General features: G+C 37.6%; 3 protein-coding genes and 1 long non-coding RNA gene across 7 annotated transcripts; 2 read left to right on the top strand and 2 right to left on the bottom strand.

Annotated features, from left to right (window-relative positions):
* Positions 1-40,514: 40,514 nt before the first annotated feature.
* On the top strand, positions 40,515-64,836 carry LOC121313262 (low-density lipoprotein receptor-related protein 12-like). The gene is made up of 7 exons (XM_041245620.1): positions 40,515-41,587; positions 49,405-49,461; positions 51,796-51,931; positions 53,052-53,254; positions 60,696-61,797; positions 62,760-62,892; positions 63,073-64,836. Exons 1-7 carry the CDS (start codon positions 41,506-41,508, stop codon positions 63,937-63,939), a joined length of 2,580 nt encoding a protein of 859 aa, XP_041101554.1. The 5' UTR covers positions 40,515-41,505; the 3' UTR covers positions 63,940-64,836.
* Positions 64,837-69,386: 4,550 nt separating this feature from the next.
* On the top strand, positions 69,387-118,500 carry dpys (dihydropyrimidinase). The gene is made up of 10 exons (XM_041245618.1): positions 69,387-69,862; positions 72,127-72,285; positions 72,814-72,993; positions 88,148-88,337; positions 89,081-89,237; positions 97,110-97,251; positions 100,806-100,948; positions 108,227-108,434; positions 110,791-110,914; positions 112,498-118,500. The coding sequence occupies exons 1-10, from the start codon at positions 69,611-69,613 to the stop codon at positions 112,584-112,586; spliced, it is 1,644 nt and encodes a 547-aa protein (XP_041101552.1). The 5' UTR covers positions 69,387-69,610; the 3' UTR covers positions 112,587-118,500.
* LOC121313261 lies at positions 103,254-121,473 on the bottom strand. 3 transcript variants are annotated; one of them, XR_005949963.1, is made up of 5 exons: positions 121,293-121,473; positions 118,983-119,137; positions 112,467-112,557; positions 111,005-111,081; positions 103,254-103,292 (listed from the first exon to the last, which is right to left on the bottom strand). It is a non-coding gene; the product is annotated as an uncharacterized LOC121313261 (long non-coding RNA). The 3 variants fall into 3 exon arrangements; XR_005949962.1 differs by lacking the exon at positions 103,254-103,292 and adding an exon at positions 109,997-110,806; XR_005949961.1 differs by lacking the exon at positions 103,254-103,292 and adding an exon at positions 110,788-110,872.
* A 7,296-nt stretch (positions 121,474-128,769) lies between these two features.
* Positions 128,770-134,235, bottom strand: LOC121313259 (dendritic cell-specific transmembrane protein). Of its 2 annotated transcripts, XR_005949960.1 has the most exons (4): positions 133,177-134,235; positions 131,778-132,110; positions 130,566-130,673; positions 130,148-130,232 (listed from the first exon to the last, which is right to left on the bottom strand). XR_005949960.1 is itself a non-coding variant. In XM_041245617.1 (3 exons), the coding sequence occupies exons 1-3, from the start codon at positions 134,212-134,214 to the stop codon at positions 130,158-130,160; spliced, it is 1,446 nt and encodes a 481-aa protein (XP_041101551.1). In that variant the 5' UTR covers positions 134,215-134,235; the 3' UTR covers positions 128,770-130,157. The 2 variants fall into 2 exon arrangements, 1 of the variants encoding a protein (XP_041101551.1); XM_041245617.1 differs by lacking the exon at positions 130,566-130,673 and having other exon boundaries at positions 128,770-130,232.
* Positions 134,236-144,179: the final 9,944 nt, after the last annotated feature.

Raw genomic sequence — 144,179 nt, 5'->3', positions numbered from 1 at the left:
GTTAAAGCTTGTAGCTGTTTTAACAGCAGAAGCTGTGTGTGTAATGCACATCATGTGATTACAGGAGCATTCGGTTGATTAGACAGTACAGTGTTGAAAGATCGGATAATTGACTCTCCACTGTAATTATAAAGTAATCACACACAAAAAAAGAAATAAAGAAATAGAACATAAATGAAAAGCAGCCAATGTAAGAGTGTGTCTCTACTAAATAGATTTTATTTTTTGTTAAATTACTAAAAAATGTGAACAGCTGATGAGAATATGTGTGATACTTTCATGGTATGGACTACTGTCAACTTAGTACAAGTGGATTTGAAACATATTTAATTTTCTGGTTTGTAGTACAGTAACTCACTGGAAGCACTGTGGTCTGTTTTAAGAGTAACTTTTCCTGGCATTTCCCAGTTTCAAAATCTTAGAGCCTGACTTACCCATATCAGGTTCTTTGGACAGACCTCACTAACCGAACAAGACCTTTACAGGCTTAATCAAACTGAAACCCACCACACACCATCCAGCTCCACCCTGGGTAGCAGACCTGCTAACGCATGCTATTTGTGGTTATTCTAACTGACCCTGAAGGGAAATTTAGTAACAAGACTCTCCTGATCCCCCACCCTGCACCCTCATTTGAATCCCAACCTACCCTACTCCCAGAACAAACAAATGGGATGCATTGCACTGCCACCTGTTGGCACATTACAATATTTTTTAAAAGTCCAAATATAGTAATAAATCTTTTTTTGATTATTATTATTGTTTATTTCAAATAAAATAATGTTGATTAGTACATTACTGTAATTAGTACAGTACAGCGTGACTCATTAAGGTAAATGTTAATTTAATAATGAACAATGGATTCGAGGCAGTTCTTTTCTGCACATTTAATGACTAAATAGGGTAGTTATTGGGTGCTTAATGCTTTAGCTAGTCATTAACTTGTCATTAAGAGATACTCTAAGTCTATTACATTACACACCTATTTCCTTTTTTTTCAATACAGTTAATTGTTTAAAAAAAATGTATACCATGTTTGGAATGGACCTTTCTCAGAACAATGAACTTATTAAAAATGCTATTAAAACTATTATTATTATTATTATTATTATTATTATTATTATTATTATTATTATTTATTATTATTATTATAATAATAATAACAGTATATAGTAGTAATAATAATAATAATAATAATAATAATAATAATAATAATAATAATAATAGTTTTAATAGCATTTCATTTTGTTATAATATTCAATATAATCTTATTGTTGTAGAACAACATAATCTGCTAATACGTTGCAGCTAAATCAAAAGATCTGTCTGCCATTTGAATCAAACACTGCAATTACAAAACATCATGTTAGCTATGGGACATGGCAACCATTTCTCATTATCTTTCAAACGTGGTATTATACATGTAAATAGATAACTGCTCTGAAAGGAAAAATAAATAATGACTTGAACAGTGCTAATACTGTAGATGCTCAATATAGCAGACTCGACTGTCTGCCATGATTTATACTGGTGCCCAGTTTTACTGGCAAAATGTTAATATATGCACACGCTCTCCAAAGTGCCCCCTCATTCATTTTTTTTCAATATCTTAAAATATTCTGTTACTGTACAAGTCAAAAACTGTTTTTGTATACATGATGGATAATCAAGTATTATTGACATATATTTTGTTTAGTGTTTATTTGTAATAAAATAACATTTTAGAAAGTATTTTGCCTTGGTTAATACAGCCTGCAAACAACTTTGTCTTCTACAGTATGTAAAAAGTCCATGTTTGAGCTTTCCCATTTTAAATGGCTGAAATAAAAATAAAATAAATTAAATTAAAAAAAGGTGCTAAAGGGTTTAAACCCAGAAGATATTTAGGGAATTAAGCAACCCCTGCTTTATATATTGTGTGATGATAGCATCTGTGTAAATGTAGGCAAACTTAGTTATTTCGTGACAGCATTACAAAATTAGTTTTCTGTTCCATTCTCTGTCATTTCCCCACTTTGTTTGCAACTCACTGACAATCTTCAACAGTGTCCTTCATTTTACCATTTAGACAGTGTTCACTTTTATTTACCTAATTTATTTATTAAAAGCTTGACATTACGTTAAAAGCTTTTTTTTTGGGGGGGGGGGGGGGGGGTTTTAAATACCGGTAATGAACTTATTTGAAGGAGCTAAAGGAACGACTTACCCCTCGTCTTGAGTTGGGTAGTTTTTCTGCAACCTGTGTTAAGATTTACTAAAGCATTTTTAGTGCAGTAACCACTGTTGAATAGTATTGTGTGGTCCAGTGCTTAAAGAAACAGGCTGGAGGTCCCCGGTTCAAATCCCAGCTCACTTATTGACTCACCATTGATAACATACTGTTCTGGTTTTCTAAAATTGCTGTAAACACATGTAATTATATCTGTGTGTTGTAGATAAAGACATACTCTTTATTGATATTAGGTATACTTCAAAATGATAAAGTTAAAGGATAAACTTCTATTTGATATAACTTGCCTTTTTTTCTCAATTTCATATTCTTCACTAGAATGTAAAAGCACGAAGTTTTAGAGAAAGAAGTTTTATAAAAATCAAATGTAAACCTTTTATAGAATTCATAATAACTCTTCATTTTAGCCCCCAGTTGGCAAATATTCCTTTGACAACTGTATTTGCAAGCATAGCATTTCAGATTCTTTGAAATGTTGAAATGAAATGCAATTTTTATATAGCTAAGTAATGTATATGCATTCCCAGAATTACATTTGGAAATATTGATGGAAGCATAATAAAATCCTTTGGTCAGCTAACATTTGGAATAACATTTCGATTGAAACTTTTAATACTAGTTGCTGAATCCCTGAAATTTTAATTTGGCAAAGAAGTATCCACCAGTGTTTATTTCATGAATTAAACAAACCGTCTATAGACTGACACATGTATACAACACCTATTGATTTTGGTGTCAGCAGCAGTCTCACTTTATGAGTGCAGGTCTAAAGTGTTTGGGTGGAGCCATTTTCAATAATAATGTCATCACCTCTCATACTTTGGAGACCCTGAAGGATGCAATGACCAATGTGATGTAAATGCCACTTGTGTTAACACACAGCAAATCAATGCTTGTCACTAGACTGTGGATGGGATAAGTCTGGACAGGTTGAGTTGGATTAACAATGTAGCCAATAATTTAATGTTTGTTTCTGCATCACATCAATCTCACCCTGGTTAGAACTTCGCTACCAACAACAATAATATGTTTTCTTTAATAAAGAATAACAGTTTTAATCTTTATTAAAATTACATAAAATAAGGAATATTATGTTGATTTATCAAGATCTTTTTTACAAAAATGCATTCTGCACCTTTATTAATATGACATAACTAGTAAAATGTCACACTAGTCTTTAAGCTAAGATAGTTACTTATTTAGCAAAATGTAACAGATTTTACTCAGACAAAAAATGATAAAATTTTTACTACTGTGTTAAAAAAGGAGTAAATCTAAGACAACATTGTCTCCCAGAATGATTACTTTTTTAAATAATCAGTAAAATAATGATTAGAAATAAGAAGGTCATCATCCACGTCAGAAACAAGTAAAATATAATTACAGAAATAGTAATCAGAAACCTAAAACTATTACCACCCTCCCTTGAGATAGGTATGATAAGCATCAAAAAGCACTGGGCTCATGGTTGTACAGCAAAGTAATAAAAATAAGACATTATATATGATTTGACAAAAAAAAAGAGGTAGCATACCTTTCATAGACATATTATAATCAGTGTGTTTACTGCCCTGCCTTTTTCCAAGATTGTTTCAATTAAAAGTAAAATGAATCCTCAGATAGCCACAGTGCCTGCATGAGCAATGAAAGAAAAGTTCTCATATTTGCAGTACATGCTGGTAACAGATATGTTTAATGTCAAGGGAAATAGGATTTTAATAGCATTTTTAACTAAAGATCTTGAAACAAAATTAGACATACATTTTAATTGAATTTCTGGTTCAAATTACACCGAACCATTATAAATCATTAGCAATCAGTTTTACAAAACTGCTTTCACTTTTGCCCACATTACAAACACAGAAGTAAGGCTTTCTCAGTTCCTGATAAGTGTTAATAAATTACCCGGATTTCAAAATTAATGGCTGCCTGGCTGCTTCGGGGAGATATCATTGTGTTTCATGAATATTTTGATTTTGTGATTAGATCAAAATGCACTGAATTCCTAAACAGCTGTGCCCAAGCTTATGCTGATCATAAACTGTTCCCTTTTTTAAAATAAATTATATTCCTCACAAATCTGCTGATATGGAATAATTAGAATGAGGTTGTCTGCATTTTACCATAGTATTTGCATGACTTTAGATCTACACCTACTGATCTAGAGGCTGAGAGAAAATGTATGTTTTGTGTGACTTTCTAAATATACCTTGCCAGCAGAGATAATGGTTTATATTGTGATGTTAAAGAGGCTTGTATTTGCAAAAAAAAGAAAGAAAAAAAACATAACAAAGGAGTGTCAGTTGCCAGTTCTGGGAAACATTGATTAGACAGTTTCTGTCATTCTATTCAGCTCCTATATTTAATGCATCCCTGTTATTTTTACCCTTTTGTATCAGATGGGAATAAAATAGTTGACAAAATATTGCTAAATTGTATTTATTTACAGTATTTAGTTGAAGGAGACATGCGAGTTGGATGTACAGAGAGTAAGATTAGCCCATCATCACTTTATATAAAAATGCTGTATGTTCAAATAAAAAGACAACACGATAAATAAATAGACAACAGATATCAACACAAATTAGTAGGTCTGTGTATAGCGTTAAAGGAACAGGCTTTGTTTGTTAGTGTTACTGACTTTTAGTTAGGAATAAACTAAAACTGAGTGCTCACGTAAATTAACTAGAGATAATACCCCATACTGCCTAAGTGCTACCAGGAACAATTTAAAGTATTTATGAAACAGGCAGCTGCAAGGGGCCAGGGGACAGGGTCTATCTACATTGGCTAATGTACTAGTTGCTCATTAGTGAATGTAAAAAGCACCAAACAGATGGCTGTCAGTGTCGAAAAAACATACACTGTATATGATATATGGATTCCTCATGCTTTTTCTACAACATTTTAATTTTTTTTTTCTTATTTTTGTGTTTGTTTACAAATGTATTTATTTACAAAAACTGTTGAGGGACTTTAGCAAACATTAAGGGTTTCCGTCTGAGTCACTGATGCTTCTATAATTTTTCTATAGTTTTGGTTAGCTTGCTTTTTCTTACAGACTTTAAAATTACTGTGTAAATTAAAAACTGTAGTTCAGACTGCAATATATAACAACCATTTTTGTTTGTTTGTTTTAATATTAAGATAGTACTGTTTCTTACTGTTATAATATTGCGTTTTATTTTTCAATTTTGAAAAAAGTTTTTATATATTTTTAACATGAAAAAATGTTTACTGAAACTTTACTGTTAGTGTTGACCTTTTTCATGGGATGTTAATCTCAATGATTCATATCCTGGTTAATGAATACATAAAACTCTCCTACTTGCAGTTTCATGTATTATTAATAAAGGGTTCCCGACTGGGTGACTACATTAGAACAGGGGCCAACCAGAAACTTCCCCCTGGTTCTGGCAAATACAGGGCTGTGTTTCAAAACACTAACCTGCTGAAAGTCGTTACATCTGCCTGTTGTAAAAGCACATCTCTTACTATCTGTAACATAGTTATTTTCTGTACCGCTTTGTCTTACTTGCTGTAACCACTTTTGTATTTGCAACGCAGCCCATAAGAAAACACATGGCAGAATATACCCATACCTGATTGTAATCAAACAACTGAGTGGAATATTATCAAAGAATATCATCCTGTTCGTTTGGACCAGTAGGGACCTCCTACTTTACCAGCAAATCTGTATCAATGATTAAATCAGCTGATTACAATCTTCTCTGCTGAAAATTTGATTTAAATTACATATGTTCCCATTTTTTGCTGATAAACTGCTCTTAGAGTTTAGAATCATAAAATAGAAGTGTGTTCTAGGAGGGTTGTTTCGAGATTTTTTGTAATATTATGAAAAGTATGCACATTAACTTATCTACACCACTTTAAGAACATGAGAACATATTGTAAGAAAACTTAGCTGATTCATAGTAGCTAATTGAGCTCAGATCTTAGTTTTATTATTTTATTTTATTATTGATCTTAGTTTTTCCCCTCACAAATACCCTCTGTTTCCTGTGTTTTAATCAGTTATGAATCTATGTTCATGTAGAATCTTGGGTATAATAGCTTTCAAAACTTAAAGCACTTAGCAGTATTCTGAACAACATTTTTAATGACTGTTCGTAACCATTATATGAAATTGACTATTGAGTGGTTCATTTGAATGGTTTTGTCCAATTTTTATGACATCAACAGCACTGGGAAACTTTCCCTGGTGAATGTTCTTAGGCAGCAGGCGAACATTATTGTGTCCTCAGACAGCCCCATGACAAAGGTACACAGTGCAAGGGTCAGCACACATAAAAGTTGAAAAAATAGATTTATGTGCAGTTGGAAATGCACTCCTCATTGAGGAAGTGCTGAACAATAAACAGCTGTTGTTTGTGCCCAGACCAGTATCTGCAGCTGCCAGGCAAGCCATATGGCAAGACATTTAAGATAAAAAGAATGCCTTAGGAGGCTGTCCTTGGAATGTTCACGAGATTGTGAAAAGATGGCATGACATCAAGGGGTTTGTCTGCACATCGGCAACAGCCTTGGATACCTGTTCTGGCATTGTTAATCACTTATTAAACATTTATAACAGGCTGTGGTTAATTTAGAAAGGCGCTGGACTTCTGTTAATTTACTCCCACGTTCAACCTTATTCCGTGGTCACTGTAATCAAGTTGACACGAACAACAGACAGAAATGCAAATACCTTCTGTGTTACAAAGCAGTATAATACAAACAAATCATATAATATTATTCAATATTACTGGGGACAAAAATAACTCCAGATATTTTTATATTACAGTGTAATGTTTTTAAACCCTGGTCCATACACCCAGCTGTCCAGATTTTTTGTTTAAACCATTTCTGTCCTTTCTTTGTATTGGAGTCCGGTGATGAGCATAGACTAGAGAAATCAAACTGTTTAAAGCCTCAGAGGCTGTCTGTAAGTGCTGTCGTATGTGCACTAGTAAACAATTAAAGCAGCAAATATTGCATTCCTAGTTGAAACCTGACTGTTTGTAGTACTTGTGGATCAGACCATTTTTGTCCCTGGAATAGCTGAAATGCTAGCCTGCATAGTTCGGGGGGTATGGAGCGCAGCACTCCCAAGATATTATCAATTATTTTCGTACCTGCTCCGATGATTCTTCTCATCATTCAACTTCTCTATTTGGCCCCAGGATCTCTAATGTTAGTCTTTCCTGCTCCACCTGGCCTCCAGCCCAGCAACAGCGCTGTCCAAAGCGCAGCATCATTACTCAACTTGTCCGCATCTTTATGAGGCCCTCCGCTAAAACTTTCAAAGCTCCTTCGACAAGACATCGACATTCCTGTCATCAATGATTGCCTTGCCATAGCTCTATTTAAAACCACCATAAAGCTTTGTCAGCTGAATCTTTACTGCTCGCTTGCAATCATGTGTCCCTTCCTCGCTGCCAGAGCCAGCACAATTTACCATTCCATCAGAAGATCCTGCCCTGGATTTCCATCAGCTACGTTCACATTTTAAAAGACCTATCCATTGCCCATTACAAACTCCATTTCAGCCTATGGCGGCTCGTGATTTTCACTTGTCACAACATGCTGCAACAACACTGCTGTACTGCAACTTTTCCACCTGCGCCTCACAGACCATGGTTACCATGGTAAGTTGCCATGGTGACCAGGCAGCTTCATCAGGCACTGTGAGCTCTGTGCCTCAGTACTGCAATCTTCCAGCTTCCTGTTGCTGCGCTTTCACAGCCTGTGAGGGCAAGTTCTACTCTCCGAATTGTGACTTCTAAATACTGCATTAACTTATTCATATACTGACTAACTGTCCTAAAACATATATCGAAAATATTTATTCAAATCTAAAAATACGCAATTGTTGCTCTACATAGACAAAAGATGGCAGTGTAACACCAAGTTCTATATACAGTCTTTAAGCCGGTTTGCTATCACTGCGAAGCTCGCACACTCCAACTTTTCTATCCATTCCTGCAGTGCATTGTCACTCTGAGGGATTCTCAGGTGTTCCCCTCCTGCCTCAACCTTTTTCCTACCTATATCAACTGACATTCTTTAATTTCAACTCTTCCCCTCTTTGAGGACTTGGTCATGAAGCAACATGCCCAGCTGCTTTTTGAGATGCTCAGAATGTACCAGCACTTTAATTTCCAGTTTCCCTACATCAGGCATCTATTCCTGTGACTTCATCCTGTTCCCGGATTCATGTTTCCTCATCTGACTCTGCTCCTCCAAACCGACCAACTTCATCAAGACACCTTATTCAACTTTCAAAGTCCTCATTTCATCAACGTGAGCTGCCAGTCAGATATGGAACCATGTCCTATGATTATCAACGTTTCAGTCAATGTCCTCCTTCCCCCAATAGACAATACACATAGACTGCTCCTGACCAAATCAATAGGTTTTGCAGAAGTCTCAGAGCAATGCATTCTTCATCCTCTCAGGTTCTGCAGCGGCCTCAGATCTCTGCATTCTTCATCTCTGCCCAAAACAGCCCCATCTCTGGCTCCATCTTAAACTGCCTTAACACTCAAAGACCAATATCCACCTCAAACACCCCCCCATCATTCCGTATAGGCGCAGCCACAGGTAGTATGCCCGGAGTGTGGGCTTCCTGTCTGCCAGGGCCACCAGGGGTTATACACATAGTCACATCCTACTAAATTACTAATCATCCCTCTGTTTGTCCCATTTGTCCTTCTGGTCTTTTGTTTATGTTATGTGCTGGCATGTGCTGTCTTTTGTTCGTCTCACATTGTGGGAGATTTTGCGAGGAGCCGGGCCTCCTTTGGGGGGCAAGTGAGTCTCACTTCCCCGACCTCAGGGCTAGGCATCCACCTCCTTTACCTTCATGGTGAGTCAGAGCGGACCCCCGGCCACACTCTGTCCTTTCGCAGCTCCTGTGCTTATCTTATCTCACTCGAGACTCTGTTCTATACTCTGTCTTATTTTCGGGACGTGGTTACTCCATGCTGAAGTCCCATATTAACCTCTATGCCTTGTCTTTATTTCAGGTCCCAGGCAGTGTGACGTCTCGGCCATTTAGGGATCTAACGAGCGCCCCTTTACAAAAGTCTCATATGCTGGGTACTTCTCACTCTATCTCCTTTCGTGTCCTGGTCTACCGGGACCGACTTCCTCCCGAGGGGCAGCTCCCCGAGTCACAACCCTCGGATGTGTTTTCGGTCGCTGGGCCTTTTGGCCACTGGGATGTGTCGACATCGTCACCCTCAGTCAGTGACCATCTTTCTATCCTATTTCGGTTGCTGGGTCTTCTGCCCCTGGGATGTGTTGGCATCGTCACCCTCAGTCAGTGACCATCTTTCTATCCTGTTTCGGTTGCTGGGTACTCCGCCCCTGGGATGTGTTGGCATCGTCACCCTCAGTCAGTGACCATCTTTCTATCCTAGTTTCCATGTCCGGCTCCACTGATCTGCTACTAGAATCAATTACTTCAGTTAGCCTACTTTCCCCTATAATTCACAGTCCCTATGTGTAAAGTAGCTTGGGTACATATTAAAAATACTGCAATAATTCTTACAGTAAACTATATTGGGTTAGTTTGGCAGAACTTGAGTGTTATATACAGTATACGTTTGAATTATATGTAGACAACAAATTATTCAACCAACCCTAAACAATCTTATAAGTTTTAACTTTTTTTCTTTCAGGTATATTGCCAATACACAGAAACCTTAACCTAGTTGATACAGTACTTAAAATTGGAACAAATTTCAACAAGTCATACCCACAGAATATTTTAGTTATGAGGTTTAAGGGCAGTGTATTCTGTTAAGAGTTAAGCGAACTGGCTTTTAACTTTAATGGTAATGCAGCAGAGCTTGAAAGCAAGCTCATCTCAAGGATATGTGAATGAAGGTTTGTAATGCTTTCTATTAGTCAGTGGATTTTGATGCTGTGTGTGCATCTCTCAAGATGTTGCTCTAAAACCAGTATTCTGCTGTGGTTTCCTGTCAAAATCCTTCTTGTTTAAAAAAATGAATATGGGGTTCAGAATTGATCATTCTGCCCTCTTGCACCTGCAGCTGAAAACTCATGGAAAATTAGCATCAATCTGCCAGGTGATGAACTTGCTTAATGACATGAGAAATGGAAGAAAGCGTTCATGTGTTTAAACCTAAAAATACAGACCTTAGAAATTCACCTTCTTTAATATGTATCAGCAGACAGAAAAATAAATGGTGTGACCTTGAGGATGCAAACAGATCAAAGGTAGAATGTTTACTAATATACTTAAGACCTTGAGCTGGTATACATTATTGTACAAAGCCAATTAGTATTGCACAGCAATGCTGTATTTGAAGCTGGGTACTGCCTGAAAATGGTTAATACAATGAAATCTAAAATAACCAGGCCCCAAAGAGACTTAACATTTGTGATTGAATATTCGTTTGTATATTAAAAATAATAATAATAATAATAATAATAATATAATAATAATAATAATAAATAATAATAAATAATAATAATCTAGGGCTTATTAGCTGGTACGAGCAAATGACTGCTTTATTGGAGTGACTAATATAAATGTTACTGTATTTTCAATAAGACTTTAAATTTATAAATGCAGCTTTTAACAAACAGTACCGTAATACTGTAAAATAAGTAACCAGAATTCAACAGCGTGTCATGATCAATATCATTTCTGGGCACCCATTATATTATTGGGCACTTGTGTTTATTAACTGCTACCAGCTAGCTTACTAACAAGTTAACAAATGTTATGCACGCTTAGTAGTAACCAAGCTTATAAACTTTTCAAAGGTATAACATAGTACCTTATGTGAGTAACATCTATAAAAAGCGCCCAAGTTTAAACCTGTTTTTACAAGATGATATTTAATATCTACTTTAAATATATTACATGTGCAGCATAAAATATATTAAACCACTCCATTTTATTACTGTCATTTTAATGAACCATTGGAGCGAACTGTATCTTTACGCTTTGATTATTAATCTTAGAGAACTGTAACATGATACAATTATTTATAACCAATAGTATATTCTATAGCCTTTATCTTGTCATTTTGTTGATGAAAGACAGGCAAAAGTACACCTCCAGTCTGATATTAAAAATCTGAGGAATCACTTTTTTCTAAAGGCAAGGACTGAATAGTGACTGACGTGCTGGGTATGATAGTGAAATCTAGCAGGTGCATTAACTTACGTTCCTCTGATCTGTACACAACCGCACTTGTCTTTTTAGCGTGCTTCATAATAAGCTTCTTCAAAAGCACTGGAGATAACATCTGGAATATGTAGTGAGCCTTCCTTTCAGAATGCCTTTTTCCTACTATTTTAGTTTTCTTAAGAAAATGTCAGTTTAATCATATCTTAATGCTTTGATAATGGATTCTTTTACATAATTGCAGCACTCACTTCAGTGTTTTAAAAGCCTGAATGTAAATGTAATGAGAAAAATGCCTATACATTAGACTTGCAATAGGATCACTGCCAGAATGGGGTAGTGGGGAATTTGAAATTTGACAAACAGCTTTTTTGAATTAGATAAATGTTTAATTGTTCATAGAAAGTCGCTGAAAACCATCCACCATTTCCAAATGATGATCTTAATAAAATATAATGAAGCATGTGGATCAGATCTATTGCTGTGGCAGTCGATACAAAAAAATGTGATTTTGAGTATGCATATGAGGGTGAGTGGGTGTGTATGGAATATTTTTGCCTGCACATGGACATGGTTAAAATAAATGTAGAATAAAATGAAATCATGTGACTTTAAGGTTATTATTATTTGCTGCTAGCTTTTACAGCTAGAGTTTTTGGGGGTTTTTTTTGAGGGGGGGGGGGGGGGGGGGGGATTGCTGTTTAAATGTCCAGTAACATGAAATGTGTCAGTTTATTCATGCCAGGCATGACAGGGGACAAAGCAACCAGTGCAACACAATGAAGAATTAATTGTTCTGAAACCGTTTTTTCAATCAAATTTGTTATACAGTTTACGGTATATGCAGAGATAAAACAAATCACAAAACAAAAAAAGATAGTTGAAGTATAGAGCCTAGTGGTACACTACTATATTTTATCAGAAATAACAGAACTTAGCTTAACCCCCAACATCAATCTGATAGAACACATCTGGTAGTTGATGGACCTCAGTAGGTGATCTCCCTAACCTTGAACTGCTGCTGAACTACAGTCGCTGGGGGATGGCACAACTTCTCTCAAGAATGCATTGCAAATGTACCCATTGGATACCCACAACTACTTTTGCTTTTCATAAGGCAAAGAGTAGCCTTACCAATGCTTAGTCTCTGTTATATTGTATATTTAAAGATGCACGTATTCATTCAAGTTCCAGAGGAGAAGATTAAATGTTAACAAATCTATAACTGCAATTGAGATCTTACAAATGATTTATAATCAAAAGCACTGACAGCTTTATAGGTAGTTGTGGCAAAGTGATAATTAGTCAAGCAGGTGTATAGCAGGTACGGTGCTGGTGCAGTAATCCCAAGAGACAAACAGGCAACAAAGTATGGGTGAATTGGTTTGTCTTTAATGGTTTTATAATCCAAGGGTTTGATGACCAGTCAGTAAACAATAATGAGCTTGCAGTACACAACAATGTGTATTGCACAATAGTGAAATGGGCTGCAGTCCCACAAATAATAAGCACAGTACTAACACACACAATTATACACACACACACGATCACAGGGCCAAAGAGAGTGCTCTTGTGGTGAAGTACAATATACTGTAAATACGTGCTACAGTGGTGAAGTGTTGGTCCTGTGATGGGGTATACCTCGCCCCTGTGTGTATTCTGTTTATTTGGTATTATTTTGTATTAGTATTATTTAAACGTATTGTTTAGTGTTTAAATACACAATGTTTTGTGATTGTTGTTTTGCAGCATGAATAGGGTTAGAATTCCCCATCCATGCTAAACTCATGCAAAATGTGAGTGTTCCAGTTTGATTACTTTATTGATAATCTAGAGACAGTCACGTGTATAAAAACCTGCAGCTTTGGGTGAACGAGGTTGGTTTGGTTCAGAGGCGGAATGAGAAGAGTAAATACTATAGAAAACAATTGCTACTCGTGCTGGCTTGATACTAGCATGTTTTGTTTTTGGTCACTGTGTGTGTTTATTGTCTGTCTGTTTTGGCCATCGTGCCTTTTTTTAACTGTTTTGTTTTGTTAAACCTCTTTGTTTAATAAATCTGCACACTGGTGATTTATACCCAGTATTGTGTCTGTGTATTTTCTGGTCTGACATCACACCCACAAGTCATCCTTTCCACAGGTCCCTATACTGTTTTTGCAAGTATACAAACTCATTTTTGGGCAGTTCTAGAAGTGTACACTGCTGTATATATATACTAAAACAGATGGGCAACTATAGCACAGTTTCTCTTCAGATGTGAATAATAATTGTCTTGAGAAGAATGCTGGCAAATATATTTTATTATTATTATTATTATTATTATTATTATTATTATTATTATTATTATTATTATTATTATTATTATGATTATTATTATTATTTATATCAAAAATAAATAAAACCTATGTTTAGAAACAAGTTCAAATGAGAAAAAAAAGATTAATTTTCACAGAGGAATAAAATAACAACAGTACAAACTTAGTAATAACCTTGTTACAAAACAATTGTTTCTGCGACTATGCTTTACTCTTTAGTAATATTATTTAATACATGTACTATACAGTACTTAAAAGAAATGATATTGAAAAAATTACATTTGGTAATGCATGGAATTACATCCTCACAATTACAGGACTGTGTGCAGGTAGTAGATATTAGTAAATGCTACTACAGTGAAATTGTTCTGTCTGAGCTCTACCGGCGTGTGTAATCAATGAGTGATAACATTCAAAAAATGATTTAATTATAAATAAATAAAAACATAGTCATAGTCATTCAGGGGAAATGCAAAAACCTGTTGATCAATAAATAAGGAGGCCTATTGTATAATAAGTTAACTTTTAAGTACAACATTAAACTTGATTCTCAGTTATTTATATATATGTATATATATGTGTGTGTGTGTGTGTGTATATATATATATATATATATATATTAATGAACAAACCATGTGACAATGGTTACTGTGTTATAACCCAGACACTGACAAAGACACCTTTTGTCAAAAGAGTCTAATGGCAATGTGCTGTTAAGTGGCATATTTTCAAAGTGTTTGCTCTAGTCTTACATTTTTTGAAAGGACAAAATTCCATGTTAATGTGAAAAAACTTGAGAGACCTTTCCATATAAATTCACATTTAATAAAACAAATATTAAAAAGCTTAAAATAATGAATAATCCCTGATGATGATGATAATGATGATAATAATAAAATGACCTTACCTCAGAGCTGTCAAGTACAATCAAATAATAATTATATTTTATGGTAGAATTTACTCTTCCTGGAAATTGCATTTCCTTTCCCTATCGTTATGTTTTGCTTGCTGCTGTTGCCTGTTACCAGTACCATGCATTATAGTTATATTCATCATCCCCAAAACATTTCTGTGAATGCTAGCTTTCTTTAATCCTGTCTTGCTAGTAAAACAAATCAATGACGGGATTCAAAGGGGATAAAACAAGGCAGCAAAGTGCACACCAACCATTTACAGTTTAGCTTCAGACTAAATTACAACAAAGACTGCCACCCAGTATAAAACCAATCACTCTCCACTGTTACCCAATGGGAACCTCAAAGGCGAATGTTCTGTTAGTTGCTGTGAGGGTTAATTAAACACCATTGTACAGTATGAATTGTTTTACTCGAAAAGTATTGCACGTCTTATATGTTTAGGGTAAATATCATCAGCTCAAATGACACATTATTGCATTTATGCACTCAACTACACAGAACTGCTGTATTCACAGATGTATTTCGTTGACAGCCCTTCAATTGGAAGCATTCATGATTCACCTGTGTAAATCATTGTAAAAAATAAAATACAATAAAATTTTAAAAAAAACAGCTCACTAAGTGAAGCTATTGAAAGTTCCCCTGAATGTCTTGTGTCAGTTAATATATATGTAAACTAACACAGTAAAAGATAAAATGCAGAGAAAGGTGGACTAACAGAAAAACTGGCTAACTGCTGCTCAATATCCCCATCTAGTGGTTATTTGCAAAGTCTCAGTTGGATTTAAAAAGAATTTGAAAAGAGGGAGATTTGGGTATTAAAAGCAATAGCCCTCCTACAATTATATTCATATGATTGCTTCCTTCACTGATTCATCCAATTTTAATTAACTGGACAACATTACAATATTATTTAATCAGCCTAATCACATATGCTGTTTGATTCATTCTTTAATAAAACACAAGGTAGCCACAGCCCCTAAACACTTTTTAATTTATTTGAGTGCTCTAGTTTACATGTTCTTTTTAGTCTAATAAGTCTGTGTATTTTTCCAGCCTGAGCAAACAATGTGTAGGCAATGCTTCTCTAATGCAACAGGTGTCCATGCTCTTAATAATTGGCTCTGGTTACACTTTCAATAAATCATTCAACTGTTTAGTTATAAACTGGTGTAAGGGGGGGGGGGGGGGGGGGGGGGGGGGGTCAAGAAGAGCTACTTCCTTGTAGTGACCCCTGGCCAACATCTCTGGCGGTAAAAAGCTCTTCAAATCGAACTTACCATGCAATGCTTAAGCAAAGCAATGTTGAGCTTGGTTAGTACTTGGATGGGAGACCACCTGGGCATACTGAGTGCTGTAGACTGCATGTTAAGCTCATACGAATATATACAGGGGGGAGAGCTGTACTGGCTCTTTGGTGCGTGCATGATCCTGCAGGGGGAGCTCGGGAGCCATGAAGGGCCCGCCTGTCAATCATGGCAGTGACACGGGGAGGCTGGGAGAGGGCTCGCGCTTTCTCTTTGTCTGAGTGGTTGACAGGCGGGTCTTGAGCGGCGCTTGACCTATAATAATGATGAGGTCGGTTTATCCGGGAGAAGGACGACGGGACCGCTGGTCAGAGCTAAACAGTAACCCAAAGGACAGCCAGCGTCGGGAGCTGCCAAGCGTTTATACCGGCGCCAGGATATAACCCAGAATCACGGAGGAGAGTTCTTGCTTTTATTATTGTGGGTGGTTAGCGGGAAAAGTTTAGGCATCCCAACACAGTGTTGGATAGAGGAGTAGCGAGCAGGCACAGGCTGAAGACCGGAGCCGTACGGGTAGCGACGGTGGGGGAACGCTGTTGTGGCAGAATTGCGGTAGCATTTAAGGGCAGCTGCTTTTTACTTCTGATACTTGAATACTTTTAAGATATGGTACTTTTGTACTTTTACGCAAGTAGTTTTTTAGAAGGATACTTTGACTTTTACTGAATTACATTTTTTCCCCAAGTAACAGTACTTTTACTCAAGTAACACAATTTTAATACTTTTTCCACCCTTGCCTGTGTCTAACCCTATTGTCACTCAAGCACTCGCGAAGCAGAGGTGAGAGTAGCAAGGTTGTGACCTATTGCAGCCATATATATTTATTTCAGTTTCAGCAGTGCTATAACTAAATTGTTAGCCATCAGTAATAATGGGGTTTCTTGAGAGAATGCGATTCTATATGAAGGAGGAAAGGTAGAGTAATGGTTCTCGGAAAACAAATCATAGAATCAAGTGAAGCAGGCTGCATTGTTTAAAATGGGCCTGCTAACGACAGTGTGCAGTCGCAGACTGGCATGCTACTTGAATACAAATATTCACTACACCTACTCATTTGGACCAATCCGCGCACATACAAGATTATGTGTACCAATTTTAATCGGTACGTGTTCTAAAAAAATGACACAAGCTAAGTATTTCCTATCTTGGTGTCTGTTTTACATTAGTGGCTTGTCATGGCAACATATTCGCATGTAATCATTTCTTATTCACAATGTAATTGGCACAGTAGCCAATAACCTTTGTTGTATTATTTAAACAAGAAGGCAATTTAAATTATTTAGACTACTAAGACTACTGTGCCAATTACGTTGTGAATAAGAAATGATTACAAGCGAATACGTTGCCATGACAAGCCACTAATGTAAAATGACTAGATCTCAACGTAAGAAATACGTTGCTCGTGTCATTTTTTTAGAACGCGTACCAATTAAAATTGGTACACGTAGTCATGTCTGTGCTCTGATTGGTCTAAATGAGTAAGTGTAGCAAATATCTGAAATGTGTATTACAGAATGCTTTTTTGACCCAGATGGCCTTCCATATGTCCAGGCCTTAACACTCATGATCACGCTATGTAAACACAGCATTCAGCTGTTCCACACTTGAATAGAGATAGCATGCAGTATCATGATATCTTACATTCATTTTCCACTGTATAAACCTCAAATGCAAACAGCACACAGTCACTGTCTAATCTTTGCACTGGTTGAAACTCGGATGGTAACTGAATCTAGCTTCCTATAAACTCTTCAAACACAAAAAAACCCCCAAAACTATGAAGTGTTTTGTGTTCCCTTTGATGTATTCCTGTTTTCACTTTCTTTTTGATTCTATGGTGATTTCATGTTTTTGTGTGTGTGTATCTGTTCAACTCATATGCAGTATTGAGAACATTGCACAGGTTGTTAACAGTTTAGAAATATTTAGTTTTATGTGGCTCTAGTACTATATAAACTGGCATTAGTAAGCATAACAATGTTGGTACTACAATAAGCAGTTGCAGTGGTTGGTTGCTGCCACTAGGTTACCAGCAATGGTAGCCCTAGTGCGGGAGGAGATATACAAAAAGGCAAAAACAAACACTGTACAAAAAACTAGAATAAAAGGTGGCCAAGTTTGGGCCATGCACTACACCCGCTACACAGGGAGGTCCCACACCAGAACCTTCTTCCTCGCACAAACTAGTTTCAGTATATCCCTTTTATTAATGATAAAAGTTGGTAGCATCAAAGTAGAAGGTATTTGATAAAATAATGTGCGGCTGTGCTACTGTACATGGATAATGGAAAACACAAGAAGGGGCTGTTTTTCCTTATAAAAGACCACCAATGTAAAATGTCCCAGTATTGTTTACTGTGCTTTTCCCATATGTTTAACACAGTACTGTATACATTCTTCACTATTGTTTTAATTATGATTTTCTTCTTTTCAATGCTTGCCTTTGTTTTGCTTTTACAGTAAAATGCACAGTAAACGATTATTTGACAACAGAACGTTAATTCCAATCACATCACCTGAATTATTGAGTATTGATTGTGCTTTTAGTGTAAATGTTTTGTAAATGTATTCCCAACTTGCACGACCTGGCTCACAATTACTTTATTAATCATAATACAAAGAATACAAAGAACAAGCAGACAGTCCAGATAAGTTCAAGTAATTCAATTTTCAAATTGGCTTTATTGGTATGACAATAAAAAAGAATTGTGTTGCCAAAACACATACATGGCATATATATATATATATATATATATACATATATAATATACATACAGAATCCCTCCCTCTGTCCCTCTTTTTTCCCTCACTAATGTGATGTGTTCACTGTTTGTCCCTCAGACTATGACAGGTCGCCACGTATTGATCAGCCAGTATGGCTGTGTGTTTGTCTTCCCCCAGCAGGATTGACAGCTTCTGGGCATCATGCATTTTGGGGAATTCTAAGACTAAATCTCCGAATTTGGGGAAGAAAAATGTCCCTTATGTTTTTATATTTCTCACAGTGTGTTAGGAAGTGAGTCTCGACCTCTTCTGTATTACAGTGACCACAGACCCTGTTCTTTCTGGCCCGGCAGGTTTGCATGTGTCGGTCTTTTTCAATGGCCAGGTTGCACTTACTGAGCTGGTATTTGGTCAGGATCTGCCTCTGCTTTGTGTTTTTGACAGTTATCAGGTATTCTGCCAGGGTGTCATTTCTATTTAGGGTCCAATAGCACTCTAGTTTGTTTTGTGTTTTAGTGCTTGTATCCCAACGGTCCAGATAGGAGTAATTGCTACAATTGTTCATGAGCAGGATATTTTTAGAATGCAGGTATTTGAGTACATTCATGTATTTATTGGGCGGCCATTTTGATATTTAATTTAACAATATGTACCTACATTAAAATCAAAAAAGGAAACCAGCGTTTAAGAGGGAGGTTAAAAAACAAAGCCCGCTTGATCTATGTCACAAAGACGGCTGGAGTGGGGGATGTCAGACCAGAAACAGGAACCAGGAAATAAACAAAGAGAGAGGTGGAGTTGGGTGGAGCTGAGTGATTGGTACCGCTCAGCATTTAACAAGTGAACAGACAGTCAGAAAATAAAAGGTTGCAAGACAAACAAAAAAACAGGACACGGCTCATTCGCCAAAACAAAGAGATGAAACAAAAACGGACTAACACTAAACAAACACGGTGAGCTGATGTTTTTAACTATTCTTCTTCTTCTTCGTCGTCATCACCAATCCCGTTCTCCACTCACCGAACACACAACCCAGAGTGAGTGAAAACATGCTGCTTTTATGCAGCTGTCCTGAGACTCGATTGCTAATCAATCATTCAATTGGAGTCCCGGTACAACTGCATGTGAATTAATAAAGTGCAATTCCCCGTGCTCATATATTATTACTTTTTACTTGCACGTGAAGTGCTGTGCAATTCTCGAGCCTAAATACAAATTGGGTGCATTATATCCTTGGTAGCTCAACGTACTATGGCTAAATACCCTGTCTGTACTAAAACGACTATGCAAGAATTTTCATTTGTGATCTTTTTATACATTTTCTTTTTACATCTTCAATAGTGTTGTAAGAAAGTACAATAATAGCTAGTTGTTGAACTGGGAACGGGAACAAGAGATTGCAAATAATATCACAGACTAAAAATAATACTTTCAATAATGCAAAGTCACTAAAGTGAGGAAAACAATTATGCATACCGGTAACATGAAGTTTGCTTTTCATTTTAGAAGGCAGATTTATTGCTGTAGTTAATCATCATGCTGTCATAGAAGATTTGTAAAATATTCAAGAGCTTTACGTGCCTGACTGCCCAATCTGTATTGAAAAATAATGGGCATCTATCCAATTAAAAACTGCATTAAATATGAATTCAAATATTACAAGCACTTGTATATTTTTTATTAGGGGTTTTTGGTCCGTATAATCAGATATTTCTAACTGTTGAAGGGGTTACTACACTCCACATTTGTTTATATATTGGTAAGCCTGTTGTTAACAGTTAATACAGTGCCCCTTAAAATAATCGGTGACCCCTTTTCTCAGCTTAAAAAAATCTGTGTCTTTCTACAGGGTATAAAACCCAGGAAATCAGGAAGTTTTCAATATAATACTTTTTGTTGCAGATTTAATGTTGTGGGTTATACCTTTATTTATCAATGTCTAACAGGAGCGTTCTGTTACTGTGTGTGTATCTGCTGAGAAACAAGGGAGATACGGAGGGTTTGACGTTGAAATGTCGCTCAGGCATCCAGGTTTTATTACAAAGTTGCAGGCAGTTGCAGTGGTTGGTGATCGGCGCTAGGGTGCCAGCTATGATAGCCGTAGTGTGGAAGTAAATACACGCATGTGTAAACGCAGAAAAAAAAAAAAAACACAGTGGGGGTAAAACAGCTAAAAACCAAAGTTTGCCATCCAGTGGCTCAGCACTGCTAGCACTAAAAGGGAGGTCTCCCTAACACAAACTAAATAAACTGAGGTGGTAGTAAAATCCCCTAAATTAATCCTTACCCTAGTTGTAGCAGGTAAGGGGGGAGCAGAAAATAGAAAAACATGTATAAATGAATAACCATTAATTCACCACTGTGATGATCTCTTTAATTGAGGCTTGTGTCTTTAAGATGAAAAGCAATAGGAGAGGTAGAGAGTTTCTACGGAAGAAGCATGAAGCAGGATGATAATTTGTTAGTCTATTTTACAAAAGCATTACTGTATCTCGGTATATGTTTGTGAAGGTGTATGCATTGGAAGTTCCTGTAATAAACCAGGACTTTTATTTTACTAGTTGCAACAAGATGTTTTCTTATCTTCATTATTTTGATCAACTCGTTCAACTTAATGAAGATTACATCTCACAAATTCTTCACACTACATGAAAAGAAAATCAGTCAAACTACATACACTTGTGTTTTTCTACATTAATATAACAAGTGCTATAAAAAGTATTGTAAAGTATAATTTTCTTGTAAAATAAATATAACATTCACCAAGTATTTTGGCCTATGCAAGGCACCATCTTTATTTTTAATAATGAATGTACAGTATTTACACAACCATTGTACATAAAAGAAAGCAGCTCTGAACTAATGCATTATTGCAAGGAGAGAGGTTAAAGCATAATTGTGTATAAATAGGGTGAAGAAAACTGAAGTGCTAATGTGTATCAATTTAAGTATAAAATACTATTTTTATTTTAAATGATTTATCAAGAAATAGGTCAGCAAGGACACCTTTATGGGTTCTAATAAGTCGAGAACAGTGCAACAATGGAGTGTCGGATGTTATTGTTAAAGATTTTTTTAAATCAACCCCAGCTGTCTAACTTTATCTTCCTGGTACATGCCACCTCATTTCTGGTTTATTTTTTGTTTATATGTGATTTATATTTCATATTATAAATCCTGTATGAGAAATCAACCAATTACTGTCAAGGGGTTGTAAAAATTCCAGTACGTCTTATCTTGTGTGTAGAGCCTGTTGTGTGTAGAGTCTTTCTTATAATAGCAGAAATCTTTTTCCACCAATTGAGCAGCCAGAACGGCTCAGCTTTGCTTCATGTTCCTCTCATCCAAACTGCACGAGGTGACACATAGCAATAAGAGACATCCTACAGGCGCTTTATTAACTTATATAATCCCAAGGCTCTGTACAGTATTTCCACATAATTGAAGAGATGGCTATTGACAGCTGCCTCCATCATTTCTGCACTATAGACATTTCTTTATTGCATGACTTGCTCTTCCAGATGTATCTTAATCATGATCTCCCTCACAAGGTGCATCTTGGTGATTTAACTTGCGAGAAGCTCTATCTGTCATATCAGCTGGTAGAGTTTTCAAATGCCAGCACAGGCACCCAAGTTTTATTTATTTACAGTGCAGAAAATGCAGCTGCAGGTATTGTCTGCAATAGCATGTGCTATCCCCAAGCTACCAGCAATGGTATGACAGGGTATGATTGCCTATTCAGATTAACTGTGGTTATACCAGTGATGTTAGCAACAGACAGACTATTACACAATGCAGAGCACCACCAACATATAAAACAAACATGCAAAACAAGACACTGCACAAAACAAACCTGCCACCTTTGTTCAATGCAAACGTGGCCTCTGACAGCCACCTGCCCCCTTAAATAAACAATATTTTGGATGAGAGGGAACACTGCGGTTCAGCCGACCATGGTCAAAGACTCTTCCCCCCAGGGGGGAGCGTTTGAGAAGAGAGATAGAAACTTCGAGGTGGGAGCTTCCAACTGTTCAATTTAAGCAGTACATGTAAATACAGGTGCGTTTAAGTCACAAATAGGAAAGAGGTACTTCCGGTTATCTGGTTGGTAGTTGTTTGAAACTATGGCATCCATCCACATTTGGCTTTGTACAAACAACTCCAAGTTCTGTAAGATTCCTGTTCAGGATTCCTGTCTAGTAATTATTCCAATTACAGTACTGTTTTGCTACTTTATTTAGGAAACATATCTTTGTATACTCAAACTTACCAATAATACCATAAACCAGAAACGTGCTGTCGGGCTTTCAAGGGCGTCAAGGTATTCTCTGCTGACCAGATAGAATATTATTAAAAAAATTAGCAATTGCAATGTGGTTGCCTTTGTCTGTCTTACCAAAGCCCAGCTTTTGAGAAATGTATGTTGTTGTAAGGTTCATCAGTGCATCAACCAATACGAGATAAAGGGTTGCTGTGAACGGGAGAGAATTGTACATCTATCTCCCAACCTGGAAGGGCACGGAGTAAGGTTGGTGATAAGCCTTCACAGGGATGGGCAGACTCAATGGTAGGACAGAACTGGAAGTTGGACATCTTGATGAAAGGGCATAGCTGTAAGATTGCCGAACAGCTCTATTATGATCAGCTTGTCTGTGAGCGTCAATTACAGCATGGCGCCGTAGGAGTTTAGCAGTACAAAGGGGACGCCACTACGGGAGTACGGACACTGCCTAAGCTCTGTATGTTGTTGTTTTGTTTTAGCAGGCGAGTATTGATTGGGAGCTGAAGCAACTGAGCCAGCACTACCACCCGGAGCATCTGCACTGCAACAGCACCCCAACCTATTGCAGCACTCTGAGCACCTGCACTTGCACACCTTGGACTGTAATTGTTGTTTTATTATTTTGGGAACCTTTGTGTTTGGGACTGCAAGCCTACTGTTTGACATTTCTGAAATAAAATGGGACCATTATTGTAAATACACCTTACTTGTAGACATTCTATCCTTACTACACCACTCACACCCTGGCAGTTATCAGTGGTTGTTATTAATTATGAGTGAGCAGGTACATGATATAACCAACCAAAGCTCAGTTATGTGTGTTTTGAAATGTGACTGAGAGGCTGAAAGAATGCTGTGACAGGGTAGTGTCAGGGCCCAGGCTGGTTACCTGCAGGAATTAGACCCAGAGACAGAAAGTTGCAGTTTGAAAGCACTGTTGCACTCTTTATTAAACAAAAAACACACATACATACACATACACATATATGCACGCACACACAAAGGATTTCTGATTTTCTTTTATACATGTAGCCACTCCCCAATTAGCACCAATTACCTAAATGAAGAGTGGCCACACCTGTGATTGCTGACTAGATTTAATCCCATCCCTGCCAACCTTGCATTCCCACACACACACCATATACATTAAAGGCTTTCGCCCTCCCACAAACACTTTCTGAAATGTGTTGATGTGACAGAAAATAAACTTGTACCTGACATTGCAGATTTAGATCTTGACTGTTCCAACAAATGAGTTGTGCAATGCTATGAAGGTATACTGTTATGGCATCTGAGATTAATGGAATGCAAGCTTGTGTGAAACAAGTGACTCCCCATGCTCTTAATTTTGTGCTGTTGCAAAATGCTTCGAAAATTCGTGCAGGATATCTTTTTGCAATCTTGGCAGTTTTGCAGCTTTTTTCTCAAGATCTCCAAATCTGTCAAATATGGCTTTCATGGGAAATTAAAAGGGTTTATAATCTCTGGCAGTAGCTTGCTTAACACACTCTATGTGTCAGTCTTGCTTAATTCTTATCTTGATTCTTGCATTTATTTTCACTGACTTGCAGTCCCTCCTCAATGTAAGTTGTTCTGGATAACATTAAAATAAATAATTATTAGAGCAAGGGAAAAAAAAAACCCAAAGGTTTCTAGTATCTACTCTTGTGAACCCAAAGCTGGTGTGTTTTTTTATTTTTTGTTTTTAATGTCAGGCATTTATCATTATTCTTGACTTCTACCTGTTATATATACAGTATTCCTAGATGTTGTGGTATCAACGACAAACAGAAGGTTTGTACAAAGTACATGCAATCTTCTAAGAAATATGATCCGGAGGACTACAAAAATAAGGAACATCAAACATGAATAAGACATAAAGAACATCAAACTGCAAAGAACATTGAAAACAATTATAAAAACATTTAAGAAGTCAACAGATATTAAAATTACAATGGGGATTTGCAATAGTGGATAAGGATATTGCTGTTAACAAGCAGTTGCATGTGTCCATAGCTATAAGTTTAAATCAGGGGTCAGATTTTCAAGGCTAATAGTTGACATAGTAATGTAGTAAATACCACCAGGTTCAGACAACATGCTGTACAGATATTTGAAAATCATTATTGCAAAAAAAAAAACACTTCAGGGAATAATATTAGAAACAAATAAACAACCAAGATATATAACAATATTGATAGTATATTCTGTGTTCAAAAACAGATCCTCCTCAGAGCCTTAACGTAATGACAATATCATAAAGTAAAATTGATATGTGAAAAACATTCTGTATCTATAATAGAACTTTATTGATAGAACTTCTCTGGGGTACACTCTGGGAAATAGCTTACCTCTTCCAAAGCCTGTCAGTCATACAGTTTATGAATAGTGTCACCATATACTGTACTACTGATGCTTAATGAAGTATGGAAAACAACAGTGATGTTTAAAGCATTGTTAGGGTAAATTTAGGAAATGAAGGCCATGCTTAACCAATTTGAAGACTTGATCTTTTCATATTGGAAAACTGTATTTCTACGACAACATTTGACAAAGTTGCACACCCATGGTTAATGTTGCAGGAAGGCAAGTGACAAAAAATCCCCTTAAGGACACGGAACAGGCATTTTGGAGAAACAATGAAAGCTGGAAAGATGTCATAATCAATAAGACAATGTTTTTTTTTTGTTTTTTTTTTCTCTAAGTTGCCCTGTTGCAGAATATTATAGACACATAGACTTCATTTGGGACTAAAGCACTGATTAAAGGAGCTTGGCATGTGAAGAGCTTGAAAAGTACGCTAACAAAACAGAAAGTATTTTCAGCACAGAAATGCAAACAATCTTTTTTGGAAGAAGTGACTCACAGGGGATAACCAAATTGGGAATTTCCAGTTATTATGTTTGTACAAAAACCAAAGATACCAGCACACATCATGTTACTGTCATTTCATTTCTTTAAATATAATTAAAAGATAAATCAATTTACTGTATTTTAGCAAATTACTAGAGTAAATTGTAATATTTACATTTCTGTGAGAACTCATAGAACAGCAAGTATCAAATTCCTATCAGGCTTTCTATGGGATATGTTTTTTGAGATATCCCTCAGTAAAAGCATTGCTAAGTTTAATAAAGCCTAGCATGGTTCTTTTGAAAACTTTTTTAAGGAATACTGCAGTAAATACATAATTGATTGCAGTAAATACAGTACTAAAGGTTGCACTAAAAATTGTAGAACGTGCCCATTATACTGTACTATATACATTTTCTTAATTTGTATAGGGAATATCCAAATAACAATAGATACACACTTTTAAAGTGAATGAGACCAATGAGCTACATGGGCATTATTGTTAATAATTTTAAAATGGATATACAAAATGTTGAGCTCTTTGTTTTAATCCCATAGCAACCGGGTGTGACTGTGAGTTAACAGTAACCTCTTCTCCTGTAAGTAAAGAAAGAATGAAAGAAAAAATTCTGGGAATGACCACCAAATAGTACCGCTGTGTTAAAATGTGTACATCAGATTTCGCACAGACCTCATTCACTGGCAATAGGTCTTAATAAACCCAGTTCAATGTATTTCGAGTGGTGGTTGTGCTACAATAACCTTCCAGGGGCCTACGGTGTTGGGTGTGCAGTTATTCAAACACAGCCAACACCCTGTTGTGTCTTATTGCTTACACCACTGTTTAGAGCTTTAAAATATACCCCATAAACACTTTGGCTTGGTTTACATGCACAAATAAAAATTTGTCTCACCTTTTTAACAAGCTTCTTCTTCTTCTTCTTCTTCTTCTTCTTCTTCTTCTTCTTCTTCTTCTTCTTCTATTATTATTATTATTATTATTATTATTATTATTAACACCCCACCACCCCCACACAATTACGATCCCCTAACACATTTACACTGTTAGCCCATTAACTACAATTACTACTGCCCAGTTACACAATCCCCCCCTGTATATTACAGTCCTGTAGGACATATTCCCTGATTATGATAATACATGTACGTGTATTACAAATGTAATTGGATTCATTAATTAAACTGTGTATCTTGAGAAACAGGGCAAACTGCTGTGTCTTGAGAAGGGGGCCTCTGGTTTGCAGGCATACTGAAGTACTGTATGTGACCTACTGATTAGAGAACTGGCACCTGAACTGAATTAGGCTGGGGGGACAGTTGAATTATGTATAGATAATTCACACACGCAACAACAATCGTTTTGTGCAAGGAAGACATAAACTAACGATGTCCCAGTGGAAAAGGACATTAAAACACCAAAGCACTTGCAGTTTAAAAAGGCAAGATACACAAATGACCTCATGAAAGTAGCTAATCAGCAAAGTAAAAAATACTATAAAAATAAAAGCGGAATTGAACATTTTGCGCTCCACATCGAATGCTAAACAAGGTGCTGTCACTCTGCTATGCAAAGCTGCAACCCCGGGACTCTGCCTAAAAATGGAATGAAGATGGGACCTGAAACAGACCCAAGACAAATAAGCAAGCTGCCAGCAAGTCAACTACCACAAGCAATGAGACTGAGGCCCTGCTAGAAGACTGCTGTAAAACTTACAGTGACTGGGTCTGCTTTACACCTAAAACCATAGTATCCAAAAGAAACTGTGCCCTGTTACCTGCGTAGTTAAAATATTCAACGAAGAGGACAGATCGGACGGGCGCTGTTATGGATCCTATACCAAGGACTGAAGACTTTATTGCAGCTGTTTGTTGATTCTGTAATTCCATATTATAATTCCAGTTGCATTTTCCTTTCATGGAACTAAATTAATTAATTGTAACACATTCACATGGAATTTAACTGTTAAGTATTTAGTTTGCACACTTTGCTGTGAAATAACTTTTAGTGAAACTTGATGAAGTAACAATAAGTAATCTACCTCATATTGTTGTATGAAGAACTTCTTTAAAAGTAAACTTGCCATATACTTAATCTATATACCATTAATAAGCTTAATGTGATATAGTCTTAATTATCTCAGATGTACTCTGTGCTTGGATATGGGCGTGTGTGTGTGAGTGAGTGACTAGCTATGTCACAGCTCGCTTGCCTGCTTGTTTGCTGCTGATGTGTTAGGAGACAGGCAGTGTCATATTTCAACTGCCTGCTAATCAAGCATGAGTGCAGTGAGAGGTTTTTGAAATGTGCTTAGAGACTAAGAGATTTACTTTCAAACTTTTCTGTTTTCTGTTTATTTGTATTCTTAATAAAATACTACTGTTGATTAACCATTGCTTGTGTCTGAGCATAAATGTGTGTTCATAGTAAATCCTCGATCTTTATACATGTCAATTTAAATATTGTTGGTAAGAGAACTAATCAACCCAGATAAATATTAAATTATCAAATATTGAATTGTTCCCACAGTCCCGAACACTGAGTTAATCTATAGGAAAGGCGCAGTTAACAATACTGGCAGATACAATTGTTAATAAGAAAGCAATGGTGTATTTTGATGCTGCTGGTACAGTTATAGCCAAGATTCCAGAACAAGAAAAAAAAGTGTCAAAGGCCAAATCACCTCAGCATGTAGAGGTTTATTACAGCTGGGCTTTCATTCATGCCATTTTGTTGTCATCCAACCAAGAGCACATCTCCAATGACCCTGACCACCCAAAATAGTCATGCACAGTCATGCACAGTCCAAAACTGAACATTAGCACTGAATCCCCAGAATACAGCCATGCACAGTCCAAACTGGACTTTAGCATTGAATCCCCAGAATACAGCCATGCACAGTCCAAACCGAACATTAGCATTGCATCCACAATACAGCCAGGCACAGTCCAAACTGGACATTAGCATTGAATCCGCAGAATACAGCCATGCACAGTGCAAACTAAACATGAGCATTGAATCCACAATACAGCCATGCACAGTCCAAACTGGACATTAGCATTGAATCCCCAGAATACAGCCATGCACAGTTCAAACTGGACATTAGCATTGCATCCACAATACAGCCATGCACAGTCCAAACTGGACTTTAGCATTGAATCCACAATACAGTCATGCACGTCCAAACTGGACATTAGCACTGAATCCCAAGTTATCCATTTGGAATATGACTCTTTCCTGATGATGATGGTAAGTTTGACAATGAAGCCTTGAATATTGAACCAAGCAAGTCAGTCTTTGCAAAGCATTTCCAAAAACTAAATGAAAAAGTATGGTGTATGGGATTACAGGGGAAACCAATGAATTCCACAGATCCACAGCACTCAAATACCTAATAACAACACACATGTTAATAGCACCGCTGTGGACAGGTTTGGTCTTGCAAGATGGGTGTAAGCATGATACAAATTTACCAGCAGAAAACTGGATGAAATTCTCAAAAAATACATTATGCAGGACAAAACACAAATGTGCCCTGGGAAATTTATCATGAGGTTAGGTAGAAATCTCAAAGGACATCTGTGTGAATATCCTCAAAAGATGGCCCCAAGGCTGAAAGAAAACATGCAACAAAGAAACCACTGCCATCCACATATAAGGTACAAAACAGCTCTGATAAGCCACCAATCCATCAGGACAAATTAGACCAATCCATAGAACACACTTCAAAGAAAAAGAGAAGTCATTCCAGATGTCTGAAGAAGTATGGGGCAAAAAGAAAAATAATAAATCTTTGCACTTTCACGATCCACATGCAATACCTAAGCCTAAGAAAAAGTGTGAAACCAAGAAGCCTGAACCAAAGAAAGCCCAAAATATAGAAGATTACACTAAACAGTCAGTGCATTGGGAGGGCAAGTCTACATGTTCAATACCTGTCCAGATGACAACCTACTGATACTCCTGTATTTACTTCTCAGTGCACCAAACATCAAAGCATGGTGTGAGAACCACACCCATGACACATAGGTTTGTCAGGTTCTTCTGGACATTACCATCCTTTTTGATACCAGCCAGTGGCAACAGGGCATTGCAGCTTCAGACATATTGTAGGTCTGATCGAGTGGATGCAAACTGTGATTTATGGGGGAGTAAGGCAAAGAGGTTTGTGCAACACTTTTCTGTGATACAAGAAACAGTGGTCAGAACAACTTGCTCAAAGCAAACATGTGTTCAAAAGCATAAGACATTATCCAGCAAGGGAAGTTTTACTTGGGCAGGCTTTTTGTGTACTTCATATATCATTTTCCATTATTAAATATATATTATGATAAAACATAATGTTGTGGGTAAAATGATACTGGTTTTCCAGAGATTTGCATTTCAAGCGGCTTGCTAAAAGCAACTTTTAAATGTCAACTACTGTTAAGAAATCAGGGTATATGTCAGAAATCATAGGTCCTACAAATTTATATATCTGAGCATTAGAAGTAGCAACTGATATATATGTAATGACAAATGTTAAAAGAAATATCATTTTATATACACTGTAATAAAACCCCTAAGTAGTTTCATGGTGTCCATTTGTATGTGAGCAACATTGTAAACATTGTGCATGCTTCCTTTTTACAAAAGAGGGCAATTTCCACATTAAATTAGAACTACAACCACATTTTAAGATATTAGTCATATTCAAAGCTGATTGTATTGACTTTGTGGTAATAATGGCACCTGTTTTTCCTTATTTGTAGAGACAAGAATGGAACAGTACAGTGCCGCTGCAACAGTGTATTTGCGAGTGGGAGGAATCAGCACTTCTCAGGTTTGTTTCTGTTTTGGTGTACAATAAACAGCTAGTTTTGTTACCTGAATACTTTGAAGTCTAGATAATAATTTGTAATAGTAATATAGTTGCAATCATTTATTACTGTAATATTGACATAGAATACACTGTAACAAAGTGAGTATTGGATATGGACTGATGCGAATGCTGTACAATTATTTTGAATAGGAAGGTTTGGACATGTCTGCAGTGGAATACGTTTGTGTGAAGCTCGGAAATTAGAATCGCCACTTTAGTGCTTCACTTCTCAGCCAAGACGGAGGACTTAAACTGAATCAACTCCTGGAAGTTCTGGGGATAAAGTAAGTACATAGTAGCTTTATAACTTTATCACACAGAATCTCATTTGAATTTTAACATTACATTTGTAAAGAACTGTGTGTTTATTCAGCATAGAGCGTTTTTAACAAAGGATAATTAATTCACTCAGTACAATCTGATTGGCCGATTAACATGAAAAAAGTTACATTTATGTTAATTAGTTTCTAACTGATGTGTCCCAGACAAAAAAAAATAAATCAACACTTCAATGATTTTATTTTTTTTTCCATTTTATGTAAGACATGATATATTTGTTCATGTTGAGAAAAAAAAGATATAGTTTTATTTTAAAGGTACACCATACCTGCATACACTTTATGAAATCAAAAATATTTTTTGGCTACTTTTGGAATAAAGATTGGCATGCGTTGCATAGAAGAGGTGCAGTAAGAAGTTATTAACACTTAATTATAGTTTACATTACTTTATTACATTGCCAAATAACTTTGTGAATAATATTTTTTTTAATACTTTGAGATCCTAAACTGTCAATAGTTATGTAGCCTACTTCATCTGCCAAGCCAAGGGCGTAGAGAGAAATACATTTTTTATCAAGGCAAAATCCTTATCAGATGCTACCTCTTTTATTTTGGTTTATTTGTGATTATCTGTATAAACATGTTATTTAAGAATTTGCTACACATTTCTACTTTCGACATTCACAGGAATGTGGTTTATTTAGCAATTATGTTCATTGGTTTATATTTGATACAAACAGTCTGATTTTCAGAAGTCGCATTTTTTGAGAGAAAATAGAGGTCTCAATGCATTTGCACTGCAATGCATTTTCCGCCAATTATATGTCTTGATTTTCAACAGGGGCAGGTTAATTTCTTCTACTCGCAACGCCCTTTATGACTGATTTAATTGAAACAACAATTGGTTTTCAGGTTCATTAACAAGCCAATTAGACACATGTCAAAAGTCTGGACTTCCATTTAACTGGAAAGCAACAAGCAGCACACATGCAGTCGCAACAATTGTTAAAAAAGGAAAAAGGAAAGGAAAAATACATTCTTAACCACCCAAGATGAGCTTTTGCTTGATGATATTTTAGCACATAAAACTGTTATTTTTGGCAAAAGGTCCAGAGCCACTGCTAAATTCAAACTATGGAAGAATATGACCAAAAAAATATATGCAACCTTTTCCATAAAAGGTCAAATAAAGAAGTCTAAAAAATATTCTGGGACCTAAAGTTGCGATACACCCCCTAGTCTTTGTAAGTCGCCTTGTATAAAAGTGTCTGCTAAATGACTAGATCAGGACTAAAGTTCTATAAGAAAACTCCTTTGTATCTCCAGGTTTTTATGTAACGTGTATTTGGTGGGTTCTATTCAAAAGGACGGAACTTTACTATTATACAAATATATGTTATTATTGTACCTCCCAAATTAAAGTCCAAGCCGGTTTTCCAGGGTCTATTTTTTTTCAAGCCTTTTTGTTGGTATAACACTAAATTCCCTCCAACCTGGCTTTTGTTTCGGATACCAATTCTGGTCTCCATGCGGTTTTCGGAGTAGGAATAGGTTAAAGTAGGGTTTTTCGTTTTTTCAGAAACCTTTTTAACGCTTCAGAGACCGAGAAGAATTTACAATTTCTGACTTCGGATACAATATTTTACAACAATTTGTAGTTTTGCACAGACCCATTTAATTAATTGGTCTTCTGGACCGATTTTCACTTTCCGGACCACATTTAACTTCAAGGAGTTTTGTTACATCAGCGCCGGGATTATGTATTATTTTGGTATTTTCTGGGGAAAACCGGGCCTATACTCATGCATTCGGTTACTGATGCGTAAACCTTGGAATTATTTGGTATATCTTTATATGCCCTAATACCCTAGGGGGACATATTAATTATTATGCTTTTTATGCAATCAACCCGTGGGTTGTCGCACGGGGATTTTTAATTAAATTGTTAGGGGCTCGTGACGCAGTTATATAAATAAATAAAATCCTTAATTTATTTCAGTATCACAATGTATTCTCTGATGCAATATTAATATTCATATTCTTTACATGCAATTGGCTTTCCGAATGTTTATGTATGTTTGTGAAAAATCATAATACAAATGTTAAGCATTAATATGCATTTATTACATGTGTTTTCGAATGGTCATATGTTAATTATGTATTTAATAAGCCCCTGTTTGAATTTTCTGAACAAGGCACTGTTCTTCACGAAAAATGAGTAGTGGCACAAGTAATGCGAATGTATTTTCAAAAAAGCAAAAAGCCTAAAATTCTACTGCGCCACTGACTTATTCAACTTTTCAGGCTGAAAGTGTCATTCTTTATGGAAAGCAGGTGAACTGTATCAAACTTAACTTGATGTTGTATGTATCAGATTTGGTGCGATGCATTCAAATAGACGCTCTAAAATAAAGAGTTAAACTCCATTCATTTATAGGCGGCTGTGTGGTCCAGTGGTTAAAGAAACAGGCTTGTAATCAGCAGGTACCCCAGCTCAACCATTGATTCATTGTGTGACCCTGAGCAAGTCACTTAACCTCCTGGTGCTACATCTTTGGGGTGAAACATTGTTGTAAGTGACTCTGCAGCTGATGCATAGTTCACACACCCTAGTCTTGTATCTTGTAAAGCGCTTTGTGATGGTGGTCCACTACAAAAGGTTATTATTCCTACCCCTGGCTCTTTTTGTAAAGCCCACACATGGCAATTTTTTTTTCAATGATCTGAGAGTAGTCTAATGTCCCTAGTGGCTACTATAAAACAAAAAAATGATGCTGTACTGCTATTTGTTTAATGTAGCAGTAGTATGTAACTGTGAAATGTTTACTTAACTGGGATATCGAAAGCTGGCATCTGATCAATTTGGTTAAAGTCTTTACCCACTATAAACACACAAGTTTCAGTGCCAACGACGACCGTAACGTTATGCACTTTATAAAATGAGACTCAGTGGAACAACATTTAAAAGATTGTTATAAACCAGTGTCGTGCTGTAAACATACTTGCATGCAAATTTTGTATAATTTATTTTAAAAATAAAAATACTATCTCATTGTAAACTGGTCAAATTATTGCATGCTTTATTTGTTATTCATGGTGCTATTTGTGACAGAGAATGTTCAATGTTGACACAACTTTACCTCTCCAGAATTAAATGCTTTTGCCAAACACTGAATTTATGGATTGAATGACCTTTTTCTAGCCCATGGCATTGGGGCCGTCGCACAAAAATACAATACATGTAAAGTAGGGTAAGGTAGGGTAAGGTGCCCAGTTGAGGTAAAAAGCCCATGCCAAAAAATATCCCTATGCATGCATATAGAGTTTAATAACAAACTGTACTAGCACTGCATACACCATCTTGTGGAGTTCTGTGATTCATTGCTTGCAGCAACAAAGGCAAGAGTACGTTTTCAGTAAAGCTTCTTTCAGTTTCACCCCATAATTACTAATTCTCTGACATTCTTTTTTTCTCCTGTAATTGTTAATGAACAAAGGCTAAGCAGAGGATGCCACCTTTATTAAAAATTAAGTCATTTGTGATTAACATGAAGGCAGTGTTTCAGTGATAATATAAATACTTATTATAATATATATATATATAATATATAATATATATATAATATAACTTAATATAAATGCATTATGGGAAATGTTTGTTCTATAGTTCAAATGAGGCAAAACACCCATATAGCACAAAGGGCAAAATGCCTACTGTGGGCCTGCTGAAGTGTCACCTGATAGAGATTCTCATGCTCAGGATCCAGCTGCTGTTAATTCACCTGCAGCAGACCAATCAAGCCAGGACCCATCTGGTAAGAATCTCATTGCCATGTAATCTGCAAGCAGTTCTAAGCTTGATGAACCTGACTCAGCTAAGGAACTTATCAGGTCTCTTTCCCCAATCTCCAAACTATCTGCAGTACAGGCAACAAAAAGAAAATCAGAGTCTGCCTCCTTGTTGAATCTTCACCGTACAAAAAATTACTACAATAGAAAGAAAATGTCATGAAAGGAAAAAAGAAGCAATTGGCAAGTGCCCAAAAGAAAGAAAACAAACAAATCAAAGGTAAAACAGCTTCCCACGAAAAAAAAAATCAAAGGGCCAAAAATGTGAAAACAACCTCAGAGGCAAGGCAAAGAAAGTAACAAAAGCAAAGAAAACGAGTAGATTCTGAAGAGTAGGAGTGGCCTTGCCTAATATGTGGAGAACCCTTTAAGAACATAAGAAAGTTTACAAATGAGAGGAGGCCATTTGGCCCATCTTGCTCGTTTGGTTGTTAGTAGCTTATTGATCCCAGAATCTCATCAAGCAATTTCTTGAAGTATCCCAGGGTGTCAGCTTCAACAACATTACTGGGAAGTTGGTTCCAGATTCCCACAATTCTCTGTGTAAAAAAAGTGTCTCCTATTTTTTGTTCTGAATGCCCCTTTATCTAATCTCCAGTTGTGACCCCTGGTCCTTGTTTCTTTTTTCACATTGAAAAAGTCCCTTGGGTTGACATTGTCAATACCTTTTAGAATTTTGAATTCTTGAATCAGATCGCCGCATTGTCTTCTTTGTTCAAGAATGAATAGATTTAGTTCTTTAAGCCTGTCTGCATATGACATGCCTTTTAAACCCGGAATAATTCTGGTTGTTCTTCTTTGCACTCTTTCTAGAGCAACAGTGTCCTTTCTGTAGTGAGGTGACCAGAACTGAACACTGTATTCTAGATGAGGTCTTAGCAATGCATTAGAAAGTTTTAACATTACTATCCTTGATTTAAATTTAACACTTTTCACTATCTATCCGAGCATCTTGTTGGCTTTTTTTATAGCTTTCCCACATTGTCTAGATGAAGACATTTCTGAGTCAATATAAACTCCTAGGTCTTTTTCATAGATTTCTTCTTCAATTTCAATCTCTCCCATATGGTATTTATAATGCACATTTGTATTGCCTGCATGCAGTACCTTACACTTTTCTCTATTAAATGTCATTTGCCATGTGTCCACCCAGTTCTGAACGCTGTCTAGATCAGTTTGGATAACCTTTTCTGTTGTATCAGTGTTTGTCACTCCTCCTATTTTTGTGTTGTCTGCAAATTTAACATGTTTGCTTACTATACCAGAATCTAAGTAATTAATGTAGATTAAGAATAGCAGATGACCTAATTCTGATCCCTGTAGCACTCCACTGGTTACCTCGCTCCATTTTGAGGATTCTCCTCTAATCAGTACTTTCTGTTTTCTACATGTTAACCACTACCTAATCCATGTGCATGCATTTCCTTGAATCCTGACTGTGTTCAGTTTGAGAATTAATCTTTTATGCAGGACTTTGTTAAAAGCTTTGCGAACAGTAAGTCGCGGGAAGTTTGGCTACTGTGCCAACAGTGCCAGAAATGGATACATGAGTAATGCACCCCAGGCATGCCTTATTTTTGTTGCCCAGAGTGAGAGACAGATTTGTCATCAGCTGAGGATTAATTGAGCATAATTAGGCATGAGTTCTTTCTGTATTCTTTACTTATTGTTCTTGAAATTGTTCTTAGAAGTGTTGTAGCACTAAATTAAAAAAAAGTTTATTTCATATCAGTTTGTGCATATGTGTGTGTTATTGTGTGTACTTGTGTGAGAATACAAAATAATTTTTTAAGATTTGAAAAATAAATGGAATATTCAAACTTTCCCTTAAAAAAACCTACACATGGGCCATTTACCCCGTGAACGAGGCAAAACGCCCACTTAAGAAAAAAAAAAGTTTTTGTCATTTGCATCAAAAGATAAACACCTGACAACTAAAATGTTATGCATTAAGATAGACAACTATTCCCACTATTACTGTGGCCTCTTGCATTTCTGTTATACATAACTAACACATTGCTGCGGCAACTCCTCGTTAAGGGGGGGGTGTCTTGCCCCACCTGATCCTACTAAAAACTAACAACTGTTATTAATCGTTATATCAGGGGAGGGGGAAGGCATTGTTCAGGAAAAAAAAATTGATTTATCAAAAAATATCGCAGCTAAACATCACACAGGATTGTCAACAGAAAAACAATATTAATATAAGAAATTAAATCACTAAACATTCTTACCTACAGTTGGACTCTTCTTAAAGAAATATGTTATAGATTGGTTTCATCTACAGTAGTGAACCTTCCACTGAATAATAAATGGAACTACCTGCTGCTCCAGGGGCTGTACTAACGAGAACAAAAACGGGGTTGGATCCGAATTCACTGGAGTCGGATCATAAGAAGGTGTTATACTAAGGCGATCTGGATCAGCCTCCACTGATCCGTAATCTTGAGCCAATTCTGGAGCTACATGCCCCGTAACAAGGGAAACTGACCAATGAGAAGTGAACATGTCTGTGTGGCCCGAAGTTTCAATACTCTGGCTGTCAAATAATGTGTACAGCCTGAGATCACGAAAAATGGCAACTAAAAAAATAATAATAATATGAATAAAGTCTATTATGCCACTAGCTATATTTTTGTACTTTATTTTTTTAATGTATCTAGCTGGTTTTTACCAAGGCAGCAGCCTTGGCTGTCTCAATGTACACTACACCCCTGCAGCAATAAGGACAATCAAGAATGTAAAATAAGTAGGCCGCATTGTAAGAAACCAAAATGTTATGTTTAGTAATACTGATGTCATATTTTGCCTAAATGGGTAGAAAAGACACATGTGTAACATTAAATAAAGTGTGTGCTTTAATTGTTTAGATATACACTGGTGATGAGGCTCATAAGAAGGGCAGTGTTCTCCAGAATTATCCGAAATAAATGCAATAGTGCATGAATTACTGCATAGGGGTTCTTTAATTGGACTACTACGACTACTATTAAAAACGAAAAAGTTGTTTTTTCGTTCGTTTTTTTGTTGTTCGTTTTTCATTATGCAAAAACTGAAAAACAAAAAACAAACTGGTTCGTTGTTCATTTTTCAAAAAATCTAACTTTTGCCAGCTGGATAGCGAGCGTCTGGTTGAACCTCTCAATCATACCGTCGCTCTGTGGGTGAAGGAGGGGTGGGGGGGGTGGTGCAGGTCTTACATATCCCCAGCCTCTTGCAAAACTCCCCAGAGACCTATGACTCAAAGTTGCAGCTCTGATCACTATGCAGCTCTTGGCATCTCGAACTGGCAGAACATGCCCTCCATCAAGGCAGTGGCGATGGTGGTTGTACACTGGTCCGGCAGGGAGTAAGCCTTGGGCCACTTGGAAAAGTAGTCCATGGCAACCAAAACTTGTTTCTCACTGTGGACTTGGGAAAGGGCAACATGTTGATGGCCACCTGTTGCAGTGGTACACCCACTTGATAGTGCTGGTGGCGGGTGCGTGACTGTCTGGGCGGGCCCTTCCAAGCATGGCAGGCATCACACCTCTGGACGTATGTTTCTATGTACTTCTGGCAGTGGCCCCAATAGCTGAAGGCCCTCAGCCTCTGCAAGGTCTTGGTCACCCCAAAGTGCCCTGCTGCTGGCGTCCCATGCACGGCCTGCAACACCCGCTCCCTCAGAAGGGCAGGAACTACCACCTGATAGCAGCCCACCGTTGATGCTAGGTGGCGAAACAGGCAGTAGAGGGTCCCATCATGCAGGCTCAGCTTGTCCCACTGTCCTACAAGGCCCTGTACCTTCTTGGAAAGGGATGCCACCTCCTCCCATGTCAGCCTCCACCCCTCAATCAGTCTGGAGATGACGGTGCCCAGTTCTGGGTCAGTTGCCTGCAGCTGTTGTTGGCCGGTACTTCCTGCAGTGGCCCCTGGACCGTAGTGACGACGTTTGCTCACTCCGGGGTTGCCTTGATGGCCTTTCTCTCTTCAAGGCGAGTACAGTGTTGACACTGTTCAACCACACAGGGGAGGCGGGATAGTGTTTGTATTTCCGTGCTGCCTCCTAGCCCGGTGTGTGAACTCAAACTGGTACCCCTGCAGGGCCTCGATCCACTGGGAGGGCTGTCCCTCAGGCTCCTCGAACTGCAGTAACCTCTGCAGCGATGCATGGTCAGTCTGGATGGTGAAGTGCCATCCGTACAGGTATGGTCGGCAGTGGCGGACAGCCATGACAGCGGCCATTAGCTCCTGGCAGGTGATGCAGTAGTTGCGCTCTGTTCTGCTGAGGGCCTGGGTGTAGTATCCGACCACCTGTTCCCCTCTGGGGCCTCTCTGGGACAGGACAGCCCCAACTCCCACATCACTGGCGTCAGTGTCCAGGACAAATGGCAGGTCGGTGTTGGTGCACACCAGCAAGGACAATGCCGGCAGTAACAACGCTGGCGGTGGCACTGGACCCTCCAGTGCTTGCAGCGAACAGCTTGGCAGCAGTGCTGGGCATTTTGGCAGCGGTGCTTGCAGTAGCAACGTTGCTGGTGGCCTGGGACCCTCCGCCACTTGTAGTGCTGCTGGGTCCTCCGGTGCTGGTGATGGTGGCGTTACCAACGGTGCTGGCGATGGTGGCTGTACCAGTGCTGGTGGTGGCGCAAGGACCTCCAGTGCTGGCACTGGGCCCTCCGGCGGCGGCTCTGGGCAGTCACAGCTTCCTGAAACTCGTCTCTTGGACTCCCGCCCGAATTCCTGTCTCACTCTTGGTCGCTCTCTCAGCCAAGTAGCCATTTGTTCCCTCCCTCTCCGTCTCGCTTCCCTCAGCAAGGTCCCAGGGGGGATCTGCACCACGGTTGTTAAAGGCCTGTGTTGTGGCCAACAGTAGTAATAGGATGCTGGTTGGTCCTTTCTCTGTGTTGCTGTATTGCTGCTTGTCCACTTGCATCTTTTATTTTTTATCTGAAAAGTGTGTTCTACTAACTCGTGCTGTTCTTTTTATCGCTCACGTTTTATGCAAAAAATGTTTTCTTAAATGTCAAAGTTGTAGAAAGTTTTAGATTACTGTTAGTTTTCTGTTTGTTTCTTTGTTGCTATATTTCTGTATGAGCCAGTTATTCTGACCCAGAATTAAGACCCAGTAGCGAGGGACTGTTGTAATGTAGCTTTATTACAGAAGTAATTGAATACTATTTAGATGTGCATATGTCTACATATTCTTTGTTTTTCAAACAATTAACTTAGTATATTTAGCCGCACTCCGAGGCCATCAAAGAAAACTGTTTGCCAACCACACATCTAGGATATCTTAATACAGGGAAATAAGATAAGAGGATGAAGACTAATCTTCAAACAGGCAGCCCCACAACAATTGTATTACTTCACAAATCTATGAAACACTTTCAGCAGTAATGCTTGATACGATTGCCATGTAGCTACTTCCTGAATATCAAACATTTTTAGAATGTGGGCATGGGTTACATTACTCAGAGTACCAACAACGAACAAAACATGTTCTCCATTCCAGTTATTTAAGCAAGGTCTTTATATTTTATCTGTACTGCTTAAATATAAATATTTGTGAACCAAGGACTTACGCAGATAGAAAACTGCCCTGGAGTGAATACATTAATTACAGCATTTATTGATCTGGTCTATGTTATATTTAGACCATACCGACGCTGCTCTGACGTATACCTCTGGCGACCTTTCACCACCCAGTCTAAGAGAGCGAGAAAGACAGAGGGGGCTGCTGGGACCTGACAGTAACAACATACACAGCCATAGTTTAGTTTCAGCTGTTGGGGGCCTGAGCGAAATAAGCTTACATTTTAGTCTGATAACAAAACCTATGCGGCAGTAACAGAGGGATTGTTTGTGTAGCTGCGGTAGTTTAAATTTTATGAGGATGTTTCCTTGTTCCTCAGTCAAACCCGGTGCCGTTTGAATAGTCACCCAGACTGAGTAGGCGTAATATACACTGCGAAAGAAAAATAAAACGAAGAGATTATTTTTACTAAATACTCTGAGAAGGCAAGGGTTTGGTTTTAAGCGTCTAATTTAAAATGTTTTATTTATTTATTTATTTTTGTGTTTTTAACCACCACGTCTAAATGTAAATGCATTTAAACTGTTTTTCCAAGCGATAGAGGAGAGAGTGTGAGGAGGACTTCTTTTGTTTCACTGTGCTGGATATGGGAAAATGAACGACAGAACGGTGCCGGTAAAGCTTTCTAACGGGTTTCATTACTAGTCATGGTAACACAAAGTTAGATAGAATTTAGCGAATATAGAGATAGTCTTGTAAGATTAACATTGATATTGCAGAGTCTTTTGTGTAACGTAAAGCGAGCTGTAAAGTTGTATTTTTTCTATTGTTTGTTTATTCTTTTTATGTACCGGTAAAGTGTAGTTTACTGTACATAAAAGGCTTTAATGTTTGATGCGCGAGATTCCTAACAGAAGTGAAACTAGTGACTTGGCCGCGTTAGGGGTTCCTTAAATAATAGATAACCACTTGATCGACATTGATACAATAGAGTAAAGTAGCTCTGTATCCTAATCCATTGTTACAAGTTTTGTTTAGCCCAGATGCTTGTTTGACGCTTTGATATTAATTTCACTAATAAAACGAAGTTATAGAACTATAGTCCATTGTTTTCATTCGAAAGACATTTACACAAGTCTATTAAAAATAGTTGCGATCCACAAGTTTCTCTCCGACTGTTGCTATGGCCTGCAGTTTGGTCTCAAATACATTTGCTCTCTTGGTTGGGAAATATGTCCACTTCATCATCAGTTTCAGCCTTTTGGGTAAGTCTTTTTTTTTTTTTATTGTTTTGATGTCCAGTAAAGAAATATACTAACACAACATTGAACTAACATTATGTTTCTTCATTATTGTAAATACACTATTTACATTTGATTATTTTGTTTGTCATACACGATTCGAAGGCAGTTTGAAATGTTGGTATGTTGCCTGATGCTTTCACACGCAGGAAAACCTCTACCCTTTATTAAAATAATAATAATAATAATAATAATAATAATAATAATAATAATAATAATAAACATAGCCTAATGAGACAACAAAACAATTACTGTATTATATTAATTATGTAAAACATGAACACTTGAGGGCTCAAATACAGTAATGGAGTGTTACATTGCCATTAAAAATGTAATTCTTTTCAGTTGTACTGTAGTCTACCCTGGGTATTAAAATGACTAAAATAATGGAATTTTCACAATGATGAAGCCATTCTACAAAATAACATTCTGATTGCTACAGCCTACATACAGTATGTGAAATTATTTTACAGGATAGAATTGCATACTGTACACATTTACACACCTAAAGGGATACAATGTCCGTGCTTTGCATGTGCCCATTGATTATATGAATAGGTAAGTACAGTAATTGTATTGTGTTATGTCATCATACTTCAAAAGTAATACAACATTTATGATATTTTTATGTTGATCTATTATTACACTGAAAAAATACTTGCTGCCTCTGAGGTTTATAAACTAGTAAAGGATCATTTCAGTGTGTCTAACCTTGTGATGCTTACAGTGTTTATAATGGCCACTAAAATCTAATAACACAATTTGACTGCTACTGTAAGACTTTTAGCACAAACAGTTTCAGAACCACATGTAGAGCTGTGAACGTGTTTTTAACAATGGGAAGACCTTTTACAGCCCAGTTTTCTGTTTGTGGTAAGCTGTTAGTTGTAGACCCTACTGTTAACAGTGATCTTAATTGAATACTAACTTGTTTCATACTTTGAAAAGTAGGTGTGCTCTTTCTAGTTCTGCCATTTCTTTCCAAATGTTAAAGTAGATGGGCCATTCCATATAAAATCAAACAACAAAAACCTCACCCTCCTTTGATTTGGATAGAAATGTACACGCATGTTTGCCTTTGGGAGAATTGGTTACAGTGTAAATTTTAGGCCTGCATGACCTCCCATTCATGAGATACAGGTCATCAAAGCCTGACCTGATTTGGACAACCACCCTACATTTACATGGTCATAACTTCCTCCATAATTGACATAGAAAGCCGGTGTTGATGTTGTTGTAAAGCTCTCAGATACATTTTATTAAATGTGAAATAGAAGATAGTTGTGTGAATTTGTGACCCTTGATCTCACCCAGGTCAAATCGCGTAACCTTGGATTTTTGTCAGTTTTTAATAGATTGTAGCCTAGACCCTTATCTACATTTCCTGCAAGTTTCATTTTGTGCCTGCCATTGAGGCATAGCACAGTATTGAATGCAGTGTGTCAGGTGAATCTTCTAAGTATAGCGATTACACACCTAATACAATTAGATAAAAATATTTAATTGTAATCGAGTATACTCGTCTGTTAAATTGAAGCTGCAGTGAACTGGTGCAGCTGTAACAGATTCATGTAATTAACACATGTGACTAAAGTGTAGCACAGGTGAATTAAATACAGATCAATACTGAAACGTGCCATTTATAAAATGAAAAACAAGAAAAACCATCTTTAACTCAATTAAGACCTGGTAATCTTCCAAAAAACATGTATATATTATACTTATTTAAAATTCTTGACATGTTTGTAGCTAAAAATTCTTTCATATTTGTAGTCTATTTGATATTGAAGACAATTTGTTGCATAAATGGCAAGTACTTCCAATGACTTTCTAGTTGTTAGACATGAAAGCATGCTGTGACCCATTTGCAAAGCATCGTGGAGTGTGCCACACTAAAGGTCACACCTTAACAAAGAAGCAGATCAAGGACCACCAGAAGCTGAACTTTTTGTATTGCCAGAAGTTACATTACCCTTGTAGCTAGCTCATCGTCTTCTTGACCAAGACCAAACATCATCAACACAAAGTGACCCCAAGGAGTCTACTTCCAGAGAATCCAGCCCTCATGCTATTCAAGATAAACAACCTGAAAGCAGCACAATTTTCAAAGCTGAAAAGGAACATGAGATTTCACAAATAAACAAGGCCTTATAGGCAATACAAGAATCTCCACTGAAGAGAAGGAAATTGTCACAAAAGGTATATGCAGCTCAAAAGGTAAAGAAGGTTGGAGAAGCAGTGAAGAGAACACGAAGGTTTTCCCACAAACAGAAGTGGAAGACTGAAATAATCAAGGAGCAGGCTCAGGCATATCAAGAGATGGTGGCCCAGCTGAAGGAAAAATATAATTCAATTGTCAGCCAAAGTCAGCAAGTTTATATTTTGACAGCTGTCCCAATGTCTTGGTCTATACGGTCGACTGCTGCTGAGTTTGGTGCTACTAACCACATGTCCAGGACAGCCAAGACTCTAGAGGAAGAGAAGGGGTGCCTATCGGATCCATATATTCGGGGGAGAACGCTAACAGAGAAGATTACTCAAGTGGTAAAACTGTTGTACAAGAGGGAAAATGTTAGTTGACTCATGGCCGGAAAGAAAAAATTTGTTTCTGTTTACAGTAGAGTTGGGAAGGAGAGAGCACCAACAAAAACGGCTTCTTCTCTGCAATCTTTCAGAGGCTTATCGTTTCTTCAAATTACGGCATCCTGACATTGATTGGCTTCTCCAAATTTGCAGAGCTAAAACCAAACGAGTGTTATTGACAGGCAGTAGCGATACACAGGTTGTGTGTCTGCACAACACACCAGAATGTAAAGCTGATGTTCATCTGTTCTAAGCTTCCACAACCGAGTGCCAATACAGAAGTGCCTTTGAATCCCTGTCAGCATTACTTATCGTCTCTCATATTTTCCCCACCTAATGTTGATTGCCACTTAGGAAAGGGTAAAAATGGTCCATCACTTGAAGATTTCAAGTGTCAGCTACAAATGCTCTTTAAAGATGGCCTGGTGGATGCAGTATTGGAAGTGGACTGCAACTGATAGATCCACCCTTCAGACAATCAATTAACCTGTTGATCAGTTAATTTAGACTTTCACAAGCCATCTCCAAATGTCTGTTGACATGATTTCATTGCAAAGATGCAGACTGCATATTATCAAAAGCTGAGGGATGATTTTGCAGAAAACTTTTGTCTTTTGTCATGGAAGATGAAGCACAGTCACACCACTGGAACAATTCTCAGGCAACCATACATTCGTTAGCTATTGGCGAGACAAATAGGGGAATTCTCAGCACATCTCATATGTTGCAATATCAGAATGCATGACTCATGACACAATCGCTGTTTTTCTTTCACAAGCATCTTTTGATGTTCTTGGGAAAATGAATTTGGGTGGCGCCCAAGAAAAATATATTACTTCTCTGAAGGGTGTGCAGAGCAATGTAAGACCTGTATAAAAAAAATGTCCAGCATTTGCCAACACTTGGAAGATTTTGTCTTGGAAGCAGAGTGGAACTTCTTTGCAACATCTCATGGCAAAGGACTCTGGTGTAGGAACCATTAAACAAATGGCCACAAAAGCCAGTTTGCAGTGTCAATACCATGACGAGATCCAGACTCCACACCAATTGTACAGGTTTGCAGAAAACAACATTCCTGCTCTTGAAGTATAATACTTCACAATGACAAGCTGAGAAATTTTCTGGAGCGATGATTCCTCAAGGTAAGAACTGTGTCTGGCACATGGTATCTCCACTTCTTTCAACCAGTTTCCAATGCAAAAGTAATTTTATGAGACTTTCCCCTGTCAGCAACAAAGAAAAGAATGAATCGCAGTCCAAAGAGGGTGACCTACCATTTGACCAAGTGAAAGGGTGTGTTACTGTTCAGTATGACAGTCACTGGTGGCTTGAGCTGGTGGTATCTGCTGATCAGAAGAAATGGGAGGCTGAAATTAACTTCCTGCACCTGAATGACCAGCACGATCATTCTGTTTTCCATGCCATCCAGATCAATTTATTGTAGACATGGGAGATGTGCTGACATCAGGGGAGCCAACAACTGCAACAGGAAGGACATACACCCTGAGAGACAAGGAGGTGACCAAAGCATCAAAGGCCTTGACAGATTGGTTATGAAGGAAAAGAGCAACGTATGCATAGGCAGCTGTAAATTGTGTTGCATGCAAAAATATAAGGACAGAGACCTGAAAATGAAAGATCTACATTTGCACCATGTCTAATAATACATTTTATTTTCCAGGCTCAGTGATTCATTGGATTTGAACAGTGATAATTACAGCTCCTGGAAAAACATCACTTAAAATACCAAACATGCACTGACAGAAGTACCACTGGTGGGGACAAAATTAAACATGCACAATTCAGTATTGATTTATATTTAACTCACCTGCATTTGTTTGTTTTAGCCAATTGTGTAAATAGGGCACCTTGGTTAATTCATTAATATATTAATAGCTGTTAGAGCTGCAACAGTTCACTGCAGCTTTAGTTTAACAGGAGAGGAGAGTATACTCAATTGCAAATAAATATTTTTGTTTAATTGTATTAGGTGTGTAATCGCTTTACTTAAAAGATTCACCTGACACTCTGCATTCAGCTCTGGCAGGCACAAAATGAAGCTTTCATGGAACGTAGATAAGGGTCTAGGCTACATCTATCAAAAACTGACAAAAATCCAAGTTTACGCAATTTGACCTGGGTGAGGTCACAGATTCACACAACTGTTTCTTGTATTTCACGTCAATTTTGATATAATGCATATATAATGCTATTTGAGAGCTATAAAATGACACCAACATGAGCTTTCTATGTCAATTTTGAAGGATGTTATGGCCATGTAAAGGTAGGGTGGGTGTCCAAATCAGGTCAGGCTTTGATTACCTGTATCTCATGAATGGGAGGTCACTCTGGACTGTAACTCAGTGTAACCATTTTTTCCAAAGGCAAAATTTGCAAAAGTTTAACAAAATCAGAGGTCAAGTGAAAAATGGCTGTTTGATTTCATATGGAATAACCCAGATGTTAAGTACAGTACTTAATACAGTACCTGGCCTAAAGAATCACTAAGTTTTTTTTTTTTTTTTTTTTAAACGGTGCAACAACCATCTTTATGCCAAACTTCCGTTGATACCACTGTTAAACAATGGCATATTATCTGTATCAACCTTTGTAGTTTGTGTTCAGAGGCATAAGTATTCACATTCATTTGCATGGAATTTGTTAGTTCCCCTCTGATGTGCCACACATTCCTATTAAAACACCATGTAAACAGTAGATGTATTCAGACCTGCTTGGTTAAACTCTTTCAACACTGAAACTGTACACATGCAGTAAAGATAACTCCGGTTGGAGACTCTTTTAGTGGTACAGCAAGTATGTCAGTAAGATTATTCTGCAACAGCTATAAATTCAGAATTAGAGCTATCTGTATGGTAAAGAAGTGAATGATCATGACACAACAGTATGAAGTGAATAAAAAAGGGCAAATGTAAATCATAATTCATAAGCAATTCTGTAGCTATACTGGTATACAAAAAGTCTGATCTACTGTACAGATGAACAGACAGGCACCTCAATATATTCCCAGCATTGGGTACTCGCAATAAAAATTAAGCTGCTTAATGTTAATTATAAGTTTCATGAGAATTGAATAAGTTGTTCTTCAGATACCAGTATATGGACAAATGTAACATTGACGTACGTAGGAACAACTGCCTCCAGTACATCTCCATTGGAGATTACAAATGTTTATCCATAATAATAAATAATAATCTTTATTTTTATATAACACCTTTCATAGTGGACAGCCATCACAAAGTGCTTTAGAGTCACTTACAACAACGTCTCACCCTAAAGATGGAGCACAAGGAGGTTAAGTGACTTGCTCGGGTCACGTAATGAGTCGGTGGCTGAGCCGGGATTTGAACTGGGGACCTCCTGGTTACAAGCCTGTTTCTTACCCATACCCATTTGTATCTGTTCTTTACTTTTGAGAACAGAATGCTCACAGTGAGTTTCCCTTTTATGTTCCTTTGCCCCAAATATCTATAATTTTAGATTAGATTTTAGATTTTTGCTCTACTTCAGGCATATCATTTTTCACTATTCTGTTAAGATCTTCCAGTGTAATTTGCCCACACCATAGATAAAATAAATAGAAGGTATTGTTTTAAAGTGAGTTCTGTTTCTGTAATGCTTTTTGAATAGCTGCGCTGTATAGGAAGCCACAGCAGGAGGAGCTGTGCTTTAAGTGACATTTTTATTGGATCACCAGGCAACATTTTATATTTGAAAATGTACAAACACAACAGCCCCTAAATAGAGTCCTTTTTGCAGATTAGGGAACAGACCATATTGGTGCCTCTGCTTTGAGTGTATATTGATTTCAGTAATGTTACAGTATTACCTGGCTGATATCTACTATTAAAATGTTAATTGACTTTTGCACCCTTTTTTGGTGGTACTGTACACACCCAGTAAGACCTGTTTGTACGGTGTCCAAACAGTACATTACATCTTGCATAATGCACTGCAGTGCTCTTGAAATTCACTCTTCCATGGGCTCTTGATAAATCTATATTTGTATCCACAATGCCCTCAGACATTGTGGTCCTCTGCCTTCCTGCTGCTCTTAGAGAACCTGTGCACGCAATTTGTGTCAGATACTGCAGCCTCTTGGCACTTCAGGTTGTCATGTACTATAATGCAGCTGCAGCCTAATCAATCTTTCACCAGTTTATTGTTTTGATGGACAGCAGTTTTTAATAAGCAGGTAAACCATACCAGCCTGTTAGTATTACTTATGTCACATTGCTACTGGTACTGTTGTTGATTCCAATTTGTGAATAAGACTTGTCTGTATTGTGATCTTGGAAGTTCTTATTCGGTAGAAATGACAAAAATACCTTGCACTTATTTACCACCTCACCAGAAGTTGTGCAACAATTTGAAAAATTGCAAATGAAAAGTAGCTCTGTGATTTGTGTGTGTGTGTGTCTTATATATATATATATATACACGCACACACACACACACTTTTTTTTATTTATTTTTTTTAAAACAGGATCAACATATTTGTTTTGCAGTTAATTCACTGGGGTAAAGTAAGGCCTACACAACTTATTCTTTACTCCTGGGATATTTTTCCACTTTAACGTGTTACATATAGTAACGTCTTGCTGTAAAATAAAGGCACGCACACATGGGCCATGCTCCCCTGAACCTGCTGCTATGCTGTCTCTGCCAGTGTTCTGAGCAATATAATGTCTTACAACTTTTTGAAAACTAACAAATATTAAAATTATGAGCGAATATCCAAACATGAAAATTCTGTGTTCGTCCCAGCACTAACTGTAGTACAGTCTTCCTTTAACTGTGATACTGTTCAGTTTACTGTTAGCGATACAGCCCCAGCACTGGCGAGCAGCAAAAGAAATACCCTGAAGTAAGGACTTCACATGTAATATATATATATTACTGCAAGTATATTTACTTTTGCACTATAACTTTTGTAGAGCAAGTGTGATTGAGTAAATGAAACATGTTTTGTGCTGTGGAATTTGGTTTAATTTAGCAGATTGCTTGCTTGGCATTAAACAAGAATACATACTGTACTGGTTGCTGAGTTATGTAGTGTTACATAACTGCTTTCTTTTATTCTTCTTAATATAGCGCTGACTGATTTCTTTCCCAACTTTAATCGGACCATTAATTAGGATAACATACTTTATTTTAATGTTTTTTTTTTTTTATTTTAGGAAACGTGGTTCAAGCAGAGCACAATGAGAATGTGTATGTTTCTGGGATTTCCAGTGGTAAGTCATTTTTACTGATTTTCAATTTTTAAATTTCATGCATGACTTCAGGTGGCAAATATTGAGTTAGAACCGTTATTACGTAAGAAGAGTTTGGATTGGAACACCTTTGCATCCTGACCAGTGTGTCCTTGAGAATAGCCTTGAAAAGGTGGAAAAAATAACAGGATTATACTTCTGTCTGTTGAGACTGAAAATGTATTGAAATGCATTATCAATTTCTAATATTCACATAAAAATGCATTCAAAATAACAAAACTTTAGTTATCCTGCCCAAAATATGCAGTGCTTTTTTTTTTTCTTATGGTAAATTGCTATGTAAATGTTTATAACCAAAATGAAGAAAGTATTAAAGTGAATCTGTGAGGGAGGGTAGAGAGAACACTGACAGGGGAAGAAACATGTTTCTGTTTAATATCTGTGCAACACTCTTTCATTGTTATAGATTCATTGTACTATAAAGGTACAAAGCTAAAACAATATTCATATTCTTTAAAATAAGTTCCCCTCACAATCTACCAAGAGAAGCATTAGGTTGAAAGAGAAAAGTTCTAGTTAAACAAACAAAGTGTATATGTATGTGTGTGTATATACACTGAGTGTACAAAACATTTGGAACACCTTCCTAATATTGAGTTGCACCCCCTTTTGCCCTCACACAGAACAGTCTCAATTCATCGGGGCATGGACTCAAGGTGTCAAAAGCGTTCCACAGGGATGCTGGCCCATGTTGACTCCAATGCTTACCATAGTTGTCAACTTGGCTGGTAGTGGATCTCTACTCCGAATAGCTTGTTCCATCTCATCCCACAGAAGCTCAATTGGAGTGAGATCTGGTGACTGGGCAGGCCACTGCAGAAAGCTGAATTTGCTGTCATGTTCGTGGAACCATTCCTGGACAATCCTAGCCTTGTGGCATTGGGCATTATCTTGCTGAAAAAATCCATTATCAGATGGATACACTGCTGCCATGAACGGATGCACCTGATTGGCAATGAAGTTCAGATATCCTGTGGCATTCAGACGTTGCTCCACCTTTATCAAGGGGCCCAGTGTGTGCCATGAAAACACCCCACACCATCAGACCACCACCATCAGCCTGCAATGTTGACACGTGGCATGATGGCTGCATGCACTCATGTGGTTTTCTCCATACCCTAGTCCTCCCATCAGCGTGAAACAGCAGGAACCGGGATTCATCAGACCAGGCAATGTTTTTCCAATCCTGCAATGTCCAGCATTTTTGTACCTTAGCCCACTGCAGTTTTTTGTGCTTTGCTGAAAGAAGTGGAACTCTGTTAGGTCGTCTGCTGCCATACCCTATTCGTGTCAAGGGATGACGAGTTGTGCATTCTTTTATGGGTCTTTGGGCACAAATGTTGTACTGGACTGTCAGTTGACTAACTGTAGCCCGTCTGTTGCTCTGCACAGTTCGTGTCGGCCTCCTTTAGCCTCTTTAATCAATGGGCCATTTTCGACCACTGGCCTGCCGTTGGCTAGATGTCCTTTGGGTGGTGGACCATCCTTGATGCACACGGGAACTGTTGTGTGAAAAACCCAGCAGCATTGCAGTTCTTGACACACTCAAACCGGCGTGCCTGGCACCTACTACCATACCCCATTCAAAGGCACTTAAATCTTTTGTCTTGCCCATTTACCCACTGAATGGCACACATACACAGTTCATGTCTGAAGTGTGTCAAGGCTTAAAAATCCTTCTTTAACCTGTCTCCCCTTCATCTACACTGATTGAAATGGATTTAACAGGTTACAGAAATAAGGGATCATAGCTTTCACCTGGATTCACCCCGTCAGTCTATTTCATGGAAAGAGCAGGTGTTCCTAATGTTTTGTACACTCAAAGCCAGCTTATTTTATTTATATTTTTATAACATAGAACAGTGTAATACATGAAAGCATTGTAAAGCAAAATGTATGACGTAGTGTGGTAAGCAAAGTAAGTATAATAATAATAAACACTTGTTTATTAAAATTAACCCAACTCCAACTGGTCAAACATTGTAAATCAGTAGTAGTGGCATTAAGATGCAGGAGAGGTTTAAACTGCATATTGTATTGACCTCCATTTTATTTTGGAGCACAATGTGCCATACTTCACCATGGCTGGGCATATGACTAACAAGACGAAAGATCTAAAATTTTTTTTTTTTTTTATAGTGTCTGAGCATTTGAAAATCAATATGCAAACAATGTTGGGTTAGCAACATGTTTGCAGCGATCCCCTTTTCTGTCATTTAAATCATCAAATAACCTAAACTGCAATTTAAATACTTCCGATATCTTTTTTTAATGTTTTCTTTATTATAATTGCAGCTTGTGGAGATGTTCCAGAGCAAATCAGGGCACCGAGTGGAATCATCACCAGTCCTGGGTGGCCATTTGAATATCCAGATAGAATCAACTGCAGTTGGTATATTAGAACCAACCCGGGTGAAATCATAACTGTCAGGTAACCCCCACCCCCAATCCGGTCTGTCTAGAAATGAAAACTGCATTTCCCACAGTCATTTTAAATTTTACAGTGAAATATAATTCCTTCATGTCTTGGCTGTTTACTATGGCATTCCTTTGAACTTTATTTTTTCAGAAAGAACACCTTCTTAACCAGATTTGCAGTTGTGGTTTCCAATAGACACAAGCTTTTTCCACCCTTACTGTGTGTTCACTCCTATATAACTGATTGACATAGACATGGCCCTGATCCTGCTTCTACTGCTTATAGCAGTTATAATTCAGGAAGCAAATTGTATTTCTCTTGTACAGGTACATTTAGTAGGCAGCACTAATGCTAATATATTCAACATGGGCTTGTGCGCTCCTCCGTTGGTCAACTTTGTTTATTTTCCTATGTGAATATCAGTTCTTTTACATCACCTTTATTTAAGTATTTTGATTGGTTGCCATTCATGCAGTTGTAGACATCACTAGCGGTTTTGGAGAAGACATTTGTGTGTTAATTTGGTTATCCATCATGGCCGTCATACCACTGAACCAATCGGCTTCATTTCGAGCACCGTGCGTCTTCGACAATCCCTAACCTTAACCAAGTTTCAGAACTCTGCAAGAAGTGGTTTCCAAGAAGTTGTTAGTAAAGTGTCCAAAATTTGTTGTAAAATCCAATATAACTGCCAAACCATGTGACCAGTCGCTTTCATTCAGCTGTGGACATTAGTTCCCATTGGCGTCTACAACTCTTCAAATTTCAAGAGTTTTTGTGCAATGATTTTCATTTTATGCAACTTAAGGTTTTGTTGGCGGAAAGAAAAATATTAACAGTAGGCTTCCCAGCCATGAGCTTGGAAGCCTAATTACCAGAGTAATTTAGTTGTTACCAGCAGAGGAAGCACCTCGTCTTTTGTGTGTGATTATTGGAGTAAAGCCCTGTATACGCTACAAACATGTATCCAAAAACATTGTCTGTGGGTATATGCTGGATGTTTCCTTGTATCCAGAACTGGATTCTGTTTTATGAAACATATTTCCCAGAACAGTTTGCCTTTATCTAATAAGAATGGATTATTTCACGTTAATTGTAAATGTAGACTAATTTCTCTCTCAATTGTATTCAGTTTTCAGGATTTTGAAATCCAGAGCACCCACAGGTGTAGCTCTGATTGGATCTCTATTGGAACGTACAAAAACCTTGATGGCTATCGAGCCTGTGGCTCCTCTATTCCAGCACCTTACATCTCTTCCCAGGACCATTTGTGGATCAAGTTTCATTCGGATGATAATGAGACTGGAAAAGGCTTTAGGATTTCTTACATAACAGGTATTTGTTACTACAAGAGAGCATTTGTGTCAGTTGATGCATAGACATTCAGACTGCTTATGCAAACTATATGAAGTCATCTAATTGAAATGAAGGTCTAAGGCAGGGACACACGACCCGTTTATCGTGTGACTGCGACTCAGTGTATTAATTCCCTTTCACTTAGGAATATATCGTAAATATTTTTTTAAAACTTAGTTTTTCAAATTTTTTGCTTAAAGCATTAAACCATTTTAATTCATACTGTGGAGGGTAATTGCTTCTCATTAGCTTAAGTCTCCAGCTAATTTCATGAGTCTTCCTCTCCTTTCTCAAATGCACAACCCCGCTGCATTGAAAGAACCCATTCCCAACATAGGCAAGGTTCTTGCCAGGAATTTTTCACAGCATGGTGGTGGGAGGAGTTGGGGCAGGGTCGGAAAAGAAATCCTGACAACCCCTTGCAGGCGAGCCAGGACAAGTTGTGTACATGCTTACGCTTTGTGGAAATAATTGTCAGGATAATATTCTATATCTATGGTTGTCAATAGCTAGATGCAGAGTCTGCGTCAAAGGTTGACGTACTCCCTAGCAACGCATGGATGACAGGACAGAGAGGGGGGACGCAAGGACAGAGGCTCAAATAGAAACAATCGGCAGACAGATCTGCTTGTGAAAAACATAAAAATAAAAAACACACACAACCTGATGGCATCCAAATGGGAAAAAAAATGTTATAAAACCAATTGTACAGACCAATTGCCAGAATCATGTTCCAAAAGATGCAGCCCTAGAAATATTAGTCACCCATGCACACAACTAAAATATGATTGTATACCAGTCACAGGGAGGTGCAGCAGTCATGGTTTCAAACTTACCCTCTGGTCACGAAAGAACAGTTTCACAGACGGCAAGCCAGAAACATGCCACTTCAAGATCACAGCTATGTGTCCGTCCCCCCCCCCCCCATTGTTTGCTATCTCTTTAAAATGTGTTGAAACATATTTTGGAAATAGTAACAGAGTGGATTCGAAGGAGGAATGATTTAACAAAATAATACACATTTATTATTTTAAAAATAATTAGTCTCACTATGATTTATTGAGTTTTAATGTCCAGAATCAATGCAATATTTTACTCTCAGTAATCACAGGTGAAAGAACTAAGTAGTAGTGGCTGTACAATCCTAATATTAATCACATTAGTACAATCTTGTGTAGAGCTGCGGTTGATCAGGGAGGCATTAATATTAACATACATTAATAGCACTGTCTACCGTTCTGTAGTGGAAAGAAAACCGCATCACAGTCAAAATAATGTGAAGGATTATGCAGTACATGAATATCTCTGCAAACCTATTCAAAATTTAGGAAATCTAATTTAAATTTCTCATTTATTAAATGAGAATCGGAGTTATAGTGCAAATTAAATATAATGTTTTTGTATTGTAAATGGTAGGGTCTGGCATTAAATGGCAAATATCTGCATGTTTTCAGATAAAATACACGTCTTTTTGCCTTGCTGCAACAATATGTTTCTAACTTGTTTATAGTATTGTTACGTGGCTAAAGTTTTTCCAGTGTGGCTAAAAAAAATCTTAAGTCTTAGAGGGAACGTAGTTATAGTATAAAAAGATTTGCAACAGTGTTGGTTGTTACACAACTGTGCCAGGGGTGCACCCAGGGTCTAGTCTCATCTGTCAACAGGGGAGAATAAATTTCAGTGAAGTTCAATCTCGTCTCTGTCGCATACATTACACACACCAAAGTAAAGAACATGCAGTCACAAGAAAATCAGTTGAAGAGTATTGAGAATTGAAACAAGTATTTTAAGCAAACCAATTTTTCACATAAAGGAATAATCAACCATGTTTCACAGGTTTATTATTATTTTTTGGCCGTTACGCAACCTGAAAACACAGGTTCTGTCGTTCTAGCGTTCTGATTACAGCGACATTTTTCAAGGTAACAATGTAACGTCCCGTTACACTCAACAGCGCTGGCTAGAACCCTGATAGGATGCTTGTCGCTACAGAGGCGACATCACTGCCCTGTGCCGTTTTGCTCGTCTGCTAAAATAAAAACCACTTCAGCAAGTAGATATTTAATTTGCTTTGTATTATTGTGCAATGTGTGTGTGTGTATATGGTAACAGTACGATATTCATGTGTGTGGAATTTAGAATGTAATGGTGGGCAGTGATTTATTCAGTGTGAATCGGCTCGTTAGTATGCAAGCCATGCTATATATATTCTCTCTCTCAGATTGTTATTTTTCCCAAGCCGTGTTATACAATCTGAGAGAGAGAATATATATAGCATGGCTTGCATACTAACGAGCCGATTCACACTGAATAAATCACTGCCCACCATTACATTCTAAATTCCATAACAGAATGCTGTTTTATATGATATTAATTACAAAACAGCCAAAAGTAAGTGGCATTTCACCAGTATCCTGTAATATATTTGGGGATTAAACTCCACATAACTGGTACCACACCAATTTTCTGAGTGAAGACAGCAGACCATCTGAAAAAAATTATTAAATAAAATAAGTGCACCAGCAAGAGTAGACACATAACAGTAGATGAGGAACAGCTAAATGAAATAGAACAAAACAATGATTGAAAACAAAACGCAAATATAAAAACTACAGCATGGCGGGTTAGTGTACTTGAAGAAAAATATGGACATTCATTTTATGGAAGCAAGCCCAAAAAATCTCAACAACATTAAGGGAATTTTCTGTCAGTGCAAGAAGTTCAACTGGGGACCAGTATTAAGTCTCCAGTTTTATAACACTGAGCTGGACTAAACACATTTTAATAGTAGAAGTTTTAACATCTCTGCTGACAGCGCGTTTAAAACCAGCAGTAATGTATTCCTCTCAGTCAGGAAAACTCTTAGAAAAGCAGGTAACGACAAGGTTAAGTACTGTCCCCATACCGTGGTCGGATTGGTGTGTAAAGTCAGGTTCAGTCATCAGCTTAATCTGGCATGAGATCCAGAAGGATGAAAATGTACTAGAATATGTGTGCCTCGCATAGAACCAGTTTACAGACTCACTTCAAGATCCGGCTTCAGTCTCCATCGCAGCTGCTCCCCTTACTTCCTTAGTGTCATTTGAAACTTCACCCATCATCACAGCTTGTGCTCAGTCCTCTAGTTTCTATTAAAGAACTTAAGCTGCAGAAATCCACAATAAACAAACATGTGCAATTTATTTTTAATAAGCGACCAATGAATTTAATTAAATTTGGGACTATATTACACTGCAGATATATACGCAATAAAAGTTTCTGGTTTTGTTTTAAATTAAATGTGTTAATTATTTTAATTATTTTTCTTTCCACAAATGACAGGTAGCCATGTTATACGCGCTATAAACCATTTCGGGCCATGCGGTTCTGATGATATATACCATTTCAGGGGTGGTTAAAGGCTTATCACCACCCCATCGAACCACATGGCCCATTGTGGTGTATACCTTACATATATATAGTAATATTAATGCTGGGACAAATAGCAGAATATTCGAACAAATATTTTTTAGGGCTAGATTCAAAGGCTCGAAGGTTCATTTGCTAGCCAGGGATTCGAAGATTCATTTAAACCTTTGAAGGTTCGTCAGACGCCGTTGCCGCACCGATTTATTTATTTTTTGCCAGTTGACAGAAACTGTTTAACAATGTGTGAATACTGTAAATGCAAAATTTGATCTTTCGGTTTGTATCGTGCATGTTACTTAAACAAAAGTTGTTGTATTAAAATCCGCTACCAAATCATTATATGTAGCAACTCTATATGGCGCCGCTGCCGTGTATGGTGCGGGGTATAGTATCCAAAGCACTGAGGAGGTACCTATAGTGTATGTAGTGCGTCAGTAAAATATGTATTGAATACGGGGTGTACAAGACAGTGTAAGAGAAATGCTATGGTAGAATATGTTTGAAACATACAAAATATACGATAACACTAATAATTTTAATTTCGAAATCTGAGCACCGTCCACCCCTCCCCCTCCAGCTCGTGTTATCCAGAAGCAAATGTTTAATTTCTTCATTCGCCATCTCGACAGCAAAGAGTTGTATAGCATAAGCCAGTGGTGCACAACTCAGGTCATGGAGGGCTGGTGTCAATCTGGTTTTTGTTCTAACCATACCCTAAATTAGTTAATTGGACCAATTAAGCTTCTAATTAGGTCCAATAAAGTACTGTAAGGTGCAGGTGGAATAAAAACCTTCAGGGACACCGGCCCTCCAGCACCGAGTTGTGCACCACTGGCGTAAGCTGTATTGAAAGAAATGTCTTGAAACCCCTGTGCTGTCTGCTGTTGAATGCAAACTGCAAGCGACTCGTATCATGGAGGTATCTCTGGGGTCACTTGACAAGCGTAAGTTCGTGTTATTAGTGTTGATTACTGTTCTAATATAGTGTATTTTTAAACTACATGTTTGTTTTATTCCATTTATATGGATTATCTGTAAAATAGTAGGATTTTCAATCAATTATAAACTAATAGCTATGGTGACGTCCACCAGTAAATTATGCAAATGAGGACCATCGAAGGTTCAAACCTTCCTTCAGTAATGCGTTCCGAACCTTCGAAGGTCAAAATGTACCCTTTGTTGCATTCCTAACATTTTTTGACATGTATTCTGTTTCACCGGAATTTATGCGACAGTTTCAAATGAAAAAGAGCTCTGTGTGATATGTGAGATTTAATATCTATATACAGTATATAAAAAAAAATAATAATAATCACACACACACATAATCAACACAGCAGCTCTTCAGCCTTTATTTAAAATGTTTTAGACAGCAAAAACTTAACAAACCAGATTATGCGTGTGCACCCATAGTAATCTCTATGGAAAGCCATCTGGGACAAAAAATGCATTGTGCCTCTTTAGATCGAGCCAGAATCTCATGAGACTGAAATGCCTCGCTTAAACAGTACCCATCTTTCTAAAAATGTTGTGTAGTGATTTTTATATCGACTGTATATTTTGCTGTGACTTTTATGTGGAATGTAAAAACGAGAACCAAAACAGTGAGTTTTTTCCCCTTCACTTTCCAACGCCATTTCCACGTTTTAGTTTTTTTGAAGTGGTTAAAGTTAAATTTCAGTTCTCTTTTGCTTGTTCAGCTACATAAAGGCACAAGTAAACCTGATGTTATTACTTTATAAAAATGTGTCGATGGCAACAGATAATTGTGAAGAAACGGCAATGGCAAGGGGAATGAAAAAAATAAATAAAATGCGTCAACTTTATGTACTATTTATTTCAGGAATAAACAAAACAACATTTAACTTGAAGTGCTGTTTGGCATCCTTTGGGTTTTGTAATTAATTCACTGGGGTAAAGTAAGTTCTACACAACATATTCTTTACTCCTGTGATATTTTTTTATTTTAACATGTTACATATTGTAAGGTTTTGCTGTAAAGTAAAGGCATACACACAGGCCACGCCCCCTGCCCCTGCTGCTATGCTGTCTCTTCCTGCGTTCAGAGCAATATAATGGCTTTTATTACTTTTTGAATAAAAGCGAACGAATATTTAAATTGAGTGAATATCCGAACATGAAAATCCATGTTCATCCCGGCCTGTGATAAGTTTGATTGTGCACCTTTAATCTAAGGAATACATTTTTTTAAAAGTTATTGTTCTTAAACCTTCAGGGAGTCCAATAATAACAATTTTGCCATCTACATCATTCTCTGTTTAATACATTTTTTTGTATGAATATATGCAGTACTGTTAAAGCTTGGAAACACCAATTGATAGAGGGAAACTGTACAACTGGGGAGGTTGTGTGTGTTAGTGTTAGCTGATTATCAAGTTAAGGTAGTCTTCCATTAAATAAGTGATTTTTTAATTTTTTAATTTTTTTTTTTGCTTGTTTTGTTTTTTTGCAAACGCTTTAAATGGAATGAGCCATCTGTCCTAGTGATGTAAAGCACACCAAAATAGGATACACTAAAACAATTCTACTCTTAGGAATGTTTTTATAAAAGGTATTGTCCTGTCAAAACATTGACTCTCCTTTTTACCCCAATGAGGTATTTCTTGCCAAAGATATGTTGCTAAAAGGGTTGGAATATTTGAGCATTAGGAAATTGGAAGTAGTTTTGACAGGGCAATACATTTATTAAAAAACATTGCTAAGAGTGGAATTGTTTTAGTGTGTTATATTTTGATGTGCTTTACAGCACTGGAAAAGAATTTACATTTTTTTTTTTTTTTAAACTTTTCAGCAGAATAGGTTTTATTTAAAAAAATAAATAAAAATCGATACCAAGATATATTTAAGACAGTTTTGTTAGCGGACCCTGTTTGTTATTGTTACAGGTCCTCATTTGTAACATTGAGTGCAGTGTCGGATTTATATAAAAGATTATAAGGAAAGAGAGACAAGAGTCGGCAGCACTTTCACCTCAGTGGCCACTGATGACGTTCTGCAAGTAATGACGCCAGACAGTTGGTTTCTGAGACAAAACAAAAAGAAATATATATATTAAATAATATGTATCTGTGGGTGCTACACTATTTAGTGTAACCAAATTTGTACATTAATAAAATATGGTAACACAATACGCAGTTTTAAAACAATTGTCAAAAATGAGGTCATGATTTAATATTTTACACTGTTATATTGGAGTCAATACAATTAATATGAATTAATAACATATCTTTAACCACAAAAAGGAAGAAATTACTAGTTTTAATACTCTTTCAGGCAAATGGTACATCTTTCAGAAATGAAATTCCCCTGTCATTCCTCTGCTGGTTAGTTAAAATATTCTCTAATGTTATTTCACCAGGAAACTTTTTTCTTTTTATGAATTTGCATTTGATTTTTTGATTTTTTTAACCTACCTTTTAAATTTTGCCACTTCATCCTCAGTAAAACGTATACCATTTTCACCTAATTTTGCTGTTAGGCCATCTGTTGACGACAAATGTAAGACTGACGTTTTTTTTCACATATGAAATTGATACCTTTTTATTCATTGAAAAGTACAAAAAGTACAGAACCAGCAAGGATCTTAAGCATACCTTAAAGGGAATATGGTACTTGTTTGTTCTTTGGGGCTCAGAGGTACTCTGGTTGTACCCTTTTTTTCTAACTGTGTGCCAACTGAGAAGATGCTTGCTTTTTGCTTTTTAGTTTTACCCTCATTTGAAAAGGAACAGAATGAATGCAATTAATAAAATAAATGTAAAAACACTTACTCCTCTTTTACTTAAAAATACACATCGGTAACCTTCACTTTGACCAGTGTCCTAATATGCCAGTATTTCTATGATAAAGACCTAACCAAAACACTCTCCTCTTTTACTTGTTGTCGTCATTGTTTTCATGCTGCTGCCAAATCTTTTGCATGGTGAAAAGCGGATTATAGTTCTGCTGCTGAAACAGAAAAGTTAATAAACTCCTTTTTCCTAAATTTTAGGAAAACCCGAAGAACCCAGCTGTGACTGGGATCAGTTTCACTGTGCCAATGGGAAATGCATCCCTGAGACTTGGAAATGCAACACAATGGATGAATGTGGAGACAACTCGGATGAAGAGCTATGTTTGCAGTCTAACCCCACCACTGCCTACTTTTTTGAGCCTTGTGCATTTCACCAGTTCCAGTGTCTTTCACGCTACACCAGAGTTTACACTTGCCTTCCAGAATCCCTTAAGTGTGATGGCAACATTGACTGCCAAGACTTGGGGGATGAGATTGACTGTGATGTTCCAACCTGTGGGGAGTGGCTCAGAAACTTCTACGGTACCTTCAACTCTCCCAATTATCCTGACTTCTACCCACCTGGGAGCAACTGCACCTGGTTTATCGACACAGGTGATCACCGCAAGGTCATTTTGCGCTTTACGGATTTCAAGCTTGACGGTACAGGCTATGGGGACTATGTTAAAGTGTATGATGGTCTGGAAGAGCATCCCCATAAGCTACTGCGTGTCCTAACAGCATTCGACTCTCGGGCACCGGTTACAGTCGTGTCTTCCTCTGGGCAAATTCGGATTCACTTCTATGCGGATAAGATCAATGCAGCTCGTGGGTTTAATGCCACCTACCAGGTGGAAGGTTTTTGCTTGCCTTGGGAGATCCCATGCGGAGGGAACTGGGGCTGTTACACAGAGCAGCAGCGATGCGATGGCTATTGGCACTGCCCCAATGGGAGGGATGAGGTGAACTGCAGCACATGCCAAAAGGATGAGTTCCCATGCACTAGGAACGGGATCTGCTACCTCCGCTCAGACCGCTGCAACTACCAAAACCGCTGTCCCAATGGCTCTGATGAAAAGAACTGCTTCTTCTGCCAGCCAGGCAACTTCCACTGCAAAAACAACCGGTGCGTGTTCGAGAGCTGGGTCTGCGACTCTCAGGATGATTGTGGAGATGGCAGTGATGAGGAGAACTGCCCGGTGATTGTCCCAACCCGAGTGATCACCGCAGCTGTTATTGGGAGTCTCGTCTGTGGTCTGCTCCTTGTTATAGCACTCGGGTGCACATGCAAACTTTATTCGTTGAGAATGTTTGAGCGAAGGTGGGTAGAACAAACCTACTGTATCATTTTATTTGTGTATTTTTAATGAGTTTTCCTTCTGGGACTGCTTGTGTGTCAGTTTTTTTAAGCAACCTACAACCACTTTTCTTCAGAAATCTAATTTTAGCGTTTCTGCTGCACACAGCAGTAGCTTTCATTGTATTATATTTACAAAGTAAATTTATAAATTGTGCTAAAATGATCAAATACAGCACAAAATGTGTTAATTATAAATGTAATCTGCGCAGTTGAGCGTATCGCTCCCTCTAGTGTCAATACAGTAGAATGGCATACAAATAGTTTTCTCTAACTTTTTTTTTATTATTGAATAAGGAGCATAAAGCTAGACAGAAAAAATGTGACTGTTTAAGTGAATAATGTAGAAATTAATTAACCATTAATTTGAAATGTATAGTGACATCAGGTATTACCACACTACTCTAAAATTAAGAGCATTGTAGTGGGATAGAAGAAAATGGTTGCCTTTTTCAAATTGTACCCATTATAGTGAATGTAGTTGTGGCAGGCAACGTCCTTAATCTGCGTTGGTAATGTCTGAAATAAAATTAAAAAAAATAATAATTTTAATGATTTGCTGTATACTGATGACTGCTGTTTGACTGACAAGGGAGGTGTCGTCTTAATTGTGTGTTTATGTTTATGTGGTAGTGTTGGAGGGAAGGGTATAGCTTCAGATTTAATGGGATACTAAATAAAGCCACCTGCAGTATGTTTAGTGTTTTAGAACCAATGTTTAGGTTAAGTGTAAACGATTTCCAGCAACTTTTTTTATTTTTTACAGTTCACAATTCATTTAATATATCATTAGGGTCGCCTGAGACAAAGGCACCCTTTATTTGAAACCCCATTTAATAATGCAGTGGCTTACATTAAAGCAAGTGGTTTCTGGCTTAGACTTGTTTGTATCGCAGAGATCCTTATTTGTTGTTGTCTACTTTCAGATCATTTGAAACCCAACTGTCAAGGGTTGAGGCAGAGCTGCTAAGAAGGGAGGCACCACCCTCCTATGGTCAACTGATTGCACAAGGTTTGATCCCACCAGTGGAAGATTTTCCAGTGTGCTCAGCAAGCCAGGTCAGTATAAGTCCCCTGGTTAAACACTCTACTACGTGACTTGTTGATTTGTACATATATCTAAAATAAATAACCCGTTTCCCAAAAGAGATAAACATATTGTGTTGAAACTTGTGTTGTGTTGAAGATGTCCATGTGGTTAGAAAGTTAAATGTTCTGCCTTTTTCATTATTTTTTCAGGCATCAGTGTTGGAAAACCTCAGACTAGCAGTACGTTCCCAGCTTGGATTTACTTCAATCAGACTTCCAACGTCTGGGAGAAGCAGGAACATATGGAGACGCCTCTTCAGTTTCACCGGGTCTCAACGCTCTGGTTCCCTGGCTTTAGTCTCTGGTGATGCAGAGGATGGCACTGCTGAAAACTGCACAGCCAGAGAGCCTGACAGGACTGGTGCACACAGAAGTCTTCTCCCCCTTGATTCTGACGACACTGACGCAGAAAGCGAGAGGCGGGACATCCCAGGTGCATTCGGGGGAGTCTCTGCTTTGCTGCCTCAAAAGACCCCATCAGCGACCGCAGTGGTTACAGTATCACCGTCCCAAAGTGCAACAGCTCAGCAGGCAAGCAGGAACAACACAGGCAATACAAGAGAAGTTGGAACTGTCGAACCACCCACTGTCGGCCCAGGGAGACAGCAACTAACCAATGCATTCAGCCGTATGACTCAAAGTCTTCGTTGGGTACGCTTTTCTCTCGGAAGATCATGTTCAACAAACCAGAACCAAAGTCCTTTACGACAACTTGATCATGGGAACGGAGGAAGAGATGAAGACGACGACGTGGAACTGTTGATTCCTGTTTCTGATGCAGCCTCAGACATTGACTTGAACGACTGTTCTAGGCCTTTACTCGAACTTGCCTCAGAACAACATGGGCAGGGGCCTTTCCACCCTCATGCTGCTTCATTACACAGAGCAAGGCCACCTAGCAGGGATGGGCCTTGTGAACACTGTGGTATGGTTCATACTGCTCAGATACCTGATGCATGCTTGGAAGCAACTGTAAAAAGTGAAATGAGTGACGATGAAGCATTGTTGCTTTGTTAGGTACTATATTTAATATAGGTACGGTACAGTTTTAGGCACCTGTTAAAGCTTTATTTATTTTCTTTTTTGTCTTTGCTTTTAAGATAATGCCGCTCTAAAACAACAGCTATGCAGAAGCTGCATGCAGTTTATAGTACAGCCCAAGTGCTCCCCAAAAGTGGATATTTTAAGTGTATTTTTTTTTTAAGAAAAAAAAAAAAAAATCAGTGTTCTCTTTTAAAACAATATAAATTGCTGAATTGAGTGGTGGAATTAGATCTTTTGAAGACTGCACTTAAAAGTATTTTTATACATAGCAAAAACCTAAATGATAAATACAACCACAGCACATGCAGTTAATCCTATGTATTTTAGAAAAGGCATAAATAAGAACCCAAGAGACAGTACACACTGACAGTAAAATAACCTGGGGTCTAAACTATGATTAAAAGCTGAAACATTGTAATTCCTAATCTTCATAATTAATGGATTATATTTATTATATTAATATGGCTTCAGGCATTTTGTCAAAAGATACCATCTATCCTTAAAGGGGAATGTATGAACAAAGACACTGGCTTACCATTTAATGGTACTAATATTTAAGGAGATTGAGATCTGTGTTCACACCCCCACCCCACATTGGTACTTGGCTACTTATAAAAGCTTTTTGATTTTAATTAGTAGGGTTGAATACTTCAATTAGACAGAGTGGAAATTAACTGCTTGTAAACTCTAGAATGTTTGTAATCCACTGCTGTTAACTTTATTTATTACTTTTTTTTTGTAAACTAAATGTTTTGGTACTGAACATGTAATTGTGTGATTGTATATCTATTTATTTGTGATTTAAGAAGCATGTTGCAAATTGTTGTCTTGTGCATTTGTTATGTGGTGCTGTCATTAAAAAGTGTGTGACAAAAAAAGCTAACCATTTGTTGTTTTTCAAAAAGTAGGTTCACATTATGCATCTGTGATTATAATTATCAATACGTTTGTTTCTGGTTCAACATTTATAGCTCTTACTATAGATTATGACGAGTTATCACTAGGCTAATATTTTGCATGTTACAATAAAACGAATACCTAAAGGACCCTAATTATACAAGAGGTAGCCAATGGACCAAATAACTTATCTCCACTAAGGAGATATTTTTATAGAATTTTGTCAAGTTGCACCAAAACAGCATATTTGGTTTACATGTGAAAACTCAATACAAGAACAGTTTGAAATTGTATTGCTTTTTGAAAAGAAAAATATAAATCATAGGACCTTGTAAAATTCACTGAACATTCTAATCTAATTTAGTTCTATTGCCACAAGATGTCAGTTTTGACTCAATTTGGACTGTGCCATTAGCAATAATTAGTCGGCCAATTGCAGATTAGCAAATAAACATAACATGATTTATGCACTGATTTAAAGGATCGTTGGCACAAGCTGTTTGCTTTAATGTTCTATACCTGTGAAGCTGTAGCTTGAATCTGTTGAAGCTTTTTTTTTTTTTTTTTTTTTAAAAAGAGAAGTACAAATAAACTGCATCATGTTAAGTACAAGCAGATATAGTTGTAAAAAATGTTACCTGTGTGCTGCATGAAGGAGATCTGTTAGTGTCCGAAAACAGTCAAATTCAAAAGAACATTATTTTGGTATTTAATCCAAGCCATTAGATTATTGTTATTTTGCAGTATGTTTGATATATTGTTATTTAGGCTTTGGTAGTTTGGCTAGGGTCACATTGATTATCATCATTGCTGGTGAAATTGAAATGTGTATATGCTGCTTAATGCAATTTAATAAAAAAAAAAAATTTAAAAAAGGAAACTGGTAGTTTCCGCAAGGTAGTCATATACTACGTGTTGTGGCTATTGTCTTCAGTGTGTATTCAAACAAAGTTAATAACATTTGTCTAGTTATTGTTTATTATTACAATTAGTTAATTCATTAACTCTTAAAGGGAAAGATTCAACATTGCAATAAAACTACACAACAACTGTAGTGTTCCATGGTTAATGAAGACCAGGCGCACACAGGTTTTTCAGGTTTTTGAATGCAGTGGTTTATTACGCCAGGACTCCGCACTTAACAAGTAAAGTGTACTGCTTTGCCAGCCACTGGTACAGTTGCAGCTGAGCATGTAGTGCTACTCCGACTGTAACAAAATACAAAATAGAGTACTCATTCCAAAGCACTCTGCGGCCGTGTGCTACAGCCAACTAAGTGCTGGTTTCTTTCCTGTCTGCTCTCCAATCTTTCTCTCAGTTCAGCAGCTGCTTATTTCTTTCAGCATTAGCCTGTTCGTCTCTCTCCTGCATCCCAGCAGCAGCAGCCCGTTATTTAACCAGGGCATGCCCCCACTGCACCAACCACCTATTCCAAGCAGACACACCTTCCCCCTCTTCATCACCTGATGGTTGAAACATCTCGATTGGTTTTTAAGAACAATATTGTAACTGGTCCCGCTAGCGAGGCAAGCTGAGCTTCTGGTTGGTGGTTATTCTCCCTTCTCTGACACCTCTCAACACCTGCTGCCATTAAACTGTTGACCCTGGGTCAAAGAATCTTTCCGAACGCGGTTACAGCAGACCCAGGGTTGTTACATTGCTCCCCCTTAAAATCCCTAGTCCCTGTGACACCAACAAAGTCCTGAAAACGATGCGGGGGTCTGCATTGGCTGCTGTGAAGTGCCTGCCTCGTGCTCTGGTGGTGGTGTTTTGTTTTTGGCAGATGCCTGCAGCCTGCAACTGGCCACAGGCGAAACTAGGTGGTGTCCAGGAGAACCTGGAACCGCCTGGTGTACTCCGGGCCAGACAGTTCGGTGTCAGCGTCTGTCAGCCGGCGCAACACTAGCTCAGCAAGGGTGCGGAGCTCTCATCCCAGCATCAGGCATGCTGGGGTGAAGTTGGTGGACTCCTGGATGGCGAAACAGCAGGCCAGGCGGACCTAGGGCAGCTGAGTATCCCAGTCACGCTGGTGGGCGGCGGTGATGATCGCCAACTTGCCTCTGGGGGTGGAGTGGCGTGATCCAGGTCTTATTACTCTTCAACCGGTGACACATCTAGGCCCGCAGCTTGGTCTCAAAATTGCACCCCAAATTGCATTGGTTCAAGTGGAGTTCCTGAGGGACCCCGAACCAAAGAAGAACCCCACTAGCAGAGCTTTGGCCACGGTCTCATCCTCCTGGTTCAGCAGCACATGGCCATTTTGTGTAGTTCGGGGCAAACAAAACAAAGCGGTTTCCATTCTCTGAGCAGGGGAAGGGGCCCAGGATATCAACCCTGACTCGCTCCATGGGGCCACGGACAAGAAACTGCTGGAGGAGGGCATGTGATCGCTTCAAGGGTCCCTTCTTGGCTGGGTACTAGTAGCACTGCTGGCAGCAGTCCTCGACGTCCCAGCGGCTTGGTTCTGTGGTGAGCCCGCAGGGGACCACAACTTGCAACCGCTCTAGCAGGCTCCTGCCACTGGCATTGCAGCACTCCATCCCGGATGCCCAAGCCAGCCCAATGCGACCACAGGCCTTTGGTTGCTGACGATTGCAATCAGATCTCTTCCCAGGGGGGTGCTGCTGTCTCTCTAGCCACCCCAGCACTGGTTGAAGGTCAGAGTCCAAGTCCTGCTGCCACCTTCACTCTGTTGCGTCAACTGTGGCCAGTTCCCTGCCGACAACAACCGTTCTACTCTTCAACCCCTGCTCAGCCATGATCAGCTCCTGCTGCTCTTGAGTCCAGTAGAATGTCTCTCCTTTTCGCAGCAGCTGGGGCAGGGGGGCTGTGACACTGGGGAAGTTGGCCATTAGGTGAACCCCAGGAACCCTTATGGCTGCCAGTGGAGGATGGCCAGTCCTGGACCGTTCTGATCTTCACTGGCTCAGTGCTGATTCCCTCTCTTCCAACCCGATGACCCAGGAAGGTGACCTCCCTCTGCACGAACCGGCACTTGCCGGGAGGTCATCCAAGTAGATCAACCAGCTCTGCAAGGGAATGCTGCTCAGGACCACCTCCATGAGCCTCTGAAAGATGACCGGAGTGTTGCAGTCCAAAGGGTATCACATTGAACTGTCAGATGCCCCTGCCTATTATTATTATTATTATTAGGCTTCCAAGATGGCTTGGGAAGCCTATTGTTATTGTAAGGATTTGTCTTTATTATTAGGCTTCCAGGCCATAGGCTGGGAAGCATATTGTTATTGCTGTATTTATTATTATTATTATTATTATTATTATTATTATTATTATTATTATTATTATTATTCCACCAAAACTTGCTCAAAAGCTCACCAGATTCAGTAGGTTGGTAGATGCTTATGGAAAGATGGAAAATGCTAATGCATATATGTCGTAAGCTACATGGTTTGGCTGCCATACTGGATTGAAAAAAAACAAAAACATTTTGCCTAAATGTAAAAATTCATCTTTCGAAAACCACTTATTGCAGAATGTGTAAAGTTGGCATAGTTGTTGAGGGATAGTCTAAGATTAATTGATGTTCGTAAGAAGCTGACAGGTTATGTCGTATGGTGGCCATATCTGTATGACATCAAAATTGCACGATACAGACGTCATAATCACAAACTACAAAGATCTTCTGCCAAACTGCTAGTCCGATTGAACCAAACCCAATGGCACATATAATCATAGTGTGGTTGTCTTTAAAGGGTGTTCAAGGGAAGTTGCTACAATAAAAAACATGACTGCCACGTTGGATGACATTATCAACATACAAAACTGGATTAAAAAAACTTTGAAATCGCTAGTGCGATTGAACCAAAAATTGGCACACGTGATCCTAGTGTGGTTGTCTTTAAACAAGGTTCAAGGGAAGTAAAAAAATGGCGGCCACGTTGGATGATATCATCAACTCACACAACTACCTGAAAACTCTATTAAAACAAATATCATTGCCCATGACCTTTGACCTCTCCTAAAGGTCAAATGTAAAACTGGCTTATAACTCTATTTGCTAAAGTGTTTGGTACTGGTACTGTTACTGGTACTAGTACTGTAATCTATAAAGTTGCTGGCATCTCTAGTTATTATTATTATTATTATTATTATTATTATTATTATTATTATTATTAGTCGTAGTAGTAGTAGTGAAATCAATATAAAAGTAGCAATACGTATATAACACAATATGGCTACTTAAACTAATTAGCCACAAAGAATACACAAAGGAGTGTACTGAAATTAGCTAGCTGCTTTAAAAAAAATACTAGAGTGAGAGGATGGCTATTTAAATAAGCATTATAAAATAGCAAAATACTGAAATGGTTTAATTGGTCTAATAAATTATTTAACAATGTGTCCCGGTTTTGAGCTGGTCACCCTATTAATGTGTGCTTTCCTTCTCTTCCCAGTTCTATTAGGACTCGGATTACATTCTGTCTCATGTAAAGGGGTGGGGTTATAAAGGGGCACTGCTTGGAGTCTCTTGAGTAGTAGTTAAACTAAAGTGTGAAAAGAAAGGTTGAGTTTGTGCAGGGATCACATTGGTGTCTGTTTTAAGAAGTTATATTAAAAGGACAGCAATTTTCACAAATAATTGAGTTTGCCGTGTTTTTTTTGGAAAACACAGGCGACCACGTTTATTCCTAACATCTGCTCTTCAGTTACGGTTCTGAAGTAATTTGAAAGTAATATCTATAATCATTAGCGTTTTCAGTATCCCTATAAAGATTGCCTGAAAAGAATGACTTCTCAAACCAAGATTCTCATTAAGGGAGGGAAAATTGTAAACGACGACTGCTCCCGAATTACCGACGTCTATATTGAAGATGGCATCATTAAAGACGTTGGATTAAACCTTCAAGTTCCAGGAGGAGTGAAAGTGATTGACGCCACTGACAAATTGGTGATACCTGGTGGTATTGACACCCACACTCACATGGAACTTGCTTTTATGGGAACCCAAGCAGTGGACGATTTCTATATCGGAACCAAGGTAGTGTATACCATTTCCCACCCTAGATTGATTTCATGTTTATTAACAGATGCATACTGCTACGTCGGAAGATCATGGTGTAATCAGATTATTTTTATTTTTCTGGATCTAATTGAAATATGCTTTTTTTTCCCCTCTCCATACTGTTTATTTATTTATTTAAATAATATAATTATGTAACGGAATCCTTTTTTTCCAACAAGTACTGTTTTAGAAACGTCAAACAAAAATTCAAGCAACTTCAGTAATTCAGTCCAAAATATAACCAACAAACACATTTTTAAAACAATGCCTTTATATCCTTTGTTTGTTTGTTTGTTTGTCAGTGCAGTAATATATTATCAACCGGTCATCACCTCCTAGTTAAAAAAAAAAAAAATCTTGACTGACTGCCGTCAATAATCTCATGCTGACCTCTGCGTTGTGTACATTAAGTAAATCATTACATTTAAGGTAAGCCATTTGTGATGCCTACCAGAACATTTAAACATTTCTCTATCATGGAAATCAAAGGTCAACGTGTTTAGAATGTATTGTGTATTTAGCAGCTTGCATTGGTTTTAGCTTATGTTGTTAAAAATACACACAAAATTTGTAAATGTTTCAAAAAAATTATAAAGTTGCTAAAAACACATGGTGCCTTTTATGAACGCTGTCCTGTAACATAAAAAGGCAGTAATGGAAGAATTCTTAATCTCTAATTTAAACATCACTACAACCACTTTAATGTGTTGCTTTTCTCTGTCTCTAAGCACAAACCAAACATAAGAAAAGATCATCATTCAGCCATTCAAATGGCATCTCAGCTGTTCTCGACAATCTTTGTCACATTCCGAGGTCTGGGAAAGTGGCCACAACTGTTCTTGTATTAACCATGTTACTTTTGAATTGCTCTGAGTTAAATTTCTTCTGTATTATTCTGTACTGCAGTTCTGATTACAATGATATTCAGGGCGAAATAGAAAAAAAAAAAAAATCAGTCCAGTATTGCCAGTGTGAGGCAATTTTACACCCCTGCTTTAGGTGCCAGAGATTTTTTCTCTCCTCCAGGGAGTCACCGCAGCTGTTTACAGATATATAGATTTTCACAATTCAGTACAGCAGTTTTTTTGTATTTTTAACTCAATGCTGTAAGAAACTTTATACTGTAAGAAAAATATTGATAAATTGATACTTGGAATTTGAATATCAGAAGTGCTTATTAAATTTTGTTTCTTGATTTTTTTGTATAAATGTAGTACTCCTTTGACATGGTTTTGTACTGTCTACTGTAAATCTTTCACATGTGCGCTGTTTCACCAGCTTAGCAAAGATTAGGACCATAAAGTATCTATGTACTGGTCACCCATCATTCTCTGTGCATGGACAGGATTGTTTATGGACAGTTAAAGTAGAAATGAGCACACTACAACATTTTCTTTACTTAGTTACTGTGAACAGGATGACTGGTGGTGACGTCAGGCTAGGAAATGAATGAAGACAACAGCAGACTGGGGTATGAAACACACTAATACGCATATTTAACAATAAATAAAAAAAAGATTTAACAAAACAAAACACTTTACAAAAAGGCACACGGGCCAAAGCAAAATAGACACAGACAACTAAATCACACAAAAACGATAACCTATACAGTTGGTAGCAATCCTATCTTCAAACACTCTTTTCAGGTTCCCAATCTCTCGTTCACTCATACTGACTCACTGGCACTCCCCTGTGCAGTCAAACTGCAGGTCTTTTCTATTATGGACAAGGAGTTAACTAGCTATTAATTATCTTATTACCCCTTGGCCATAGTCTGCACGAGTTTCATAATGCCAAATAATAAGGGCTTCTCAGTGTCATACTGTATATATAATACATAAATCATAATACAATAAAATACAAATCATAATATGCACAGGGGTGCGGGAGTGCCCTGTCAACTGTTATTTTATTTATTCATAACAATGACAAAGAAGAATTATACATAATAATGGACAATGTAGCAAATCTAAATTGTCCAAGTGTGTACAGCTGGCATATCTGGCAGTACAAGTAATTGGTATTCACATGCTTTTGGAACACACTATAAAGTCACAAACTAAAGTCACAATAAGGGAGAGGGTCTGAGTTTTATTTTTGTTTGAGGGGGTTGAGATGGACATCCATTGTGTTGCCGTTGATGGTGGTATCCTTTAAAGTAGACTGATCTTCTGGAGGACCACCATAAGTAAGGCAATGATATTAAGTTACCTTTACTAAACATCTTATTTCCTTTACAGGCAGCCCTTGCAGGAGGCACAACAATGATCATAGACTTTGCAATCCCTCAGAGAGGTACATCCCTTTTGGAGGCTTTTGATAAGTGGAGGAGCTGCGCAGATCCCAAAGCCTGCTGTGATTATTCTCTTCATATTGCTGTCACATGGTGGAGTGAAAAGGTATTTTTATCTACAGTATAAAAGCTTACAAAAATAAGTAAGAAATGTTTTTAAATTGCTACAGAGGTGAGCTTTGATTACCTGACTAGTAATGGTTAGTCAGTTGCCTTGCATTACACAGACGCTGGTAAGAGTTAATGGTGCATAAACCAAATATGATCAAGGACATTGTGCCAGGGCATGTGCCTGCAGGAGGATAACTGTGTAACCCGTGCCCCAAGTGGTAAGGTGTCCCATGTTGGTCCACTTGAGCTGGAATGACCCTGTTTATGTTTTTATCCCACAATCTCATAGTTTGAACAGCAGCTTATATTTGTTTTACATCAGATGACAAAATGGTCTATACTGAAGTACAGAATCTGCAGCATTCAACTGTTCCATCCATTTATTGGTGTGTAGAACAAAAGCTAAAACACTCTGCTAAACAAAGTCTTGGATTCTAATGAGATTTTTTGTTATTGAAATTCCATGTTGCAAAAATGACTCTTCTACCTCCATCTAACATGCTTCCCTTTTAATTCACAACAGGTGAAAGAGGACATGGAGATCCTTGTAAAAGAAAAAGGCATCAACTCCTTCAAAATGTTTATGGCTTACAAAGATGTCTTCATGTTGAGAGATCATGAGCTGTATGCTGCCTTTTCACAATGTAAGGACATTGGAGCCATCGCTCAGGTACATGCAGAGAATGGAGACCTGATAGCTGAGGTATGTAACACACTTGTTTTGGCAATAATAAGCAGAGGGTGACATAAACAGGATTGGTGTTTAACGGTTTTCACTGTGCTTCCTGCCATGTTATACATGTTATTATACTGTTCGGTAGTTGGGAACAAACACCAATACACGTGTGTAAGGACTGACAATACAGAATAACGTTTATTATAAACATTCATTTGGCATCAGACCTAACTTGAGGACTCACTGCCTGGCCGTATGGACACGGTAGAGACCCCCCAAGACAATACCTACATTTTTTTTAAAAAGGTGGGGAAGGGGAGGTGGTGGGTTACGATGAAATCAAGATGCAAATGTGAGGTAAGTGAAAAGGGTATATAAAATGCTAGCAACCTTGATTAGCTTATATGCGAATTGAATGATTGAAATTGGTGATGCAGTGATTGGTGTCTGGCCCTCCCCCGAACTTTAGTTATTAACTTCATTTCATAGTTCATTTCATCATCATAGTTCGGGACATCACACGTGCTTTAGATAAAAGATAATTAAAAAAAATATTAAAGAATGAGGAGTATGTAAGGACTGACAATACAGAGTAACATTGATTATAAACATTCATTTGACCTAACTTAACTTGAGGACTCACTGCCTGGCCGTATGGACAAGGCAGAGACCCCTAAAAGAATAAGCAGATCTCAATGCCGCAAGTAGAAAAGGATAGCCCACTTGAAGGAATAGACCTCGCAGGAGAGGAATACAAATTTTCCAAGTGTTTTGGGAAATAAACCTCTGGGAATCCATGGTTAATCCGATTGCCCTTCTTCCAGGCAGGCTACTAACACTTTGGTAAAAGCATTTTTGAGATCTATAATATTTGTTCTAATGTAAACTTAGTAAGAGGACCAACGACGTAACTGTTTGATAAAGGAGTCTGGAACTCCGTGGCGAGAAGCTGAAGAAGTTGCTATGATCCTGAAGGAATGACCGGAGAACTGCTCAGCTATTGAATCCGGACCTGGAAAGAATCTGGTGATGGTGAAGGTGAAAAGAAAAAAAGATAATAAGACATTCCAAATTGGAGGGAAAATAAATAAAAATAATAATTAGTCACACTATATATAATTGTATATTAAAAATACAAAACTGAAAGATCATAATTGGATAAGTCTCCACCCCTCTGAGTTAGTACTTGGTGGAAGCACCTTTGGCAGCAATTACAGCTGTGAGTCTGCTGGGATAGGTCTCTACCAACTTTGCACACCTAGATTTGACAATATTTGAGCATTATTCTTTACAAAACTGTTTAAGCTCTGTCAAGTTCCTTGGGGAGCATTGACGGATCACTCAAGGACATTTACCTTTTTGTTCCTTAGCCACTCCAGTGTAGCTTTGGTTGTGTGCTTTGGGTAGTTGTCATCTTGAAAGGTGAACTTCTGTCCCAGTTTCAGCTTTCTTGCACAGGGCAGCAGGTTTTCCTCAAGGACTTTTCTGTACTTTGCTCCATTAATTTTCCCTTCTATCCTGACAAATGCCCTAGTCCCTGCCAATGAGAAACAACCCCATAACATGATGCTGCCACTACCATGCTTCACAGTAGAGATGGTGTTCTTTGGGTGATGCGCTGTGTTGGGTTTGAGCCAAACGTAATGATTTGCATTTAGTTTTGTCAAACCAAAACGCTTTTTGCCACATGGCTACAGAATCTCCTGAGTGTTTTTTTGCTGCTTCAAACGGGATTCAAGGTGGGTTTTCTTGAGTAATGGTTTTCTTTTGCCACCCTACCATACAGGCTACATTTGTGAAGTGCTTGGGATATTGTTGTCACATGCGCACTTTGACCAGTCTTGGCCATAAAAGCCTATAACTCCTGTAAAGTTGCCGTTGTCCTCTTGGTAGCCTCTCTGATCAGTCTCCTTGCTCGGTCATCCAGTTTGGAGGGATGGCCTGATCTAGGCAGGGTCTTTTGGTGGTGCCATACACCTTCCTCTTCTTAATAACCGTCTTCACCGTGCTGATCTGTGCCTTTCAACAACTTTGTCCCAGAGTTCTTTTGAAACCGCCTTGGTGCTCATGGTTGAGTCTTTGCTTTGAAATGCACTACCCAGCAAAGAGAACCTACAGAAACTGCTGAATTTATCCTGAAATCACATGAATCACTACAATTTAACAACAGGTGGAGGCCACTTAACTTGGTGTGTGATTTTGAAGGTGATTGGTTACACCTGAGCTAATTTAGGAGTGCTATTACAAGGGGGGGTGGACACTTATCCAACCAAGCTATTTCAGTTTTTATTTTTAATTAATTTTCTGCAAATTTCTAAAATATTTTTTTCACAGAAGTTGTGGGGTAGGATGTGTAGATAAATGAAAAAAAAAGCATTTTAATTCCTATAAGGCAACAAAAGGGGAACATTTTTAAAGGTGGTGTAGACTTTCTATAGGCACTGTGTAGATAAGTGTAAAACACAATCCTCATTTAAATGCATGAAACTCTGAGGCACTGACACAAGAAAATGTGAAAGAAGTTCAAGAGGGTGTAGACTTTCTATAGGCATTGTGTATGTGTGTGTGTGTGTGTGTGTGTATATATATTTTTTTTTTTATCGATATTTAAAATGTCAATATTATAAAATGGAGATCAAGGATAATAATGCTAGGAAATACATTTAAAACAGCGATTTCTTCCCATGAAAAAGAAGAAAAGCCTTATTTATTTGCATGCAAATTCTACAGTGCTCTAAATTCCCAGTCTGTTGAATCCAGCCTCTGAGCTGCACTTGCAGGTTGTAATACATTTCTTGTACATTTCTGTGATAATGAGCCAAAAGTCCTTCTAGGAATTACATGCATTTGTGTCAACTGTTCCGACACCTGTTTGGAATTAGAACACATGTCTGTGTAAGCTGTAACTTTGTGGCTAGGTTATTTTAACGTCACACCATGTTTCTTTTTAAACATTAGTGCATCTTTAAATAACTGTTTAACATTGTGTGTGTCTGTGTGTCTGTGTGCCTGTGTGTGTCTGTGCCAGTGTGCGTCTGTGTGTGTGTGTCTGTGTCTGTGTGTGTGTCTGTGTGTGTGTGTGTGTGTGTGTGTGTGTCTGTGTCTGTGTGTGTGTGTGCGTGTGTGTGTGTGTGTGTGTGTGTGTGTGTGTGTGTGTGTGTCTGTGTGTGTGTTGGAAGGGGGGAGACTGTGGTATTATCTTGAGTAAAGAAAAAAGCGCTTCCTTAATGGTCTATAAGCGTCATGCCAGTCTCAATATGGACTATTTCAAAGTGTGTAATATTTTTAATTCTCATTGTTAAATAAAGTATCCTATGATAGCCAAACAATATTTAGCAGTTCATAAATAGTGAGTGGTGTAAGGTTGTTGATTTAGTTATATATAACATTTATAATATTAATTGATTATTGTCATTATCAATTCGAATTAAGATGAGAATGACTCATGACTGAATTTAAACAATATTGTATTGATTCCAAGTCTCAAAGCACACATGTGAGATTAGACATGTTAAAATGGCCACTAGGTTTAAAACAATAGTTAGATTACCAGCCATATTACCAGCCCATTGGGAGTGACGTAGGGCATTAGGGTTGCCAGTTCTTTAAAACCTTGCCGCTTTTTACTATATTTTGGGCTTCTTTTCATGCTTGGTCACTTATTTTGAAAATGGTTAACACTGCAAAAGTCTATTCAATTAAATATCATTGTTGTATACAAAAGCAAAAAACATTATCACTATACTATTTTACACTATACTATTTTACTTTCAGTATACCAGTATTTTTATGAAGGTTGTTTTTTTTTTTTTTTTTTTAATTTTCACGTTTGGCTGTGATTTGGGTGTGCATCCTGATCCTGTTTTTTCTTAAAACCATACACAAGTTGAGTAACGTGATATAGTCAGTTTAATGTTCATGTGACCGGTAATGACGCACAGGGGTGACTGGGCTTCTTTGGGGCTTCTTTTTCAAGTCCAGTTTTTTTATTTTTCTCACAGAGATCTAGCAACCCTGTTGGACATACCTCACGGTGTGCGGGGAGAGGAATGGAAGCTTTCGGAAGCATGTATGTGCTCCCAATTTATACAGATAAACAAGCGTAAATTACCTCCTATGTCTACACTGTACTTCCCACTTTTCTCAACACAGCTGTTTCCACATAACATTCATCACACTACTACCACCTGCTATTCCATAAATTGCTAATTGTTGTCAGCAGCAGTATTTCCTCTAGTAAGCAGGGCACATGCTCTAGAGTTCAACCAAAGTGCACCCTCTTCAGACAGATATATTATGATTTCCCATTCACCATAAATTTCAAACTGCAACTTTTTTTATTTCCCTAAACCCCCTTTTGTGTATTCTTAATATTGTTTGCTACGCTGGCAAAATCTACTTTCCTATGAAGACAATTTATATCTGGTAAATTCAGTTTCCATCAATAATATGAACCCTTTCTTAGTTAACCTCTAACCCTACAGTGTCTAACACAGAAATATAGTTCTATATACTGATTAACAGGGCTGGTAGTTAATTTTTAAGGCAGCAGTGAGGATTTTCTACCTGCCTGGAAATAGGTAGAAAAATGGTTTTATTCGGCAACAGTTTATTCGACTAATAATTATATATAAAAATAATTTAAAAAATAAACACATACCTACAGTTTTAAATAGACTGAATATCCAAAACTATCACATAGTAGGCCTACTATTTAAATCAGAAAGTATTTATTGAAACCAATTTATCCTTAAGTTTTACAAGATTGCAACCATGTCTGTTGTCTAAGCATTTGACACGCCATCAGTATGGTTATCTAGGTTATGTTTCACTGGTGCAAATTAAGTGGTACAAAATTATCCTCTTACCTGTCTTGGAAAAAATTAAGAGACCACTGCAAAATTATCAGTTTCTCTGGTTTTACTATTTATAGGTATGTGTTTGGGTAAAATGAACATCTTTGTTTTATTCTATAAACTACTGACAACATTTCTCCCAAATTCCAAATAAAAATATTGTCATTTAGAGCATTTATTTGCAGAAAATGACAGCTGGTCAAAATAACAAAAAAGATGCAGTGTTGTCAGACCTCGAATAATGTAAAGAAAATAAGTTCAGATTCATTTTTAAACAACACAATACTAATGTTTTAACTTAGGAAGAGTTCAGAAATCAATATTTGGTGGAATAACCCTGATTTTCAAGCACCGCTTTCATGCGTCTTGGCATGCTCTCCACCAGTCTTTCACATTGATGTTGGGTGACTTTATGCCACTCCTGGCGCAAAAATTCAAGTAGCTCGGCTTTGTTTGATGGCTTGTGACCATCCAGCTTCCTCTTGATCACATTCCAGAGGTATTCAGTGGTGTTCAGGTCTGGAGATTGGGCTGGCCATGACAGGGTCTTGATCTGGTGGTCCTCCATCCACACTTTGATAGACCTTGCTGTGTGGCATGGAGCATTGTCCTGCTGGAAAAACCAATCCTCAGAGTTGGGGAACATTGTCAGAGCAGAAGGAAGCAAGTTTTCTTCCAGGACAACCTTGTACTTGGCTTGATTCATGCGTCCTTCACAAAGACAAATCTGCCCAATTCCAGCCTTGCTGAAGCACCCCCAGATGAGTCCAATTTTCAGCTTTGCCCAACACCTGGTCGTCTAATGGTTAGACAGAGACCTGGAGAGGCCTACAAGCCACAGTGTCTCGCACCCACTGTGAAACGTGGTGGAGGATCGGTGATGATCTGGGGGTGCTCCAGCAAGGCTGGAATCGGGCAGCTTTGGCATGAATCAAGCCAAGTACAAGGTTGTCCACCTCCTAAAATTGCATCATACCGATCCCTGGTTTTTATTGGATTGTAAAATATGTTGCCTGCTAGCAACACCATGCATTGAAACTTAAATATTTTTATACAGGGGGTGATAGTGACAAAGTTATTTTTGGTTTCCCTGAGGCAACAGCATGTGGTAGAGGGTTAAACACAGTGGAAGGTACATAATACATGATAGTAGCATAATACATGAAATAGTACACTAAATACAGTGGAAACATAATTCATGAAATAGTACACTAAATACAGTGGAAACATAATTCATGAAATAGACATTAAATACAGTGGAAAGTGCATAATACATGAACTAGTACATTAAATACAGTGGAAAGTGCATAATACATAATGCATGAAATAGTAGCAACAACACAGCAGCTAATAGCAGATGTCAGGCTTAAAGAGCATGGAAAGCAAGGGAGAACAGGTGGTTCTTGAGAGTTGATTTAAAGTGAGCGACGGTGGGAGCATCGCTCACCAAAGCTGGTTCCAGTTCCATAATGAGCGTTGTCCAGCTGTGGTGTGCTTTTACTTGGAGATAACAAGCAGGCCAGAGCTGGAGGACCTCAGCTTGCGGGCAGTGACTTAGTGGGTCAGCAGGTTGAGGAGGTACTCCGGACCTGTGTGATGAAGGGCATTGTAGGTGAGCAGAAGAGTTTTGAACATAATCCTGAACTTTACAGGTAGCCAGTGCAGCTGAGCAAGAGAGGGGGTGATGTGAGCACATAAGCTTGCTTTTGGTTATTTTTGTTCTTTTATGACGACTAGGCATTTCTTTCTCAATTACAGCACACCTGGTCTCTGAGTCTCTCACGCAAGCAGCTTCGTGCTAGTGTACAATACCAAATGCCCCACACCCTCTACCCCCTGGAAGAGATCTGTCCCTAGTCCTGCTATGTCAGAGGCATCAGTCTGTAGGAGAAAATGTATGAATCTTTTTTGAAAAATGATATGTCGATGGTGAAAAATTAGACATTGCCCCAGCGCTAGTAAACAGCTTCATCACGAACAAGATATTCAGTCATACTAAAAATAAAATTAGACGAATCTTTTACCTCCAGAAAATGCTCATATGTCAGTTAAATGTGCCTTACAAAAATATTTATATAAGCCATAATATGTAATGCTTTTTCTGTTTTTTAAACTCACAAAATTCATAGTAATTAGTTCCAAAGTCTTTTTTTTATTTAAATAAGCCTGTACTTTTGCTGCTCTTTTAGTAATAATTCACAAAATTGTCTTTTTTAAAGGTTTAATTTATTTGCACAGCAGTTCAGTTAAATATTTACCATCCAATACCTTATTTACACCCTAATTAATCATTGTTTTGCTCTGTTACTTAACTGCAAACACAGCTTCAAGGTAACTGTCCTACATTTTCACTGTAATTGAAGGTCTGTAAATCCCTCGTCAAAGAAGCTTGGCAATCTAATCAAGGATTACTTAGCATGGCCTTCAGCGTGAGGTTTTGTCACAAATGGGATTTTCACTGCAGAAGTCTCGTAACCATAACGTATGACTTCCGGACATGTTTCCATTGTTCAGCTTTTTAGTGTGAGAATGCGATTTACCCACCCTTTAAAGTCATTCTGGGTCGATTGCAGCGTACCAAAGTTAGTCCACTTGATGCGTCTAACTAGTGGATTAAGCAGGTTTAGCCCACTTGCTTGGACTAAAGTTAGTAGACTTGTTAATCTCGGATGCAGCGCACCAGAAGATAATCACCACAGGTGGATCAGCTGTTAAATCGGACTAAACAAGATCCTGTTTGCAGCGTACCAAATTAGATGTGAGATGATCCTTTAGAACTTAATGTTCAGTGTCAAGCAGCAATAGGCTGCCGGCAAGTTAAATGCAAGTATGATCCGTGTGCGGAATGTGCATAAAAAGACATGTATTAGGCTACAGTAACATTATGAATATAGGTGTACTTTTACTTAAATGTGCTTGCCCGAATCACGTCTAATGTAATAATTATCTGCAAGAGATGATGACCACCTTTGATACTTTTGAGACACGCATGCTTGTCAGGTATTCGCTGAGCATTTTATATCAAAGCTGCCAATGGGCCCCTCCGTGGAGTGACATCCTCAGCCCCACCTCACCGAGGTAATAAATAGTCACTGTGCAGAGACATCAGTCTCTCAGAACCGTGAATGCGACTGATGCGACCTCACAGGGTTGGCAGTCATCTTCTCTTTCAGGGAACCGGGGTTACCTCCGTAACCTATCGTTCTCTTTCAATTCGAAGATGACCGCCAGTAATACTTTTTGGAAATTATATCAGAGCCGTCGTGAGGAAGAATGAGCGGACAGCATCTGAGGGACATCTCGCTACTGCCATCTAGTGTTGGTGGTTTGAGCATGCAACCTCAAGGACCCTAGTGCCTATTAAAGGCATAAAGGGATCTATAACATTAAGTCAGTAGATCCTGGTAAATGTATGCAGGCTAGTCCAGCTAGCCGCTGCACATATATCTGTCAACGAGGCACCTCTGAAGAGGGCCCATGATGTAGCCACACCTCTGGTTGAGTGCGCAGCCACCCTCCCAGGTGGGGGTAGGCTATCACTAGTATACACAGTTGATATTGTGTCCACAATCCAGTGGGACAGTCGCTGCTTAGTGAGGGTTTGACCTTGGGGGCATTCTCCTCACGCTGTCTCCCTGAACACACCATCCTTGTGCCACCCGTTATCACTATTTATACACCTGTGGCTGGAGCCTTAATTATTAATGTAATCTTTTACTCAATTCACGGCTCCAGCCACATTCCCCCGTGATTTTGCGGTGAGAATTTACTGCCTCCTTGTCGGCCACTATTCTACACACACACATCTCCATGCTCATATACAAATACACACTTTACTCTGCACGTGAAGTGACTGTGCAATCCCTGTGCCTATATACAAATATACATTTTAAATCACCCGTGCTAAATATAATGTGATGTTGAAGGTTAAGCAGTTGTCTTGTGAATAGAGTATGGTGTGTAGTGGCATGTACAGTACTATTAAATGCTGTTTAGTATGCAAATGAGAGCATTTATTATTCATTATTTTGCTCAAATTGCAAAATGGAAAATGTCAAACAAGCAAAGAACAAAACAGTAAAGAAGAGTAGAGACAGGGATAAATTTTGCTATCTGAACTTTCATTTATGAGTTTGGTATTTTTTTTTTCACTAGTCTTCTTTTTAATCTTTGTGCAAATTTTGTTTCATTTCTTCTACTCTCCATTAATGTGGATTAAAGGCTACAACAAAATATATATATATATTTTAATGTACTTCACACACACACACACACAACATGTTTTATTTTAACCTGCTTGAGGTGGCACATCCAGACTATTGTTAGTAGATAATTTTTTTGTTAATGGATGAGTTTACATTATATTATTTACTTTCTGTTACTTTCACCTCTCATACTCCTCAACTACAGAAACTCTAGCTTTTTTAAGCAATGTTGCAATTTGATGACAGAGTTCCAAGCATGCTTTAGCAAGCGCACAATATGCGACAGACATTTACATTTACGATGAATTTCTGTGCTGATGCTAATTGCTTTTCACTTTCCAGCCATGCTTGCTGTTGCAGTCAGTGTGATTACTACAGCAATAAGAGGTGCGTTTGTTATTGAAATCCATGTGAATGGCACATAACGAGATCCAAACAGCTGAGTCTGCCCGAAATATACAGTGTGCTTAACACGATATAAACAATGCGTTTGTTATTTAAATCAATGGGAATGACAAACCACACACGCTATTTGTCCGATATTTCCCAAAAGTATAACTGGCGGTCATCTTCGAATTGAAAGAGAACGATAGGTTACGGATGTAACCCCGGTTCCCTGAAAGAGAAGATGACTGCCAACCCTGTGAGGTCGCATCAGTCGCATTCATGGGTTCTGAGAGACTGATGTCTCTGCACAGTGACTATTTATTACCTCGGTGAGGTGGGGCTGAGGATGTCACTCCACGGAGGGGCCCATTGGCAGCTTTGATATAAAATGCTCAACGAATACCTGACAAGCATGCATGTCTCAAAAGTATCAATGGTGGTCATCATCTCTTGCAGATAATTATTACATTAGACGTGATTCGGGCAAGCACATTTAAGTAAAAGTACACCTATATTCATAATGTTACTGTAGCCTAATACATGTCTTTTTATGCACATTCCGCACACGGATCATACTTGCATTAACTTGCCGGCAGCCTATTGCTGCTTGACACTGAACATTAAGTTCTAAAGGATCATCTCACATCTAATTTGGTACGCTGCAAACAGGATCTTGTTTAGTCCGATTTAACAGCTGATCCACCTGTGGTGATTATCTTCTGGTACGCTGCATCCGAGATTAACAAGTCTACTAACTTTAGTCCAAGCAAGTGGGCTAAACCTGCTTAATCCACTAGTTAGACGCATCAAGTGGACTAACTTTGGTACGCTGCAATCGACCCAGAATGACTTTAAAGGGTGGGTAAATCGCATTCTCACACTAAAAAGCTGAACAATGGAAACATGTCCGGAAGTCAAACGTTATGGTTACGAGACTTCTGCAGTGAAAATCCCATTTGTGACAAAACCTCACGCTGAAGGCCATGCTAAGTAATCCTTGATTAGATTGCCAAGCTTCTTTGACGAGGGATTTACAGACCTTCAATTACAGTGAAAATGTAGGACAGTTACCTTGAAGCTGTGTTTGCAGTTAAGTAACAGAGCAAAACAATGATTAATTCTCAAACTGAACGCAGTTGGGATTCAAGGAAACGCATGTACATGGATTAGGGAGTGGTTAACATGTAGAAAACAGAAAGTACTGATTAGAGGAAAAACCTCAGAATGGAGTGTGGTAACCAGCGGTGTACCACAGGGATCAGTATTAGGTCCTCTGCTATTCCTAATCTACATTAATGATTTAGATTCTGGTATAGTAAGCAAACTTGTTAAATTTGCAGACGACACAAAAGTAGGAGGAGTGGCAAACACTGTTGCAGCAGCAAAGGTCATTCAAAATGATCTAGACAAGATTCAGAACTGGGCAGACACATGGCAAATGACATTTAATAGAGAAAAGTGTAAGGTACTGCACGCAGGAAATAAAAATGTACATTATAAATATCATATGGGAGATATTGAAATTGGAGAAGGAATCTATGAAAAAGACCTAGGAGTTTTTGTTGACTCAGAAATGTCTTCATCTAGACAATGTGGGGAAGCTATAAAAAAGGCTAACAAGATGCTCGGATACATTGTGAAAAGTGTTGAATTTAAATCAAGGGAAGTAATGTTAAAACTGTACAATGCACTAGTAAGACCTCATCTTGAATATTGTGTTCAGTTCTGGTCACCTCGCTATAAAAAAGATATTGCTGCTCTAGAAAGAGTGCAAAGAAGAGCGACCAGAATTATTCCGGGCTTAAAAGGCATGTCATATGCAGACAGGCTAAAAGAATTGAATCTGTTCAGTCTTGAACAAAGAAGACTACGTGGCGACCTAATTCAAGCATTCAAAAATTCTAAAAGGTATTGACAGTGTCGACCCAAGGGACTTTTTCAGCCTGAAAAAAGAAACAAGGACCAGGGGTCACAAATGGAGTTTAGAAAAAGGGGCATTCAGAACAGAAAATAGGAGACACTTTTTTACACAGAGAATTGTGAGGGTCTGGAATCAACTCCCGTAATGTTGTTGAAGCTGACACCCTGGGATCCGTCAAGAAGCTGCTTGATGAGATTTTGGGATTAATAAGCTACTAACAACCAAACGAGCAAGATGGGCCGAATGGCCTCCTCTCGTTTGTAAACTTTCTTATGTTCTTATGTTCTTATGATATAAGTGGCTGCCCGAAATAACCGTGTACAATGCAAGTGGTGGATACTGTGTGTGTGTGTGTGTGTGTGTGGGTTTTATATATAATAATATTATATATTATATATTATATATATATAATATATATATATATATATATATATATATATATATATATATATATATATTGTGAGATAGCAGGGAGGGGGTTAAAATCCCTCCCTGCTAAAACCATGTGAGAATGCACACTTGGGTGTTATGGGTTTAATTGATTCATTGTTTTATTGTTTAGTTATCCCCTGCACCTGGTGGTAATTGTAAATTAGAGCCAGGTGCAGGGTATTTAAGAGAGGCAGCCAGCCTGCTCAAGGCTGCTGCTGAGAGAAGAGCCTGACTCTGTGTGTGAGCAGTCGTATTCAAAATAAGGTATTGTGTGAAGCCTGTGAAAGATTTATGTTCGGGTCAGGTAAATGGCCTAGATGTCCTGTGTGTTAGTTAGGGATCTGCTGGTGTTTAGTTAGTGCTCCGAGTAGGAGCTAGGTGTTTGTTTGTTTTTATTTCATTTGTTTATTATAAGTGCGCGTGAGCGCTGTTTCAGTTCAATCCTGTGTGTTGGGTCGTGACTTCGAAGGGAGAAGAACCCGTGAGCGCCTGTGTGGCGATCCAAAAGGTGACTATTTACCTATATATATATATATATATATATATATATATATATATATATATATATATATATATATATATATATATATATATATATATATATATATATATATATAAAACCCTGTATGGTGTAAGTGGTGAATACTGTACATATTTTAACCTTTGGATGAGCCAACTTGCATTCCCATGTAATGACTACATGTTGTTTTAACAAAGTCCATAGAGGAAAATATTGAATATCATGATTCTAGTACAGCTGTGTACAGTTTAGGGTTTACTTTGTACTGGCATTGACCTGTACAGGTACAGTTCATGGATTAATTTATGTAGTCAAACATCTATGGATCAAATGACCTTTCAGGCTGAAGAGCCCTCTCGCCCCAACTGAGGTACGCATGCACACAGTTATTGAACAGAGAAGAGAATGTTGTGCTGAGGCTGAATGTTTTATGAATTAAAATAAAGCGGAATTGGCTCTGACTATTTACTAAGCTAAAAAGTCACATAGCACAGTTATTTAAGATTAATACTGTCATGCTACCCTTACTGAATTATTTTTGTTTATCAAATAGTGGGGACTCTCAGTGGTGGCACTCCATTTGAAACTGAGTTACATTTTTAAAAGAATTAAAGCTAGCAAATTAAAGTAAATCTCTAGTTGTTTTATAGTATAATGATCCAATGAAAGTATGGTTAATGATAAATTAGCTTCCCAGTTGATGGTTAATATGCTTAGTCTGGACTATAATCAATCTGATTGCCCAACTCATAGAGCCGGACATAGTCTGGGTTTAATCTTTTCAGCACAAATCCCGGTCTCTATTTTGGATATCATTCATTTAGCTTTAATATTAAAGCTTTTATCCATAGTCATCATGCTAATGAAGAAAAAAATCTAATTAGACCTAAGAAACCATTAACTGCAGAGAACATGACACCATTTTTGCAGAAGGAACTGAGGGCTGTTGATTTCACAGTGCAGCTTGCAGAGTTAGTTTGTTTGTATAACTCTTCACTTAACAACGTTCTTGATTCAGTGACTCCCAAAAATTGATTCGTCTCAAGCGTCTGCCCCCTAAACCCTGGTTCACACAAAACCTGATTATTTTTAGAAGACAAGTACGATCGGCTGAGCGCCATTGACATAAAACAAATCTATTAGCTGACAAAATCGCTCTCAAATTGATCAGGAAACAATATCGCCAAGCAATCTGAGGCTAAGAAATCCTATCTAGCGACTAGGATTGAAACTGTTAAGAATCGACCTGGGGAATTATTCAGGTGGTTGGTCAATTGTCCAACCCTCAATCCACCAAGCAGGTTCTCACTAACTCAGTGGTAACTTGTCATGCCTTTCTTTAATTTTTTGACAATAAAATACAAGCTGTTAATGTCCATTTCCAACACCTGTGTTCAAGCCCCCTCTGGTTTTCAGGTGAGAGCTCCACAGTCTCACTCGCTGCATGAGTTCAGCCAAGTTACTTTGTCTGAGCTCACAGCAACCCTTACTAAGATGATACCTACTTTCTGTGACATCGACCCACGTCCTTCAGTACTGATCAAATAGAGCTGTTCAATTCTTGGGCCTATTCTGCAAAAAATCATTAATCAGTTTTTTCAGGGCTCCTTCCCTCAGAACGTGAAACTTCAGTCAGTTTCCCCATTGTTAAAAAAAGCTAATCTGGATCATAATGCATTTAAGAATTATTGAAAAACATGCTGCTCAGCAGCTGCAAGAACATTTGTCTTCCTGTCTAGTCATTGACACTAATCAGTCTGGATTCTGACCCTTCGATAGTACTGAGACGGCTACCTTGTGTGTTGTAGATGAGTTACTCGGCGTGCTAGATAAAGGGGGTTCGGCCATTTTAATCCTGTTAGACCTCTCTGCGGCCTTTGACACAATAGACCACAGTCTTTAATTGCAGAGGGTGGAGCAGGATATGGGCATCGGCGTCACCGCACTTGACTGGATCAGGCAGTTTCTGACTGATCGCTCCCAAAAATAACAGCTCGACTCTTGATTGGTCGATCCTGTCGGCATCCAACTTCCCAAATTTTACTGGATTTACATTGGCTCACAATTGAGCTTCGTGCACAATTCAAATTCCTGTGCTTAATTCACAAAGCAGTTTATCTGCAACTGCCTCACTGTCAGACTGGGAAACTGCAGGTTTATAACCCTATTAGGAGTCTGAGGTCCTTGCACACCAGTGTATCAGCTACATTTTAAACAAATGTTTTGGAGCTTGTTCTTTTTCGGTCCGTGGTAAACAGATTTAGAATGCTCTGCCTGTAGAACTTACCGCTGAAATTTTCCCTTTTAAGAAGAAACTAAAAACATTCTTATTTCGCAGGTTAAGCTAATTCAATTGGGAAAATGTATTGTCCGATGTTTTAACACTGATACTTTAAGGTGTGTGCTTTTTTTTTTTATATTCTTGCCCTGTACAGTGCTCCCTACCGTTCTTTAATCATGTCTCATCCTTCAGAGATGTTCTTTGAGTTGTGGCTGGAAAATTGTTTTATACTACAAAAGTACAGTTATTAATTTTTTATTATGTAAAATGTTTTAATTTATGTTTATAATTTTTTTTTATATAAAGGCGTTTCTATGTTGCAATGTTATACCAGGTGCCTCCCTGGGTCACTCTTATAAACAAGATACTTTACATTTAACACTGTGAAGATTTATTTTCTCATTGTAAAGTCAGTATGAGGCCTGCTGAATCTGTAGTCAGCAGCAGGTGGCACCATAAACACATTATATCAGTATAAAGGACCTTGTGGGTGTGATGCTCATTTGCCTTTTCATGCAGTTAAGACAGCATTGTGACACAGGAAAGTACAAGTTTAATCTTTTGCAAACATTTGTTTAGGGTGCCAAGAAAATGCTGGCTATGGGGATCACTGGACCAGAAGGACATGAGCTGTGTCGCCCTGAAGAAGTAGAGGCAGAAGCTACCCAGCGAGCCATTACCATAGCACATTCTGTCAACTGTCCGCTCTACGTGGTTCATGTAATGAGCAAGTCTGCAGCTAAAGTAGTTGCTAATTCACGTAGAGAAGGTGTGCTTTCTGGATGCTTCTTTTAAAGAGTATATGGTGTTTCATTTTGTTTATCAGCTCAAAGTGAACCACAGATAAAAATATTTAAAGAATGACCAGAACTGCTGTTTATAATAAAGTTGAAAGCAATACATATACAAGCCATTGTGCCACACATCTTTGGGGTCAACCAATTTACTCTGGGTTCATGTGGCCCCTAAACCAGTGTGTCACTGTTTAATCTAAAATGTAATATTGTTTAGCTGTGATTTTACTTCTAACAACACACAACTGTGAATAATGAAATTAAATCAAGTTCAGAATTAAGTGCTGAAGGATCCTCTTATTTGCCAGTGTTTTGCCAACTATTGAATGAACACCAAATTGATTAAATGACTGAAAACATTTCTTTCAAATACGGTTCTAAATTCTTCCAAATTATTTAAAAGCTGATTTATAAATTAGGTCTTTAATATGCGTTCATGTATTTTGTGTGGTTTTGTGATCCAGTTTTTGATACTAAAAGGTTTGTTAATGCATCTCATGGCACTGGCAATATGAAATAAAAAATTAACCCAGTTCAGGGCATCATTAATTGCAGATAGTTAACAAATTAAATGTTACTAGCCAAAGGACAGAACAGCAGCAGTAATGGTACTAACTAATATGTCTATTAAATATATTCGTAAATACCTAACAGTTGATTAAAGGAAAAGGATGTCCTTTAAAATGTCCCAGATACTGATGTTGTGATGTTTTTACAGGTAAGGTTGTATTTGGCGAGCCCATTGCTGCAGGCCTTGGAACAGATGGCACTCATTACTGGAATAAAGACTGGTCTCATGCAGCAAAGTTCGTCATGGGACCACCACTGAGGCCAGACCCCTCCACACCCGGATACCTCATGGACCTACTAGCCAAGTTAGTGTCTAGAGATCCTCTATAAGAACTAGTAGCTAACAGGGAACTCCATAAGAGAAATAGTAATCCTAATGTTACATTTATCCAAATGTAAACATACATAGATATAATCCAGTGCTGGCAATGGAACGTGAAACAAGCAATGTCATTGGTCGAGCAAGATTCCAGCTGTCCATATATTGGATGGATATGGACAGCTGGAGCCTCATCACATTATTAGAAATCACTGCGCTGCCTCACAGAATTTAAAGTGCTGGTACCATCTTGTTTACAGTTACAGAGGTACAGAAAAAAATACAAAAAATACTAAAACATTTTTCTGTCTTTATACTCACTCACTCCGACTTTGTCACTTCAAATAATATATTTTTAGCAGTTTGTAAACACTAAAGAAAAACACAAAAGACACTTTAGCTCATTATCCACCTCTCTCTGACACAGACCTTGAACAAGTTACTGAAATCCGAGAATTCCTCACGTCTGTTCTGCTCAAACGTGTCTGCACCAAGTGACAGGGAAAAATAAAACTGTGCCATCTCAGCTCTGCCCCCCTGGTGTATCTTTTCAATGGCAATGTTCACAATATAAAAAATAAAGATGCACTTTCTTTTGCATGTTTTAATCAAATTATGTTACTCAGCTTAACTTAGTGTATAGTTCAGCATTAGAAAAGGGACTACTTTATTGGCATAAGGATATTTCATTAAAAAAATGCTCTAAACATGATTTATGCTTTTTTTTTTCTTCAAATCCACTGTTTTACCTGGATTATAAATGCAATAAGGCCCTTCAGGGTGTCTGTATACATTGAATATACAGACTTATTGGGGGTTGCAATAAGGCCCAGAGGTGTCCATATATTCGACGTATATGGACACCCTGTTGAACCTTATTGTGCTGGGGAGACCGCACTGGGTTGATCCCCGGAGCCAGCATCGCAGCCGTTGTGTGTGCTGATGCACTGGGGAGGCAAAATAAGCTGATCCCTGGAGCCAGCATTACACTTCAGCAATCGACACCAGACAGAAGGATATCTACATCATCAGTTGAAAAATAACGCAAATGGATAGAGATGCAGATGGATCACATTAGTTTACTGTAAAGCTACGTCTTAGTTGGTGCTTATCTTGGTGAGAGCCGAGTTAAAATCAGCATGAAGTTTAACATCTACTCATGTAATGGAAATCATTATATATATATATATATATATATATATATATATATATATATATATATATATATATATATATACTGAGTGTACAAAACATTAGGAACACCTTCCTAATATTGAGTTGCACCCCCCCTTTGCCCTCAGAATAGCCTCAATTCATCTGGGCATGGACTCTACAAGGTGTTGAAAGTGTTCCACAGGGATGCTGGCCCATGTTGACTCCAATGCTTCCCACAGTTGTGTCAAGTTGGCTGGTAGATCTACTCCGAATAGCTTGTTCCATCTCATCCCACAGATGCTCAATTGGATTGAGATCTGGTGACTGGGCAGGCCACTGCAGTAAGCTGAATTCACTGTCATGTTCGTGGAACCATTCCTGGACAATCCTAGCCTTGTGTCATAGGGCATTATCCTGCTGAAAAAATCCATTAGCAGATGGATACACTGCTGCCATGAAGGGATGCACCTGATTGGCAATGATGTTCAGATATCCTGTGCATTCAGACGTTGCTCCACCTTTATCAAGGGGCCCAATGTGTGCCATGAAAACACCCCACACCATCAGACCACCACCACCAGCCTGCAATGTTGACATGTGGCGTGATGGATGCATGTACTCATGTGGTTTTCTCCATACCCTACTCCTCCCATCAGTGTGAAACAGCAGGAACTGGGATTCATCAGACCAGGCAATGTTTTTTCCAATCCTTCAGTGTTTTCGTTCCTTAGCCCACTGCAACGGCAGTTTCTTGTGCTTTGCTGAAAGAAGTGGAACTCTGTTAGGTCGTCTGCTGCCATACCCTATTCGTGTCAAGGTACGACGAGTTGTGCATTCTTTTATGGGTCTTTCGGCACCAATGTTGTACTGGACTCTCGGTTGACCCTCTGTTGCTCTGCACAATTTGTGTCAGCCTCCTTTGGCTTCTTTCATCAATGAGCTGTTTTAGACCACTGGCCTGCAGTTGGCTGGATGTCCTTCAGGTGGTGGACCACCCTTGATACACATGGGAAACTGCTGAATGTGAAAAACCCAGTAGTGTTGCAGTTCTTGTCACACTCAAACCGGCGCACCTGGCACCTACTACTATACCCTGTTCAAAGGCACTTAAATCTTTTGTCTTGCCCATTTACCCTCTGAATGGCACACATACAAAATCCATGTCTCAATTGTGTCAAGGCTTACAAATCCTTCTTTAACTTGTCTTCCCTTCATCTACACTGAAGTGGATTTAACAGGTTACAGCAATAAGGGATCATAGCTTTCACCTGGATTCACCTCATCAGTCTATTTCATGGAAAGAGCAGGTGTTCCTAATGTTTTGTACACTCAGTGTGTGCACATATATATATATATATATAATATATATATATATATATATATATATATATATATATATATATATATAAAAATGTCTCTGTAGAGTTAAAAAAAAGTGTTACAGCAATGACATATAAACCATGTATACCCTGCTCTGACACTTGTAGAGACGAGGTTGGTCGCACACTCAAAAATCTCTTCTTTTAGACTTGACCTCTAATAATTATATGCATCAGATTCTTATTACATTTTGTTTTAAAATTTTTTTATTATTTATTAAAACAAAACAAAAAACCAACAATGTTTTGACACATTGTGTGCCTTCATCAGTTGTTGCAACGATTGTCAATAAAAAAAAAAAAACAGCTTTATCATATAGCATTCATTAATTGAAAATGGTTTCAGAATCAATTTTTCATCTATACAAAGTGTAATTATACAATAATTAAACTCAAACTCTGATATATTAAAATACAGCCATATATTCTGCTATACATTACAGATCATATTACATAGTTAACTTAAACAGTTATTCAACACTTCAAAAGCCATTGAAACGGGATTCTCAGCCCCGGCCACCTGAAGATTAAATTTGGCATATAAAGATTAATGATCTAATTTTTAAAAAATTTTATAGATATGGATTGAGATCTAATGTTTCATTAAGTCAATGTGGTTCCATAGATTGTAAAGTATAAATCTAGAATAACTATCTCCTGACTGGCAGATTAATTGTATTACCACCTCTCGTAGAAATTGAGACTTGAGACTGGCTTAATAATGTCTCGCTATCGCATAATCCATATTGTTATTTCATATTGCAGCCTTATGTTCTATTATATATATTTGTATGTTTATTTTTTGTCCTACATAAACTAAGCCACAAGGACATTTAAGCATATATACCACATGGGTTGTATCACAATTGATAACACCTTGTATCATGTATCTACAACCAGTGTGGGTGATTACAATATTGGTATTGTGCGTGTTAGAACAATACCAATATTCACACCGAATGTTCCCATGCACTGTTTTAGTAAGCCAGTTGTCATTAGATGGTATTAATTTATACATAGAAGCGATTAAGGCAATGTTTAATATTCTTGCCACGTCAAAAAAAAAAAAGAGGTAACAAAAGGTCAAAGTTGAGGATCACATTTTAATATACTCCAGTGTTTCCAGATTATTCTTTTTAATTTCATTGGAGATATAATTATACTCCGTGACAAAAGTTAATCTTTCTTGTGTAGTTGAATCATTAATCTTTATAGTTTCACAGGGACTTCCTTTTAATTCCTGCCGTGAAATGGCGCGTGACACTAGTTAGTTTCAGAAACAAAAATAAAGGCTGTGCCGTGCAAGACAGTCGCACAGCTGTGGGACACTTGGGTTCACCACGCACACGTTTATTGCAAACCTCCAGGAGGTACCAATGAGAACAAAGATACACAGAGACAATGAGGTACAGAGGCCTCACCACCAATCACCACAGTACAGTGAGAATTATATATTATATTTAGGACTTTTGTTTTTTATTAATTGCATGTTTATTTTTAGCTATTTTCAAGTTTTTATATAAATCATTTTTTTCGGGGCTTTCGCTTTTTATATACCATATGAATTTATTGTTTTCGGTTACTTTCCAAAATGCTTGGGGGTTTTTTTCTGTCACAATAGTTGTAACTCGACATAGTTGCACACTTAAGATGTACCTTCTTTCCTTTGCTGTCTTCCACAACTAAATCCTTATGGTCATGGACACCTTCTACTGCGTTTTTTGTGTGTAGCCATGTAGCCACAATTTATAATTCTGTTTTAAATCCTCCATATCATAACTAATATTAAAATTCTGCAAACAAGCCTCCATTCAGGTTTAAAGTATTCAGAACTAATCAATAATAGATACAAGTCAGGAAGGAACAAGCGGCATTGCCCAGCTGCACTGGGAAAGGTAGTTTGTTTTTGTTTTATGTGTTAGCTTTTCGTTTTTTAAGTGACCATTTCCAGTGTTTTTCTGGTGTTTATTATACATCGATTTCATTGTTTTTGTATTGGTGGTGTTTTATCGGGTTTTATCAGATAAAACTGAAAATCAAAGCGCTAATTATATTATTTTAGTAATTTATATTGTATGTATTATTGTGCATGTGTATAAATGTGTATTATGAAAGCATTGTAGCATGCAATGTATATTTGTTTTAAAGTTGTAATAATAAAATACCTTATTTGAATTCAAGTCATGCAGAACCCTCCTCTATCAGAATAATCAGACTAGACAACATTTCTAGTGAATACAAAGGAACAGTTTTATTTGAATTAAAACTAAATAAATGAAAAATGAAAGGTGCAACAACTAAACTAATACAGAAAGGAAGAATGAACTAAACTAAACAGTACAGAAAAGAAAATCTAAACAGACACCCTACTCCTGCTGGTTGATTAGCAATCCAACGCAATCTATGAGAGATTCCCTTAAGGTTACAACTGCATTCCTGACAGCTATTTAAGACAAAGGTTAGTCTTAACAGGGGTATCGTTAGTAACACAAATATTTACTTTTGTTAATATTTGATAATCAGCATCGTTAAATCAGTCTTATATATATGTTTTGGTTCAAAAGGCAATTCTCCCTCTTGCGAGATAAAGACGCTCTCTGCGTCCAGACAACTTATCAAGAATTATCTATTACCGGGACAGCTAAATTTGGATTCTACAATAATTCTTCAACAATACAGTTGCTCAAAAGCTCTCCTGCTGGTAGGTTCCGGGTTCTGCTTTCCTCACATTTACGGATACGAAAGATTTCTCTTTGCAAAAACAAGGGTCATTAACTATTTAGTTATTCCACTGAAACAGCAATTCCTCCACCAATATGTGCACTCTTCGTCCGGTCATGTGTGTGATATTCCACCGGAAACTCTGGCACTGCTAGCTTAATAAATTGATTATATTTAAATTTATGTTGACTTCAAATGTTCATCCAACTCTTTATCCGGTGATCAATCGGGGCTACGTCAGAGATTTGATTACAAATACTTTCAGGATTTTAGACGTCTCACGCAGCGGACTCCCACACCAAGTCACACACTAGAGTAGTTATCTTATATCAGAGTTTCTGAAAACGGTATCTCTCTTCAAGCCAGTCACAGGCTGGGTCTTCAGATTGTCAGAAGTGTGTCAAGAGCCTTGGATTTCGTGTTGGTCCGCTGTTTCTCCCCTGCCAGCTAGAGATGGACTGTTTTCTGTCCTAGGTGTCAAAGCACCCAAAACTGTCTGGCTTGTACCCTCTGCAGGATACTGCTCACACCAAAAGACTCATTCAGCTGATGGGGAGATAAGCTACTTGTCCAGTATTTAGTTTACGACTCTTTAAAAGCATTCTTTGTCAGTGGGGGAGTTTGTGACCAGAAACAAAGTAGACACAGAGAATGGCTTAGGACCCCACTTTGTATATTTTAATTCTGTTAATTTCATACACAGAATGTTATTATAACCCACTCTGACATTACAGCATATTTTAAACATAACATTAACGTATAAACCTGTATGCTAGGGGTACTCCGACAGTTGATAGGCCTGGAAGGGGGTATGTGACAATCAATGGTTTGGGAATTGCTGTAGTAGATTATATGGGGGCATTACAGCTATGGCCAAAAGTTTTGCATCACACCAGAGAATTAACCATTTTTGCTTAAAAGTCAAACAAAACCTGTTAAATAATGTTACGCTAACATATTGAATTACATATCATTTTGTAGTTTTCCAAAAATTGAAAAATGTGACATTAACATGATCTACTGTAGCAGTACTACTGTTGTAGTTTCCGGTAGACTTTTTTAGATTGCATGGTGTTAAATAAAATAATGTTCATATAGTTTTTTTTTTTCTTCTTTTAATTAGGTCTCCTCCCTAACATTCTAGGTGATGCAAAACATTATTCGAGTACATAGCCTACAGTGTGTTACTGACAACTACTGTGCTGTACCATTCCATTTGTCTACAATATTGTAAGCAAAGTCAGTCGCGTAGTGCATACCACTCATGTGTGCCCGGGTGTGGACTAGCGGCATCGCACCATAAAAATGCCCAGTGGTGCCACGCCGTGCCTGTCTGTTCCGGAGTTAAGCCCATATGTCCTTTGATTTCAGTTCTACTAAAAGTGGTATCAATGAAGTTCTTATTATAACTCCTAGATCGAAAGCAAGCCTGCATGTCTTTAGCTTTTATTTGAAAGTCAGACGTATCACTACGTATTCTTTTTAGCCATACAAATTAACCATATGGTATATTTTAGATCAAATGTTTTGGATGATTACTGTCTGCATGCAAAATTATATTTCTATAATACATACTATAGTATTCCTTTTCCTAGTTATTAATATTTTATTACTGCTGTCTCAATCAGCTGTTGCCATTATGCAGTTGTCAACAGCTGCACATCGTAATTGAAGATATTTTCTAAAAAAAAACAAATGAAATACATCTGTAACTGTACACAGACAATCAATAACAAACTGCTTTCTGATTTCTCGGCTTTAGACAACTTGCTTGCTGCTCTATTTACAGTTTCTTCTCACAGCAGTTCATAATGGCTAATGCTGCTTTCTGTGTTGCCATTTTGGCCACATAACATTTTCCAGACATTGACGTGTTTGTGGACATGCTGGTTGATAAATTTTAAATAAAATACAAACAGGAAGTGTTGACCCAAATGAAGTGTATTGCCACTGTTTATGTAGATGAATCCCCTTTTTTCTCAAAAAAAAAAAAACCTGCACACACTCACAGACATAAATATTGCATGATTTTTCAATTATGTGTCATAGCTCTCATGAGATATGAAAAAGGATTTTACCATAGTCCGGTGTACTTCAGTGGTCAGACATTAGATTAATTTATAAAGAACAGGACACTCTTCTTTATAGCTGAATACATGGGTCTGGGAGATGACTAGTCATAGAGCGCACCACCAATACGTTTATTGTAAGCATCGCTTATTAAACATCCTTATGGGAGCTTGAAAAGACCAAACTCTTCAAGAAACTGGCTTCATACTTTGTACTCAACTATATTCTGTAATTCTCTTGATCAAGTCAATTACAGTTGATGTCCAGATACAGATCAACTTTTCATGTTGATATTTTGATATTCCTTTCCCAGATTACGCCACCGGGTTGCTTTGTATTTGTTCACACAAAAAAAAAAAAAAAAAAACATTTCTAGTTTACACTGCCCCCCTAATGTCCTTTTAACTTGACCCAGGAAGTAGTTTACTTTGCTACGTCCTGGCGAACCTAAAACAAATGTACAATTTCACTGTTTAAAATATTATTTAAAAATATGAACATTAGAGATGTTTTCTTATTTTTGCTCGTTTCAGTGATGATCTCAATGTGACTGGAACTGACAACTGCACCTTCAGTACCTGCCAGAAAGCTCTGGGAAAGGATGACTTCACCAAAATTCCTAATGGAGTGAATGGAGTGGAAGACCGGATGTCTGTTATATGGGAGAAGGGAGTGGTAAGTAACTGTCAAGGAGAAAGGGTATAGATTGTCTTAAAAAACAATATACTGGTGTAATGTCTATCACATATTTTTAAAGGCATTGCAAAGTTTCTACTTGTAACTTCTGAGCATTGCATTGCATTGCATTGCATTGTAAATGGATTTCAAAACAGGGATTCGAAACGGAACTGGAATGATAAACGAAAGAAACACGACATTTTTCATGGAACAGAAACAAAAAATGAAACAAAATGAATTGATTACGTTCTAGAACGAAAACGGAATTCAAGATTTTGTTTATTGGTTAATAGTTTTTTTTTCGTTCCCTTTAGCCTGTTCTCGCTGTCTCTTTCCATTGTTTTCAAACATACAAAAATTTGAAAAAAGCGATCTACCCATGGTCTTAAATCCCTGTGGTCAACGACAAGCATTACATCACAGCCAGCTAGTGAAATTCAACATTACATTTTGCTTGCATTTTCAGCCAGTGAATCAAATAGCCCTATATTTGCCTTCAGTTCAGGCCTCCACCTTGCAGTCAGGTACATGCTGGATCCACGTTACATGATCAGTCTTGTATTCACTCAGAATAAACAGGTACTGTTATTAACTTAAGTTATGTACAAAGAAAATAAGCTGTAAAAGAATGTGTGGTAAGTGAAATGCTAGTTATATTCCTGGATATTAATAACAGTTAAGACATTTTACCATTGACTTCAGACAACTGCATTGTTTATTGTATAACTAATTTATTTAGTTGTATTCAGTCATTTAACGATTCACGATTTAATTGTTCAGTGTTTCACACTCTCACGAGCACCCAAACCAGACACACGCTGCTGGACACACTCACGAGCACCCAAACCAGACACACGCTGCTGGACACTCTCACGAGCACCCAAACCAGACACACCCTGCTGGACACTCTCACGAGCACCCAAACCAGACACACCCTGCTGGACACTCTCACGAGCACCCAAACCAGAGTCGAAATTTCTGTTACAGCACCACTGGACGCTCTCACAGCACCCAGTCCCAGTCCACATCTCAGTCAGCAACACAGGAAACAATACAGGATTTAAAAACATGACAGAGACAAGAGATGTTTGTCACAAAAAATGTTTTTTTGGTATTAACTTTCAAATATATGGCAGATGTGTAGAGCCCTGTTAAAAACACCACAAATTTGTAAGATGGAACAGAACAGAGAGAAAAAAGTGACATATTTGATGGAGCCATGATCTCGATTAGCTGCATTGTTACGTTGAATGTAAGGACGGTAACCCATCGAGATTGTTGGGAAATGTCGCTGTTTTGAAATGTTTACAAAATTGTAAACTCAAACTGAGGCAAAAGAAAGTTGCAACGGAGAAAAGAAAAGGCTACAACATATGCATTGTTACTTCTGTAGACAGGAAGTAAGTGGATTTATGATACAGACAGATAACTTGTCACACTGTTTTCCCTTTGAGAGCCAGGTTATCTAGATTTTACTATTTCATGCCTTTTTGTTTAATTTGAGAAACTAAAAACACCTTTATACCAATAAAATAGCATACTTAGCTAAAAAAACAATTGAACCGGAATTAACCGGTATTTCATTTTGTTTGAACCGGAACGGAATGATATCAGCCGTTCAGAACTTTCGGAACTGGAGCCGAAAATTGGTTCAGATTGAGCCGAACCGGAACGGAAACAAATCTGGTTTGAATCCTTGTTTCAAAGCATTAGTATTTCCTTATATCATGTCTGCATATAGAAACACAAAAAAGGAAGACGTTAACACATTATGATGATATTTCCTTTTTTGGACAATTGTCATTGTGAAAGTTTCTTTGTTATATCAGTTCATGTGACACCATGGGACATATTTTCAAAGAATTTACTGAAGTCTAATTAACTTCACATTAATATTACAAAATGAAAAGCAAGTTCAGAGTATTTAAGATACTTTTAATGACACCACTTAAAGAGTAAGTAGCTTCAAAGGGATTTGAATGGCTCTTTTACATGCCCCTTACTGTTTTATGGCGTTTGCATTCTACTGAGTTCTGGGTTTTGTTGCTCCAATATCGAGTTATCATTGTTCTCCTTTACCTGGAGCTTGCTTTGAGCTTATACTATAAAGGAAATTAAATGTACATGGATGCTGTATTTATATATTAAAAGTCACGTCTCCATTCTAATAATAATAATAATAATAATAAACTTTATTTTATATAGAGCCTTTAAAAGCAACATCTCAAAGCACTTTGCAAACAAAACAGAAAATAAAATGCCTTTTTATAAAAGTAGGGCTTTAACCTAGATTTAGATGTGGCAGAGTCCCTGATCTCTTTAGGAATGGTGTTCCCAAGTTTTGGGGCATAACAACAAAAAGTCCTGTCGCCCATAGAACGCAGGCGAACAGAGGGAACACATAACAATCCAGATCAGTTGAGCGCAGGTTGCGTGAAGGATAACAGATCAGATAAACACTGTGGAGCCAAACCACGTAAAGCCTTAAAAGTAAGAAGCAAAATTTTAAAATCAACATGAAACCTGACAGGCAGGCAACCAGTGCAGGGACTCTAGAACAGGAGTGATATGATCCCTTGCACATGACCATTGGAACCTATTATCAGCAATTACACTTCTAATTTCTCTGAAAGTGTAGGTCTCTCACTCGGTGACAAAGCATTCTAAACGTTTAAACCACGACACGTTCTATAAAAACAGATTAAATACGTTAATATCATGTTCCATCTGTTTTTATTTAGATTCAGTGACTTGTTAATATGACTTGTTAATATGTTTATATGTGTTTGGTGGCTACCTCTAATTGCGTTGAGAGTGTACTTTCTCTTCACTCTTTGTATGACAGAGCCGACTCGCTTCACTCATAGCAAAGAGTGTGTGAGAAATACATTCGCAACTTGATTAGCAGCAGCAAAATAACACTTATAAACATACATTAAAAGTCACTTACCCATTAGAAAATATTCATAGCAATACACTTTCAAATCTCTTAAGTGTGGTCACGTGAGCAAAAATAATTCTTAACATACAATTTCTTACTGGTAAAACAATTCTCAACTGTAAAGTGGAAATGTAATGAATTCATAACTCTAGCAACTTTGCGACTTACGTCAAGAACAGCTTTTCTGTAGGAAATAGATTAATGAAAAAAAACTCAAAGAATGCACAAGGCAGTTAAAATAACCCTAGAACAAGTATAAAGATGTAACACAGCAGGTGAAACGACAGAAACTGGGTGCCACTCAGGACCTGACAACATTTTATTCAACAACCAACATAAAAAATAATTGCAAAAACGACATTTTGAATTTCTACTTGCGACCATTAGAGTTGATTGGTAAAGGGTCAAATGGTCAGTCTTGGAGACCAATTTAATAGTAGAATGGTATCTGATCTGGGATTTATTTGAAGCATATCGTTGAGAGAACACAGTATCTGCACACACATGAAGCATTGACCTTTTGGCACAGCAATTATATGTGGAAACATCACATAATTCATGGTTAAGATTTTTAAACTGTCAGTATTATGTGCTTTATTTTTTTTCGCAGTACAGCGGAAAAATGGATGAAAATCGATTTGTAGCTGTCACCAGCACCAACGCAGCAAAGATTTTTAACCTTTATCCCAGGAAGGGAACAATTACCAAAGGCTCGGATGCAGATATTGTTGTGTGGGACCCCATTGCTACAAGGTATGGACTTCAGCATTTAAAAGTGGTTTTGATGACTAAACTCAGCTTGGTATGTATGTTGCTGAGCATGCTGAATCAGAGTTAGTGTTTTTCAATAAAAACAAAAACAAAACCAAACAAAAAAAATTAAACCACTCAACTGAACAGTGTCACACCGTGCCCCTTAATGACATTTTCACTTTATTTTTGTTGATAATTCATCATTCATTACACTTTTTTTTTTTTTTAAGCAGTGCCAACTTTTTCAAGGTCTTCCTGCCAAAATGCAATTTAAAAAAAAAAAAAAAGTACATTTGAAAATGTTTTAAAGGCACTTGAGTTATTTTTATTTTTTTCCTTTCATAACAATTTATCAAGTTACATTTTGGCTTAAATGTCTTGTTACATTTGCTCTACAATATATTATTTTAATTCTTGAATTTATTTGAACTAATAAATGTTGAACAGCAGAGGGAGGCATTGCCCTGAAAACAAGTATACTGCAGGTTTGGCAAAATAATCATAGGCATCTTAACATTCATATATAAAACAAAGATCAACATGATAACGACCGTGAATACTTGGAAAGCATGTTTGGACACTTATTGATTCAAATGTCCAGGCAAAGTCTGATTGCATTCAAGATAAAACCAGTCACAAGCTCATTAATATGTGGGTTACCAAAGAGTCAAGCTTGTTTGCACAAACAGGTATTATAGGGAATGTATAACCTTGCCAGGGACATGCATCTTCCACAGGGGATAATAAGATATCGCTTGTCTATAATAAGAAGACCCTTCACCTATGATAATAATAATACTCTTAATCATAATAATAATACACATTTTCTTTCATGTATTATCTTTGTCATTTTTTAGAACATATTCTATTATACCATTTTAAATTGGGACAAATCACAGTGCAAATGCTTCACTTCTATAAAGAATGAATTTTAGTACAGGGAAGAGTAACAATTCAACGTGCTAACCATGGGCATTGCTGTGGGATGTAAACACATTTCAGAGTGTAAATATACTTGATTTCTTGCCAAATCCTAGCCATCCTAGTCATTTAATTGGATACAGTAAGAGTACTGCCCCCGAGGCAAGGTTATTGATGCTCCGACAACTGTTCAACACAGTTCTCACTGAGGTCAGTATCCATTCACGTGCTTCCGAGTCTAGTATACACTAGTGGTTTCCACTTAAGTAGAACAGTTTGCCAGGCTTAAGAAAAAAAAAAATTACATGTAGTGCAAACTTGGGACTACTGTATGTGGGGAAATCCCTGATTCAAATCCCTGAGCCTTGCTTGGTACAAAGCAATAGTGTCTTAGACCCCATTCACGCTTGTGATTTAAGGCCACCTCAGGGCAACCTTTTCTCATATGTTAACGCTACAAAAAAGAAAAGGAGGCCCAGGGCTGACCTAGATTTAGGCCACCGCTTCAAGGTGGCACAGGGCCTGCAATCCATTGCCAGGGCCAGCCTTTACATATATACATGAACGCAAAGCAGTCTTTTCATATCACATGACCAGTTTTTTTATGTAACTCAGTAGACACTCCCATGCTCCCACACGTGAAAGGTAAATAGAGAAAGGTGAATGCTCTGCTAGCCAAGAAGTCGGTGGATCAGTATTGAATGGTAATTATTTATAAATCATACAACTTTAATTATAAAAATATGAAATAAAAAAAATCTAGCGGGTTAACATTCAGGTTGTTTCTTTCACATAATATATGAACTGCAGCTCATTCATAGTTATGCTTAATTGGTCACAGTTACCTTTTCTTCCTGTTATTTCTGAACTAAATGATAAATATAAAAACTGCAGGATTGTGGCTCTCAATAATGCTGGCGACCTGGCATATTCAGCCACCATTGTTTATTTTGCATGCAATGATATACATAGCTACAGAAGTGTGCGTCTTTACATTAAAATGCAGATCATTTCTTTTAGCTGCCTGCTTTCACCCACACATAAAATACTGTTCTCATCCTGTGGCAAAGTGACTGCTGATTGTGAACAGGTTATGCAGTGCAGGAATAATCACAGACAGACAATTATAATCCGGTTTGGAAAAGGGATGGTTTATTTTTGTAGAATCCCAGTCTGGTGACCAAACAATAGGCTCCATCTATACACATCAGTGTGTAAAGCACGGAGAACAAAAGACAGGGATTGCAACCCAAATAATAAACAGACGTTATCCACCCACAATAATAATTGCCATGGTCACCAGTCCGGGTGCGTGCAGTAGTGCTTGTGTTGGGTGATAACAATTATTTATAGTGACTGTAGTGATGTGTTGATCCGGTTTTGTGCTGGCCCAAGGCGACAGCTCTGGAAACGTATTAGCTGCCTGGTGGTTTACAAACACAGACAATTACTAACAGACATAAACAAACAAAACACTCACAAATATTCTTTATACACAGGTTTCTCTGGGTCTGTCAAGGTCCTTCTAGTCTTAACACAAAAACCAAGCGAAGGAGTAGATTGCGATTCTCCGGACCCTTTTCTGCCGTCACGCATGACCCCTTGTTAAACGAGTGCAGCTGCTACGTCGTTTCCCTTCTGGGTCAATATGTTCTTGCAGCGGAGTCTTGCTTTCTTCCAGACTGACCGACTTCCCGACCCTGGGAAAGAACTGTCAGGCCAGCCTGTCTAAAGGACTCTACTTTCGCTGCTTAGCACCCTCACAGGTCGGGAGGGAGATTTACAACCAGGATTCGTTATATTTCTGCCACACATCCACAAATATTAAGACCCTTGATGGACCATACGAGGGTGACTAATATTTTGGTGCCTGTTATTCTACTGAGAATAGAGCAATGGTTCACAATAGAGCTGTTCAGCAGTCGTACAGCTACGCCCTTTCACCAAGATGTCCGACTTCCAGTTCCGTCCTACCATCGAGTCGACCCTTCCCTGTGAAGATGTACCACCAACCTTACTACGTGCCCTTCCAGGTCGGAATTTACAGCTCAGATTCATTCTCTCACATTCACAGTTCCTAGCTAATATTTGTGAAGGTTTACAGACTTGGTTTTGGGGGTGTGGAACAGAAAAGCTTTATGACCTTTTGACCTCAAGAACGAAGATCTATACGCGATGAATGAAGATAATATACATATAAGAAAAAAAATACATACCTACTACTGAAACTTGTTTCACTTTCAGTCAATGTGTATTTGAATGTTTTTTTTAGCATGCCAGTCTGTGATTTGTGTCGGCTTCCATTTGCTCCATACTAGCGGAACCCTTCTGTTCCACTGAAGAGGAAAACCATATTTAACCTAAATAAGTGAAGCTGACATGCTACAGTGTAGATGATGTAATGACATAATGATAAAGGTAGAATTGATTTTATTCATTTTTTTTTTTTTTTTTATGGACGGTGTAACGATTGCAGAAAATAGGAATCACATTTGAAAGTAAAAAGCTGAAGGTTAAACAATACGGTTATAGTTTTTAATGATGCAGCAATTTTAAGAATCAGTGATGAAATAGAAAAGATTTAAATGCCTTAGATGTTCAAGAGATTCATCCTTTGGATTTACCCTCTATATATGTTTTGCATTTGCAAGATATTTTATAGTCCTAATTAACCCATCACATTTTGAAAATTGGAACAATTGCAGTTGTTCTTCCACACACAGACAAAACTGCTCAAGCTCAAACCTGAAACATTGTTGCATTAAAATGATTGCTTGCAAGAAGTTAACCTGCAACAAAGACTCCTGTGTGCTTGCTGCAGAAATGTCAGATGTATATAATACAACCTGCGCTGTGCGTAGATTCTTATAGAATAACTGGGCTAGCTCCCTGGAGGTAAATGAGAAACTGCTGATGTTCACACAGCAAGGCAAAAAAGAAAAGAAAAAAACCCACCAAATTCAAAGCAAATCAAGTTAACACTAATATGATCTGAGCTCCCATATAAGCATGGCTATAGCTGTATCATTTAAAGATTTAGCTTTTCTTTTTATTTATGCTCTGGCAATGATGATTTATTAAACTTATATAATTAAGTTCTTGTTGTTAACTTATGTAGTTTTTTTTTTTTTTTGCAGAATATGTCTTGAGAGGCTTGCTCTTATTGTGGTGCATGGTAAAACCTGCTTTGATGTTCCTGATTTTAACATAACACACACACACACATTATATATATATATATATATATATATATATATATATATATATATATATATATATATATATATATATATATGCTACTACATTTTACTACATCTTGTTTTACAAGTATGTTTTCTTGATGAATTTGTAATCTGCAATGTGGCAGTGCAGCATTAAGGAGGGGATAGTTTTGGTTACATTGGTTTCAGTTTTTTTAGTAGTTCAGCAGGGAGGGGGTAGGGGGCTCAGACAATCAATTCGGAATTATCATAAATAGTTGCCATGCTATCTGAAATGTGAGGAGGCTGGCTTTTCAGAAACACTGTTCCCAGATAGAGCGGCCTGGTGAAATCGGTCTCTGTACAGTAGAATCTCAGTAATTCTGAACCAGTTAGGACCAGACCTTGTTCAGATTATTATAAATCGCAATTTGTACCAGACAAAAATGCCTTGTCCAGTCATTCTTTTGTTCTTGATATGCACGCAACATACAATTCATCAAAAAATGTGAAATAAACATTTGGGGAGGAAGGGCAGAGATAGCTATAAATGGTATTGATATTTGGTTCCTACAGCATGCTGTTCATTATGATAACATGGTTTGGGTTATAGATCAGTTCAAACTGCTGTGTTGGGTTTTCTGCTCTAGCACTCAGCATATTAAGGTAAGCTATGCATAAAGTACTCATTCTGTTTTTGAAGATTACTAGTGAAAGTTTGTGAAAATGTGGTTTCCATGTGCAGAGAACTGGTACACAAGTGAATCTAAGCTGCTGTAATAAAGCAAAGTACCTCATGCCTGGTCGGCAAATAATGTGTTTTATTACTCTTGCCCAAATTGTTTAAATTGTTTCAAATATATACCCTTTCATTCAGGCAATACAGCATACAGGCGGGGATCAGGTGATGCTGCGTATACTACCCTGGGTTTGATTTAGAAACCAAAATGAGGTGTTCAGGAATCAGTGGCTGCCTGTGAGACAGACGGGAAGGTTACCAGTGTTGCCATGTCTCACAAGAAAAAAAACAAAACGCTGCCTTTCAAAACAAGCCCAAAACAAGCGAACCCTTGGGTGTTTATGCAAGCTGCAACCAACGACTCTCAAAAACAAGCCCAACTCTGCCCAAACCTATCCCTCTCTTTGGCTGTTTTTTCTGACCACAAACCTGCTTTACCCGAATTCTCCCAAACGTGCACACGCATCGCCATTTCATGTGTAGATTGACCCGCATGTAAACCCCATGAATGATACAATTGAGTTTATCCTAGGATGGGTTCTACTGTAAGTAAAGGTGCATCAGAGTCTCGAACCCAGTTTCCATCTTCAGAAACAAGGTCACTTTCGATGATCTTAAAAGAGCCTGAATGTTTACTGACAGCTATGTGTTTACATTGTATTTAATATAGGCTTCTGCCATTATTTTCACATTAGTAAGCCGTGTTAGGAGTACAGACATCACGATAGGGTGTGCAACGCTTTGAAATAATCCCACTCTATGTTGGTTGAGCACATTCAACACTTGCAGTTTATTTCACAACAGTGGCTTGCTTTTTGCTTAAATAAGTTAGTTCCAAACAGTGTATATGTCCCTGCCCACTACTGTTCACAAAAATAAACTAATCAGTTCCATTATTGTACACAATCAGCTGCTCTTTAGAAATGTTTACTACAGTATATACTGCACTGGTAAAATGCTAAGTGTAGAAAAGCAACACTGACAGATAACAAATTATGCAGCAGTAGGCTTAATGGTCAGCAAAACCACAATGGAACAAGTTTCCAAAACCTGCCTAGCAACACTGGAAAGTGCAATAGCATACTAATAGTAACACTAATCCATCATCAGTACTGATTTTCTAAATGGTGATGCCATAAAAAAGAACACATTTAATCCAATTCCATAATTTATCACTGCTTGCAGGGGTTTGATACTTTGATAAACTTTAGTTTCATGCCAAAGATTTTAAGTTACTTTCTAATTTTAGACAGCAGTGCGCACTTGTAGTACTGGTTTCTTTGGTAACGGATTGAGCATTAGACAGCACGTCATTTAGTTGTTCAAGCACATTTGTTTATAAAAGTGCACTCTGGTATGGAGCTGTCAGAAACTATGATAGGAAGATGATTATGAGCTAATTTGATAATCATTGCAGATTTCTCCCTGGCAAACTCAAAAGCAATACTATTGCAGGGCAATATTAAAGGTAGTGCTTTCAAATCTGTTCATGTGAGCATGTAGCCTCTTTCTGAGATCTCACACTATATATATATATATATATATATATAGATCATATATATAGATAACTGCTGAAAGAGCGAGAATCAGCTTGTAAAGCCATTTGGCTGGTGGCGTTGAGGGAGAACGACACTGGACTTTGTGATCCCTCAGGTGGGGTGAGGGAAATGGTCTGGTACTAGTTCCTTTACCTGTGCTACAGTGACCCCCTGCTGATCAGAGGTGTATCAGACACATCTTAACAGATTCTTCTTGGTGTTTAGATTCACGTTGTATCATTTTCTGTATAAAGCACCAGGGTGTACCTGCTAGCTTGCTACATTGTGCCTCCAGTACATCATCAGCAAGAAATACTACATACAATAGAAAAAAAAAAAGTGGTATTTCATACACAGATTTAGAATAGACTTGCTTCAGTATTTACCTTTTAAAAATATGTGTTGTCCTATTATTTAATTTGTTTTATTTTTGTTCTTGACCACCTCTAACTCACCACAAACTGTTTGAAGGACTAAATGGAAAAAATGGGCAGAAAACAAATGTAAATATAATTTCCATAACCATCTTTAGTTTGAAATCACGTACTATATTTGTATATTCATCAGGCCACATTCAGAGCTGTGTCGCACAAATAATTCATATTTAAACCTCTAGTCAGAATCTCCAAACTGAAAATTAAAAAGAAAATTAAAAAATCTATCTAAAATATCTGTGTGTAGTTTAGCATTGTGTGAAAGATATCAGAAGGAGTCAACCATTTGCTTTCAACCTGTCTGACCTGGTAAATTGTGATTTTTATGTGTGAACAAATTGGACTGTCAAGATAAAGCAGAATGCTTTTACTAACAGCAGCGATTAACTTGTGATCTACAGTATTTTCAGACTTCCATCAATGTATATGTTCCTTTCCATTTGCAGGACTATTTCTGCTAAAACTCACCACCAGGCAGTTGATTATAACATATTTGAAGGCATGGTGTGCCACGGAGTGCCGGTGGTGACTATCTCTCGAGGACGCGTGGTCTATGAAGACGGAGTGCTGCACGCCAGTCCTGGAGGAGGGAGGTACATCCCACGCAAACCCTTTTCGGAATTTGTGTACAAGCGTATTCAACAAAGAGACATGGTGAGGACCAGGGCACAAGAACTAAATGCGTAAAAGGATGAGCTTCTGAACTGAGTACGAATCCTTTGTCAAGCAAAAAATATAGAGGTTTCCTGATCCATCTATGTGCATCTGTATGGGGTATTGTAACTGTAATTCATATAGGTTCAATAGTGGTCATTTTGAAGATTTTTTTATACCACAATAACAGCAAAAACGTAGTAAAATAATAATAATAATAATAAATTGCATGGTAAATTACAGGAAAGGAAGATGTGAATAGTCATGTTGGTCTACATACAAGATGTATGAATATGTTTTTGTTTTGTTTGCCTTTTTAATAGGATCATATATATACTGTATATCAATCTAATTGTATGTCTGTCTATCTCCTGTGCATGCTGGGAGAGTGAGGTGAGCTTGTTGCAGCAAGCAGATCATGGGTGGATTTGAGTGGATTTTTTCCCTCTTCTGTTTTATGTATTTGGTATTTTATAGATTTTAAGCGATTTTTTTTTTTTTTTTTTTTTTTTTTTTTTTTTTTAACTGTTCGGCCGGAAGGGCCAGGGCTGGGGAGAGAGGGAGAACTTCTTCAAACTTTTCTTTTCAAAAGTTAACCCACAGGCATGGGGTAAAGATTGTCCCGGGTGATTTTGTGTCCCTGGAGAATTGTGTTTTAGCGCTGGGTAGAGTTGTGGGTTATGAGAATGTGAAGTCTGCGTCTCGTATGAGTAGGTCTGTTGTCACTTTTGTAAGTGAAACAGAACTAGTAACAAAGGCTTTTGAAATGGGGTTTGTGATTTAATGAATCATTTGTTACTGTAACCCCGTTGACCATACCTGCAAGAAAGATAATTCTCTTGAATGTTCGCCCGTTCTTGAGAAATGATTTACAATGAATTACAAAGGAGGATATGAACAACATGCCCCACATGTCGACCTGTTCCTGTCCAGTTTTAAATAACTTTAGCATAACCAAGGCAGGAGTGTTAAAGGGACTAGGAGCTCTGAACAAATCCACTGGGCCAGATGAGATCCTCCCAATAGTACTCAAAGAAATGAAAGAAGTTATTTGCAAACAGCTGACTAAGATCATGCAACATTATTGACTTGGATTCTGGTATAGTAAGCAAACTTGTTAAATTTGCAGACAACACAAAAATAGGAGGAGTGGCAAACACTGTCATTCAAAATTATCTAGACAGCATTCAGGACTGGGCAGACACATGGCAGATGACATTTAATATAGAAAAGTGTAAGGTACTGCACACGGGCAATAAAAAAAATGTCCATTATAAATACCATATGGGAGACACTGAAATTGAAGAAGGAATCTATGAAAAAGATCTACGAGTTTGTTCCTTTTCTAGGAGAAATGTCTTCATATAGGCAATGTGGGGAAACTATAAAAAAGGCCAACAAAATGCTTGGATATATAGTAAAATGAATTGAATTTAAATGGCCCAGGGTACATTTTCAACCTGAAAAAAGAAACAAGGACCAGGGGTCACAAATGAAGATTAGATAAAGGGGCATTCAGAGCACAAAATAGGAGGCACTTTTTTACACAGAATTCTGGGAATCTGGAACAAACTCCCCAGTAATGTTGTTGAAGCTGACACGCTGGGATCCTTCAAGAAGCTGCTTGATTAGCTCCTCAGATCAATAAGATCTGGGCTGAATGGCCTCCTCTCGTTTGTGACCTTTCTTATGTAAGCGGATCTCTGTATAATAGATCGAAGGGTCATTGACAAATGCACCTTTTCTGGAGAGAGAGAGAGACTTTAAACACACTTGGTGTGTGGGTGGAGTTGGGTGTATAATTGAGGAGGAAACACTCAAATTGTCTTTTGTTTTTGTGATTAATGTGCTTTCTTTACATGTTAGGGTGATACATAAGTTAATTGCATTTTGTATCTGAATTTTGTTAATAGTAACTAATGTGTTTTTGCCATTTTGTTTTTTTCTTAAGGTATTGGTTAAATTAAATAATATTTAAAAAGTTTTTAAAATATCTCTCGCTCTCTCTTTCTCTTAATTTGAAGACAAATTATTGAGACACTGAAACTCACTATTTTAATTAGCTGATCCTATTAAAAATGTCAACCAGAAACAGGAAAGCAATATGAATCTTAGAGAAGTATGCTAAAACATGGTTACCAGGAAACTGCAAAAATATAGTGAAAATGTATCTCAGGAAAATTTTGTAAAGGTATGACTCAAGTGCTTCTGCTTTGAGATTAAATCAATAATATACCCTAGCATAATAACATGAAGAGTGAACAGTGTTTAGCAGTGATGGTACAAGAGGAATAATCTTATTTGCACAAACAAACATCAACATTGACGATGAAATTCTTCTATGATATAAATACAGGTGAACCAGCCCAAGCCTGTAGAAAGAGAGCCATATAAGGGGGAAGTTATCTCTCTGGCTGCAAAGAACGGAACCTCAAGGCCTGTGGGCAGAGGCTTACATCAGTCAACATTTACACTTTCAGGTAACAGTTTGATTATTTTTGGCAGGACATACAAATGTATTACTTAATAATAATATAGCTTGAGAACATACTCTGTAAAGAATCTCTTACCTCTATATGATTTTCATGGCAGGCAGGCTGTGCCATCCTTGCTATTGTTCTCCGATTGGAACTGGGTTTCAGATGTGCTATTTAATACAAATTTAGAATGAAAAGCAATGAACTTGGGCATTCCATCATTTTATGAAATGGCTTTATTTATGGGCAGAGGATTAACATACACTTAAAAAGCTTAAGTGCTTTGCATTTGTAAGAGGTTTACATTTTTATATAGAGAAGCAATTGTGATGACTTTGTTAGGAGATTCTTTAGCACACATTATCAGGAAAATATGGGGTTATAAAGGCCTGTCCATCTGCCTGTCAAACCTGCATGTGCATGCGGTGGATATGAGTCATATTTAAAGCTGTAGAGGGGGATGTATGTCACTGACATACTTGTTCATCACTTGGAACTAAACAGGATATTTACGTGAATTGCAGTCATAATAGGGATAATGGATATGCTTGTTTCTAAAATTGAAAGGCCATGCCTCTGTTTCTTCCTAACTAAGAGTTATCTTACTGTTAGAGTGCTATACTGTATCATTTATGATTCTATAGCTGTTAATTTAGCTGCCACTACAGGACCCCCTGTGAACAAGGGCTTCATCTCAGTGGTGGCTATTCCTGTAGGAATACATTTAAATGAATAAACAAATACTTAGGTCATTGAATGACATCCAAACTTCAACCAATGGATAAAAACGCAATTTTATTTTGATATGTCAAAAGTGCATCTGCCCTTTTTTGGTTGCACTTGAAATAAGTTTCAGTACTTTTATCCTGTAATTGATTATGATGATGGTAATAACAATGATAAATAACTAATTCAAAATTGTAAGTGCAGCTTACAGACAGATAGGTAAATGGACAGACAGACAGGCTTCCATCTTCCCAGAATCTGATGCTGTCTGTGACTTATAATCATAATGCCAAGTTTCATGACACATGGATCAGTGGTTCTACAGATATATGCACACATGGAAGTGTGGCGTGCAGATGGACGGAGCTGAGCTAAGAGATGTTAATACCAAGCTTCATGACAATTGGGTAAGCGGTTCTCCAAAAAAATGTGAAGTGTGACATACTAGATGATGAACAACCTCCTCTGCTATTTCCCTTTGTAGGGGATTTCAAAACTGAGCACACTTATTTATGTAAAAAAAAAAAAAAACTGGATTCTATCACTGATGCTAGAGCATCTGGATTTACAACTGGCTGGAGATGTCAGGGTTAAAATGTTGCAATATTTAGATTTCCCAAGTCTCTCTTTTATGTGGTATTTATGGGATTATTTAAAAAAAAAGAACTGTAGTTGAAAGACAAAAAGTATGGACGCCACCTAAAGACCTGTGAGCTGTATAGATGTCTCCTGTGTTTCATTAGCCGAGGTGACTTAGCTGGTCAAGCGCTAAGATTGTAACTCAATAGAATCCCTGCAAGCATACAGCCTGTCGCTATAAAAAGGTCACCTGACACTGTTTTCTCTTATCTCCGTCCCAGGTGATGCTGTCGAAGGCAGCCCCAGCCCACCGCATTCATCCAAGAGAGTGATGGCGCCCCCTGGTGGCAAGTCAAGCATTGTTTTCTAAACTGACTGGGACAACTGCACACTTTTAGGATCTTGGGAAATTCACTGAGAAATTGAATGAGACCTGCTCATGTGCGATTTAACTGAAACCAAACAAATAATAATGAAACCGTCAACCCAATTCATTAGAAAACATTTATAGCAATATTAATACACATAAAACATGTTAAAGGGTGCTAGGCACTTTTAACATCTATTGCTTTAAACTTGCTTCGTGAAAACGTATCGGGAAATCATAAAGGAATATCATTTTAATCATAATTGCTTAATCTGAATTACAGTATAAGTAAACTTTCTGAAAGTTTTAATTATATTTTTAGCAAATAATTTCATTTAAAACATCCCCTGTAGACACTGTATAGTATTTCACTCCATTCTTCTACACTATACTTTGATATTAAACTGTGCTGAATTGTTAGTAGCTTAAATGCATTCTTCTTTCAGTTGTGTTGCACAACTGAATATTTTCTTCAGGAAACCACACTCTAGTATTGAATACTACTGTATCTTAAAATTTCACAGACCATGATTAGCACTAATCTTGGACTATCAAATGTAGCACTATCCATTAATTGAAGTCTAAAAATCCCCTAGTTTTCACTTTTTTTTTTTTTAAATTTTAGAATTGTCCATTAATTATACTTTCGCTCAGTTTAAACGGAGCCCTGCTGTCATAATACACCAAGGACTGAATTGCAGATGAATTTGTTTATATCAAATCCGCCAAACATTTCTCAAGGCCCGAGCTTTAGTTCAAGAAAGGGATTATCTAACTTGAAACCTGATGTTAATGGCACTATAAATATAGTGCCTTAAATAAAATGTTTCAAGTGTAGTTGTCATGTTTAATGTTTTAGTTTTGTAAAAATACATCATGTGGTTGAAACACTGCAAAAACGGATGTGTCCTCATACAATAAAGTTTTAATCATAAAATAAAGTCCACATTTATTTTTTTTAATTTTCTGTCAAACACATAATGACCAATATTATAAATACACACCTACGGTATTTACAATTCTTAAAGGGTGTCTTACTTATTTTTTTACAGGTAAATTAATAAATCTTACCTGTCTTCTACTTCATTCACTATGTACTGTGTGTATCTGGTGCAGTTTTTGAAAATATTATTTTAAATAGTATATATAGTGCTATACTAGGTTAAAGCTAACATGAAACCTATTATATTATTTTAGATTGATAAAGTAGTAATACAAAGTATGCTTTCCAAGTTCTCGTGCAGGTGTTTAATAATCAGCAAATACAGGTAGCATATATTTTTAATGATTTGCTTTAAAAATAATTTTAAAAAATTTAAAAAAAGAAGTCAGACACACTTAAAAAGAAGCCGAGCACTGGAAACCATGTCTGGCTGATCATTGTAAAGGTTTGTGGAGCAACTCGAGAGAGAGAGGTTCCCTTGTCAATTCAGAGATCAAAATATGCAAAATGCCAGAAAAACATGACTTACGCTATTAGAAAATATGTTTTAAAGTGCACTGAATATTTCTTAGGAAGTGTCTCTTGTTGGTGTATTTTCTGACTAATTCCCTGTCTTTCTTAGCTTTGTGCTTACTGTAGGAAGTTCAGTAGTTTATAATAATCTTTTTCATTTCCAAGGAGGAACTTTTTTGTAGAAGTGGCTGACTGCTGGTAGTTCTGTATTACACAGTAATCCTTCCTGTTTATTCCATGTCTTATTATAATGGATTAATAATGAGGACCTCTGAATAAGGGGGATCATCAATAATTAACAACAATATGGATATTCAATATTAGATTTTTTTTCATGTTTTTTTATTAATATATATGATTGATTGTCAACCCTAGATATTAAAAGAACAATAGTCATATTTCACTGGTAAACTAAACCAGAATGAAACCAAAGGTAATGCAGATGTAAAATCTAAATTGGTAAAATCTTAATTAATTTACTGTACCACCTAACCTTCTGAATGATTTTCTATCAAGGGAGGCTAAACTGCATCCTGATTTTCAACTGGCAAACTGCCTGTCCGTTCTCATGAGTATGCAATAAACCCAGGCTCTAGAAATTGGAGCGTCTCTGCTTTAGATCTATTGAGGGCAAATAAATAAAGAGAATGACACTAGAATGTCAACATTGTAGCTGAGACTACAGATGTGAAGGAACTCATTGGCATGAAAACCTTAACCTATTCCTTTCCTGAATTTGGTAAATTGTTTTTGTTTTAATAACGAAGAAGAATAAAACCAAACCAAACCAAATCAAGATACAATGCAGATAACCCATCTAAAACATACATTTTTCACATAGACATTGTTTTTGTTAGATTTTATCAATAGTATAATGTTATGTGGTTGTAAAATGCCTCAAGAAAAACATTCTAAAAACAAAATTAAATTTCATGTTTAATACAATGCCTTAAAGTTGTGTAAGGTTTTCTACAAATTTGAAATATTTATATGTGCCCTTTTAAAAAGGTAAATAACTGAAAGGTTATTGAAACTCTGTGCTTAATGTTTGGGTTTCAGAATACTATATTAGCAGCACACCCCTATTTCGGCTGACATAGCTCCGGCTGGAGCTCATTTTATTTCTCGTTTTTGCTTTTTAGCACTATACGAGACATTTTATATTATTTATATAATTGTTTAATGCCTGTCTTTTGTTGAGAAAGTATTTTCTCATTGTGTTTTTTTCTGTTTTAATAGATACTACAAATTAGTCCCTAAGCCCCTGAAGCCTCAAAGACTGGCACAGCCCATGGCTGCTTGCCATGGAGGGTTTAATAGGTTCTGCAGCCCTTTGCAGGGACAGAAGCTGCAGGCCAAGCCACAGGCTAAGCAGCAGCCCAAGGAATTTGCTGCCACAGGCCCGGGGCCACTTCTCAGTGTCGCATTCGAGTCTTATGAAGGTAAAACTCAGGAGGGAACAGTACTCCTAGTGGTTCATTTTGATGAACAACGTTTTATCCAAACCTTTTCCTAATTAGGAGTATTACTGCCACAATAACAGGCGTTTCATGTCATTGTTAGACATGTCTAACAATGTTTTATCACGTTTGAAGAATATCACACAAGTATTAAAGCACAATTGAATGAGAAACAATTAAAACCAGTTACTGCTTTCAGTCAGTCATACTAATCTAACTAAACCACCTTACCTAATGCATACATTCATTCTACTCATATTTAAGACATCTATAGTTCAGGCAATGAATATATGCCTGAATTGAGGTACATTTGATTCAGAGAAGCTTGGTGACGTCAATCAGTAGGTAAAGGCTTTTCAGGCAGAGTCTCAAATCAGGATTACACTACAGAGACTGGGTTCAGATTCTCACAAGATCAGTTGAGGATCGGAGGTCGGAAATTGTTTGATTAAAGATTGTCCAATTTTTCAGTTGCCTACTCACCTTTCATGACGTCACCACAACCCCCCTGCTCATGCAGCATGTGGTTACAATGTATCTGCTAGCTATCAAGCTTACCTAAATGTTTCGATTCATACTACAAAATATTTATAACATTCAAGCAAAAATGCATATACTACTCTAAGTAAATATAATTATAATTCATTAGTTTAAGTAAATATAAATCATAAGCTTATCACATTTAATGAATAAGTTTAGCATGTTAATTATACATTTTGACTTAATACTTTAACAGAAAATATACTTCAGCCTACTTCCTTAAAAACCCACCTTTTTAGAGAGAAAAACTGCAAGACCAAACAACACCCTGACCTTTTGACTGATAAAAAATACACTGTCTAGATGGCGGTTACTGTAAGTTTGTCTGTCAGAGAAAATGGTTAGTTAGAAAAAGCACCTGGCTCTGGCCATGTTTATAAATACTTGAGGTGTTGCTGCTTCGCTGAAAAGGCGTTAAAAGAAAAGACAACTATAATTCATCTTTTAGCGAAAAGGAAGCTTAGGTTAATTTTTTAATTATAGAAAATGTAGTGTGCAACTATACTTTATGATAAAAAAACTATTTAGCAGCAAGCAAGCAAGCTCTTCTCTTCAGGTCAAGAGGGACCCCATCTTTTTCTGTTCTCCTCCCTCAAACGGTAAGGCTGGTCCCAGGCATCCAGTATCTTGCATCACAAGTATGGTGATCTCTCTGGTTGGCACCTGTAATGTACTGCAACTCCCTCAGTAAACTCCCTACACTGCAGACAGACCATGCTTCCCATGGCTCCCCAGTTTACTGGCTGTTTACACTTAAGGCAGATTGCTCTTATTATTTCCTTTCCATTGAAATTAATCACTGGTTCTCCTGAACTAACCTCGGTATAAACACAATATATTCCAGGGGAGCAAACTGTACAAACTCTTTTTTGAAATGGGCCCTGTCTTTGCTGGCACCCGTCACAACAACAATCAGGGTGTCTTGGAGAAGCTCCTTTACTCTTGGAATGTATCACTCTCAAATCAAATCTTGTGGAATCCCCTGTATGACAGTTGTGGAAAGTGCTGTACTTGTCCATCTCAGTCTGCTCACATAAATACACTAAAATGTCTCTAATATAATATGGACTTGCCTCCATATCTGCCACTATCCACTCCTCTGTGTTGTAATCACAATCAGTGGGCATTTGCAACAACATATTAGACAAGGAGCCTATCTGAACACCAGTATTTATTTGATGTATTCTCTACACAGTGCCAGGCTTAAGGAACTCTGTGACCTCAGGGAGCCATCTAGACTATTGGCATCAGTGCACCACAGACATCTGGGTGCTTACTACCATTCAGATCTGTTACTCGCTGCACTCTACCCCCTCACTGTTGAGGCATGTCTACCACATTAGTCACTGACCCACAGGACATTGCTGTGGTGTCTCAGGAGGTGACGGGCTATTTGAACGATAGACCCCTCCCACTGGAGGAAGAGTTCTACTCCAGGCACTTCCTGGTGCATCTGCCCGGTGTGACAAACTGGGTTGCGAACCTCCTCTCAAGTGGTCCCTAGTAGCTCAGAGTGGAGGCTTCACCCCGAGGTGGTGAGCCTCATCTGGGAGAAGTTCAGGAGAGCAGAGATAGACCTCTTTGTCTCCCAGGAATCAACCCACCGCCCCCTTTGGTTCTCTATGATAAGAGGCGGGGAACCAATGGGAATAGATGCCTTGGCACACCAGTGACAAAGACATCTGTTATACACCTTCCCATCGCTCACCATGCTTCCACTGTGTCTGGAGAGGTGTCACAAACCATGTATTTTAAAATCTTAGAGAAAGTAGCATCAAATTACATTTTCATAGTTTTTTTTTTTTGTTTTAGCTTTTTTTTTTTTTTACTGTCCTTGTAACTGTGTATAATGCTTGCAATCATTTTAAATATGGTTCTTATTGGAACTCTAATATTATGTTTTTTGACTGTCAGGAAGGCTTTGCTTTTCTTGTTGCCTGCTATAGATTCATGTAATGTAGTGACTTTATATTAGTAAATGCTTCCACCATCTACTTAAAGATTGGGTATTGCCATACAAACCAAAGAAATCTTGATTCAAAGTGTAGAATCACAAGATGGTAAGATGATCTGGCCTATTTTACACATATCTGTCGCAGACAGCTAGACCGGAAGAGCATCTCCTGAACTCACCTTATCACAATAAACAAAATTAGAAGAACGCAGCACTGTACTTTAATAAAAGAATCACTCAGAATGATTGCAAACATCATAAAAAGGTAAGGGGACAAGAAGTAATTCACGGAACAGGAGCAAAGGCCCACTCAGCAGAGAGAAATAAAACCCTTAATTGGGAGGAAATCTCTGGTGGTCCTGGCAGAGAGATGGCCCCCACTCCAGGCATACTAGCAATAGTGTGTTAGTATGAATTAATATCAGGAAGTGAAGAGCAAATTATTAGAAAGAGAGAGAAAAATAATAAATGGGCTTTAGTGAGTTACAGGAAAATAATTCCATCTAGGGTTTCTATGATGTCATAAATTACGAGACCGAAGGTCGAGTAATTTATAAACTGTCACAGAAACCTTCCAAAAGTTTCTGATCTTTATATAGGGTGGGGCCTCCCAAACTCATCCCTGAAGACACTGATTCTAATTATCCTCCTAATTAGCTGATAAAACCAGGGTTCATTTACTTTTTCACATACCCTGAATCTTAATTACTCATTATTTGTCTATTTCGTACATCATTTAGTTTCAAAAGACATGGAATTGGTTAATATAAACCCTATTGGATATTTAATAAGAGACTGGTTTTGAATCAAGAAGGCTATCAGGATAAAAATATGGGATTTCCATAATTATCATTGGGGTTCACAAACTTTTTCTCGGCACTATAAATATTATAATGAAAAGACAAGCAATTGAATATAATTCTGCAGGTATGAGAGAAATAGGTGAACAGCTAGGCTGTAATTTAATGGATTATAAAAAGAGACTGTACCAGAGGAAGAGGTTGGTCTAAGGCTGAGAGGAGGCACGATTTCAGGAACTGGTTGCAGGCAACAGAATAAAAAAACAAAAAAAAAAAAACAAATACTGGGTGGATTACTTCAATGCTGCAGTAAATTGTCTGTTCCAGGAGTGGCGCTGTTCCACCTAAAAGAAATGAAGATTATCAAGGCAGAGCTGACTTATGGATATAAAATAGTGAACTACAATTCTTATTTTGGATCTGTGTAGCTTGCTCTTCTCTTCTACACTCACCTCTGCCAAACTTTATCCTTCAGTCTTCTACTAACAATCCCCGTAAACTTTTCTCTACCTTCTCCTCCCTCCTTAGGCCCCCCTTTCACCTTCCTCCATCTCGTCTGATGACTTTGCCTCCTTCTCCATAATGAGACATACACAAACACTTTGCCTCCTTCCCTACCCAACCCCTGTCCTCTGATCACTCACTCCTCATCACCCTCTGCAACCCCTACAATTCTACCCTCCTTCTCCTCCTTCTTGCCCCTCTAAGACTTTGCTCCCTGCTTCAGAGCCATAAACCCACTATGTGTGCTCTGGACCCCCTCCCCACTCACCTCTTCCAAGCTGCTGCCCCTGCTCTACTCCCTTTCATCTCTCTTCTCACACCTTTCTGCTCTCTGTTTCCCCTCTGCCTTCAAACAGGCCTGCATCACCCCATCTTAAAAAAGCTCCCTTGATCCATCATCCCTCCAGAACTACTGTCCAGTCTCCCTTCTCCCGTTCCTTTCTAAAACCCTTGAGTGAGTGATACTTCGCCAGCTCTCAGCTTTCCTGTCAACACATTCTCAGCTCGACTCCCTCCAATATGGTTTTCGCCCAGCACACTCCACTGAAACTGCTTTTCTCTCTGTCACTAACTCTTTACTCTCTGCCCATGCCACCTACCTCTCCTCTGTTCTAATTCTCCTAGACCTCTCTGCAGCCTTTGACACAGTTGACCACTCTATTCTCCTGTCCTCCCTCGCTGACCTGGTGCTTTCTGGCACTGCTCGTCTGTTTCTCCTCCTTCTCATATCATTTCTATGCTAATGATGTCCAGATCTTCAGTCCCTGACCAGCTTCCTGCTCCACCTCAAGACACACCTGTTCAGACAGCATCTGTAAACCTCACAACTCTTGACTACACTGGACTATATGGCACCCAATCGTACTATTACTAGCATCCGCTTGCACTTGCACTGAACTGCTCCATACCTTGCCATATTCTACTACTGCTCTTAATTATAACTACTTCCTGTGGCTTGTATTTGATTTTACTCTTATAGGTATCCATATTCACGTTTTTTGAAATTGCTCTTGTTTGAAATGTACTTACTATGTGCTTTTATTGGACTTTACTAGTATAAGCAAATATTTTTAACTGCTCTTAGTCTAACTCATTCTTAAATGTAATTATTTACTGTATTCTTTATTTTGCTCTTATTTGAATTTGATCTTATTTGATATTGATTTTACTGCACTTTATAACTGTTCTTATCTGTATTGTGATATTCTGTAATGTGATATTTTATAATGTGATATTCTGTAATGTGATACTTTGTAACAATTGTAAGTTGCCCTGGATAAGTATCTGCTAAGAATGTTTTTATTTTTATTTTTGTTTAAATAACACAAATTAAAACTGTGTTGTACAGTAAGGAATGTGTACCAGCATGATGGGATATAGCTGAAAATATCAGGTTAATTTCATTAAAATTTGTAATGTTTTCAATATTATCTGTGTGCTGTATATCTAAAATGTGGAATCTGAAAATAAAACTGTTACCAAATCTTTTTACAAAATTATTTTAACAACCTTGCAACAACAGGGAGCAATACTGCATTTTTTTTGTTTTTATAAATAAATAAAATAGTTGTATCATAGCAACCATGAATGTCTCTTTAAAGATACAGCTTTGTTTGTTTTGCATAGTGCTCGTAATAGTCAATAGCTAAATAATGTTTACGTGTTGATCCTGGCTAAATACGTTATTACTACAGTACAGAATTACAAACACCTGTAATAATTATGTAAGTGGGTTGTCCATTATATTACCGATTGATTACCAAATTAATTTCTAACATGAACTGTGCAATATATAAAATCTAAGGCTATCGGTTTTGAATTTCATGAATGCATATTTGTATGATACTGCACAGCATTTTTGTAAAATTATCTTTACAGTTTATGAACACTGTTATCCATACTTCCAGGCATTGTACTACATGTTATTACATTTTAAAAGAAATACCTGATAATATTTCAGTTCCTGATTAAATTGAAATTGATCTTATAACTTACAGAACTGTATCATTCCTCATTACACTGAACCGCTCACTTCAGTTTAGAAAAAAAAAAAAAAAACCCTGTACAGCACATTTATATTTATTAAATTGATAAAGTGTCTGTCTTGCACACTAAGAGTAGATTGCAGAATATACCAGCTGAAACTAGATAGACACTTGGAATGAAATTTGTTTTAGAAAAGTGAACTCTCCCTTGGCTAAAAAGCAGACCAAACTAGACATGAAGGGGAAGCAAATATAAAACCTTATCTTTTAGCCCAGGAGTGTGTGGTTTGATAAGAGCTGGTGTTGGTTACAGTGTTAAAGAACATCTTGCCGTGTTTACATGAAACACATGACTTCAACATTTCTGTATCCTGTGTTGTCCTTATCACACCCAGCCATATTTCAATTGAAATAATGTGGATTATTTTTATTCACATTCAGGGGGGATAAATCACCACAAATGAGAAGAAAAGCACAACACTGATGATGTGAAGGACACTTTTATTAATTGTTACATAAAAAAAGAGAGCCCTCATGAACATTTTCCAGAAGAACAAGATGTTCTCTTTCACACTGGCATGCTCTACCCAGGTCGGACCCAACCCGAGTAGCAATCTGGTGTTGTGCGGGTCACACTGCTTTTTGAAAACCAGGGTCGACCTAGGATGACAGAAGCAAATACTTAATGTGCTGACACAATGCAGCAATGTCCACTTAACCAAGCTTTCAAGTTCAGCTTTTTTAAAACTGTCTCTGGACTATGCCACCTGGTGAAATCCAGCTCCAGCCAATCTCTCGCAAATTGTTTGGAAGATGTGGTTGTGGCGCTTCTATCCAAGTTTCTCTGGATTGAATCATCACCCCAAATGTTAATTAGAACAAATGTTTCTTCGTCACTCCACACCACCCCTGCAGCAATCTGGCTAACAGTGTGCCTCAATAAGCAAACCGTGAATAAACAGAAACGGCTCAGAGAAGCGCCGACGTCAGGAGGGGCGTGAGGGATGCAACTGCACCCAGTTATCGAAACACAAAAAACTGTTTTCCTGGTGGTTAAAAAGTAAATTGTGACAAAGTTGTACTGTCAGACAAAACACACAGTATCAAATCAGAGCTAGGTAAGCGGGATTCAGCGTGAAACTTTATAACAGGTCAGTGTTGATTGGAAAACAACAACTGTTCAATTGTTGCATTTCTTTCACAGCTGCTGTTTCTAAAGATTATTACAAACAATTTACTAACAAGGTATATAATCACAAATACTTCTGAAAAAAATAAACACATAGGCCTGTCAGCCAACTTTAATTCTCTATGCGAACTCCTATATCACACCTCCATTTTCCATAATAGACTTGCCTGGTAAAAAAAAAAAAAAAAAAAAAGCACTCGGAATTCAGGTAACTTTTCCACAGTTGTGGTAATAAGTACATAACGTATGGTATATCGAATATGCCATCAAAACACAAGCCGGGTTGTTCAAAGCGAAAAGAGCAGAAAAGACAGATAAAAATTTCACCAGAAAATGCTAAAAAAAGTGTACAGTAAATGGTACTTCACACTCTTGCACCAGGGCCCAGTGAATCCTAGCACTGACCCTGGATCACAGGTTCCTTGCGGAAGTGAAATCTTCACGCAGGCGTGGCTGTTTGCTACTTCTTCTGCTTACAAGCACTCATCATGCATGCTGTCAAAAAAACAACAACATTGCTGCAAGTGGGAGTTTTATCTGGATCCACTGCAATGCTTATGAGAGAATTTCTCTTTCTTCTGGCAAATTCTCCAAAACGTAAATAAAGAAATTAATTTTGACCCTTAATTACTCTATGTTGAAAAACATGTTACAGGTGACTCCCTTTTTCTTGGGATGTGGTAAATCTGAGCAGGGTCATACTGTGTCCTTTTCAGAAATGATTCATCTTGGACTTTCTTGATATAGGATTTAAAGCAGGGCAGACTCTGTGGACTTAATATTAGTTAATGCTGGGTAAACACAGAGTAAGGTGATTATTTTCTTTTTTTAATTAGCTGCCATTGTCGCACCAGCTAATTTGAACATCTCGTAAACCATTCAATGTAGCATCTTCATATTTTCAGAGCTATTTTCAGGCAAAATTGAAGGAAACATTATGAGTATACATATGTACTGCAACATTTTGCAAGTATTTGAGGTGGTTAGAGAGTTAATGAGCCCAATACTAGCAATATGTCCCCTTTCAACACTGAAATATATTCGAAGTGGACAGGGTTACAATTGAAAGGCTGGTTGGAGGCTGGTCGAATTCTTTTTTTTTTTAAAAGAACCGAAACAAACTCAATCTGTCTGGTTGAGATAAGATAAATGACTCAATTATCAGTTCAGCAAAAATGCAAAAATTGCAACGCACATTTAAAAAAAAAAAAAAGTGCTTGTCATTTTCATAATAGATTCAGTGGCATCCAAAAACATGCAAACAAGATTATTTAGTCAAATAAGTAATGGTGTAAGCATCGTTGGTAAAGTGCCGTGCTAAAATCGAAACAAAACCATCTTGCATACTTTGCATTTTTCTTTGAACTCCAACCACAACTTTGAGAGGTGGTTTTTTTTTGTTGTTGTCCCTGCCAGTTATTATTATTTTTGCTGTGTATGTAATGATAACAGCAGTCTCTACATTCATTTACAGTAAATGGAGAATTCCAAATAGACTAGATTGACAACAAATATATTTTACAATTTTATCAAGTTATGGGGGTCGTGCTTTATAGTCCACAATATCAGAACACCCCAAGGTCATTGAAAAAGAAACACAGTGATGACACAAACCAGAAAATCTGAAATTCAAGAGTACCAAATAAATAAACAAACAGACATCAAAAAACAACAAAAAAAAAAAAAACTAAATTACAATTGGGCACTGAATGCTCAGGTAAAGTAATACTATTCTGAAATCTAAATGAGTAAAATGCTTTTGGTATTAGATATAATATCTGAAAGCTTCTGTATACTTTTGAGTTCCAAAAAGAACTGTACTAGGGTGAGTGGTCCCACCACTGACATAAAACACCACAGAATTCGACAGAATTCAGAGCAAAAGGTGGAACGTCTAAACTGGGGAATAAACACAGATTTTCCAAAATTATTAGCATTGCTCCTCCTCATTACCATAAAATGACTCCCACTTTGAAGTTTATTGCAAACCAGTGTCTGGGTAAAAAAATGTACTAATGATGACAAACTCAGAGAATACTAATGATGACAAACTCAGAGAATACTAATGATGACAAACTCCCTCTGAGAATATGGTTAAACATAAAGTTGTGCCCAAATCTAAACTTGAACCCTGCCTCCCTGCCCTCGTTCTTTGATGACTTTTCCATAAATGGGGTATACTGTATGTCAGGGGTTTTCAACCGGGGGTAAGTGTACCCTGGGGGTACTTCTAAAGGTCATAGAGGGTACGCAGGACAACTCAGAAATGCACACACCCAAAAAAAATGTAAAAAAAAAAGATCTTGAAATGACTTTGTTTACATTATTATATATTATCTCTAAACCACTATTCATAAACATTTCACTTTTGTTTAGCAGCTCAGAGTGAACAATCACAGAATCTACAACATCCATACTTTTTACCTGTACACTTGCATGATTCCAATTGAGCTCCACTTTGATATATGGTTGGGTGAAGCAGGGGTCTTGTGCTTCAGCCTATGGAGAGCATCCTGTGCTGCTTATTAACTTTACTGTTTTCAACTTGTCGTATAACTGAATACTTATCAGTGAGCACAATATTTCGGCTTTTTTTATAAGTATAAATGCTCCGGTAAATATAATAATCACAATACTCATACTGTAATGGTTTCTGTTGTATTTATTAGATGCGGCTGCATTTTTTAGTTACTTGCAAAAGAAAAACAAAGGAAGAAAACACAAGAGTACAGCAAGTGCAAATTGAATGGAAGTTATACGTTGGCTTTAATTAAAAAAAAAGTTTAGCAATGTTATTTATTATAGTTTTATCTTGAGGTTAATGTTTTTGATATTGTAAACATTTTAAATGGGACAAAATTATGCTGAAATGGGAAGTAAATGGTAGCATGATAAACATTTGCAGTGCAGACTATTTTGTAATAATTATAATAACTTTACTGTATAGAAAGCGAATATGAGGGTTTCCAAAATACTATCTTTTAATTCTGTGCATCAAAAGACATGTGATATAAATTATATATTAAATAAACAGGAAAATAAAGAAATGTGTTAATCAGGATATTCTGCCTTTTATTGCAACTGTGGTACCATTCAGTCGAATGAAAATTGTAAAGGGGTACTTGAGCTGAAAACTCCAAACAGAAGGGTACAGTTTCAACAAAAGGTTGAAAAGCCCTGTTCTAAGTTGTTCATACACTGCAGGGATAACAGTCTGTGGTATGTATGGTATTGAAAAGGATTTGGTATCCCTTTGGTTAAGTCTTCTTTCATTCTTAGTATATATATTTTTTTGTATAAACCACTTACCATGTATCTATCAACACTATGTAAGGTACAAATAAGCAATTACACAGAAGAAGGCACATGGTTTTGTAAGGAAAGCTCACACCTATGGTATGTTGTGAGGTGTGAGGTGCAGACTGGGAGGCACAGTGTTAGTGGTAAATGTATGTGGAGTTATAGGGGGCATGGTGCCATAAATCATGTTTAGCAGCCATAAAGTTAGATTTTACCAGCTGCAAAAAATGTGCTGTATATAAAGAATGGTGTTCACCTGGCATTCTGCACCCGCTATCAAATTTATATTTTGCCATCATTAATCCATTCAAATTATATTGAAATGCATTCAAATGAAGAAAAGAGCATTGAATTGGGTGGGATCTGGATATTAAGGTGGGGCAAACATAATGTGATGTAAGGATTTTGCCTTGCACTTAGGCAATTGCTGATCCTCCAAAAACTTTACACCTCTTCTTACAAGGTGCAAACCATTGTAGAAGTGAATAACTAAGAGATGTATAAAAACAAACACCTGCAGAGACCTGTCATTCGCTTCAGGATGGCTGCTGTGGTACACTTCCTGATGCAGCAACCTTGTTGAGGTGAGACAGGAAAATGTTCAGAAGAGAAGGGAAAGACGAAGAAAACCATGCATATTCAATCCCAGGGTCACTTTGTTTGGGATGCTGGAGGATGCGTTGCTAAACCGCTATCGTCTCACTCCACAGGTCATCCTTGACCTCATAATTGAGGGATGAGGTTGACCTCAGAGTCAATCTAGGGACTGCTATCCCTTCACATGTGAAAGTGCTGTGTTCTCTGCACCACAGCCTCTAGTTCCTCCCAGACCACAGTTGGAATGTCTGGACGGATAGCCCAATCCACCAGAGTACTAGACAAATTTCTAAATGTCATGCTAAAAAGGGCAGGCCAATATATATAATTTCCTAAGGATACTAGCATAACTGATGTTGGCTGAGGCTTTTCCAAACAATTCCGTTTCTGTGATCTCAGCCTTAAGTACTCTCAGCTCATTCTCATAAAACTTGTCTTTTCTTTTCCATGTGTCAAGAGGGCTTTGCTGCCCTTTTTCTGACTTTTTTTGGTTTGTATTTTCATGCTCCACAGATGTCACACAACGACTACTGCTCTCTGTACTCCTAACTCTGCAAGTGCAGTCACTAAATAGACAGGTGCACTCATTGAGACCCTCATTATCATAATTGTGGATCTTTATTTTGTTGAGTAATTTGCATTGCTCTTAGGCTTAGATAGGGCACAGTGTGTTTCGGGTCCTTGTGCAGACTGTCGAGTCCTGTGGCAGATTAATGATCTGGATATAAGTTAGAAAGACAGAGACAATATTGCTGCTTTTGCTTCAATGGTCAGTGAAGTTATCTTTTAATTTTACAATTCAAAATAAAATTCACTCAATTACAGAACGGAAGCAGTGCGTTCGGGTAGCATAACCATTTACGTACATTCAGGTTATTTTCACCCATACAGTATACATGAGGCCCTGTTTTCTTCAGAAATATTAGACAATAAGCAATTAGACAATAACAGAACTTTTATGTTTTTGAAGTAATATAATATAAACCTGTGATTTAATAAAAAATGTATTAAACCTTCAATATACTAACCAGGATTTAAATGAATATTGCCGCTTTCACTTCAGTGGTCAGTGAAGTTCTAAAGAGCAAGCAGCAATACCAGTCTATATCTGTCTACCTCTAACAGGCCACCAGCAAGCTGCCTCTTAGACTACAGGACTTTAGTATAACCCACACATTATTCAGGTATTTCACAAGCATTCAATTATTTTTGCAGGTAAGGACTTTATCTCTTTTCTTAATCTTGTGGGTGCCACAAATGCAATTTAAATTTTGCATCCATAACTATTTGCACTGTGCCTATACTTACTGTAAGTATGCAGAAGCTTTATTAATAATTGTGCTGCACATTAAAAGTTAGATTTAATTAAGAATGTGCACCTTCAGTAATTGATTTGCACATAGTAAGTTAGATTTAGTCGAGACATATACATAGTTTTCTGACAGTGTTAACCACCGACACCTGCAGTGGACTGAGGCAAGCAGAGAGAAGTATCAGTTGAAAAAAAATAAGACTGAGTGGGGTATGTGCTACCAGATGGGAAGTATTATTCTTGTACAACATGAAGCTTAAAGGTTAGAACAAAACCGGTTTGAACTGGTAGTTGTCACACAAAAGTTATAATCTCATTGCTTAAGAAATTACACATAGGATGTGTTAATAGTTGTGGAGAAAGATGATTAGGTCTAAAGGGGAATAGCCCCTTGCAATAATCTGTCTAAGTATTGTAATTTTTACACATATTCTTTGTATTTGGTGCAGTCCCCATATACCCAGAGCCTCTGCACAGAAAGGCTCTGATAAGAAACTATTTTTATTGAACAATGTATGCTTTTTGATATGCTTAATAAAATATTCTTTTAAGTAATATCCACTGAGGGGCTCCCGAGTGTCGCATCCAGTAAAGGTGATCTGCGTGGAGTGCAGGATGCGCCCTATAGCCTGGTGATCGCAGATTTGAATCCAGGCTATGCAAACATGAACTAGGGGGCAATGCACAACTGGCTGAGCGCCGCCCTGGTAGGGAGGGCTTAGGTCAGCAGCGCAAGCTGCAGTTAACCGCACACCAGCGATTCCTGTGGGTTTGCAGTGGAGCCATTCAGATGTGTGGTGTCACTATAGGTCTGGTCGTGAAAAATGACTGATTGGCAGGAACACATTTCAGAGGAAGTGTGTTTCAGTCTCTGTTTCCCTAGTCGCCAGTGGTGGCAACAGTGAACCTGGATAAAAATAATAATTGGGCATTCCAATCTGGGGAGAAAACCAGAGTAAAAATCATTGGCAACAATTAAATTTTTAAAGCTAAAAAAAAGTAACATTCACTGCATACAGAAGACCATTTATCACATAATTATCATCTTTAATTCTTCCCCCACCATAATCTTTAACCTGATTGGTCAATATGCACGCGGTCCTTAATCTCTGGTAAAAGACCTTGAATGTTATCGCTCAAACTATGTTCTCTGTTCCAAATCAATATCTGCAGGAAAATATGCAGATAGTGTATTCATTTTACCTTTCTTTTTGCTTGATTAAAATGTCCATTCCAGTCCACGCCCTATGATTGTTGTCTATCAATGTACACTATTTCTCAGTGTCCTATATATTCAATCTATCTGTTCAAATAAAGTTTAAAAAAAAAAAATCGAGACTACTGTTTGCTGTCAGTGGCAATACAGTAACCTCAACAACAACTAGTCTCCAGTTTGAATGACAAGAAATCAAACAACTGGATGAAGACTGATAACTTTCAGCAACTTTATTTAGCATATCATAACAACAACACAGACACTGTGCTCTCGTCTCTCAGCCAGGATAAATGCATTAACACACTGTGAACAAATTACTGAGGGAACAGCACAATCAGCATTAACATGTGTAGCTTACTGGATATTTTTAATTGCTAAAACTTTTTTTTTGCTAATACATTTTAGGATCTAACACTAACTTAAATAGTGAAATGTACACAATTACACGAACGTCTGCACTGAAGCCGCATCACATATGAAAGATCTCGTATGGAATTCCGAGAAAACTGCATTACTCATGGGATATTGAGAAAAACATTTGCATCCCATAGCAGCAAAAACTAGTTCTGCATAAAATACTTATACATTTATAAAATATATAAATGAGTAGCAACTTCAGTGTGGTATTTATGTGACTATACACACATATAAAGCCACACATATATAAGATGATTGCCCCTATACATTTAAGCACTCAGTAAATAGAATAGTAAGGTTAAATATACATTTTAAAAGCATACATTTTTGAATAAAATACTTAAATATTTTATTAATGCAGGACAATCCTAATTTTACAGACTCTGCAGTTAATATATATCTAACAGATTCTGCAGTTAATATAGGTCTATGACCAGCAACTCCCCTGCATGTTGTTTGCATTTTCAAAAGTAACTGCTTAAAAATTAATTTACACCTTTGTACAAATAGTTGCAGAAGCCATACATATAGAAATAATGAAGCATTAATATTGCATAAAAAATATTGTATTATATCGTATTCTTGACATGCATGCTTCTGCATACTGTACTATGACATAAAAATAGAAAATGTATTACTCAAAAAACTAAACTATTAAAAATAATATATCAGGTGGCTTATGAGAGGCAGATTGCATTTGTAAAATATTATTCTGTGTCACGCTTTCATGTAATAATAATATGAATATGTCGCTAAGGAGCTGTCTTATTGCAGGAATGCTCTTCAAGTTATCACACCCTCACAAGCTTTGTTTTCTTTCATGAATGCTGAAAGTGTAATTAAATCAGTCTAATTCCAATGTGTCGCTGTCAACCTCATACTTCCAAAAGAAGGAGAAAACAGGAAACCAGAAATCCAGCTGTGGAGAGAGAATGCCGTCAGATATAAACTGCTGCTCTAAATGGTAGAACAATTAAACGCTTATGCAACAGATTTGAACACAACACATGTTTATTTTATTGCCTGGAATTACACAAAAATAGTATTACCAAAAACATTACCATGTAAAAATATATAAATTCAAAATCTGTTGCATAAAATGTATGTTTAACATCCCCAAGCACTTTCTTTGCTTGTACAGTCAGCTCTTGAAAGGACTAGAAAATATGATTTGTTATTACTGGTGTAAGTTGCAATAACTCATTTTACTTGACTTTTCTAATTCATAATCTCGGTGCTTAAGGCCACTCACTGTGTCAAGCTTTTAGATACTGTTGCAAACCTCAATAGCACTCTCACTGCAGTGTTTCTGTATTGGGGTTCTCATGATTCTGCAATGGACACATTACTCATCCAGTCCCTGTACAAAACACATATAGTCTGCTGTTAATCACATACACCCTGACCCTGTGGGTTCATATACAAAATCAATCATTTAGCTGTCTGAATGTATTCTTACAAGTTAATTCATTCATTTTCAATGATAATACATATTTACTATGAGTCTAAAATTAAACTACAATAGCCTGAGTAGTGGACAAAAAATCATAGGGATCAATTTCGTTGACCTAAACTCCAGCAGATATAAAAAAAAAAACTAAAAAAAAAAACTGGCAAGATCATTAATGTAGGGCCTTTGTGTATCATAGCCCCAAAGGCACTATAATCCTAGGCTGTGTGGTTGAGTGGTAAAAGAAAAATGCTTGTAACCAGGAGGTCCCTGGTTCAAATCCCAGCTCAGCCTCTGACACTTTGTGTTACTTAACCTCCTTGTGCTCTGCCTTTCAGGTGAGATGTTCTTGTAAGTGACTCTGCAGCTGATGCATAGTTCACACACCCTAGTCTCCTGTCTTGCAAAGCGCAATGTGATGGTGGTCCACTATGAAAGGTGTTATTTAAAAATAAAGATTATTATATTATCAAGGTGCTGCAAATCATACAACAAACAAAGTGGTTGGGGATTTCTCGCTGTAAAATTATTTAAAAAGTCAGGCAGCACCCTATTTAATGATTTAATCAATGCCAGCAATCAGATGCATATATTATATTTCCACCCCAGCATTAAAACATTGAATCCAAATACATTTGTATTGCATGCTACTAATATGGATGGCGGTACATATGAGAACCACTGTAATATAGTATTATTTTATTTATTTATTTCATTTACAAATTAGGTACCAGGAGACCTTTTGTGCTGTTTCCCATAATGCTCTTAGTGGGTGAGTTCCTCTTTGAAGTAGCTTTGGAGTAATTATAGAAGTCACCTGTTTGGAAATCAACTAAATGAACGAGCAAGAGAGAAGACAAATGTGGTTTGATAGTTTCAAACTTGCTTGGGTTTGTTGTTTATTAATACCCAATTTATGACATTAAAGTATTTAATCATTATTAAATATAATTACAGTACATTAAGATGTAGTCCAGTCTAATTGATTACCGTTGAAGATTTGCTGGGACTTACCTTTTTGACGAAAACAATCAATCTGCTTTTAAGAGGTTTCAACTTTTTGTCTCTTTTCTTGAGTATTTTGGCACGCAAGTATTCAATGCGCTCATCTTCATTGCCAGGGTAAAATGATGATATCACCAGTAGTTTCAACTCTGTTAATTTGGCAGACATCAACCCAAGCAGCATTAAAATGAGAATTATTGAAACAAGTGGGACTGATGACTTCTGCATTAAAAGCGTTGGTTTTGGGATACATTGTTTTTCAAACAAAGTCACGTTGTATGAAAAATCCTCACTCTGATAACTGGAGGTTTCAGGAATGATACCAAATAATCGGTTTTCCTTCTGTTTGAACAAAATCAAAGCAAAACAAGTTAAACACAACATTTGGGAACTTTTTTCTCACAATGTATTGTACTGTAGGTTACATTATTAAGCACAATTCAATCCGCAATATCTTGAAATATACTTACTGTATCATTTATTTTGTGGCACATTTTATTTCAAAATGCTATTTCATTTTTTTTTTGTATAAGGTAATTTACAGCTTCACACATCTAGTTATAAACACCTCAGAAATGTGCTTTAGTTATTTCTTTTTTTCTTTTTTTTACTTTTTGTAGCATTAACAGCTTGATTTTACTTACAGTAACAATATTAGTATATTAGTTGTGACAATATTAGTATAAAGAGTTGCTCAATGTTGTTCACTGAGGTATATTTTAACGATTTAATCTGTGGTGGATCCTAATACCATCCCCCCTTTATAAATCTCACAGTTGTTTTCGCTCAGGGCTGATTTAAGGAACCCATTTTAACCACACTAAAACAATAAATGGAATAAAGACAGAGTTATAAGTTTCAGCTTGGCAGGATTAAGATATGCTTGGATCTTTAAAATAGTCCCCATTGCTTTCTATCAATGTTATGACCATATGGTAACCGCTCATTAATGTTATCCAATGGGCCATTGTTCAAAGTGTTATGGGTAAATGATAAGCTATGTGAATACTTGTATTGCTGGGTACTTGTTTGGTTTAGAAGCTGACACATCGGAAGAACAACATGACTCTGATAGTAAGTGAGCATCTTTTTATTTTTGGCTCCACAATTTCCTCCGAAAAATATGAATTTCTAAATCTGTCTAACAGGAGAATGTTAAAAAAGTAGTATGTTGCAAAATGTATTCAACAAAGGCTGATTATAATTACATTATACCCCTGCCTCTTTAATATTTATTGTTTTAGGGTCAACAGAATGTTTGCCTAGCATTCATATAAAGCCAGGATCTCAAGTCCAATTCAAATATTCCAGTCACCCTAACAGGCATGCAGCTTTGTTGCAAAGGTAACTTGACACTTGATTTATCCAGTCCCTTAACAAAACTAACACGTAAGTTGAAATTACTTACATCTATTGACATCCTCAAAGGAACCGTAATTGGAGGCACACCCTCGAGGTGTTTACTTATTGTTAAAATCAACCAATACAGAAGAGCGTCGACCCCCATGAAAAAAGCCCAGACAGAAATATGAGTTAGAACAGGAATGAAAAACATCCCCATGCGCTTCCCTTCCTTGACTGATAAGCGTGGTGAGGGGATGGTGATATACTTTTTTCTCTCCTTCTTGGTGAGGGGAAGGATGTGGGGCTTTCCATCTGCCTTTTGTTTCTCATCAAACCGGATGAATCGCGGTGTGATGAATGTGTTCTCAAACGTCTTACTGAAGTAGTATTTTCGGATGTAAAACACTGTGCCGATCAGAACTAACAAAACCCCCAGCGCTGGTAGAATCTTTTGAGCGACGGAGGACACGCTGTCCATTATTTCAGATACATTTTCAGAAACCTCTTTTAACTGTTGCTCAGCTTTTTGAAGTTTTTCTTTCAAGTCGTGTGTAGAAATTGTATGATCGATATGAAACTCAGGTGTAAACGTAACAATGTCCAACAGATTACTAAACACTTTTGTTTGATCGTAAATCCATTTAATCACTCCAATATATTTGTCAATAGGAGTAGTATTGATTGATAATTTCTTTGCTTCCAGGTTGCATATCATACTCTTGGCCAGGCCTTGAAGGTTGTTGAAGGTGTTTCTGACATTCGATAATATCACTACGCCTGTCCCGGCTGTGATGAGGATATTCCTACCTTGCTGCATTCCACAGGAAACAAGGAAAAGCATACTGAAGCACCTTACTCGTTTAAAAAAAAACAAAATGGCAGTCACTATTACTGTCATGGCAGATGTAATGTATAAGGACACAAGAGAAGTGTATCCTGCTGACAGATGCAATCCCAAAAAGAGAAGGCCTCCAAAAATCAGACCCAAGAAGAAGCAAATGACAAAGAGACACAGTTTGTTCCTCCAGCCAGGCATGGTGTTTGTGGTGTAGAGCTCCAAGGCAACAGCCCAAGCTTGAGTCGCAGCTATTCTCAGTGGCATGGTCTCTGTTTCAGAGACAAACCGAAGGTGAGAAAAAAAAAATAATAATCACATTTCTGATCATCATATTATTTTTTTAATGGATAGCTAGTCAGTTTGACATTTGTTGTCAAGTTGCTTTAGGAGTACAAATTTGCTAATCTTACATTTTCTATATACTGTATCAACTTCAAAAATGGGTGTTTTGATACAGTTAATTAAACACAGTCATATACTGTAATGTTTTTGACAAGACATGTTTAAAGTTGTACAGTTGTAGCAACCGTTGCAAGGACAATGACATAAAAAAAAATAAAATAATAATGTTAATAGGATAAAAACAGCAAGGAATTTCTCAGAACAATTGAACTGTTCCTATAAGCAACTACAGTAATCCTAGGATTTAATTGTATTGTGGCTTCATTATAGTGGCTTTGAAAAAATACATAATAATAATAATAATATAACAACAAATGTTTTTTTTTTTTTTTTTTTAATAAAAAAAATGCATATTCATTTGTTGCCATTATTCTTTTTTGTTCCATATTGTAAAAGGTTGAATCCCATCCTCATGTTCATACACCTTTGTTTAGACTCTTTGTAGAACCTTTGCAGAGCAGACCTTTCATGCAGTGTCAGAGTTATTAGACAATAAAAGATAGCTGTGTTGCAAAACTCTAGAGGCAAAATGAAGTGAAAAGCAGCACACACAACACGTGGAAGTGACTTGACTGATCGTTTAAAAGCACACACACAATATGTTTTATGTTTAGCCACAATTAAATGTAATAGTTTGTCACAAGATATGATTATTATGATTTACAAAAATGCAATGAGGTGTACTGTTAATGTTGCGATTTATTTTTCATTACCGTAATAGCAAATCAAATTGTGTTTTAAATTTAATTTATTCAAACTCTAAAGCATCATTTATATGGTGGGTTTGTAAACAACATGTTCTTTCAAGTAGGCCGTACAGTATAATACAATTATGAATATTTATCAGGTATTACAAAATAAATAACAAATAACCAACAGGTATACGCATCAGATTCATAAATGTAAATTTCAGTTCTAACCCTTTTTTCATCCCATCAAAGCAGCAAATGTGTTCACAACACTTTGTTAAAGAAACATTAATTTCTTGCCAGTGTCAAAACAAGTAATGACAACCCAACAGAATCTCTGGATAGAATGACAAATCTACTGTACTTACCTGATAAAGCTTTCAGTTTAATTGTCCTACTAAGAGCTGAGGACGAATGGGGTTGCTTTTTAGTATAGAGCATGAGGAAACCACAGGAAGGATACAGCCTCTTCACACGGATTGGATCAAAAACAATAAGGAAGGTCTTAACCGTTTAATTAATTGATACATGTTCATCAAGTGAGATGTTATTAACATATGTGGTCAACATACTGATAAAAGGTTTAAAGTTATAATAAAGGGTTTAATATCAAAACAAACTGCAGTGTTCATAATAAGAGAGAACACAAAAAGCAATCTAGTAATAACTATGGTTTCCAACTATAACTTTATAAAGGGGGATCTCTGTATACCTATGTTTTAAAATCCTGAACAGGAAACAAGTCCTAATGCATTTTGTGGATTTAAGTAATTATTTATTTACCAATTTAAAGAAAATTATTGCAAATAGTAACAAGTAAACATGACTTTCCACATTTATAATCCCTATTTTTAGTCAATTGTAGGAACAATTCAAGAATTGATAATTTAATGTTTATCTGGGTTGATTAGTTCTCTTGTTAACCAACTAAATTCCAGATGTAAAAATGAAACCCAGATTTTGAAAATAATGATAATAATAATAATAATAATAATAATAATAATAATAATAATAATAATATAATGTTTTCAAACCTGTAATTGCTATAACATTTTAACATATGATGAACAAAACACAAATAAATGGCCTAAACTGTGTTCTTTGTTAACTCTTTATGCTCCTGTGTACTACATATCCATGTTTAATAAAGAAATATATATATTTTTAAATGTTATTTATTTTTTGTTTGAACAATGAAAACAAAAATGCTGCTAATAACGCTAATAACAATAATAATCAGTAAACAGTAATTATCAAATAAAAATCAAACAACATCAAAATGTGTGTGTGACAGAAATATAATGAATCTTGGTTGTAAATCTCCTTCCCGACCTGTGAGGGCTCAAAGCAGCAAAAATAGGGCCCTTTGGACAGGCTGGCCCGACAGTTCGTTTCCAGGGTCGGGAAGTCGATTAGCCTGGAAGAAGATGAGACTCTGTTGCAAGAATGTATTGACCTGGAAGGGAAACAACATAACAGCTGCAGATTGTAGAGACAGCTGCACTAATTTACCAAGGGGTCATATGTGAAGGCATAAAAGGGGCCAGAGAATTGCAATCTGCTCCTTCACTTGGTTTTATATTTAAACTAGAAGGACCGTGAGAGACGCAGTAACAAATGTTATAAAAATAATATTCGTGAGTGTTTGTTTGTTTGTGCTTGTTAGTAATTGTCTTTGTTTGTAAATCTCCAGACGGCTAACACGTTTCCAGAGCTGTTGCCTTGGGACAGCACAAACCTGGGACAGCACTTCACTCCAGTCACAAATAAATTGTTATCATCCACCAGGAGCACTACTGCACGCACCCAGACTGGTGAACGTAGCTATTATTATTGTGGAGCAGATAACAGGTATTTATTATTTGGGCTGCAATCCCTGTCTTTTCTATCTCAGTGCTTTACACATTGATGTGTATAGCTGGAGCTTATTGTTTGGTTGCCATACCAGGATTTACGAATAAATGTCCTTTTCCAAACCGGATTACAAATTGTCTGGCTGTCAGTATTCCTGCATTGCATCACCTCTGCATCTGTTCATAATCAGCAGCCACTTTGCCACAGTGTGCCATTATCATGTGTCATTATGAAATGTTCAAATAAACAGAACCTGGGCTTCGCAACCACTGTATATTATTCTAGTGTCCTGTCTTTTGTTTTCATTTTTGTAGCAGACCCTGTACCTTTTTTGCGGTCTCTACTTCCCTTCTGTTGGAGGAATAGTCACAAATGCGTGTACACAGCTACTTTGCACAGACATTGTGATGGATCATGCTGCTGCACATGCCTGCTTCATTGTCTTGTACCCAGTACTGTGTTTTGATAGTATTTCATCGCAGCACTGCCATATCAAACCAAACAGCTAACCGTTTGCAGTAGCTGCATGCTCTTTTATTTATACAGTCACAAAGGTAAGTGATTAGCTTTTCTGGAACAAAAGCCAAAAAGCTCTACAGTGGACAAAGCAAACTCTCAAGTTCCACGGTGGGGTGCACATCTGTGTAAACAGGTGCAAAATCAAATGATGGAGGACTGGCATCATGGTAGGGATCAGCAATAAACACCCAGGCCACTGCTGTTCTTGGCTCCACATCCTCTTCATCATCATTGCTGAGTGATAAGTCAACATCACTATTGCTAGTACTGAAATCCTCCGAACCAGCTTTGAAACCTTCATCAGTCCCATTGTCTCTCTCCATGTACATTGCAATATTTAGCTTTCACTAAAAACTATATAAACTACAACTTAACAAGCAAAACTAATAATAAAACAACAACAAAATAATATAAACACACTATATATATATATATATATATATATATATATATATATATATATATATATATATATATATATATATATATTATATATTCATATTTTTTGAGTTCCCTTTCAAGTACAAAATGTAACCATTACTTAAGTGGATATAACCTCTTATACCTGAGCACTTATATCAAAGCTGTTCCTTTAAGAGCCCTGAATGCGCCTGTTGTCTCCGCCCCCAGGCTCAGCACCTGCCTGAGGAAGGAGTGAGCTCTGACTTTAAGTCATAAAAATGGACATAAGTTAATTAGAACATAAGAACATAAGAAAGTTTACAAACGATAGGAGGCCATTCGGCCCATCTTGCTCGTTTGGTTGTTAGTAGCTTATTGATCCCAAAATCTCATCAAGCAGCTTCTTGAAGGATCCCAGGGTGTCAGCTTCAACAACATTACTGGGGAGTTGATTCCAGACCCTCACAATTCTCTGTGTAAAAAAGTGTCTCCTATTTTCTGTTCTGAATGCCCCTTTTTCTAAACTCCATTTGTGACCCCTGGTCCTTGTTTCTTTTTTCAGGCTGAAAAAGTCCCTTGGGTCGACACTGTCAATACCTTTTAGAATTTTGAATGCTTGAATTAGGTCGCCACGTAGTCTTCTTTGTTCAAGACTGAACAGATTCAATTCTTTTAGCCTGTCTGCATATGACATGCCTTTTAAGCCCGGAATAATTCTGGTCGCTCTTCTTTGCACTCTTTCTAGAGCAGCAATATCTTTTTTATAGCGAGGTGACCAGAACTGCACACAATATTCAAGATGAGGTCTTACTAGTGCATTGTACAGTTTTAACATTACTTCCCTTGATTTAAATTCAACACTTTTCACAATGTATCCGAGCATCTTGTTAGCCTTTTTTATAGCTTCCCCACATTGCCTAGATGAAGACATTTCTGAGTCAACAAAAACTCCTAGGTCTTTTTCATAGATTCCTTCTCCAATTTCAATATCTCCCATATGATATTTATAATGTACATTTTTATTTCCTGCGTGCAGTACCTTACACTTTTCTCTATTAAATGTCATTTGCCATGTGTCTGCCCAGTTCTGAATCTTGTCTAGATCATTTTGAATGACCTTTGCTGCTGCAACAGTGTTTGCCACTCCTCCTACTTTTGTGTCGTCTGCAAATTTAACAAGTTTGCTTACTATACCAGAATCTAAATCATTAATGTAGATTAGGAATAGCAGAGGACCTAATACTGATCCCTGTGGTACACCGCTGGTTACCACACTCCATTCTGAGGTTTTTCCTCTAATCAGTACTTTCTGTTTTCTACATGTTAACCACTCCCTAATCCATGTACATGCATTTCCTTGAATCCCAACTGCGTTCAGTTTGAGAATTAATCTTTTGTGCGGGACTTTGTCAAAAGCTTTCTGGAAATCTAAATAAACCATGTCATATGCTTTGCAATTATCCATTATCGATGTTGCATCCTCAAAAAAATCAAGCAAGTTAGTTAGGCACGATCTCCCTTTCCTAAAACCATGTTGACTGTCTCCCAGTACCCTGTTACCATAAAGGTAATTTTCCATTTTGGATCTTATTATAGTTTCCATAAGTTTGCATATAATAGAAGTCAGGCTTACTGGTCTGTAGTTACCTGGTTCAGTTTTGTTTCCCTTTTTGTGGATCGGTATTACGTTTGCAATTTTCCAGTCTGTCGGTACCACCCCTGTGTCAAGAGACTGCTGCATGATCTTGGTTAGCGGTTTGTAAATAACTTCTTTCATTTCTTTGAGTACTACTGGGAGGATCTCATCCGGCCCAGGGGATTTGTTTATTTTAAGAGCTCCTAGTCCCTTTAACACTTCTGCCTCAGTTATGCTAAAGTTATTTAAAACTGGATAGGAACTGGATGACATGTGGGGCATGTTGTCAGTATCTTCCTTTGTAAAAACTTGTGAAAAGTAATCATTTAACATATTTGCTATTTTTTTTTCTTCCTCTACGATTTTGCCATTTGTATCTCTTAAACATTTAATCTCCTCTTTGAATGTTCTCTTGCTGTTGTAATATTGGAAAAACATTTTGGAATTGGTTTTAGCTCCCTTAGCAATGTTCATTTCTATTTCTCTCTTGGCCTTTCTAACTTCCTTTTTGACTTGCGTTTGCAGTTCTGTGTACTCTTTCTGCGTACTTTCTTTTTGGTCCTTTTTTAATTCACTTTCAATCTCTCTTGCTTCATATTTTGAAATAGTTTTGCTGTGTTAGCGATAATTCTTCATAGCTTTAGACTCTGATTAAGTCCCCTCTGTGGCCGTGTGGCCGTGTGCCTTGTGCAAAGCCAGCATCTCTCCACGCCCCTTCCCTAGGATTCACTTTCACTGAGATGTCGAATTGGCATGAGCCTTTTTGAGAATATTCTGAGTATCTCTAGCCGTTGCTGTGGTTGCTTTGCTGCACTAACAACAAAGGCTACTAGATTCTTCTAGTTAGCAGCTAACTGAAGTCCCTGTCTGTTTAACAGTGCATGCTTGCAATTTTCCAGTGTCTTTTTCAGGTCTTCACCTGCACGTCACTTTTCCTGGTACCAGAGCTGGTATCAGAGATTCACTCTGCCAGTACCAGTTGGTACCAGACCTGGTACCAGAGCCTGTAGCAGTTGGTACCAGAACCTGTACCAGAGCCCGTGCCCTGCTCGGTACCAGAGCCGGTACTAGTCGAAACCAGAGCCGGTACCAGAGATATAAGGGACACGTGCTGATACTTACAGACAACACCACAGTGGTAGCTTATATCAACCACCAGGGGGGGTCTCAGGTCTCTCGATTTCAATCATGTTGCCAGGAGCGTTTGCTACGGGCTCAAGAGCACTTGCTTTTTGTAAAAGCGATTCACTTGCCAGGGATGAGGAACTGGGCGGCAGACCTCCGAGAAGAGCCAGGGACAAGGCTAAGGATTTTGTCATTACGTTGCATCAGTCTGTACACTTCACAAAGACAAAAAACAAACAACATGGCGGGCAGCGAGTATGATGAGAGAAAATTACAGCCTTGGGACGCTGAGGAAGTGCAGGCTCTAGTTTCTCTGTGGGCAGGAGGAAGTGTTCAGGAACATCTGAAGTTTATGACAATCTGAAGCAAATGGATCTAAACTGTGGGTATGGTACACTTAACTCACACACTCAAAAACACAACATTAATACCAAATTTCTCATCCTTGACCTTTATTATATAAAACAATTCTAAACTTATTTACAAAAATGTTGTAAAACATACAGCTGTACCATACATACAACTATGGCTCTCGCTGCTCTCACACAGCTTCTTTTTTTAAGCCCTCAAACAAAAACTCTAGAAACAACAACTATCCTTAAACAGGATATCTTTGGCAAATCATATTTTTAAAACTTTATTTTTTCCCCTTCAACAGAACTAATTGAATTTTATTAAGTCAATATAATCAGTAAGATGTGCAGATTATAAAGAAATTCCTAAATATATTTACAAAATATAGTGATACAAGATTCAGCTGTACCGTTGGTCTATTAATTTTTTAACACCATTTGTTTACGCATCTTTTGGCAAGTAAATTAATACTCGGTATGGCCCTGGCATGGCACGGTTGTACAGTGGAAAAGAGGTATTAGTCGCCTCAAAGTGGATCAGGAGAACATAGTTCTCATCACTGGCACAGCTCTTGTTCTATCAGCTGTAGGGGCTGCCGGCCCATCGCGACCTGCTGAGCCAGGCACAGGGGACTCTGTGGAACCGAGATCCAACAGCTCTGCAGCTTTGGGTCTGGACCCTGAGCGGAGACATTTGAGCTGTCTCATGTTATCTGACAAAGTCATTGAGACGCTTCAGAATGCCAGAGCAATGTCTACACGATCCCAGTATGGCTTTAAATGGGGTGCGTTCCTCATGTGGTGTCAGTCACGTGAGCATATTGACCTTTATTACAATTTTTGCAGGACCTTTTTGATGAAGGGTTAGGGTTAGGGTCTACCTGGCAGCTATCTCAGTTTGCTATATTAAAATTTACTCAGTCTCCCCAGGAGCACACTTCCTGGCAGGACAGTTTTTGAAGGGTGCTCGGAGGTTAAGACCCACTAGAAAGGACGTTGTCCCTCGCTGACTACTTTATGTAGTGCTGGATGTGTTTACAAACCACTATTGGTGTCCCTACATTCAGCAGAGCTAAAATTCTTGTCATTAAAGACAGCTTCCCTGCTTGTTATTACCTTTAGGTAGGTGAAATACAGGCATTTCCAACAGCAAAGGCTTGTTTGTTTTTTTGCGTAGGCTAGAATTAAGGTTATTCTCCGCATTAATCCTGCTTTTCTCCCTAAAAGCATTTCAGCTTTCCATATCAACCAGTCAGTGGGGTTGGATGCCTTCCACCCACCTCCTTCCCAGTTTGACAGGGAGAGAAAGTTCTATTCACTTTGTCTGGTTAGGGAACTGGCATATTATGTTCACCGTAATCAGAGCAATTGTTTGTTTGCTTCAGGTCTAAGTTCCACAGACAAGCCCTGTCTAAACAAAGGCTGTTAAGGTGGATTGCAGACACATCCAGGATTGCATACTATCTAGCCAACCTGCCCTCACCAGAAAAGGTCACTGGTCATGCCACAAGAGGCCTTGTAACCTCCTGGGAGTTATTCCAGGACGCATCTATCATAGACATTTGCAATGCTGCACTATGGGCCACGCCTCATACTTTTACCAGGGTCTACTGACTGAAAGTCACAGATCAGCAGAACCCTGATTTTGGGATCAGAGTGTTAAGAGCAGCCACTTTTTCTGCTTTTTAACATATTTTTATTATGTTTCACTACTGCTCTGTGTAACCTTGCAATATAAACTGCATGCGGGTTCTCCCTCACTGTACTGTGGAATATATGCCTTGGATCCTCATTGGTCCTCGGCCAGAATGCTGAAGGCAGCTATCTTCCTTTGTATCACATCTGCCAGTGCTGCAAGTCCTTCACTTGTGATGGCTTGGGTATTCTATCCCATTCGGTAATGGTTACATGCCGTACTTGAAAGGGAAAGTTAGGGTATTATCACAACTCTGGTTCCCAGAAACAGAAATGTAACCATTACCCTTCAACATTGCTGTGTTCACTTCAACGCAGTAGGGCTGAAAAGAAAATGGCGCTGGGCCTTATTCGCCATTTGTATTTCTCTCCTGGGGGTGGAGACGATGTCTGATGCATACGGAGATCTTAAAGGAGCAGCTTTGATATAAGTGCTCAGGGAATTTGGGCTGTAAGAGGATATATCCCGTTTTTTCCACATTTAATTGATGATTTGAGACCAAGAATTCCTGGTGATTCAGGCTGTGCTGTGGTCCCCACCCTTGATGCATTCTATAAGTTAAGGTGTCTGTACAGCCTTTGTTCTACAGACTGCTTGAATATGAGGTTTAACCACACTTTGAAAATGACACGCAAAGTCTGAAAAACAATTGTCACTATTTGTATAATTTTCAGGTTTTGGGATAGGGAATAAATCATACATTCTAGGCCCCAGCACCACTGTGCGTGTCTGGTCATTATCTTAATCCTGTCATACAAAAGATTTAGCACATTGGATATAATTAGAACACATTGTTTTGGTTGGAATCATTATTGAAAAGCATCTAGCAGATAATGAACAATGGACTCAGAGTATGCGAAACCTAAGCAAGCTTTTTCCCAAGAAATGGTGACAACACAAGTGTTACTTAATAGATAATGTCTTATATCACTTTCATAGTACTCTAGCATGGTTAAAATGTGGTAAATATTAAAGAATTACACTGCCACTGCACGAGCACAACCAATCTGTACAGGGGTTTTCATTGTTAATATATATTGTTTTTGTGTTGGTAAGAATCAAACCTCAATTGTTTCTTGTCTAAGCTATAATTTCTATTAAAATATTGGTCTCTGATAAAGGTAAATATATGTTTTATATTGATGTAGCACAGTACTTAAGATATGGGCTTTTGTGTCATTGGCCTATTTCCCATTTTAAATGTTCAGATGTGTTTGTAATTGAGGCAATGCCTTAACAGCAGCTAATAATAATAATAATAATAATAATAATTAATAATAATAATAATAATAATAATAATAATAATAATAATAATAAAAACTGTAGTAAACTTGGGCTGTACATAGATGGTAAAAACCAAAACAATAAAAAAATATGAAATGACCCATTGGTATCTGCATTGGTATCTGAAACCATACAATATCTTTCTATAACTCAAATGTATATTCTCAGAAACAATCAATGGCGCTTAGTTTTAATTATGGACAAAAAATACACAACCGCTATAGTACATGGCGTGCATTTCTTAGAATGGGGTTAATGAATTGGTGAAC

Source organism: Polyodon spathula, chromosome 3 (genome assembly GCF_017654505.1).
Source record: "Polyodon spathula isolate WHYD16114869_AA chromosome 3, ASM1765450v1, whole genome shotgun sequence".
Classification (NCBI taxonomy): domain Eukaryota; kingdom Metazoa; phylum Chordata; class Actinopteri; order Acipenseriformes; family Polyodontidae; genus Polyodon; species Polyodon spathula.
This window is presented reverse-complemented; position numbering and strand designations above follow the sequence as displayed.

Coding starts and splice junctions, on each gene's coding strand:
- dpys (XM_041245618.1), top strand. CDS start 69,611: ATGACTTCTCAAACCAAGATTCTCATTAAGGGAGGGAAAATTGTAAAC. Junction 72,286..72,813: donor TCACATGGTGGAGTGAAAAG/GTATTTTTATCT, acceptor AATTCACAACAG/GTGAAAGAGGACATGGAGAT. Junction 89,238..97,109: donor CTCATGGACCTACTAGCCAA/GTTAGTGTCTAG, acceptor TGCTCGTTTCAG/TGATGATCTCAATGTGACTG.
- LOC121313262 (XM_041245620.1), top strand. CDS start 41,506: ATGGCCTGCAGTTTGGTCTCAAATACATTTGCTCTCTTGGTTGGGAAA. Junction 53,255..60,695: donor TAGGATTTCTTACATAACAG/GTATTTGTTACT, acceptor CCTAAATTTTAG/GAAAACCCGAAGAACCCAGC. Junction 61,798..62,759: donor TTGAGAATGTTTGAGCGAAG/GTGGGTAGAACA, acceptor GTCTACTTTCAG/ATCATTTGAAACCCAACTGT.
- LOC121313259 (XM_041245617.1), bottom strand. CDS start 134,214: ATGCCACTGAGAATAGCTGCGACTCAAGCTTGGGCTGTTGCCTTGGAG. Junction 132,111..133,176: donor CTTTGAGGATGTCAATAGAT/GTAAGTAATTTC, acceptor TTGTTCAAACAG/AAGGAAAACCGATTATTTGG. Junction 130,233..131,777: donor TGATTGTTTTCGTCAAAAAG/GTAAGTCCCAGC, acceptor CTCTCTCCACAG/CTGGATTTCTGGTTTCCTGT.